Source organism: Apostichopus japonicus, chromosome 8 (genome assembly GCF_037975245.1).
Source record: "Apostichopus japonicus isolate 1M-3 chromosome 8, ASM3797524v1, whole genome shotgun sequence".
In the NCBI taxonomy this organism is placed as follows: Eukaryota; Metazoa; Echinodermata; class Holothuroidea; order Aspidochirotida; family Stichopodidae; genus Apostichopus; species Apostichopus japonicus.
The window spans coordinates 38,883,325-39,005,656 of NC_092568.1; the positions used below are offsets into that span (position 1 = coordinate 38,883,325).

General features: G+C 37.2%; 3 protein-coding genes across 8 annotated transcripts; 2 read left to right on the forward strand and 1 right to left on the reverse strand.

Moving 5' to 3' along the window:
- Nucleotides 1–17,479: 17,479 nt before the first annotated feature.
- On the reverse strand, nt 17,480–23,010 carry LOC139970918 (uncharacterized). The gene is made up of 2 exons (XM_071976986.1): nt 22,831–23,010; nt 17,480–19,282 (listed from the first exon to the last, which is right to left on the reverse strand). Exons 1-2 carry the CDS (start codon nt 22,846–22,848, stop codon nt 18,305–18,307), a joined length of 996 nt encoding a protein of 331 aa, XP_071833087.1. The 5' UTR covers nt 22,849–23,010; the 3' UTR covers nt 17,480–18,304.
- An 8,709-nt stretch (nt 23,011–31,719) lies between these two features.
- On the forward strand, nt 31,720–54,324 carry LOC139971944 (putative methyltransferase DDB_G0268948). Of its 4 annotated transcripts, none has more exons than XM_071978797.1 (8): nt 31,720–31,890; nt 33,604–33,791; nt 35,695–35,837; nt 36,251–36,411; nt 39,055–39,271; nt 41,956–42,053; nt 44,905–45,039; nt 48,992–54,324. In XM_071978797.1, the coding sequence occupies exons 3-8, from the start codon at nt 35,715–35,717 to the stop codon at nt 49,101–49,103; spliced, it is 846 nt and encodes a 281-aa protein (XP_071834898.1). In that variant the 5' UTR covers nt 31,720–31,890; nt 33,604–33,791; nt 35,695–35,714; the 3' UTR covers nt 49,104–54,324. The 4 variants fall into 4 exon arrangements, with proteins under 4 accessions (XP_071834898.1, XP_071834900.1, XP_071834899.1 ...); XM_071978799.1 differs by having other exon boundaries at nt 33,654–33,791; XM_071978798.1 differs by having other exon boundaries at nt 33,723–33,791.
- A 1,374-nt stretch (nt 54,325–55,698) lies between these two features.
- On the forward strand, nt 55,699–119,181 carry LOC139971931 (protein numb-like). Of its 3 annotated transcripts, none has more exons than XM_071978781.1 (9): nt 55,699–55,859; nt 80,437–80,659; nt 84,267–84,341; nt 89,233–89,307; nt 95,137–95,277; nt 109,005–109,203; nt 111,308–111,526; nt 113,305–113,451; nt 114,194–119,181. In XM_071978781.1, the coding sequence occupies exons 1-9, from the start codon at nt 55,852–55,854 to the stop codon at nt 114,787–114,789; spliced, it is 1,683 nt and encodes a 560-aa protein (XP_071834882.1). In that variant the 5' UTR covers nt 55,699–55,851; the 3' UTR covers nt 114,790–119,181. The 3 variants fall into 3 exon arrangements, with proteins under 3 accessions (XP_071834882.1, XP_071834881.1, XP_071834883.1); XM_071978780.1 differs by lacking the exon at nt 55,699–55,859 and adding an exon at nt 63,123–63,357; XM_071978782.1 differs by lacking the exon at nt 55,699–55,859 and adding an exon at nt 78,456–79,280.
- Nucleotides 119,182–122,332: the final 3,151 nt, after the last annotated feature.

A 122,332-nucleotide genomic window follows, 5' to 3' on the forward strand; every position in this document is an offset into this window, starting at 1 on the left:
ATGTCAAGAATGCTTTTGATTCCCTAGCTGTGCCTTCCTATATGCGATTTTCCTATTTGCCACAGACCTTAAAGGTATAAACTGTAAAATAGTCATTTGAATAAACAGAGTATTAAAGAATATGTTTTCTTCATCATTATTTTAATGCAGATGCACAACTGGTATCGGAAAGATTGTGTATAGCGCCATCACTTGATGTTGTACACTTAATCAATTTCTATGAGTACACTTCGAATTAGTAGTAGTACGGGACATTTTAGATATAGTGCACTTCGAATTAGTAGTAGTACCTGTCAAATTAGTAGTAATACATGTCAAATTAGTAGTAGTACATATCAAATTAGTAGTGGTACATGTGGTCCTTTTGGCGTTCCATAAACAAGATTCAAGACCGGCGACAGAGCCTTTACAGTCAGCGCTCCCAGATTATGGAACGCCTTACCGAACTCTGTGCGTGTATGCAGTTCTCTTACCACTTTTAAAACTGCTTTAAAAACATATTATTTTAGACTCGCTTTTAATGTGTAATTGACTGTGTTTTAACTTTTATTATGCATAGATAGTACGTTTGGAACTACTTACTTAATTCTTAAAAAAACAATTAAATGTATTTTTTTATTATTTACTACGTTTAGGGTTCTATTTTTTATCGTTTAGTATTGGGTGTTTATTACAGTCTGTTTTAGGCTTTTACAATAATTGTCTTACTGTACTATAGTTTTCTCACAGTGGCGTAGGTAGGTACTTTTGAGTGGGGGGGGGGGCTGAAGACTGATGGCCGGCCTGGGGGAGGGGTCTAAGGGGAGGGGGAGATTTTTTTTGTTGCATTTCCAGGTGGCCTCAGATGCAATTTGGTGCAATATAGCACACTTCAACACCCACTCCATTTTGTAAATAATTTTGCATTTTCACCAGGCCTTAGATGCAATTTGGTGCTCCAAATGAGATTTTTTCTGATTTGGATATGAAAAAGGGGTTTTCTGACTTGCTGAGCGGGGGCGGCGGAATGATACTTCCGCCCCCCCCCACATAATTTTCACTGGGGGAGGGGGGCTGGCGCCCCCACAGCCCCCCGGTTCCTACGCCCTTAGTTTCTCATACTTATTTATATTTAAACATTGATTATGATTTAATCTATTTCACTATTTACATGCTTCTGAATTGTTTTTGGACTATTGCGTTTTAGTTTCTAGTATCGTGTAGTACGGGTGTGTTTTTTTATATTGTTGCTTTTGGCAGTTACATATATTTTGCCTTATTTGTTCTATATATTTAATATTTTGGTTTTTTTACTATTTTTTTTAGGTTTTACATTTGTTAAGCGCCTTGAGCAGCTTTGCTGATTATGCGCTATATAAATATAACTTATTATTATTATTATCAGTGTGGTGTAGTTTGACAAAAATCGGCCGCAGACCTGGCCAAACAAAAACAGTTAGACATATCGTGGGCCAAATTTGCTTACATCCAAACTATCAGTCATGGGCTTCTGCAGATGGGTGAGGGGAGGGGGGGGGGTTGGAGTTACCCCCTGGCAATCAAAGAAGTGAAAACAGCATTTAGAAGAAACTATACCACAATGCTACAGCTTCCGGGTATGTCGCCCCCTGGACCCAGTGGCGTAGCCAGGATTTTTTTCAGTGGGTCGGCGCTGGGGGGGGGGGGGCTTGACCATTTCCTGGGAGGGCGTCTTGTTACTATCTAAGCGGATCGCCACCATAATTGGCGCGCAGCGTACCGGGAATTTTTAGCTAAAAAGGCCTCCTAGATCATTGGAAATGACACTTCACAGGCCTTGTAACCTGCTCTAAAGTTTTCTCAACATCCTTCATTTTGAGATCCCATGTCTTGATATGGTCATCAAATAGTTTAGTGAAATAGAAAGAAAAACAGTCTGGTAAGTAACTTTCAAATATCATGACATATCTTTTGTGAGTTTGACACCGGCATTGACATTTTTCGACAAATCTGCAAATTGCGCGTGGAAAATAGGGAAAGATTGATTAGGCTTACAGGCAAGTAACATACTAAAAATGACCGAACTACATGTCAAACTGACATCAAAGATTGCGTCTGAAATATTAGTAGGGTGATAGACTGACAGGCCGGTAGTTCTCAGCGACAGTATTGTCTCCTTTCTTGAAAATTTGTTTTTCTAGCGGTTTTAAGAGCATCAGGGTACCTACCAGAAGTGAAAACCCGATTGAAAATGTAACAGTTTTGAGGCAATGACGCGAGCAATGATGTGAAACACCTGTATGATGTCAGCATTGTTTACCTTTTTAACATCTTCTTTGGCATTCCAGTATAGCTGGAAACCACCTTTCTATAAGGGTATAATACAGCTCACTAGCGTGTTTGATCAGTTAATGCGCACTGGCTGCATGGTCCTGATTGGCTATTTGTATTAGTATTTATTCAGACGCGTAGCGAGGAATTGGCCAAGGGAGGGGCGAACATGTAAGCAAATTAACAGAGCCGTAGATTCGGTATTGCAAACTTCCTAAGCGTAGTGCCACCATTAGTTGGAGCGAAGCGTACAAGAAAATTATGACCGAAATGCCTCCCAGATCGCTGGAAGAGTTGCATCTAAGCATTTTCTATTTAGAAATTACTAGCGATATAAAAAAGTGTTCAACAAATATGCTTAAAGGCGGGGGGTGGGGCGGTCGCCCTCTTCGCCCCCCCCCCCTTGGCTACGCGCCTGTATTTATTAGAGCAGAAATTATATAATTTGACGGTCGTTAACATGAGTTTTCAGTACAGTGCAGGGGCGTATCCAGGGGGGGGGGCGCAACAGGCGCGCCCCCCCTATTGGCCGTCACCAAAAAAAAAAAAATTTAAGCAAAAAAAAAAAAAAAAATTGATGACGACCTTTATGTGAGATGTCGGTGATCGCTCACCCCCCCCCCCCCCTCCCGTATGCTTTATTTTTTGTTTGCCAAAAAAAGGTTCTGGCGAAGTTCGGCGGCATAATAGTTAATCACTATAAACACTAAATGACATGCCAGCCATACTAAATTGTGCATTTTGTGTCCATATTTACTGGAAATGTTGCTTATTATTAAGGTCGAAAAATGGATCACATATGGCCATGGGCGGCGATCCTGGGCGGAGGAGGGATATATCCCCCCATGAAAATGGGTGGAGGGAATGTAATGCACCATATCCCCCCCCCCCCAACAAATGCCAGGGATAAGAATATTTTCATGCCTACATTTATGCATCTTCGTTAATGTACGGCTCTTTTTTAGCTTCATTTCTCGCCTACCATAAACGCAGTGCGATCTTTTCAAATAAAGCGTCTTTATAAAGCAAAAATAGTTGACTGTAGGCTTCATTGGCCCTATAACAACAAAATGTATTATTGCGCCCACGGTATTGATATAGTACATATATGCACCCTCATAGTATTCATATAGGCCCTATAGTAGGCCTACACACTTACATGTTCCCTCGAACAGCTGAGAATCTCATGTAACCAGGGTAATGCTTAATACACGTTTCACCTGGATGCCCTAGCAATCGGTACCTAGGAATGTAACTATGTGTAATTGTGTATTGCATGTGTATAGGCCTATAATAGCCTGCATGAGGCCATTTTCTTCATCGAATAATATAACAGAGCTCTCGAACATTCTAACGTTGCGCCTGACAGGGGCAATTTTCCCAAAATAACACCCGAAATTTAAAAAAAAGTATTTTGGATCCTGATTATGAGATATTTCGGACATGACATCCCTATTTTAAAGTTGGGTATATGCCGCTTGGAAACCTCGGGAAGTGCCGTTTCCGGCCATCTAGAGGGTTTGTTAATCCCAAAATTTTCTTGTACGCTTCGCGCCAACCCATGGTGGCGCTACGCTTAGATAGTTAACAAGGTCATATCCCCCCCCCCCTTACTCGGAAGTACGGATCGCCGCCCATGCATATGACACCATTTTGCATTTCAACCCTTCTTTGAAAGCAAAAATTGTACACCCCTCCCCTTAGACCCATCCCCCAGGACGGCGATCATTCATGCCTGGCGCCCCCCCTATTGGTAAATCCTGGATACGCCCCTGCAGTGCGACTACTGCAGATGTCTTCTCGGCATATGCGCTATGTCACGTCAGGTTTATCAACAACTATAGCCTACTGCCGGTCCGAAGGGTCGTTCATGAGAGGTCATCATGGAGATTCGAGACCATTCAGACCAATGATATATTTTTCGCACATGTATTTTTTTTCGACATCCAAAATCCCAGTGGGAGGGCGTCTGGTGGGCGACAAGCTTTCATGGGGTAGGGGCGTCTCCCCCAATCCCCCCGTGGCTACGCCACTGCCTGAACCCCAACTGGCGCTTTCAATTGCATTCCAGGGAAATTGAATGTTAAAGCGAAAGTGAAAGAAACTCTGAAATTACTTTCAAATTGTGCTATACAAGTCATTATCAGGGAACATTAAATAATTGCAAAGTGAAAATATCTCAGCTGAAGTCCCAAGGACTCCCACCAGGCCTTGGAATATAAATGATGGAGAAGTTTAATTCCTCTTTCTGTCATGTGTTTTCTCGCTTTGAACTTGCTACGAGAGACCAAGAAGTCTTAGAAACGTTGCAGCTTCAGGGGCTTCACCTCTTGGACATCTCTAGAGTTAGGGGATAACATTTTTTAGAGTAAAGTAAGAGCAATAATTCCCTTTTCTGACATGTATTGATGTGCTTCAAAATTTCTAGCAGACGCCCAAAAAGTGCATCAGCTTCGGTCAGGCGCGTAGCCGGGAATTTACCAAGGGAGGGGCGAAACTGTATATTCGGCATTGCAAACTATCTAAGCGTAGCGCCAACATGTATTGGCGCGAAACGTACAAGAAAAATTTGGCTGAAAATGCCTCCCAGATCGCTGGAAATGGCACTTCCCAGGCCTTGTAAGTTGCATCTTAGCATTTTCTCCTTTGAAAATACTAGCGGTATAAAAACATTAACAAAAAAAATATGCCCCCTTCGCCCCCCCCCCCCCCCCCTTGGCTACGCGACTACTGGCTTCGGTCGGTTCGGTCCCAGCCAATAACAGTGAACACAATCGGAAATATTTCCCAAGCGTTTAAGTATACAGCTGCAATTATGGTACAAAATTGTCACTTATGTTTCTCTGCCTTTCCCCCCCCCCCGTCCCCTCCTGGCAGATAAAATATTACCACCAAATGAATTGTGTACAATACGTAAATGTATATAATGTTTACACATTACAACCTAAACAGCCGAAACGTCATCAAAATTGTATTAAAATTTGCAAAATGTGGCACCATTTTGCATCAAAGCAACCTCCATCTTACCGTAATTTCTTAAGGAGGAAGGGACACAAATCGTTTATTGTAAATAATGGTTATATCTTTGACAGTTATCTGATAATTAAAAACCAAAGTTTGCTTGTCTCCTAATCCACCCTTTCCCCACTCTGGATTTTTTTTGCGGACGCCTGTGCTCAGGGACGTCGCTAAGGCCTGATGATCCGGGGGGGGGGGTTGTAGTTGCTGAAGGGTTTTGAAGCCACAAAATTCCTACTGCTACCTTGTACCCCCCCCCCCCCACCCCCGCGCTACTCGTCAACGATACGGTCAGTGTCAGTCAGACACCCCATCTTTCGCGACTGCAATTTTGTTCTGAACTTATTTCGATACATTTGTTCCCACTGGCACTCACTTCACAAACTTATTATCCGCCCTCTCCCCCCCCCCCCCCAACCAAATATTTTTGTGAAAATAAGGGCAATATGCTGACTTTTCGGGACCTACTGAAATTCCGACTGTCGCACTCCAATTTTCCAACTATCGTCAATTTTACCAAGTTTGGGGATTAGACACCCCATCCCCTCTCCCCTCCGCTAGCGACGTCCCTGCCTGTGCTATCAGTGGTCTTGACCAGTACGGACAAAAGAAGGTTTCGAGTAGAAATAAAACTTGGTTTATCGCGCATGGCCAGCACATATACACTCAAAAAAATGGAGTGTTGAAAAGTAATCGATAAGTGTCATATCAAACACTTCAGCCTAGCTCGTACAGGGACAACACCCTCCTTGCTAATTTTACACTTTCCGAGTGTTGAAAATCTAACACCTCGCTGGTGTTGAATTTATCAACACTTGCAGGTGTCATTGTCACACCCAGTCCCCTAAATTTAGCTCTTCAAAGGTGTTTATTACTCAGTTGATGGGAGCGCTGTAGTAACACCACATGTCTGGCTATTCTTACACTTTTTGCGTGTTGAATATAGCCAACACCTTACTGATGTTCAATTGACACTTGCAGGTGAAATTGCAAACCCCAAATCCCATAAATATAACACTTACACTCAAAAAACGTGATACACAGGTTAAGTAAAATTATACTTAATTTTCATGTGAAATAAAAACACTAAAACATTTAAGTAAATATGACTTAACTGCTGGTTTGTACAGTTTTACATGTTTATTATGTAACGCAAATACAATACTGTTATGTAAAATTTTGCCAGAGAAGTTTACGTAGCACCCATTTAGTAAATATTTTATACAGGTTTTAGGTTAATTATTACCTAGTAATTAGGTAAACAATATATGGATGCATGTTTGAATCGCTCACAGCAGAGAGGTACATTTAAGAGAGAGCAAAAAGCAATGACAACACAAACAATTCAGAATGTGCGATTTTCAGCAATTAAACACCCTTCTACCTTCCTATTCCAGAGGTCCATATATTATATCCCATTAAATGTAAAATAAACAATTTAAGCTATAAAAGTACTGTCTTGTGGAATGAAGTCAACTTAAAAGTGCCAACATTTTCAATTGCTACAGTTCAGTTACTTGGTCTTTTTTGTTTTCGCATGCCTTCTGGTATTCCAGATTAAAGACAAATAGACAATTCTTCCCAAAGTCAATTTCAAATATGCAACAACTTTAGATATATGCTGATCCGTGGGATGAGAAAACGTAGATTGCTGTCTCTGATGACTGCTACACTGCAGTTACTTTGTCGTTGTTGGCTCGTACCTTTGGTATTCCAAATTAAACACAAAGAAACAACTCTTCCCAAAGTCAATTTCAAATAGACAACAACTTTAGATATATGCTGATCCGTGGGATGAGAAAACGTAGATTGCTGTCTCTGATGACTGCTACACTGCAGTTACTTTGTCTTTGTTGTTGGCTCGTACCTTTGGTATTCCAAATTAAACATAGAAACAACTCTTCCCAAAGACAATTCCAAATAAGCAACAACTTTACATACATTCTGATCCGTGAGATGAGGAAACGTGGAGTGCTGTCTATGACAACTGCTAAACTGCAGTTACTTTGTCTTTTTTGTTGGCACGGTAAGCATAAAAATCTCGAATCTGGTTGCACTTCACACCACCAGTCAACTGGTTGACAACTTTTTGGAAAAATTCCCAGGCACCGAAACTTGCAATTTGGTATAATTCAGATTTAACACCGTAGAATGATTTGAAGCAACATCAATGGCTTCATAAATGTCCTCTGGGGTAGGGCATGTCTCTCGATGATCACAAATGACTGCTAAGGATGTATTTTGCTTCCTCCAAGAAGTAACACATATTGCTGAGGTCTTTCTGAAATCTTTTGCAAATAGAATTCCAAGTTGATGCTACCTAAGTAACAAAGAAAAGAAAAGAAAATTCCAATCATAATGAAGTTGTGTTAAAACACTCTTGGAGCATAAGCAGTTATTTACATGTACCCCTCACAAAACATTGACATTCCTAAAGAAAATGCACACAATTTAATCAGTTGTGGTTGTCTTCTTCAAGCTCGTTTGAAACTAGAAAGCCAGATGGCCTATAGTGATTCCTTGTCAAAACAGGAACTTGCATTAAACTTTCATCAGACAATGTAGGCAACTTTTACAACCAATGCATCATGTTAACAATGCTTGAAACAATGCTCACTCCCATTGCATGCAATTGTGTAGATGGCTATGAACTGTAACAGCTAGATCACTTCCATAATATCGCTAAATTATAGTTGGGCCTAGGTCTAAAAGTATCACCGATCCACATCAACTTCGGCCTACTTCCTACATCTTACAAGCTAAAATGGCAATTAGTGGTAATTATATATTGCATTACATGAATATATGTTTATCCCTTAGTAAGCATAGTACCAGCGTAACTATAGGCCCATGCCCGATGCTATTAAAAATGCATTGCCTTGAAATAGCCTAAGTAGTAAGTATATCCTACTAGTATAGTCAGTATTGCGAAGTTCGGCATACTGCGAAGTTCGGACACCCTAAGAAATACACGATTTCACCATAAAAACCTACAGGAAGAGCCAAATTTCACCAAAAAGTACGAAGCTACAGTTTTTTGTCTCCAAAATGACCCGTGTGCAAGAAATTACTCACATATTTGTCAATAAAATGACGAAGATCTATGAAGTCTGTAATAATTACTGAAAGCGCAACTGCGCCACCAATTTTATCACCAGCGCCACACTGTGGGTTGCGTGTCCGAACTTCGCAATACTCTAGCAAAGAAATACCAGTTCCACAATCACGAAGAATCTTCTTGGAAAACAACGTGAAAACAGTTTGCAGGAAAGAAAGTTTGGCCGTGTATCGTACTATAACACAATTCTCCCACCATATGAAGTATATTTTCTGGTGATTTATACCAGAAGATTTAGTTTTGGGGTGTTTTAGGTCTTAAGTGTCCGAACTTCGAAGTCACCATGCTACTACTACTACTTAAAAAAGTGACTCGCAGGGTATACGAAGTTACGGTTAACGCCCAAAAGGAATAGAATGCACTAGGTTACATAAAAGGCCTAGACAAAAGTCCTCCGTCCGTCCGTAGGCAATTCCGTTTAATTTTACTTGTATGTAGGTAACACAGATTCGTTGACAATGAGTTGACTATGACAAACAGCACCTAGCCTATTATATTAACTTATCGTATGACTTTAACGTTAGGTCTACGTAACGCAAGCGATTCAAATGCATTCGTCTACCCAACTTAGTCGTGGGTCTCTAAGCATATCTCGTTCGTTTCACGTTCACTTACGTAATATCGAAACATACCTCCGAATTTTTCAATCAATTCTTCCAGGCCCCAGTCTCCTATAACGTCATTTTCCATGCCATTGTTGCTCGTTACCGCACACTGAATACGTAACGTTATGTGGCTTGCACGTATATATGGCCGTGGTTACTATAGTACATTTAGTAACGATAAATGTTGTCAGTGGTTTGAACACGTAACTTGCACTAAGAATCCAGCTGATGGGAGGTTCGACCAATCGGAATGCTCGAACTGAAAGTACACTTTCTGCAGGTGTAAAAAATACACGCTACATGAATTATGTAACCCTACTCAGGGTCAGAGTAACCCTTCAGGTGTAGGGTGAACGGTTACACCTGGAAAGTGTTCAAATTCAACACTCCATTTTTTTGCGTGTAGTGTATGTTATTCGACGAAAGTAGACACAATTTTAGAGCCGTTGACGCAAAAAATAGGATCTCAGATCTGAGAAGTGATTAGCATAGACCTAATTAGATTTGTCGAGTCGCATGATAATCCGTCGTGTTCTCAGATAGTACTATGCTTCCTCCCAGACAAACCGGCTGCCACGATTCTAGCCGACAACCTGGATAGGTATTCGCCCCGACACCGCAAGCTGTTTGCAACAACTTGTGGTCTTGAACTAGAGTTTACATATTTTTTAGGCTATAGCACCGATATAAGAACAGAGAGGAAAGTAGTGTATTCGCAACTTCTTTGTTTTTTTTTATTTGAAAATATGTTAAGGATAGGTTATACCCCTGAATATAATTGTGAAAGAAAGGTTCGATTCGAAGGGTATCGGATTGTTTATAACAACCAACAACCAACGACAGAGAACAAGTTAGTTTAATCATTTACTTTACTCGTCTGAGTACAAAATGAAAACGCAAAGAACTAAAGAGAAACATATAGAATGACAACTACTACTGTTACGAATATGCCCTGACCCACAAACTAAGCCCAAATAAGTTTTACCAGGCTAAGAGCCAGAAACCCAAAATATACACAGGTGGAACCCCAGAGGTAAAAGGGACACCCGATTCAAAGGCAAACAGCGGCAAAGGGAATTCTGGGGCACGAAACCACCAAGTGGGAGTGGATTCAAAAAGCAAGTTACTTGCTATAATTGTAACAAACCTGGTCATCTCATGTCACAATGTTATCTGTTGCAAAATCAAAATTCTCAAAGAAAACAGGAGGGATCCTCAAAATCACCCCCTAATACAGTTGGATGTGTTGCCGCAAAGAGGAATTCGAATCGAATTGACAAGGAAATCCAAAAGAAGGAATTTGCTAAAAATCAAGTGAATAAGGAATTCCAACCATTCATTATGGAGGGTAGAATATCAATTAGTGATGATTTTTCGCCACAACAAATTAAGATTTTTAGGGACACAGGTTGTTCACAGTCGCTCATTTTAGAAGAAACGTTGCCCTTTGGTGAACAGAGTTCGACTGGAACGTGTGCATTAATCCATGGTATAAAGATGGAGATTATCAGTGTTCCCTTACACAGAGTAAACCTAGAGTGTGGTTTGGTGTCCGGCCAAGTGCTGGTTGGAGTTATGTCGGAATTGCCGATAAAAGGTGTTTCCATGATGCTTGGAAATGACCTGGCAGGGGATAAGATTCTCCCTAACCCCATTGTTACAAATACGCCCTCTAATGTTGGTAGCCACGAGGAAGATGAAATATTTCCTGCATGTGTAATAACTAGGGCAATGAGTAAAAAGGCAGTCTCGGAAGTGGAGGTGTCTGGGAGCTGTCAGAGTGATGTCTTTAAGTTGGAAGACACATTTTTTAAGGTGTTGAATGACACAGAAAGTATTTCGGGAGATAACCAAAAGGTACAAAAAGAAGATCCTTTGAGCCGCAACAAATTGATTTTAGAACAAAGTCGTGACCCTGAACTGATAGATTTAGTTAAAGGGGCAGTGACCCCACAAGAAGTGGAAGATAACCCTGTCTGCTTCTACAAACAAAATGGCGTGGTGATGAGAAAATGGCGACCTCTAGTTGCGCCTGCAGATGAGGAATGGCAAGTGGTGCACCAAATTGTTGTACCCAAGGTGTACCACAGTGACGTCATGAGCATGGCCCATGATAGTCGAATGGCAGGACATTTAGGCGTCAGGGAAACCTGTGATAGGATTCTAAAACATTTTTGGTGGCCCAAAATCAGGAGTGACGTGGCTGATTACTGTAGGTCGTGCCATGCATGTCAGGTGGTTGGGAAGCCCAACCAGAAAATACCGCCAGCACCTTTGAAGCCAATCCCTGCTTTTGATGAGCCTTTTAGTAGAGTCATTATTGATTGCGTTGGTCCTCTCCCTAAAACGAAATCAGGCAGACAAAATTTGCAGCAAGGTCAAGCCAAAATGAAACAATGGTATGACAAAAATGCAAAGAACAGAGTGTTCAAACCAGGAATTATTCAACTATTGAAAAGGAATGTCTTGCACTCTTGTTATCACTGCAACATTTCGATGTATATTTGCATACTACCGTCTACTCTGTGCTTGTGTTTACTCATCATAATCCTCTCACTTTCATACATAGAATGACGAGTAAGAATCAGAGATTAATGAGATGGAGTTTAACTTTACAAGAGTACAATCTTGATGTGAGGCACATAAAAGGAAAAGACAATGTGATGGCAGATGCTTTTTCCAGATTCACATGAATTTATTGTATATATGACAAGACAAAGATAATATCACTATGCATGTGTATAAAGAACACTCAAAATTATTTATTATGCATAACTTAAAAAGTTGTTTGATGAGTGTTTAACGAAAATTTGTTCAAGTGTAACAAAGTTCATATTTTATGATATAGTATGTGATAGGATAGAGCAGAATGTAAGAGATAAGAAAGTTTTCATTGCATTCAAACTTTCCTTTAAGGGGGAGGGTGTTAAGAGGGCCCATTGTAGCCTAACGCTAGTCACTGCTAGTGAGGAACCTAATGTTATATTATAGAAAGTATTTGAAATTGCCTACGTGATAAATCAATATTTGAGAAATTAGGTCGGGTTACCGTGTCAGAATGTTATAGTACACGATTGTTCTGGTATATTCCTTATGATGACGCGCTGGTCTCGGGTTAACATCGGATTACGTGAAATCGCGTGTAAGCTGTGCACACATCTTCGTGGATTATCTGGAATGTTCGCGAGATATGCAAAGGACTTCCGGGGAGGAAGAAACTGGGTCGAATCGTTACTCAGGTGTATCGAGAAAGATCTGGATGATTCTTGACATGGCGGATCGTATAAAAACCCGCCCAGATCGGAGAGTTTCTCAGTTTCTGAACGAATACAAGCGACGACACATAGTATACCATTCTACTATTTATCGTCAGTGCTCAACTGCCAGTAGTTTCTGAGGGATTGAGATATCGATACCAAGATTGATTCTACACTTCCATTCAGAAGTTTGAAGAGGACTTTGCTGTGAAAATACAGTTTTCCAGTCTTTATTTCGGAGAAGGTGAAGAATTTCTGTCTCCGTTGAGGAAGTTCGTTAAGCCAGGAGTTGGTGGCTATAAAGCTGATTTTGGACTGACTCTGGTAATATTTAGTCGGCGAGAAGTTCGACTTGTGCTTCACTCTATTGTGGCTGGAAGTCCGTCTTCTATTTTGGAGCATCGCCGGAAAGAAGGTGACTGCTGTTTCTGGGATCGCGAGAAATTTCGTCGAGGACCAGTGAATTTCGCGGTACAACGGACCGAGAATCGTCGTTATCAAGGTCTTGGCCGCTGAGGGATATCGCCGTTGGAAGAGACCAGCGTGTTTTAAGTGTATCCTATCTTGTTAAGTTTGTGAGTAATTTTCTATATATTTGTAATTACCACTTGTTGTTGTTGGTTCAAACAACATTGTTCAATATAGTTTACGTTCTCATTCAAATTCTCTAGACTCGTCAATTTGTCTGTGTTCCTTACGGAAACGAACCCAGGCTTGTGTCTCGTTAAAAATTAATTATCGAGACCTCTCGCATTCCAACGTAACACTACTAATATTGGACCAAGGAATTTATGTAAAAAAAAATCGAGCTTGGTCAATAATTAATAAACTACCAATTATTGATCAGACTATATAGTACACTTTCGTGGGATTTATGATAAGTGGAGTGCATAATGCGAAAGTATATACTTCGATTATAGTCATCCAGACACTTTTCTGAGTAATTTTAAGTTTAGATAAGAGCCAAGATATGTATGGCTAGAACAGGTATCAGACAAGTGCGCCAGCCGGAAGCCATAGTACCTTGCATACCTTGTAAGCAGGGATCAAGAGAAATTTCGGATTCTTATATGTAAGTATATGAACAACGGAGAACTCTCTGTTAGTAAGGGTGAGTATTATATTAAATAAAGGCCATAAATGGCGGTCTAGCCGTACATATCGTGGTTCTTTTCCGTTGTTAAATCCCAGTCAGTTTTGCATTGTTCGTTTACGCATATAACTTAACTTTATGTAAAATGCGTATAATATGGTGCACATCCTCCTAAACATCCGCATAGACATTTGTTTTAAACGCACGAATTGATCAATTAATGAGAAAGTAGGATGTATGAACCCTTTCATTGAGTTAATACTATGCAAACCTATACATATAGTTCCAATTAGAATATATCTCGGTAGTAGAAATTAGGTCTTGCCCTGAGTACGTACAGCGTGGTAATCGTATGACTTCCTATGAAGGACTATGACTATACACTACCATAACGAAAAGTTCGAATCTCAGGCAAATATCAAACGAATATCACTCCCCCATCCCCCGCCCCTCCCCCATTTTTTAACAGCCTCAATTGTGCTCCTTTTAATAAAGTAGTGCGCTGGTATAGATATGAAAAGTGCCGTTGTCATAACAAGAGTGTCATTTTGTTGTACGAAAGATGCAAAACTGTAATTAAAAAGTGCCATGCTATAGTTCATAGATGGAGAAAAACATGTCATTTACAAGAGCCCTCTTGGGGAAAACATTAAATTCTGTAATCTTGTGAATGCAGAATGCAGTGAGGGTTTGTAGAAAAGTATCAAATCAGTCCATGTTCCACTGTATAACCCAGGTTTTTTCCACTCCTTGCACTCTCCCTCGACAGGTTGAACCTTTTTCTGTCACGCCTGAGTAACATGACTCACGGTCAGTGGCGTCGCCAGACATTCCAATCTTGGAGGGCACAGGGGGGCAACTCGCATTTGGGGGTGGGGGCACCTGGGGAACACGGTTTTTTATTGGGAGGGCACGTGCCCCCTCCCTTTTGGCGACGCCACTGCTCACGATGGTCACTTTTGAGGCCTGTTGCAATTGAGCCGATCAAAGCGACTTTCAACAACAACAAAAAAAACCTGAACCACATATTACTCGCCCGTATCAGAACTTTTGCTTAAAAATTTGCAACATCAGATCGCTGAAAAACTTCGAGTGCATCGGCTTCTCTTCGATGCACTGCATGTCGGTTTGTACTAACCGAATCATGGCATAAAATTCCTTACAGCTTACTTTCATCTCCACTGCTTTCTTCTTCATCATGTTGTAATGCAACAGTTTGGCCCTTTCTCCTTTGCTGTGAAATGCAGTGAGCTCTTCTTTCATTATATTAAAAAAACCTGCAACAGCATTAAGACCATCTAGGAAAGCGGAAAGTGCTGGAATCAGGGAGTCGCTTACGACGACTGCTGATGTCTTGTTGATCTCGACTTGTTTGGCCTCCTCCGCCGCTTTAGCCATATCGCTGTTTGCACTACTGCTGAGAAGAGGCGAGGCAATTAAATTCACACCAGGAACAAACGCAAGGCCAAAAGCCCATCCTCTTGAGTTGGCAGCTTCTTTTTCTAACGCTTGTTTCCTTTTTATCAACTCGTTATTGAGAACCTCAAGTTCAGAGATCAACACCTTCGCCTCATCCTGCCTCTTCTTTAGAGGAACAATCATATCCTCGTGCATGCGTATGACCTCGGTGCAACATTGCTGGTATCCGTTTACCTGTTGCAGGATACATGGAAGCTTGCATTTCCAGGCGGTTAGTTCATGTTTTTCGTAGTCGTCGAAGTACTCTTCGATGGCTCTTATCATTTGACTAGAAAGAGGCAAAACCTTCTTCATATAGACGACGGCATCTCTCCTCGTCTGGTCACGAATGTTGTTGATTTCAAAGGCCTTGTGTGATGAAAACTCTACTGCATTCTCCTCATACAGAGATCTAAGACCCCGTGAGAATATTAGCATGTTCCTTGGCAATTCTTTCAACTTAACTGAGAAACTATCTACCCTTCCTTGCACCGACATCTGTAAATGAAAACCAAATTGAAAACTTTAGTCGACTTTTCGCGGACAATGCAAACTGCTTATATACTTCCAAGGTTAAGCTGAAAGGAACGGTATCTTTTGACAATGAGGACAACAATATAACGTTTTCTGGAAGGACGGACATGGTAAAGATGCTGCCACTAACAAGAATGAAATCATAAATTTGAATTTGTTATTTCAAATGAAATTATTTTGCATTGTACAAACATCAACAAAAATATCTTTTTCCTCATGATAACCTGTGTAGCATATATATTCAATTCGAACTCATACAAAGATCTACTTATTGTACAACAACACATTTTTAATGATTTCTCAAAAACAAACATTGCTCTGCTTTAAAACAATATAACAAACAAACTTAAATTACAAATCCTGTTGGTAAACCATATACATTGTAGTCAAATTGCTTGGTTGTGTTAATCATTATACAGTACGGTATATGTTAACAATACATATCTACTATATAGTACATATTATAGTATGTGTGTGTAGGTAAATGCAAGTATGTATATTTTTAATTGGCCCAAATGTAGATGTTGTGTTGTTTGTTGTTTGACGACAATCGTTAAGTTATACGTATACGGCGCATGGATCTTGACAAAAGGTGTCAATCACCGAATCAAAGTTCATTCGTTCAGATCAATCTCGTTCTATACGCTCAGTTTGACTAATGAGGAAAAAAAAACATTTCCTCTGTCTTTGCTGACCTGAGGTAAGTTTTTTGTTCTGTTTTAGACAACTAGATGATTTCTCGTTTGTCGCTCGAAATAAGGCAATGGTAGCCAGCATTAAGCACAAAATGTTCAAGTTTTGAAGGGACGTTATTATGAATGTTTCATTTTTAAATCCCATCTTACATTTTAAAAGCACTGGGCAGTAATCGAAAATGACAACACAAGTTTCTGCCGCTCGAAAAACTAACAAGTTTAAAGATCCTGTTTTGTTTATTTGTGCTTTTGTTACTTTGTATTACACGTGAATGGTGGGCGATACACGCACTTTGCTTTCGCCTTTACGGTAGATAGAGAAAAGACAACTTTCCTGGTTGTGTTTGAATCATATTAACTGGTTATTTTTTGAACGTCGGATACCCCCTTCACTTAATTAGACAGGGTATTTCCAGGGCCGACAAGTTGAGCCGTGAGGACTTATTAAAATACAAGTCTAAAAGTCCCAACACACGCATCCCGTTCGTTAGTTACAACCCCCTCATCAAATCTTTCATTCGCTCCATCAAACAGGAATTTGCTGTATTTCAAGACGATCAGTCCGTAGGAGAATCGTTTAAGGTACCCCCCATGCTAGCATTTCGTCAACCCCCCAACCTTAAATTTCTTCTCACTTCCTCCAGACTCTCCCGCTCAGTTTCCACCTCCGCAGGCAATTTTCCTTGCGGTAAACCTAGATGCCAAATATGCCCCCATATTACCCCAGGCACCGTGGTCAAGATTCCCAATGTTGACTTTAGTCTAAGACCCCCTTCCCTCTCTTGTGATTCTATTAATGTTATTTACATTTTCTATTGTGTACTTTGCAAAGAGGGCAATTATGTAGGTGAAACAGGCTCCCGATTCCGCTTACGTTTTAATAATCACAAAAAATCTATTCGTGATAATTTTGCAGGATCCCCAGTTTCCGAACATTTCAATCTTCATAGTCATTCTCTAAAAACCTAAAATGTATTTTAATTGCCTCAGACTTCAAATCAACTACTGAACGTAAACGTAAAGAAATCCATTGGATCTTTCGTATTAAGTCTCACATCACCGGCCTCAACAAAGACTTGGGACCCCTTAACAACTATCAGTTCTACAAGCATATGTAATCCGTTCTTTGCTCCTTAATCCGCTTCCTGTATAGTCATGGTTTATTTGGTTTTAATTCCATCATTGCAACTTACACTTATCTAGCGTCATACTTTCATTGTGTCACATTTTGTACTTCTCATTCGACTGCTAAGTATTGCTGACGAAGGTCACAGGGGGACTGAAAATTCCAATATATTTTCTAAAACTTACTCCTTATTTGTCAATTATGAGTCATATCTTATTTCTCTGGTTTTCTCTAATAATATATATATATATATACATACGTATATACATACATCAATATTACGCAGTATAGATGGTTTAATTTCATAACAAACAACAACAAAGAAAGAGGAGACCGAGCAAATTAGTGTTATAACAATTATTTTGTTCGTTACGTGGAAGCATATCAATGCTGTAGGCCAATTTATGATTACGAAAGTGAAGAGTTTAAAGAATAAAAGGGGATGGTTACATCTGAAGTACATATATAAGAACAATAAATGAAATGGAGGGAAAAAAGAGGAAACCACTTTCGAGCAACTTTTCGCGTTTGTTCAAACCTTGAAAGTATCTCTCAAAAGTAGAATATAACATCATTGATTAGACTATTAAATGACTTCCAGAGATTGAAGTGAAGTCTATTGAGATATTAAGAAATTTGTTTCGATTATATCCACCCGGACACTTGTTAGAGTAACTTTAATCACAAATGAGGATCTTCCAATTTAAATTTCATAATTTGAAATGAAACTTGATTGTGAAAGTACATTGTCGTGGGATTAAACTTATAGCATCGACTGTCGCATAACACTTAAATATCGTTGATATACTATTCGAAACTAAATTAAAACTGCTTTAAATTTATTGAATAAAGCAAACGTATAAAAGTGTTTGCTGAAGTCAGAATTGTATGCGTTATTGACCTTTAAATAAATCTTAGAAAGCTTATACATATCGTGCATATGAAATTGACCTCATGGCAAGTGAGGGAAAATTCTTGGGGATGCCGACTTCGCATTTCATTTAACAATGGCTAGTGATAATCTGTGACGGCATGGGAGTTTACGACATTTCGATTATATTTTGCTGAAGGTTGCGAATTAGATTAGAAAACAAAATGATCCTCTGTTCATTCACATTTTGAGCATCTTCTTCAACGGGCCCGTAATCTGTTGGGAATATTCCTTCTTAATTCGTTCCTGTTGCTTGATTAGCCATTTATCGACATAATTCTGGTCATCCGGCTTCTCTGGGATGCACTGTAGGTCGGTTCGTACTCCGGGAATCATGGCGTAAAATTCTTTGCAGCTTCCTTTTATCTCCACTGCTTTCTTTCTCATCATTTTGTAATGAATAAGTTTGGCGTCTTGAGTTGCCTTTTCTCCTTTGCTTTTGAAAGTAGTGAGCTCTTCTTTCATTACATTGAAGAAACCTGCAACAGCATTAAGACCATCTAGGAATGCTGAGAGTGCTGGAATTAGGGCCTCGCCCACCACAAAGATTGCTGCCTCATTGATATCGACTTGCTTGGCCTCCGCCACTGCTTTAGCCAGATCACTATTTGCGCTCATATGGAGAAGAGGCGTAGCAATTGCATTCACGCCAGGAACAAAGGAAAGGATGGAAGCCCACCATTTTGAGTCGGCAGCTTCTTTTTCCAATTTTTGTACTTTTCTCGACAGCTCTTGGTTTAGATCCTTAAGCTCAGAGATCAATATCTTCGCTTTATCCTGCTTCTTCTTTAGGGGAACCATCATATCTTCGTGCATCTTGACTAACTCGGTGCAGCATTGTTGGTATCCGTTCACTTCGTCCAGGATGTCAGGAAGACATTCTTTCCATTCGTTGTGTTCAAGCCCTTCGTAGTACTCAAAGAACTCTTGAATGGATCTTACGACTTGAGTACACAGAGGCAAAACTCCATTCACGTAGACGATGGCATCTCTTCTCGTTTGATCACGGATTTCGTTAATAGCAATGGCCTTGTCTGATGAAGAACTCACGGCCTTCTCCGCATATAGAGATCTCAGACACAGTGAGAATATCCGCATACTTGTTGGCAATTCTTTCAATGCAACTGCGAAAGTTGTTACCCTTTCTTCAGCTGACATCTGTAAATAAAAATCCAAATTTAGTCGGCGCATCACGAACAATACGAACTGCGCTTCTAATGTCGACGTCACGATTAAATAATAATAATATAAGAATTTATAAAGCGCTTTTATCCAGTTAAAAAAAACTGCTCAGAAGCGCTGCAGGAGCAAAGTACCCAAAATGGACACTACGATTGAAGTACAGGTACCATTTTGATGACGCTTGCATGACTTACGAATACAGTATAGATGATTGCCACTATAAAATAATAAACATATATTTTTCCATTCGCTGGTTCAATTGAAATTATTTGTCATTGAACAAAACAAGGAGGTTTTGATTTTCAAAGAAAGATGACACATAATTATCACGTCTCTCTTTCTCATGATAACCAAGTACAATAGATTCATATTTGATCGAACTCATACAATGATACAATTATTTTAGTTGAAAGCTTTCTAAATTCTGTACTCCTTCTTTTTGTTTTCTTCTTGTGGGTGTCGGGGTTAGCTTAAATTGAGGATTTGACTGAACTCGTGACCTTTGACATTTTGTTTTAAAACGCTCAAAACAATTCATTCAAGCAGTCATTACTCTCTTATGGGCATCCCACTTTCGGCTATTCTGTCGTTTTGGCATGTGCGTAATCAGGGGCGGCGATCTGTTTCAAATATTGGGGGGACCTTTGCTTGGATTCCAGCGAATTACTATCAAAGCGGAGCGCCACCATTGGTTGGCGCGCAGCGTAAAAGAACATTTCTGGTTTTGATAGCCCCCCCCCCCCCCGCCAGATCACCGGAAATGGCACTTCTCGGGCTTGAAAATGACCAACCAGATTTACACTTTTGCCTGAGAACCAAGTTTTTCCTAATAGTTTCTTTTTTCATTCATAACTTTTTATCAAGATTGTCACCAGTCACACATCATTTTCGACCTCATTGCATCTCCTGTGGATCATTGCTTTTGTAGGTAATTCTACGTAACGCCCCACAATACCCGTCAGCCCCACTTTTCAAGGTTTTAAGCCCATTATTTGTTCAGAATTTGAATAAAAAATTCACTTCAAAACATACCCATAATGTTGCACAAAATTTCATCTATGGACAACCAATAAAGAAACCCCCCCCCCTCAACCCCTAACAGACCGGTCAAAATTGCACGTGTAGAGGGAAGTATGATGAGGAATGTTGGTCAAGGAATTTTCGAAAATTCAGACACAGTTAAATTAATGGTGTACAAATATTAAAACCTCTTATAACGGCTACTATAAAACTTAGATATCATAGAAAATACCCAAAAAAATATGCTCGAGGGGGAGGGCGGTTTCCACCCTTCACCCCCCCCCCCCCCTCCCTTGGCTACGCACCTGCGGCTCGAAATCTTGTAGGTAACATTCCAAATGGAAACCCAGTGAACCCATATCGATTTGGATCATATATATGATTGTACGTACTTACACTCATACACAAGATGCAAACCAAATTTCATTACGGATGCGGTCCGCCTAGCTATTCATTTCGGAAAAAAAAGTAAAAACTACTTTCGGTCATATATAGTAGCAAATTGTGACACGGTTAGACAGGCGCCTTGCGAGGAATTTGCCAAGGGAGGGGCAAAGCTTGTACCCAGACTTTCTAAGCGTAGCGCCACCATAAGTTGGCGCGAAGCGCAAAAGAAAACTTTGGCCGAAAATGCCTCCCAGATCGCTAGAAATGGCACTTCCCAGGCCTTGTATGTTGCATCTAAGCACTTTCTATTTTGAAATTACGAGCAATATCATAAAAAAATATACAAAACATATGCTTAAAAAACTATGCCACCAAATATTGGGGGATATTAGATACTATATCCCCCATCTAAAATATTGGGGGGACATGTCCCCGAGCCCCCCCCCCCATGATCGCCGCCAATGTGCGTAATAGCTAAAAGAACAGTTTTGTATATTTAATGTAACTTGCCAGCGATTTGATCAAGCAATCAACTGTATCCACCGGAATAGATGTTAACCACTCATGCAATGTAATCGTTCCTAGAGTCTGGTATCATGCGTGGGTTCGTGGTTATCGACCACTTTGCTATTCTGATATGCTCGTACTGGCCAAATTGCTGCTTTTAGTCTTGCGACCTTCGACCAAATTCATACACACGCACACATTTAAAAAATAAAGTCAAACCCATGTTCATATGTCACATATGGTTCCTCATCAACATCACTAAGGCACACTGACCCACCAATTTTCAGTTTAATGCCTAAAAGGGTGTGAGGTGGGGAAACATGTTAGTACCGGTATGGGAAATAACTGTCGATAGAGTACAGTACTTCATCCCCAGTACATAACATGTAGAGAATAAGATCATCAAAATTCATTCTGTTTGTAAAAAACATTGACAGATTTTCTCCCCCAAATCATAGCGAAATGTTCCCCTGTCCCTCGAATTTGCCCGTCTCACCTGACTGAACACTTCCGACACAAATCACAGAGTTTAATAGGGGAACGGGAACATTCTAACAAAACCTCGACTGATTTAGGTATAGGGGCTGAACTCATATGGAAAGCCATTATCGAAAGAAGGATTTATAACAAGTGGTTTCGTTGAAACCGACTCCCACATGCAAGTAGGTCCGGAGGTCCTCCCCACGAAAACTTTAAACGTCAAATGGCGCAATCTGAGGCATATTTAGATCATAACATTAGGTCTATATTAGCTCTAAACACAAGGTTTTGCTGATTAATACTCGTTATGTATTCATGCGTGTGTGTGATTGGCAAAAGTGTTCATCTGTATGCGCAGCAACGGCCTAATTCTAATGGAAACCAAAAATCCACCAACTAAACCATTTCCCTAAACTGACAATAGAATGTAGTGATTACCAGAGCCCCCCCCCCCTCTCCCTTGCGCACGTCACTGTGAGATAACAGAGATGCCTTTGTTGTCCTCTTCTGGGAAGTTTACAGATGACTTCTAAATGTTAATTTCGCTGACTTACGAAGCTTTTCATTACAAGCCTACGAATCAGATTCCACTGGAATGGAAACTTCAGGCCCTTTAGCTTATACATTTACTATAAGCAGGTTTTGTTCAGGAGATAAGCAGTTTCTTAAAGGTTTTCCTCTGATTTTATCATATCTTTATATATATATTTTTCACTGATTGCCTTCCTTTAGTGAAGGTACCTAACATCTATAACAATTTAAGGATTTATTCATGTATTTCAAATTCATTACATAAATGTTGAACAACCAATTGGAACTTAGAAGCATACAACAATATGTGTCACCGATGATATACCCGACGAACTTGTCTAGTCAGTCAAGCAGACAGCAGACGTAATCTGGGAAAACTTTGGTAGTCGTCTAAAGAGGCTACTTATAGTGCTCCCCTGCAGCTTAGGCGGTATATTACTGAACAAAGAATGAAAGAATTTAACTGACAGTCAATTCAAAGTGTTTTCATCGATCAAAATCTAAAAGCATGGACATGGGTTGGAAAAGTTTCTTTTTTGGTTTTGGTTTTACAACTACTACCACAGAACATATTTTCTGCATATTAAACTTTTACTTACCTTCGCAACGGCAGACATTTTCAAGATTCGGAAATTGAAGATGAAATCTGGAAATGTATAACTACTTTTTCAAAAGTTCCACAAGAAAGAACATGGACACGAAAAGAGAAACAACCAAACTACTGATCCGCTGTCAAGCCCAATCCACTTGCACCGAGACTGTTTGGTCAGCAGCTAAAGTGATCTTCAAATCAAGTGCAGAATATAGTATCAAAAATAGCCCTTAAAAAGGTTTTCCAGACGTGATCAGACGGTGGCAACGGTGATCTACCAATCAATTTGGAAACTGATTCATCGAACAGCCAATCACAGAAGCGAACAGGTATCGCCTATCCAATCAAATGTATGATAAATAAGGTTAATCAAATAAACTGTACCTAAAAACCGTTTGTTTCACACACTCGACAAATTCTTGAGCTGAAAGAAGTAGATTATTTTTATTGTACCTAACCTGCAATCTGGAACCAAATCTGTGAACAGATCACAGCGCCATTAAATCCCCATTGAACACGACAACAGGGCTTTGTTTACTTCAATTTTCATTCGTTCGATCTCTGCAAATGGGTCAAATTTTGGCGGCAATGCACCACGTCGTCATTGTATGATTATTTACTACTAAATAGTACGAAAACAAGATTCTTTAGACCGTCAAGGTCGAATGCATAATGGGGCTGGTTTAAAGGTAGTGGCGTCGCCAGACAATTCGATCTGGGGCCACAGGGAGGGCACAGCACTTAATGATGGGGCACGATGTTTATTTGTGAATGCTGTACTGGGGGAGGGGTCTAAGGGGAGTGGGTCTCTCCCTCCCCTTGAAATGTTTCATTAATTAAGGGTCTTTAGATGCAATCTGGTGCTATATTTTGCAACTTGAAGTAACTTTATGTTCCGGAATTTTCGGCCTTTGTCTGTCCGATATTTATGTTTTTAATTAAGGCGGTTAAAACAGATATACAAAATGTGTAAATTAACCCTTTTCCTTTGATAGTGTCTCAAATAAGAGTGTTGACAATATGAAAGTTAAATTCATGCAGGTTAGTAGTGAAGTTTAAGAGCTAGCGGTTAATGCCGGGGCCTCTGTGACCTTGTTAGTGAGAAAACAACTGGTTACTGTGATGGTCGGTGGAAACTAGTTTTACTGATGAACATAATACGTTTCGTCCTTTTTTAAAACAAGGCTCTGTTTGAGTATTTTTTTGAACACTACAAATCGCATCTGGGGGCACCTGGGGGGCACGATTTTTCTTTGGGAGGGCACGTGCTCCCCCCCCCAGGCCACCCCTTGCGACGCAACTGTAAGTTTAATCACAGTATGTTATCGTTCAATACATAATGACTGTAGCCAACAGCGCTGTGTACTGATCTGATACCATACCGTTTCAATTTGATGTGGAGCCTCTTTGGTTTTGTGTTCATGAATATTAGAACAATACTTATACCAGTACAGTGGTCAGGTATATGTCGTTACCGTCTATCTGATCTTGTCGCCACGCCAGGTGCTACGGTGGAATTTGCATGCATGACTAACATCGCTTAGGATAGAGAAAATACATGCTTACGTATATAGTCAACATCCAGTATTCAATCATGGTTCATTTTAAATGTGTATGTTACCCTTGGACATGGCCATGGATACATACTGTATTGGTTTCCATTCAAAAGGTGGAAATCTATTGTATTATAAGTTTTATATAACGAAATCATTCCATTGCTTATGTAATAGATCCAGCAGGATCATTAGTAATAATTAAGTAGGTGGGCAGGCTTCTTTGCCTTCCCAGTGGCTATTTGCTAATTTACTGGATGCACTGGGGCAACATGAAATTATCTAACTTTCATGTAATTATACAATAGTTCAATACACCTTTGCTTATGCTATTTTTATGGGGAAGATGCAAGAAGTGTTAAAAAATTCAACAAACTTTGGTCTTAAAATTGCCATCGGTTATAATACCAAAAATTCCAGCACCTTAAATTTCAATTACAATTCTTCAACTTACTTCGATATTGTATTTCATATGAAATGTCAACTTTTCGGTATAAGAAGTGGAAATTTCAATATAAAGTTTCCACACTTTAACGTTAATGTTCAAATTTCGGCAGTGTTTAAATTTCAACATTTTGGTATTTTGTTTTCGAATAAGACTGGTTCGAATATTCAAACAATATAACTTATATAAAGGCATAGGCGTAGGAGGCGGGGGGGGGGGGGGCAGGGGGCTGCATGAGAATGTTTCGGGCACCTACTGAAAGGAAACATATTGCAATTTGTTTTTCAGTGGTTAAACTTATATTAATATTATCATTATTATTGTAACGGCTTGCCCAAAAATTCTAACCAATATGGAAGGGTAGTAACACGGCAACTGATTGAATGTAATTGGCATGCGATGTAGTAACCGATGCATGCCTATATGATATTCACATTTACATGTTGAACGCGCGCGAAAAATGTTGGTTATATTTTTTGGACAAGTCGTTACAGCACCCCCCCCCCCCCCAATTAAATTGGGCTCATGTATAAAGGTTACTACTGAACTAATTGAATGGATTTCCGGAATGATGGAATTGTTGTTGCCTAATTTCTTTACTTACAATACAGTGGCGGAGAAACAGGGGGGTTGGGGGGTTTTAACCCCCCCCCCACTTTTTGAAGAGGTGGGGTTGGCCCACACAATCAACCCCCCCTAGTTTTTGCCAGTAATGTTCTGTTATAGCCTATGTTATGTGCTACAAATGGCATAATAAATCAAATTATTAAATTTGAAATTGTTAAAGTCATTTCAACCTTTTACCTGGTAGGCTACATCAACAATTAACGACTGAAAACCGAGTTAGAATTGACCCACACATTATTTCTAGCCCCTTTCCCCCACCTTGCGCATTGGAACTTGTAGCTCATAGCGCTAACTTCACCCCACAACAGACATACACAAAATAACGTTTTGTTGCTGTTGAATAGCTTTGGAACTGTATACACTTGCCAACTACAACGAGGTGAAGGAAGGAAAAGAAAAAGAAGAAAGAGAGAAAAGGAGAAAAGGATGGAGTAGAAAATACGGCAAGAAAAAGGGAAGAGAAAGAGGAACAGTGACAAAATTATTCGAATTTGTAAAGCAAACAGCAGATATCACATCATATCAGTGAGCATGAAAATGGCGTTCCACGATAAACAGCCTCCAAACCATGGGCGCAGATCCTGGTGAGGACAGCGGGACGCGTCCCCACCAACTTTTTCAGTAGTGGGGACATGATATACTGTGTCCCCACCAATTTGTCTTGACCAATAGCTGCATTTCAAGTTCCCCTGTATTGAACTTTGGCGCAGTTTGATCCAGCATTGTACAAATGACATGCAGCAGTTCTCATTTTATTGTATTTTATCCACAGTTGTTAAATATAGGACGAAAATCGCATTTGCGGCAGTCTATATTTGTTTTCTGGGAGAGGACCCCAGACCCATCGTATATACAAAAGTCTACTTGGATTATTTGTCCCCTGATTTTCTTTCTGCAGACGCCCATGTATTTCTCCAAACTAAATTTCTAAGCCATGAGATCTAAAACTTAAGGAGGTTCAGGAGCATCATTAGGTCTGGAAAGTGTTATTTCCGGCGATCTGGGAGGTATATTTGCCCAAAAAAATCGTACGCTACGCGCGAACCCATGGTCGCGCTCCGCTTAGATAGTGTCATATAGACACGCATCCCCACCATTATCCAAGACTGATCTGCGCCAATGCTCAAAACTGTCAATGTGTGTAGTGTTCGGTTTTGGAAATATCTGGTATATTTTTATTTCCTTCATCATACTTCATCATACTCGTGCAATTTTGACCTGTCTATTAGGGTTTGAAGGAGGTTTTTCTCTATCGGTTGTCCATAGATGATATTTTGTGCAACATTATGGGTATGTTTTGAAGTGAATTTATTCACGAGAATTGTGAATTTTCAAATTCTGAACAGTGGGGCTGACGGATATTGTGGGCCGCCATGAAGAATCACCTACAAAAGCAATGATCCACAGGATATGTGATGAAGTCGAACATGATGTGTGACTGGTGACAATCTTCAAAAAGGTTATAGATGAGAAAAAAAGTATTTGGAAAAAACTTGGTTCTCAGGCAAAAGTGTACATATCAAGGGCGTAGGAACCGGGGGGGGCTGGGGGGGGCGCCAGCCCCCCCAGTGAAAAATGTGGAGGGGCGGAAGTATCATTCCGCCCCCCCGGTTCGCAAGTCAGAAAACCCCTTTTTCATTTCCAAATGAGAAAAAAAATCTCATTTGGAGCACCAAATTGTATCTAAGGCCAGGTGAAAATACAAAATTAAGTTTACAAAATGGAGTGGGTGTTGAAGTGTGCTATATTGCACCAAATTGCATCTGAGGCCACCTGGAAATGCAAAAAATTCCAAAGGGGAGGGGGACACCCCTCCCCTTAGACCCCTCCCCCAGGCTCGCCATCAGTCTTCAGCCCCCCCACTCAAAAGTAACTTCCTACGCCACTGGTACATATGGTTGGTCAGTTTCAAGCCCGAGAAGTGCCATTTCCGGTGATCTGGGGGTACCAAAACCAGAAATTTGCTTGTACGCTGCGTGCCAACCAACGGTGGCGCTCCGCTTAGATAGTAATACGCTCCCCCCCCCCCCCCGGTTAGAAAATCGCCCCTGGTTAAATGCAGCTTTTCAAGGCCTGGGCAGTGCCATTTACTGCAATCTGGGAGGCAATATTTGCCAAAAAATTATTGTGCACTTCGCGCCAACTTATGGTGAAGCTCCACTTAGATAGTGAGCCAGCAGTTATGACTTTTTATTTCATCAATGGCCTGCAACCCCCCCCCCCCCCACTTCTGACAAGAAATCTCCGCCACTGTTACAATATGCATTTACAAAAGACACCCTGACTGAAATCGAAACAACCAAGTTGGCAAATTTGATGAATTTGGAATATTTGATAGTTATCTACAGTGTACCTCCTGTGAATTTCATTGTGTAGTTTCTACACAATGAAATTCACAGGAGATATATATTTGCCTTTTGGCAATTTATCAAGCTTTGGTATTTCTGAAGACAAAGCTATGGCTGAATCGATCCACAAAATGCTGGAATTTTTCTGCCACCTAATTACCTTACTTACCATATGCATACAAAAGAAACCCCTAATATTAGAAAAGACAATATAACAAGAGATTGCACCTCTAACTGAAACCGAAACAACGAAGTTAGATAATTTGATGAATTTGGGATATTTGATGATTTTGTATACAACGAAATTCGCTGATAGTATTACCCTTTGGCAGTTTAACAAGTTTTGGTATTTCTGAATACAATAGTTATGGTTAAATAGGTTCTCGGAATGTCTGATAGACAGAAAACAGGGAGCTTCACTTTCAGTTTCAGTGTCAGTTTATATTCTCCACATCACCTCAGTGAAGTATAAGAGACCATTTACACGGTACATTTCAAATTTCAATAACAATCCAGAGATTAACAAAATTACAAATAACATATAACTGAAGAACAAAAGGGAGTAAAAAGAAAAAAAAGAATGACACACGTTCTTTCAACGATTGGTCTGAATAGTTTGAGAGTAGAAAGAGGGGGGGGGGGGAAGGGGAAGACTTGAGAAAAGTCTAAAACTGAAGCCGGTGCATTAGTGACTATTATATGAGTCTCTAGCATATTTTGAATCACCTTTGATGACCTACATTATGTTTTGTATGTTTGAGCATGTGCGCTTCACTTTTGTTATACACGAGTCGTGGCTGGGATTCCGTTGGTGGGGGGGGGGTTGCAATTAGCGGAGGCATAATGATTGGGGCAATATACCATTATCCCCCCCCCCCCCACCACCACCACCAACAACTACCACCACTGCCGAAATCATGTCATCATTTTATCACTTTTTTGAGGGAAATGAGCTTTAGGATCAATCAGTCTTATAGTTCATGTTTTTTCATATAATATCACATTTTGCACTGCTTTGCTTATCACTTTTTCTTTAATCGTCTTTTTTTTTTGTCGCATTGACAACGCTGCTGGTAACAATTGATACTATCTTGCTAGTTTGATGAAGCAAACTGGCGGTGAGCTAATTTTTCATTTTGTTTCTTATGCAAATTTTGCCAGCGAGGGCATACATCATATATTGATCTCATATCCCTACATGTTATGTATATAGGGAGATGAGATATTGTACTTCACCCCAAAACCAGAAGTATAAGGAAGTGTATGTGTATGTGACATTTGCTCGTAAGCACTCCAACTTCAGAAGGATAACTAGTGAAATTTCATATTTGGTGAGTAGGCTCTCCTTAGTTAGAACTGGTTTGGGTTTGTTGTTGGTTTCATAGTCAAAAGTCATTCGAGATCAATGAAATTGAGGCGGATCAAAAATTTATACAAACACATGGAAATTAACCCTTTTGCTTTGATGTTTTTAAATAATTAAGGGTCATTTTATGCAATTTGGTGATATCTGGTGAGTATCCAATATGAAAGAACAAAAAGATATTTTCCGCTTGAATAGTGGGGGGGGGGGAGCATACTTCAGCCCCTCCATCTCAAGAGGGTTTGGGGAATTTTTAACAACGTCAAGAAGAGTGTTGAAAATTTAAATCTAAATTCATGCATAGTAGTAGTGAAGTTTAAGCACTAGCGGTTCACACCGGGCCTGTGTGACCTTGTTAGTGAGAAAACAACTAGTTATTGTGATGGTCGGTGGAAAGAAGTTTTACTGATGAACATTATACGTTTCGTCCTTTCTAAAAAAAAGTTTTTGTTTGGGTATTTTTATAATACTACACAACTCGCATTGGGGGTGGGGGTGGGGGAGACCACGTGCCCCCAGGCCCACCAAGACCCCCCCCTTGGCGACGACACTGGTTACTCAACACACACATTATTGACCAATATTTTTACAATACGAATCATATATTTCCTCTGGTGTTATTCTCGATGACCTTTTAGATCATTTCCCGATTTTCTGCATTTCTGATTTTGAATTGCCTGAGCATGGCCGATGGACGAAATTGTATACGTTTGGCCCACCAGGCTGGAATTGATCAATTTACCGAAGCTATTTCTCAAATTGACTGGACTAATGTCCCAGCGTGTCCCGATATAAATTTGGCCTACAGTCTCTATATCGAACTTTTTCATGAAAATTACATTAATTTATTCCACATCGTTACTGCTCAAACTCCCCAACCTAGGAAAGCATCATACTCCTGAGAACAAAGCTGCATATGACAGATTCAGAAACAAACTAACAACTGTTTTTCGTATTGCTAAGTTTAATTACTATCTTAAAGAATTTATTAATCAAATTATAAAGGGAACATTGAACGCCACACTGTCTTGCTTGGGTGTATAATTCGTAAGAGTAATTATATTAACGAACTTAATAAACCTGGTAAGAGTATCTCTGATATCGATGTTATTTGCAATATTGTCAAAGATTACTTTGTAAGTATTGGACGAACTATAGACCAAGAGTAACTATAGACCAATTTCTGTCCTACCGGCCTTTAAAAAAAAAATTGAAAGAATTGTATACAATAGCTTGTGTTGTTTCTGACAACCTGTGATATTATTCATAAAAATCAGTATGGATTCCTTCCAGGAAAATCCACGACTCACGCTTTGATCACCTTTGTTTACAGTATTATTAGTGCCTTTGAAAGTAATAAGTTCTCATGTGGTAACTTTCTTGACCTTTCGAAAGCTTTCGACACGCCTGATCATAACATTCATTTATACAAGTTGTATCATCATGGTATTAGAGGAATTGATTAAGCTGGTTCTTCTAACAGACATTGCGTGTCAGTTTTTCCAATTCTAAGTTACATGTCCGTACTATTAACACCTCTGACCCTCAGGGGTCTATTCTTGGACCTGTACTGTTCCTGATCTACATGAATGACCTTCCCTTATCATTGTCATTGTTACTACACCAGAGCTATAGTTCTGATTACACCATGCCTTTTGATATTGTTATCTAGTTATGCGTTTCCCCTTTTCTTTCTGTTTAATTTTTTGTCCTTTATTCTGTTTAACCGTATTGTCCTTTTCCAGTGATGGACATGTTTTTTTTTCTCTCTGTAAATGGGATTCACATCCCGCAAGCTTTTAGTAGCTCCTCCTTGTGTAATCCCCTCAACCATTTATCATGTTTTAAGTCTCTAGTCTGAACACATCACTGTAAATTCTTTGAAATGAAGTTGAAGTGAATTGAAAAATGTCTGGAACAGATCCAGCTCAGTCAGTCATTCGACGTCTGATTTGTAGCATGGAGGTAAAAACAGACCTCCATGTTTGTAGCAAGTACAAACTTGCATTATTCGACCATGATTATTGAGAAGATTCTTTCAGGTGCAAATACTTTTCACTTCCAAAAATTGAGCAATTAAATAATAGCCTCTGTTCCCCCGATATGGAGTTTTCGTTAACTTAAAGGAGTAGTTATCTGACAACGTGATTATACATGCGCAATGCCAATGTCCATCTATGTAAACATGGTACAGTTTGCTTGTATAAAGTGTTAAACATGCATTTTATCAGCATCACAGAAACGGCAATTAGGAATTTAGTAGATTCAGCTCTGTAAAAAAAGCAAAATTAACGTTGTTTCGCATTCTATGAACTATTGAATTTCATCTTAGAAACTTGGTTCAGTTGTGACGGCTACCGTGAGAAAACCGCAACACTTGCGAATATGGGCTCAATGCTTGATGCTGCTATACCAGTATTGCAAGATTGAATTTAGTGTATAGTCCATGAAATAAAAGCGTATGAGGGAATCCTGAAAGACAATAATGAAACACAACGTAAATGTTTTGTCAAACAGCGCCCCTAACTTTACAAGTTGTTCACTAGCATATGACTTAGGATATATATGTGATGTACGATCAACTTTAGAGAACCATACTGTACGTACCAATCGTAGTTCTGCATAGAAGGTATTTACTGTGTATGGTGTCTCGTTATCACAGAGAGCTGAAATACGATATAAAATAGTTCAGAGTCAGTTTGTGTAGTCGAGTGGTCTAAAAGTCGGACAAGTAAGTACCTTTGAATAGAACGATATGATTTTCCCTACAAGTGTGACGCTCACGGTACAAACCAAGGCAGTAATAACCCCATTCCGCGAGAATAGTGTTGCTGCTAGCCTTAGCACTCCTACAGTAGTCCTACTAGTACTAGTGCTAGTATACTAGCCTAGCAGTAGTTTCTGTTTCTGTTAGGTACTCGTTTAAAACCCCTCTCGGGTATCACAACGAGGATGTTGGTACGCAGCTTAGCAGTGCTAGTAACAATGCGTGGGCAATCTTGTTTTAAACACCTCAAGACTAGGGCTCTCCTTAACGGCCAAGGATTGCATATTCCAGTCTTTTATAATCCTAGGATAGAAAAGCATGATGATTATGTGGAATTTGAGTAAAGCGGCCACACCTCCCCTGGTTTCAAGAAGGGATTAGTCTCGTTTGGGACTGCAACTAGGCCATTAATAATTTAATAAAGAAGCATGAGTCTGGCCCTTTTCCTTCTTTCTATGAAGGGTTCCCAATTCAAAGTCTTTAAGATCTCAGTGACGCTGGATTGCCTACGGAAATCATGAATTACAAAACGTGCTGTCTCCCTTTGAATTTTTTTCTATTTTTTCTTGGTCTGAGACCTTATAAGGGTCCCAAATCTGAGCTGCATATTCAAGAGCAGAACGACACATAGACATACTGTATATAAGCCAATTCCTGTAATTCTGGTGGGTAAGAGTGCAAATTCATATTCAGTAAGCCAAGGGTTCTACTGGTAATAGAGAATATCTTATTAATATGTGTAGAGAAAGATAAATTGTCACTAAACAGGATACCAAGATAAGGTTGCCCAGTGATGCACTCCAATATTTGATTGTATATGGAGTAAAAAAACACAGATTTTGCACCCCTATGCTTTATAGACATCATGAAGCATTTAGAGGGATTGAATTTCATGTCGCAAAGTGTAGCCCAGGATTCAAGAGCCTTCAGATCTTTCTGGAGGATGAGATGATCGTCAAAGCATCATCCGCAAATAAACGAAGTTGCGATTAAATGTGATAAGTAATATCCTTTATATAGCATAAGAACAGAACTGGGCCAAGACAGGTGCCTTGAGGGACACCTGAGAGAACAGGAGCGGATGTTGATGATATTCCATCGATAACCACACTTTAGTTTGGGATCTGTGTGACAAGAAAATATTGATCCAACAGGAGAGATCTCCCCGAATTCCATAATGGCCGATCTTGGCCAGCAATTTATGATGAGAAACTACATCAAATGCGTTAGAGAAGTCAAGAATATTTATATTAACCTGGGTATTCTTATCATAATAGTGATCTAAATCTGAAATAGTCATGAGAAGCTGAGTAGTACACGAACGACTCCTTCTAGAACCATGTTGTAGGTCTGTTAAAATGGCATGATTGTCCAAATGATCCATGATGTGTTTCACCACTATATTCCAAGATTTGACGAAAATCAAACTTACACTTTACCAAAATCATTTTGTTAACTCCTTGTACAAACCATTATAATGTTGAAAATATGACAATTGCCTGAATATGACTAATTGGCATGTGAAGTAGCTGAAAATCTCGAAATTGGAATATCAATTCATGAGGGATTTTGTACGTGTTAATGGTGTTCGTTTTGCAAGTAAGTATGACAAAATGTAATGTTGCTAACCCATTTCAGACAAGTTTTCCTTAAACCATTCCATCACATTTTATCTAGATAAGGCATGCCAGTAACCTTCAGTCCATGCTCACCTCAATTTACTACAGTAACAATTCACCTTCCTCTTTCAACATTCGACTACATCGCTGCAACATTGTTTACTCCTTGGTGGTCAGGACTGAATTAGAAGCTGTTAGTCAAAGCTGCCCTGGCTACCTGGGCATGAGGATGTGCTTTTATCTTGAGTAAGTTCAGTTAATTAATTTTGTTAGTATTGTAATTTTGCTTTGCTCAAAGCGTGTGAGCTAGCGACTTTCCAATTAAACTGACAAAGTGCTTTCTACTTGAGCTGTTTTCCATGTATTCTTTGGGTTTCTTGCCTTTTGGAACCTTAGCTGGCTGGGCCTTGTGACAGTAATCTACAGTATTGACCATCAAATTAAATTTCTGTTAATCAGCTAGTCATATCAAAATAATTTTGTAACAAATACATACTGAGGAGAAATAAATATTGGGGTTACAAACTGATCAACAATTGTTTAGACAGTAATGGGTGCATGGCCTACTGTACTGCTGTAAATAACTGAATAGGACATAATTATGGTCAGTTTGGTCACCAAAAAGCTACTAACTTGAGGTACAGCATCTCTTCATATGAATCCACCTACTTGGAATATTATGATTCTAGTTGGAATATTATGATTCTACATCTCCCAATCTAAGCTTAGTCATTTCAAGTCTCAATGTGTATTTGCCAGATTTTAACTTTGACCTAAAGTTCCAGCTTACTGCCCTGAAAGCTCAGTGAAAATAACACTGTTCCATGGATGCAATTTTCATATTAATAATCATTATTTTATTGAGTTATCTGTCATTAAACATTTTGAGCTAAATAAAATTCACCAGCTTTTATAACAAGTCCGTAGATTCTACAAACTGCAATCAAAATATGCAAGCCACACCCAACAGATCATGTGCCAATCAAATCTCTCTGTTTTGTTTACGACCATTAGGTCTAGGACTTTCTTTCACTTTCATGGCTAGCCTGTGTTATGTCCATACTCTTGAACAGTATCTTTCTTTCGGTCTTACTGATGTTGCTTGCAAAATTGTGTCATTTCCTTCCATTGCAAAGAATAAACAGCTGTTTTCAGACATTTCCTCTGTGAAATTGGGTAAAAAAAGTGGACAATTCGAGTATACAGTATAGGTTACATTTGTGTTATGAGCATGCTGATATGGGGGTCGCAGTGATTTATCGGTAAATCGTTCTTGCCATAAGGGCAACAGAAAATAAATTTCTTTCTTTTCGATTGCTTTTCTCCATTAAACCCACTTAGTCAGAGTGCAATTTAGAATAAGAAACTTTGAATCTGCTTCAGAAGTTTTGTTTTCCAAAATTCATCAGCAAGTTACAAGTATTGAGACTTTTAAAGAATTTTCACACTGTTCTATCCACACGTGACATATTCTCATGAAATCTTTAAAGAAATTTATAAAATGTCTTGGTGATGAGAATTGATTCTAATAATGTTTGGTGCTATTTCTACATCTCCTCTCTCAACTATTCCTTAGTCAACATCTACTGACAATAGGGTATCATGCTCTTTATGGTTTTCATTCTCAATGTAAGGGGACTGGGGTTGAGGGTGGATCAAGTAGTTTTGCTTTTTGTGTGCCAGCTCTGTCTCAGGTGACATTTCTCAACAGTACAAATTTATATAACTTGATCATTATGCTAATTATGTATCATGGAATGGGAAAGTCCTGCACTTTTCTAGTTTGGAGATGTTGCATGGGATGAACTATTGCATTAACAATGACCTCATTTTGAGTTCGATACATGAAAGGCTTTAGTTAAGACGGTGTAGCGACCATGCAAGATAAGGCTCAGTACTTCAGGTATTGTATTTATATGTTTGTAAATGCTGTACAAATATTGTCGACAGGAATAAACATTTTCAGTTTGAAATGCTGAAATTGAAATTTTTGTCAGAAAAGGTTTCAGCAGTTAGGAATGCAATGTAAATGTAGTAACATTTGGAATTTGTCATGTTCAGTTAAACTATAAGAAAAGATTTGGTATATTGTCTGGTTGCCTGCTTTGAGCCAGGAGTAATGTTGTATACATTTACTTTCCATTTACAGCTCATCAAAGGCCAGCCACGATGACTTCTGGTGCTGGACCTAGACTCTTTGAGGCCGCTTCACATGCCAAGCTGTACAGCAAATTCAGACCAACATACCCCAAAAGCGTGATGCAGAAAATTCTGTCATTCTTGTTGGAAAAGGTTAGTGATGTATTACTCAAGTAAGTTAAGGTATTCATATGCAGAATAACCAAGAGATAAATAATCCTGTTATTTTACCTGTTGAAAGAGAAAAATCATTCATTAATTTCAATAGGTTTAGGATGTAAATTCAATATGGCTAATTCCTTCTTCCAAATTGATTGAAACATTTCTCTGTGATGTTCTTTACCGATCTCATCGGCCAGTTATAAATTTAAATACGTTTTACTTTTTGCCGAGATTGGATTTTAAGACTGTTTTCTTGAATACATTCTGTTCCTTTCAAGTTTCCTTGTAAATAAACACACGACTCACTCATAATTGCGTTACGATTTTACTTTTTGCTTTTTCCATTATTCATCTCAAGGTTTATTATGCATATTTGTCTACTCTTTATGTTTTTCGTATTGTAGCATTCCGCCCCTTTGGAATTGGCAGTAGACATTGGCTGTGGATCGGGTCAGAGTTCAAGATCCCTCACTCCTCATTTCAAGCAAGTCGTTGGACTCGACGTCAGCCAAGTTCAAATATCTCAGGCTCAGAGTAAATCGGTGGAAGAAAATCTCACTTACAGGTTAGAAGAAAATTGGATGCGTTCGTTTTGTGACTAGAGTATGTTCAAAATAACTGCTTTCCTTGTGAAAATTATTTTGGAGAACAGTATTAAAGATAATTAGTTGTGATGTATTTTTCTTAAGATCTGTATCCAGGTATAGGGTTACCATACAATGTTGCTTGTTCTATATGTCTATTAATGCATCAGATGTGCTTCTAGCAAATGACCCCCAAAAAATTAGCAATTAATGTTAAATTTTAAGCAGCTCTTTGAACTAAATATCCAGTACAAGTAAGCAGGCACTAAAATTCCTTCAAATGTTATTTATCTAGCTCGGCCAATCAAGTTACATTTCATTAATGAAGAAAAGTCAATGGTTTGGTAACAATCTTTGATGTTTACTTTGCAAGTGATTAGTTCTAATTTTAACAAGTGTCTGAACAATGAATTATTTGACATGTAATGTAACGGAATCATTACCTGTTCGATAACGACAGAGAATTTACAATGATGTATTAGTTTGATAAAATGCCATGTGTATTAGTCCTCAGGTTTGGTGAAATACTTGGCAAACAAATTCAAAAAGTTAAACCTATTTTCTTTGCATCCTGTTGAACTTGTCATCATATTAGGTTGTGTGATTTTATACTTCCTTAAAAATGGTTTGTAAATGGTTGGCTAAGTATTGGTTCTTTTGGAAAAATAGTTTCTAATCTTGCAGTGCAATCTGTTAATAACTAGTTAATAATTGAGCCAGGCAGATGAGCTACGGAATCATGTGAACCCTACTGTAGGATACAAAATATCTAAGAAACAGATGTAAACTGCCATTTCAAAACCATGTGAACCCTAGGATACAACATCTCTACAAAATGGATGTGAATTGCTTTAAATCTGAGATGTCTTTTAGCCTTAAACCATGTGAACCCTACAATACAACATCTCTGTATAATGGATGTGAACTTCTTTGAATCATAGATGTGAACAGCCTTACAGTAAGTCATGTGAACCCAAGGATACATAATATCTAAGAATCAGATGCAAACTCCCTTTTATAAACCATGTAAACCCTAAGATAAAACATCTCTACAAGTTGGATGTGAACAGCCTTAAATCATGGATGTGAACAGCCTTACAGCAAGTCATGTGAACCAAGGATACCAAATATCAAAGAAACAGATGTGAACTGCCGTTGCCCCTGTGAACTCTAAGATACAACATCTCTACAAACTGGACGTGAACTGCCTAAAATCATGGATGTGAACAGCCTTACAGTAAGTCATGTGAACCAAGGATACCAAATATCAAAGAAACAGATCTATGTGAACTGCCTTTGACCATGTAAACTCTAAGATACAACGTCTCTACAAATTGGAGGTGAACTGCCTAACATCATGGATGTGTACACTAAGTCATGTGAACCTTAGGATACCAAATATCAAAGAAACAGATGTGAACTGCCTTTGACCATGTGAATCTAGGATACAACAGCTCTACAAATTGGATGTGAACTGCCTAAAATCATGGATGTGTACAGTAAGTCATGTGAACCCTAGGATACCAAATATCAAAGAAACAGATGTGAACTGCCTTTGACCATATGAGCTCAAAGATACAACGTCTCTACAAATTAGACATGAACTGCCTAAAATTATGGATGTGTAAATTAAGTCATGTGAACCCTAGGATACCAAATATCAAAGAAACAGATTTGAACTGCCTTGGACCATGTGAACTCTAAAACACAACAGCTCTACAAATTGGACGTGAACTGCCTAATATCATGGATGTGTACAGTAAGCCATGTGAACCCAAGGATACCAAATATATCAAAGAAACAGATCTATGTGAACTCCCTGAAACCATGTGAACCCTAAGATACAACATCTCTACAAATTGGACTAGAACTGCCTAACATCATGGATGTGTAAAGTAAGCCATGTGAACCCAAGGATACCAAATATCAAAGAAACAGATCTATGTGAACTCCCTGAAACCATGTGAACCCTAAGATACAACATCTCTTCAAAATGGATGTGAATTGCCTTAAATCATGGATGTGAACAGCCATTTAGTAAGTCGTCAGAACTTCCTTGAAGCTGAGATTTGCCTTTCTTTTCTGAATATGCATCATTTTTACCAAGCTTATTCATATTTTCAAAGTAATCAAATACCCCCACCAATGTAACTAATTAATCGATGTGATAATAAGCTGTTGGGGTATTCCAAATTACAGAGGTTTATTATTAACCCACTACAAGATAGTTTGTGACCCACAAAGTTAATCCAATGTTTCAATATCTAGATCTTGCAGGTTTATGGCTAATGATATCACCTTGCTGGACTAAAGAAACATATATATGTTTGAAGGTGTTGTATAACTCTCCACATGCACTTATGATATGGTACGAGCAGACTGTTCAATTCATCATCCGGATAGTGCAACATCATAAAACTTTATTACCAGGTTGGACAATCATGCTAAAATGGCTGCTGAGAAATCTTCACGTGGAGGCTTATTGTATGCCTTTGATTGACTTGGTAGTGAAAATAAAAAAAAACAAATCTGATATTGTAAAGGAAAACTTGCAAACATGAAGTTGACTATTTAATGTCTGCTCTGGAGTCTGTTTGATCTTGATTTTATTTCTTGTCATGTAGGCAGGGTAGCGCAGAGGAAATTCCATTCTCAGACCATTCGATAGATTTGATAACTTGTGCTCAGTCCCTACACTGGTTTAATGCCGACAAGTTCTATAAGGAAGCCTCAAGGACCCTGAAACATCAAGGATGTGTAGCTGTGTATGGGTATGGCGTCAACCTTCCGTATGTACCAGATGAAGGTATACAAACATCCATGCATCAGGAATACCTAAAGGTACCTAGCCAGTTGATTTCAACTTCATGGACAGCCAGGGCATACAAATAAACCTATATTGTATATATATATATATATATATATATAAACCTATATCGTATATATATATATATATATATATATATATATATATTAACCTATATTGTATATATATATATATATATATATATATATATATATATATATATATATGAATTGATAGTTTCTTGTGGAAAGTCTTCGCAAGCATTGCTAATTGCTATACGATTTTTAATATAGTGTTGCATAATAAAGAAAAATTCATCATGAAAGTTACACACTTAAATCGATGGAAACTTTCAAGATTGGCTTTCTAGATTTGCTGTTTTGAATCAATAAATCTCATAAAGATTTGCTTCATGTTTCATGGTTTTCACACGGTCTGAAGAAAACACAGCAAAAGTGGGGAAAAGGGAAAAAACCCTCTTTCTGTTGTTTTGAAAGTCCATGAATTTTGGAGTGAAGTCTGGAAACAGTGAGGAAAATCTTTCTTTTTCTTTTGGAGCAATTCTTAATTTCATGGCTACTTATGGAAGGTTTTGTTTTCCACAAAGAGAACATCTTTCGTCCTGAGTTTTTTACTTTTGGTGATACGTTCACCCGCGATTTTGTAATTTTCCGTAAAACTCTGCAATTCATGGTAGATGTTAGCATACATTTTACAAGAGTTACAGTTGTTAGTCCTAACATACAGCAGGTGGGATATCATTAATGTCCTTATTATTGTATTGGTTTCGCAGTAAACTGTTAAAAACATAGTCTGGTTATGAAAATTTCTGGATTTTTGATTTGTTGCAAAGGGAAGGAAGTTTTCTTTGCATGCTGACTTTGTGTCACTTTTGACCAAAAATATTTATAATAAGGAATATTTACACATCATTGAATACCACATTAACAGAGTTCTACGTGGTAACAGCCAGTTTTGGTTGCTCCTTAAGGACTTTGTTAAATCCTTGGTATACAATCTTTCTTACTTGGTAACCCAAATTGTCACCTCATAAATTTGCAATCTGGGGGGGGGGGGGATTTTGTGGACTGGGCAAAGGGATACAGAGGGGGAAGTACCTCCCTCCCTCCCCTGAAATTGAGAAACTTTTATGTCGTTTCGAGTGCTAAGTTGCAAAATGGTTACACAATATTTTGTAACTTTTGATGTAATTGGTGTTCAACATTTGTTTTGGACTTTCTTTTTCTCACAAATATCCTGCATTTTCTTGCTTTCATTTCCAATTTTTTTTGGCAATCATCCAAAATTTTCTGGCAATCCTAAAAACAGTTGTGCTCCCCACTTAGATTATCAGGGAGTTAAATAACCATTTAGTCTGATAAAGGAAATTTTGTTTGTCAAAAAACTGGATGAAATCTTTCATTTTTGGCTGGATTGAAGCTTATACCTCATTTCAGAGACAATGATGGGATTGCAGTAAATTAAGAAAACACATCTTGTTTTCAGACAGTTTGTTTTCTTGACGAGAATTAGTCCATTAACCATAGGTTGCATTTTTCAGCTCTCTTGACCTCAACTTACTGAAACTTTATCTCTTCAGCAAACAGACTGGTTAGTTTGGAAGAGTTGATTTGTTCACACCTTGCCATGTCTGTCTTGATCTGATCTGATAGCGATTCGGCTACTAGCTGTGTGAAGAGTTGCATAATAGAAGAAAAGGCAGCTCAACTAAGGTGCGAAAAGATAGGACTGATCACTCAGCTAACCAACTGGAAAAAAAAAACTGCTGTTCAGTACAAACGGCGGGTTTTTGGATGCAACCTATAGCTAATGGACACTTTCGTGGCATGTTTCTAAAATAGTGGTATATGATACCACTGGCTCGTGGCGTATGCATCAGAAATCGCACCTTGTGAAGGATGTTTGGGTTGGGTGGCAGCAATTCCAGTATGTTACAAACATTCTACACACAGGTAGTTTGAACTGCCGTCACAAAATTCCCAATGTCAAACTTTTACTCTATATAAGGTCACTTAGGTTTTAATTGAGGAACTGGATCGCAGCGGGTGTATGATGGCAAATTATTTTATTAAAAATGAAAGCTGGTATTTCTCTTAGGGCCGGAACTAATTATGTTGTTCCGAGAACTAGGACGATTCAGACCTTCGGTGATCGGGCATTTTCTGTGGCAGGTCCAAGGGAGAGGAACAGCTTACCCACTGAAATTCAGTCGTGTTGTTCCTTCACGAGTTTTAGGAGCAAACTTAAAACACATCTGTTCCAGGTTGCATTTCACTAGTACTGTTTTAGGGTGTGGTTGTGTTTTTTGTAAAGGGCCACTGCATATAGTTTCTATAGAAGTGAGGGCTATAGAAATGCTATTATTATTATGATTATTGTTATGATGTTGTGATAATGCATTATATTTATAAAACAATTCGGAGGGCTTTTCCATCAATAATTTCTTTGTTCTCATATTTCCTCCGTGAAATTGTAATAAATTTAGAATATTTGTTAAGCTGTCTTTGTACTCAAGATGTCTGTCAAAAGAGAAGTTGCTCTGAGCATATTTCCTTTGTCTTGTAGACAATGAAAAAATTAAAAGACATTTTCAATTTCACCAAACTTTATACATATCTTTTGAAACAGAGTGATCTGTCTGGATATGGTTTTCACATTTTCGTCGGGCAACATTTTTGTTTGTTTTATCTCTTGATAGATTTACAAGGATATTTTAGGGCCTCACTGGGATAAACGGAGATATCATGTTGATAATCTGTACTGTAACATCCAGGTACCATTCAGAGAATCTAAGAGGTAAGGGTTCTTACTTTGAGTAAATCTTATGTTTATTTATTAGTATAATTATATACTGTAACATATTAATAATTAATAATTGTTTACTATGCAATGCAGGTCCATCCAAGATCATTTCAAGTAAAGCAGAACATTTGGGAAAAAAAGGATGTTAATTTGCAATTTTGCCTTAGATATGTGATTTATATTTATGAAGCATTTTTCTCTCTAACCTGTCTCAACTGAAAATCATGCACTCCAGGTTACCTTCTTTGGTGAATTTTTGTTTAAATTTTTTTGACACTTCCCCCACCCCCTCCTTCCCCTCCCTCCACCCACTGCCCCTGACAAACTTCAGGGTCAATGGCACTTCAAAAATGAAGGGATTAACATATAAACATGTATGGAACTTAATCAATAATTGCCCACAAATTAATGTTCATTTGATAAGTTCACATGGAAACTTAATTTGGGAGTAATACTCACTATTAAAACAAGTTAAATATTTTTGGAAGCTGACAAACAAATGTGAAATAGCTGCTGTAGAGGGAGGTTTTTTACCGAAAACATAATTCAAATTCTGTGTTTCTGATCATGTTTTTTGGGAGGGGGGGGAGGGGTGTTGAAGGAAACCTTGTCACTTATTCCATCAGCAATGGAGCCTCAGTTTTAATTAAAGCAGCTTTTTTCTGTTTTTTTTCTTCTGTTTTCCCACCCTTTTAACATGTCCATCAAGTTTTCTACATGTATTCTTCAAAACAGCAAACTAATATAGTAGCCAAGTTTTTTCGCCTCCACGAGAATTAATTGGCAAGTAAGTAAGGACTTCTGCAGATAATGAGTAGAGTGTCTTCCGACAAATTCCTCGTTTAAAATTAATCGCATACCATTCCCCAAATCCACTAATTTGAATTCAACCAATCAGTGAATAGCTAAGATGTTTATTTATGAGCTGTTGCTTTAAGGCATTGAAGACTCGCCCCAAACCGCTACCGCCCTCTGAAAAAGTTAACTTACTGTTGCTAGCAAGTGAAGTTTTTTTCTTGTGACTACAAAATGCAGACAGTAATGAAACGTGATACCTTGTTATCTTTTATCTGGACCTGAGATGTCCATCGCTGCATGTAGTGACTGTACACTAGTGTCTAATTACCGACGGTAGCAAGCTGTGTGTGTATTTTCTGGGATAGAGGTGGTGTCTAACACTTCTGTTACACCTCATTTGAAACTATGTCAGATTACCTGGCATCAGACATTTCTTTAGGCGCGAGTCTTCACTCCCTTTAAAATAGATTTATTCACAGCAATCCAAAACATTTGCCTCGTTGGTATCACAGCCATAGATACACAATGTACACATATAAAGCATGGTGTTGTAGTTGATATTGGTGAACTGGGTTTGGGAAATTACTTACCTCATTATTCAATGGCGTTCATTGAATTTAAATATGTATAATATGGGCGGGTTTATTGCGATCCTAACAGAAAATATCTTCGACAAAACCAATGTTCAAAGTTTCAAAATGTTCAACTTTTATTCCGCCATTTGAAGTTAGATTTGCTAGTTATGTATGTCGTTATGGCATCGTGGGGTCAATGAGGTTGAGAAAATGATGTAAAAAGCTGCTTAAGATGAAGCAAAAATTGTGCTTGCTACCCTTAGATGATCAATGTTAAAAGGAGGGTACATTCATTTGGATCAATAGTAGTCCAAATTTTAATAGGAAATGTTGATTTTGTTAGGTGATTTACTGCTAAGTTTATCTACTTTTTCATCCCTGTGTATGTTGTGTTGTTTACTCATATTTAAAAGATAATCTTTTGTAGAGTTACCAGAATTTAATATTTAGTACAACGCACTGGAGGCATTCCGTATTGGTCGCAAACTTTATGTAATGAGCAAACGTTTCCAAAAATTCTTCCCTGTTGGGCTTGACTAAAAATTATGCACAGCCATTGAGAAGTGTTCACTTTATAGACAAGGAAATGTCCCAGTGATATATAACAGGGCATAATTTATTCGATAATGCAGTACCAAACTTTCATGCAAAATGGTCAAATTGCTATACAAGTGCAACCAATGTATAGCAGTTTGAGACAAAGGCACCAAAGTATTTAATAAGAGACAATACTCAGAGCCGTCAAAATTGCTAAAGTAGCTACACAAACTTTGAACCCTAAATTAATCCCTGTAAAACGTTATTAGGAACTCAGTGAAATGTTTGTTGAACGTTTGAGGACGAGTGACCATTATTATACTTGTTTAGCACATGTGATGGTTATATTTATGACCTTAAAACTTAACAGCAAGGCCTATAGACTGAGAAGTTGCCTTGTGCCCCCCTCCCCAACCTCCTCCCCAACCTCCTCCCCAACCTCCTCCTCCTCCTCCTCCTCCTCCTCCTCCTCCTCCTCCTCCTCCTCCTCCTCCTCCTCCTCCTCCTCCTCCTCCTCCTCCTCCTCCTCCTCCTCCTCCTCCTCCTCCTCCTCCTCCTCCTCCTCCTCCTCCTCCTCCTCCTCCTCCTCCTCTTCCTCTTCCTCTTCCTCCTCCTCCTCTTCCTCCTCCTCCTCCTCCTCCTCCTCCTTCTCCTCCTCCTCCTCCTCCTCCTCCTCCTCTAATCTAGCAAACTTAAAATAAATAAAATAAAATTAGGAAAAGAAATGTAAAAAAAAAGAAGACAATTTTTGGCACGATAATTAAGTCTAAATGCTTGCAGTTTGTAAGTGAAGTTTTTGACTGTTATTCTGTGATTTGGGGAAAATGTAGCATTCGTATAAAAAGTAAGGCACCAGTACTGCTGAAATACAAATTTTGGGGAATTTGTTGTCGGGATATTCAATTCAATGTTTGGTTTTGTCTGTTTTTTTCTAGGGATGACAGCGTGGTTATGGAAGCTGTGATGTCAGTGGATGATATGATTGGATACATCAAAACTTGGTCCTCGTACCAGACTTACATCAGGACGTTTCCCGAAAAATCTGACTTCCTCTTGAAACACAGACAAAAGTAGGTCATCTTAGTGTTAGCTCAGTGGTTAACGCCGAAGCCTTTCAATCATAAGGTCCCCGGTTCGAGTCACTCCCAGATTAATGTATATGTCGTCCAGTTACAGAGTTGTTGACAATTGACAATTCATAATCATGGACGTTAGATATGAATGTGAGAGACTGATTTCGGTCAGCTATTGATGGCTTCTTCGCAAGTTCCTGCTTGCAGGAGGATCTAAAATACATACATCTTTCTAATATACATACCAAGAAATACTGTCGATTTGTTATGATGGTGAGTCTGGGCATTTGCCTTGTCAAGTCCTATTGAAAGCTTGGATTTACTCAGTTTGTTCATACTACATCAAGCAAAACCTTTCTCTCAACCCTATCCCCTGACCTCGCCTTTAAGCTGCAGCATCTTTGTTTTCAGCACAAAACAACTGCAACAAAAAAGATAGTTTTCTATAATTTTGAATACATTTGTATCCTCCTGTCAGACTACAGTTTTGGAATGATTGTATCTAACTTCCTTCAAAAGCATTGGCATGCAAGGATGGTAACACACATGTATGAAAGCATAGAACATGAAGAATGAGAGTAGAATGTTGGTACTAGTCCCTGACCGTTGTACATAAATGGATCTGGTGCTTAAAGGAACTTGTGTGGGTGTTAATGATGTTATGAATGTAAGTAAATGAATCCAATACTTAAAGCAACTTGTGTTGGTTCAGTGTATTTGTGAAAATAAGTAAATGGATCCATCACTTAGAGCAACTCTTGTGGGTGTTAGTGTTGCTGTGAATGTAAGTAAATGGATCCAACACTTAAAGCAACTTGTGTGGGTTTCAATGTATCTCTGAATCTTAGTAAATAGATCCATCACTTAAAGGAACTGGTGCGGGTGTTAGTGTTGCTGTGAATGTAAGTAAATGAATCCAACACTTAAAGAAACTTATGTGGGTTTCAATGTATCTCTGAATCTTAGTAAATGGATCCAACACTTAAAGCAACTTGTGTGGGTTTCAATGTATCTCTGAATCTTAGTAAATAGATCCATCACTTAAAGAAACTGGTGCGGGTGTTAGTGTTGCTGTAAGTGTAAGAAAATGGATCCAACACTTAAAGCATTATGTGTGGGTTTCAGTGTATTTTTGAATGTAAGTAAATGGAACCATCACTTAAAGAAACTTCTGTGGGTGTTAGTGTTGCTGTAAATGTAAGTAAATAAATCCAACACTTAAAGCAACTTGTGTGGGTTTCAGTGTATTTGTGAATGTAAGTAAATGGATCCATCACTTAAAGGAACTTGTGTGGGTGTTAGTGTTGCTGTGAGTGTAAGTAAATGGATCCATCACTTAAAGAAACTTGTGTGGGTTTCAATGTATTTCTGAATCTTAGTAAATGGATCCATCACTTAAAGAAACTTGTGTGGGTTTCAATGTATTTGTGAATGTAAGTAAATGGATCCATCACTAAAAGAAACTTGTGTGGGTGTTACTGTTGCTATGAATGTAAGTAAATGAATCCAACACTTAAAGCAACTTGTGTGAGTGTTAGTGTTGCTTTGAGTGTAAGTAAATGGATCCATCACTTAAAGAAACTTGTGTGGGTTTCAATGTATTTCTGAATCTTAGTAAATGGATCCATCACTTAAAGAAACTTGTGTGGGTTTCAATGTATTTGTGAATGTAAGTAAATGGATCCATCACTAAAAGAAACTTGTGTGGGTGTTACTGTTGCTATGAATGTAAGTAAATGAATCCAACACTTAAAGCAACTTGTGTGAGTGTTAGTGTTGCTTTGAGTGTAAGTAAATGGATCCATCACTTAAAGAAACTTTTGTGGGTTTCAATGTTTTTCTGAATCTTAGTAAATGGATCCATCACTTAAAGAAACTTGTGTGGGTTTCAATGTATTTGTGAATGTAAGTAAATGGATCCATCACTAAAAGAAACTTGTGTGGGTGTTAGTGTTGCTGTAAGTGTAAGTAAATGGATCCATCACTTAAAGGAACTTGTGTTTGTGTTAATGATGCTATGAATGTAAGTAAATGAATCCAACACTTAAAGCAACTTGTGTGGGTTTCAGTGTATTTGTGAATGTAAGTAAATGGATCCATCACTTAAAGAAACTTGTGTGGGTGTTAGTGTTGCTGTAAGTAAATGTATCCATCACTTGAAGCAACTTGTGTGAGTGTTAGTGTTGCTTTGAGTGTAAGTAAATGAATCCAACACTTAAAGAAACTTATGTGGGTTTCAATGTATCTCTGAATCTTAGTAAATGGATCCAACACTTAAAGAAACTGGTGCGGGTGTTAGTGTTGCTGTAAGTGTAAGTAAATGGATCCAACACTTAAAGCATTATGTGTGGGTTTCAGTGTATTTTTGAATGTAAGTAAATGGAACCATCACTTAAAGAAACTTGTGTGGGTGTTAGTGTTGCTGTAAATGTAAGTAAATAAATCCAACACTTAAAGCAACTTGTGTGGGTTTCAGTGTATTTGTGAATGTAAGTAAATGGATCCATCACTTAAAGGAACTTGTGTGGGTGTTAGTGTTGCTGTGAGTGTAAGTAAATGGATCCATCACTTAAAGAAACTTGTGTGGGTTTCAATGTATTTCTGAATCTTAGTAAATGGATCCATCACTTAAAGAAACTTGTGTGGGTTTCAATGTGTTTGTGAATGTAAGTAAATGGATCCATCACTAAAAGAAACTTGTGTGGGTGTTACTGTTGCTATGAATGTAAGTAAATGAATCCAACACTTAAAGCAACTTGTGTGAGTGTTAGTGTTGCTTTGAGTGTAAGTAAATGGATCCATCACTTAAAGAAACTTTTGTGGGTTTCAATGTATTTCTGAATCTTAGTAAATGGATCCATCACTTAAAGAAACTTGTGTGGGTTTCAATGTATTTGTGAATGTAAGTAAATGGATCCATCACTAAAAGAAACTTGTGTGGGTGTTAGTGTTGCTGTAAGTGTAAGTAAATGGATCCATCACTTAAAGGAACTTGTGTTTGTGTTAATGATGCTATGAATGTAAGTAAATGAATCCAACACTTAAAGCAACTTGTGTGGGTTTCAGTGTATTTGTGAATGTAAGTAAATGGATCCATCACTTAAAGAAACTTGTGTGGGTGTTAGTGTTGCTGTAAGTAAATGTATCCATCACTTGAAGCAACTTGTGTGAGTGTTAGTGTTGCTTTGAGTGTAAGTAAATGGATCCATCACTTAAAGAAACTTGTGTGGGTTTCAATGTATTTCTGAATCTTAGTAAATGGATCCATCACTTAAAGAAACCTGTGTGGGTTTCAATGTATCTCTGAATCTTAGTAAATGGATCCATCACTTAAAGGAACTGGTGTGGGTGTTAGTGTTGCTGTGAATGTATAAAGTAATGGATCCATCACTTAAAGAAACTTTTGTGGGTGTTAGTGTTTCTGTGAATGTAGTTAAAATGAATCCATCACTTCAAGAAACTTGTGTGGGTGTTAGTGTTTCTGTAGTAAATTGAAACCATAACTTTAAGCAACTTGTGATGGGTTTATTAATGTCTTTGTAAAGCACATCCCACCAAGTAAGTCATATTTAGTGTGTGTAAGTATCGCATTGTAGCTTGTCAGCATTCTGAAATATTTCTTTCCACAGAAAATTGTTTGCTCATCCGATCATTAGCCCATTGAATGACTCAGCATTAAAAATAGTTTTACCTCAGAAGTTGGTATGCATATAAGGCTAACCCTCAATAAGTGTTTAGTAGCCAAAACATGTTATTTATTTGTTTTGAAATTTAGCATTCTGTGCTGTGGTGTTAATCATTTGTGTCTCTGAATGTAACAAAAGTAAATATACAGTGCTGTGGGACATGTACTAATGTTATCACTTGGCAGAATACATTAGACAGTTACGTTTAGTTTTCACACAATCATTTATGTTTGTGCTTTTTACTTTTGTTTGGTGTTTTGCAGATTTCTGGAGATTATACAGCCCATCAGTCCATCCACACCTGCCGAAGAGATTAGGTTTGATGTCAGAGGTCCTATATTTATACTGTTGGGAAGAAACTCTGTGAGATCATAGCAATCATACAAGGACAGACGACACATCTCTTCTTTAAAAGACCCTATGCCTGCACAGTCTGCATATTCATCAATAAAAACATTCCTTTATTTTTGTACAGGAATATTTCCATGCACTAAACACATGTTAAATAACCAACTTGCAATGGATGTCTTAATTATTCAAAAATGTATACTGCCAATTATAATTGGTCACTTAAGTTGTTTTGACTTGCTAAGGACAGAAAGCGCTTGCATGCAAGTTTTATGTGCGATGCCAAACTTGTTTGCAAATTACATCAAGAACTACAGTATAACCACATCTCATTCTTCATTATTGGATGCCACAATACTGAGTTCTGAAATCCTATTGTTTATGTTGGTGGCCAAAGAAAATTTGAGGTCAACAGAGGTCACAGTGTGTTAATCTTGTATGAATGTGCAATATGTGAAGGATAACTTGGGCAAATCTCAAGTACGAAATTTGCCCAAGATGAATAAATACTGATATATGTATCATGTACTTGAAATGGTGGCACTCTTTCATATAAACTTTTGTAAATCTCTTGAATACATGATAACAAAAGTTGAAAGTTTCATGATCATCAAAATCCAACTCACCCATCAGAAAAATATAGAAACTCTTATAAAAAATACAGACTGGCATGGTCAGGATAAGTTTAAAAAAATTGTCATAACTTGATCTCTATTGATCTGGTCATATCAAGGTGTGTTTTAGTTGGTTCATGTGATATGTCTACTTTAAATGGATGTTGGGTTCTGCTTCCACAGACATCTGCAAGATCATGATCATGTTGTTTTCTTCCATTACTTCTGGGAAGATTCATCTACAATCTCCAGCAATGTCCCTGGATTGTATGTACTTTCCTACAAATATCCTCAAATTTGTAAAACGGTCCACAATAGCTTCAATTTTACCTGTTAGACCTTCCGTTCATAAAACAGTTCCAACAACAATTACATTCATAACTCACAGTAAAATGCATTTTAGGTCATTGACTAATTTCAACGGCTGTTTTACACATGGAAAATGTCTTCTTGGACGTAGTAGAATATAAAGAGACTCCCAGTTACCTTCCTTGTTTTATCGGCATTGGAGTTTTATGTGTTGGGCAACAAAGCTGTTTCAGGAAGAGGTTTTCTACACTTGAGTGTTTCAACAACATACTTGAAACAAATATGTACCACCAAAAGACTCAAAGGTCCTGAAAATTCCATCCTCCATGTTAATGTGTAGGTTTGGTTTCATTATCTTTGATTTCAAAGTGGAAAGGGGGGGGGTGGGGGAGAGGTCCATTTCAACATCCCTGGATTTACTTGGAAAAGTAGCTAAACTACGAGGCCAAAGTATTGGAGAATTCTGATCGGTATTGATTAAGTCTACTGGACTGAAACATATTTTAACGACAGCTAGATGAGATGATGAAGTGGGGGCGGGGGGGGGGGGTGGCGGGAGGGTGAAGCATAGAAAGGTTTGAAAATATCCCAGTACTAGAGTATACCACAAGTACCATTGATTTGCTGTGAACTATACAATAAACCTCCCAGTACATTTATCAGAAATGAATGTTATTTCTGGTGTTTCCTGGTGACGTCAAGGGGAGCAGTGAACCCCTTTGAGTTGGTACTGACAAACTGTTTTTAGCCTATATTGGTGTAATTTATGGACCAGTTGTTCAGGATATAGAGTGAGAATGAAATTTGACAGAAGTTGTTAAGAAAACATATTTAAAGCCATGGTTAGGTCAGCACAATGGCGGCTGTGACAGTGTTGTTGGCTATGACAAGGTATATATGCTATGCCGGTGTTGTAGGCTATGGGAAGGTATATATGCTGTGACATGATGTAGGCTATGGGAAGGTTCATTCGCTATGAGAGTGCTGTATACTATGCCATGGTAAAACTGCTGTGACAGGCTTGTAGGCTATACCAAGGTTCATTGTCTGGCAAGGTACATCGGCTGTGACAGTGTTGTAGGCTATGACAAGGTATATATGCTGTGACATGATGTAGGCTATGGGAAGGTTCATCGCTATGAGAGTGCTGTACACTATATGCCAGGGTAAAACTGCTGTGACAGGCTTGTAGGCTATACCAAGGTTCATTGTCTGACAAGGTACATCGGCTGTGACAGTGTTGTAGGCTATGACAAGGTATATATGCTGTGACATGTTGTAGGCTATGGGAAGGTTCATCCGCTATTAGAGTGCTGTATACTATGCCATGGTAAAACTGCTGTGACAGGCTTGTAGGCTATACCAAAGTTCATTGTCTGGGAGGTACATCAGCTGTGACAGTGTTGTAGGCTATGACAAGGTATATATGCTGTGACAGTGTTGTATGCCAAGGAGTGTCTGCTATGATATTGGATACTATGCCAATGGATACCTGCTATAACAGTGTTGTAGGCTGTGCCAAGTTCAAGGAAAGTATTTTTAGGCTATTCCATTGTTCATCTTTGTGATATGCTTTCTGCTATGACAGTATTTTTTGGCTATTCCAAGGTACATCTGTGGGATATGCTAACTGCTGTTACAGCTTTTTCAGGCTTCTCCAAGGTTCATCTGTGGGATATGCTCTCTGCCTTACAGTATTTTTAGGCTATTCCAAGGTACATATGTGGGGTATGCTAACTGCTGTTACAATATTGTTAGGCTATTCCAAGGTGCATCTTTGTGATATGCTCTCTGCTTTTACAGTATTGGTAGGCTATTCCATGGTAAATCTGTGGGATATGCTAATTGCTGTTACGTTTAGAATATTCCAAGGTACATTTGTGGGATATGCTGCCTGCTGTTATTTATTTTGAAAACCAAATCCATCTTTCTTACTGCATCAAACATTTATTGTAAAGTGTTTTCTGCTTAGTCCATGATTTTACCAAAACCTATGTAGCTATTTACTCAAAGTAAGCTTGCCAAATGATGACAGTAGGGGATCCTTTTATCTTCCAACTTATTCACTTAAAGTGAAGGTTAACTATTATGTATTAAATGAAGCCATGTGTTTCTCAAGAACATGTCATTGATGGAAACTTTCTGATACAAGTAGTATTAACGTATAAAATGAAAATTGGAAACATTTTCAACTTTATTTGGAACAAACATTGAACTGTTAAGGTTATGAACTTCATTGTGGTGGGATTTAAACCTATTATAGTATTGAACAATTTGTCAACAGAACTCAACATGCTACATTTGACTAAGGTATTATGTGCTCATATATTTATATGGTACAATAATGTCATATTATTATGTAATATTTTATTATCATATGGCAAATTTATAGTGTTGTTTACTTGAATCATTGAAGCAATGGAATAATCCCATGTCAGCTGCTGTATTAGATGTTTCACATTTAAAGGGTACCTTAATTTCAATTGAGTCAAACCCAGTGGCAGAGCTAGGGGTATTGGTCAGGAGGGGCAAAATGGTCTGTAGGGGCGCTTTCGACACTATCTAAGCGGAGCGCCACTACAGGTTGGCGCGTAGCGTAAAGTAAAGATACTCCCTAGATCGCCGGAAATGACCCTTTCCGGGCCTGGCTAATTTGCAGATAAACGAAGAATAAATAGGTGTCATCTCCAAATTACACCAACAAAATGTGACAAATGTCAAAAGGTAGATGAGAGCGCAATAAAAAAGTCAATAATCACGAATAAGTAAAAAGTGGTAAAGAGCTGAAAGGGGCGCCAGCAGTCCATTTGAGTCCGTCAGGGGGGGCATCCCCTTACTGTATGGACGATCCGCCACTGGTCAAACCTATTAAGTAGGAAGCTATCAAAATGTGAGGAAGCAGAACACTGGTGGGATTCTCGAGGTCTTAACCAGAAGAAGAATTAGTTTTTGTAGACTCTTGGTGGCTAAATTGGGACATTGAAAATGTCAACTATTTTATGTCCAAGTGCCTACCTTATCTACACAGTGTCAGTGGTTCAGTGAAGTTTTGAGTTTTTGACTGAGGTATATGGAAAGATCGATTTGATTGCATATCATTCCTTCAACAGTTCCTGTTGGATGATTTAGTACTGCCTTGGAGTTCATTGCTAGTCTGAAATAGTAAGGGGTCAGATATTTACACTCTCCTGAACACCTCCACTTTGAGAAGGGGGAGGCATACCCCTCTGTGCCCCCTTCCTCCCTACCTCCTGTACTCACGCCTATGTTAATAATGGACATTTTCGATGAGAGCTTTGTTTTAATAATGTTCTTTTATAAGCCCAAGACTTAAAATTTATAATATATGGACATAAATAGTTACTAATATATAAATTCTTACAAAATCTTTCAAACTGCATTAATTTTTTTAAATTTTACTCTTTCGTCTGGAAAGTGACTTTCAACCTACTTGAAATAATTTGTACAGATCGTATACAAATCCTGTTGTTGTTATAAGGAGAGCAAAACTGCACAGGTTCTCTGCTTCAGTATTTCTTTGATAATTTTTCCCAACCCACTTTCATCTAATTTGACAGTACACCAGATGTTTCATGGTCACCTGATATAAACTCTGCCTTGACTTCCATACTTTAAACTTAACCAAGACCTTTTAAATAAAGTATGAAAAACATTAATTTATCATAATTATGTTAAATTGTTCACATAATTGTGTTTGCAATTTTCTGCAAAGTGTTAAAATTGTTCACTTATAATAGGCCTATAAATGGTTCACAAATGCTAATGTAGATTTGATTACATGTTCATTAATTTAGATAATTTAAAGTTTTGCAATTAAATAACAATGTCTTACTTGTCACATTCTTCGTAATTGAAACCCTTCTTTTTAAGTAATTTTGCAATTTGGCATTCACTTTTTTTTTCCTTTAATTTTTTTTTTTTTTGCAAAGTGATGTAATACACTCACTACAAGTGCAGACGGATTAATAAAAAATGTAAAAATAATAAGATTCCAAAGATTTACCATTTTTCAGAAACATTTGTACGTAAAAAACTAGCTCATAGTGCTGCAGTAAATCAATAGTTTAAAGGCTTCCTGCAACATGTTGAAAGGTGAAAAGTAATCAGTTCATCAATGGAATTAATCATTTTGTTGACATATTAAGTGAGAAATTAATTATTTGATGAGAAGATATATATATTTCCAAAAAGGGCTTACTGTAATGTTTCCCTATATAAAAGTGTAGTGTAGTTGTAAGTTACTTTATACTTGTTCTGAAATGAATGCACTCGAATCAGTGACAATATATACAACGTAATAGCTACTGACTTCTATTTCGTTATTTTAATCCCCAGTTTGCTTTGACTTCCGAAATCTTGAATATTGAATAAAGGGACTTAAGTTTATCTATTGTCTACAACTCCCGACTTGAAACAGTCAATACATTGAAATGCTTTATATTCGTGTAAATGTTTTTCGTATATGTTTTACATATCCGTGCCATCGTAACCATCAAGTTATGCTAGATTTAAGGTTTAATTTCATTGCCATTTCACAGCGAATGTGGCCTTAAGGATGTTGGAACGAGCCAATTATTTTTATTTGAAATCATATAGTAGCCGGCGTGGGCAGAAAATCCCAAGTTTTCAATAATCATGCAATCTATAATTAACGACCTCTGAAATGTCTGTTTCTCTCGCTTAGTTGCTCTTCACGTGCGTCGCATTTATAACGCTTGGATAATTCATACCAAATACGAGTTCGTAGTTAATATTTTCCTATCGACCAAGAATTTAGAAAGAAAAAAAATGTGCCTATATTTCATATATGGCAAGTTCCACCGATGGTTAAAGTTAACTGTGCAAGTAGAGCTAAGATGGTGCGTGTAAATGAAGAAATGACAAATCTTCCGGTCGTTGTTCAGCGCATCCTTTGTCGCAACTATTATGATATCAGCAAAAGAGAGGGTGGAAAATAAAAAAAATTAATAAGAGAACGTTGTTTACACTTGGATTAGTCACGCTGTTCCCCACCCATTCCGTATGAAGTAAACAGTTACTTGTCCATGAGAAAGCCGTGAAAACAATCTATGGAAACGATGACTGCCCAAAAAATCAATGACTCATTCAGATGCATCAACCTTTGATGAAATATCGATTGAAGCGGGAATGAGCTGTAGAATATTCCTCTGTGTACAGACGTGTGAATAGAAAGTGTTTCGTACTCTAGATAAACAATTCCCATTGTCGTTTGCATACAAATCGTCCGCCATAGTTGTAGGATAACACAATAGCATTCATTTACTACATGTTGCAATGATCGAAAAGGAACTACACAAAATAAGCAGACCGCATGCAGACGACATTCTTGTAATTGAACCTAGCACAGTGAATTTAATGATTCACTTATCATATGTTCAATTCTTTGGTACATTTTGACTTAGTTCCGCAAGCTTGTTTTTCTTTTCTATCGGATAAAAACTGAAATAGAATTCACGTTTGTTTTGAATTGGACTTTGGATAAAGCCTGCTTAGGTTAATCTACTAAGTAATTAAAACGAGCAGATAAAACTTTAGAAGACACAGATTTCATGCAAGGTTTAATAATCGGAGTGCAAAACGAATAGTGACGAGTGGTATCGTGGTACACTAGCAAAACGAAAGTGGCAAAGTTACATGTAGGCAATTGTTCATGGAACTACTGATCATATTCATATTTTAACATTAGCCTAGGCTTAGCCTTCGCACACAGCTGTCGTACGTAGGTTCGCTAATGACTGTGCCAAGTGGTCAATATTATCTGGAATAAAACATCATCTTCGGAAGACGAACCCGCAGTTTCAAGAAGGAAAATGAGTGGGTAGGTATAACAATAACATGACCGACTAATGTATTAAAAGGTCTAAGCTAAGCCTATGTCTATATTGACCTGAATGTAAGGTCATTTAAGCAACTAAACTTTGGTAGTATCAGGAGGGACTTGTTCATGTTAGGCATACTTGCTAGACTAACGTTCACGCCAAATGGAGTCACATGCACAAATTCGTTTGGCCTGTTCTAGTACTACATAGGCCTAGGCCTATTACCTATTATTATTATTATTATTAATACTAGCTGAACCTAGGTTGGGATACAATATAACCCCTTCCAACCCCGAGTCCTAAGTTCTAGTTTTGGCCCAGTTATCACTGTCAGTTAGGCTGTGCTAAAATATTTCAGAGACTAATTGTTACAGACATATGTACTGAGTTTACTAAGTCAATCAATAAATCTTGGAATTTATTTAATAACATTACTAAAGGGCTTACACAAATTACTTTTACATATTTCATTATACAGAAGCAAGACTAGGCCTAGTTAAATGCAGTCTGGGGAGGGATCTAGGTTCTCCTTGCATGAAAATAGGAGTCATATTTTTCATTCTCAGTGTATCATGTATGCATTTGTTATTGGTATGGCATGACCTATTTTCTCCCTCTCCATGCTAAATATTTCCATGAAGTGCCCATTTTACAGGTACATTTTGGCTCAAGTTTCCAATTGTTTGCCCTCCCTCGCCTCCCCACCCCTCCCCAAGTCTCAGAAAACTGCTGCCACTACTGCAAAACGTTGCATTGACTGCACATGACCATAACAGGGATAGTTGGAATGAGTGATACTCTAGGCTATGTAAATTATTACTTTATTACCACTACAGGTGCTACACATATGGCTGGTGCATTTAATGCTCAGATCATTTCAATACTTTCTTACTGAACAAGGCTATGATTGGACAATGTTTACTTGCAAACCATTGTCCAAAGTTATACATTTTTGGCATTCTTTGTCAAGTTTGTCTAGCATGACTTTTCAGGAGGCTATTCATCGATGACGTTGAAGGGAACTTTAGTCATCAGAAGGCCTACTTTTGTGTTATTATGCAGTGTCAGAAGTTATGTTTCACCTGTTTTGGTTGCTTTCCATCCCCAAAAAGAGTTCTACAGGTCTCCAAGAAGTTGTTTCTGATGATAGCATGGTATCTTAAAGGAAAAATATACCCTGGGGTTTTGCAGTGAGCTCATAGTAGAAACTTATAGTTTTACACCCTATGTGAAATAACTAGTCAAAACTAGCTTTCCTCAAATTTCTAGGAATTTTCTAATTATTTTTTCGCACGTACAGTACCTACTGTTTTGGCAGCCATTGTGGTAATTTCAAAAACGTGGGCGCTTCAGAAATCACGTCAGTGAGCCACATCATAAGTTATACAATTCTGCTCTCTGCATTTAAATTGTACAATTGCTCTCGGATATTGTTCGGAAGTTGGTGCATAATTGTGTAAACAGGAGAGGGATGGAAGGAGCAGGGAGGGAAAGCCATATTATATATGTTTACTGAAGGGAAAAGGTTTCCAGAAAATAGGGAACGTGCAAAAGGCACAAAAGCACCAGACTAGCCCTCCATCCCAGAACTGTAAGTGGTGTTGGCAGTACTAGCATCAGAGTAACCGTGCCAGTGTCGGCCATGTATGTGGTCTGTTTAGCAAGCTCTAGGTCACGTTTTCTCAGTTCCTCCACTGTGTATTCAGGCTCGAATTCATAGCAGTCAAGTCCAAATGCATCCATGTTTTCTTATTTACAAATTCCTGAGTCCGGAAAGTGTTTCGGAAGAAAAATTAGACTAGATATTGCCTTAGTTATTGTGAACAGCGTGTAGGAACTTTTACGCTCAGAAGGTTTCAATGTCGTGCAGTTAGAGCCGTCGTGAAACCCTCGATATTTAATAGAAACGCATTCACACTAGAATAATTTTTTTTCTACTGTCTTTAAAAACCTTTTTAGAATGTATTATAAATGAAAAACAGACTTTTTATTTAACACACTAAATGTCTTTCTTTTGCTTGTTCAATTTAAAATATTATTGGCATTGGCAACACTTTCTCTGTTGAAATGAGTCACAAAACCAGCCGGAACTGTAGAAATTCAAACAAAATGGTGAATGCCATGGGCGACAATTAAATCAACTTTTAAGGTTGATAGGAATGTTTACCAGCATTCGTGTTGCTTCTGTCAAGAGGAGCTTACTGCAAAACTATTCTCTAAGCAGAAAAGGCTAGGGTTTATTTCTCCTTTAAAGAACAAAAGTTAGCCATGATTTTAATAACTAACTAAAATTTAGAGGGCCAGAGTTTCATCCTAGCAGGAACTTCGGGACAAACTAAAACGAATGACAGCGAATGACCGAATGACAATTGACTTTGTACAGGGTAAATTATCATTTGCGAATGACAGCGAATGACAGCAAATGACAACGAAGGACAACGAAGGACGGCGGTGAGAAGAGATAGAATGAATAACGGAGTGGAGTAAATGCGGTTATTGGTTTTCTGCGCAAAAATGATTTGAGGAAAATCGCATGGTTGTAGGGTTTTGGTGTAATTTACGGATAGAAACCACAGGAAAGATTTTGTGTGAGAATGCGCTTGAGTGCGGTGATTTTACCTCTGTAGATTTATATAGAAAGATAACTGAAGCCGTTTCAAGATTATAGTATTGTTAGTTTCTAACAATTAATATCGATAAAATGACGTTAAATTTACTTTTTAAAATCAGACTTACAATTTCGCTTGCTATAAGGTGCGTTTTTATCTTGTCCCGGTACTATACTAGATCTAGATACCCACGAAGTCTGAACTATATCCAGTTGAAGCAAATGTCTGTGCTGTCATTATACTGTCATTCGTTTTAGTTAACGCAATTTTTTAGTGTGTACAACATATTGTCATTCGTTACGTGTAACGCAATTGTCATTCGTTTTAGTAACACCCGGAACTTCTTCATACATTGTTACTCATTGTTTACAAAGTGTGCCAAATGTTAAGAAAACCAAAGAACCATTTTAACAATAAAGCAGGAAACTCTATGAGGAATGCCCTTTGTTGTTTAAATAAAGAATGCAGTGACTCATGACTGTGGGTAACCCCTGGTGGAAATTCCAGTTGAACTTTTGAACTGGGTTCAACTGGAATTTTCTATACGGAAATTGGCCCAAATTTGAACTAGGCTGAAATGGGTGAACTGGGGTTCCCAACTGGTTCAACTATATTTTACTGGGTCCAACTGGTTCAACTATGTTTTACTGGGTCCAACTGGTTCAAGTTCAACTATGTTTTACTGGGTCCAACTGGTTCAACTATGTTTACTGGGTCCAACTGGTTCAACTATGTTTTACTGGGTCAACTATGTTTTACTGGGTTCAACTGGGTAAACTATGTTTTGCTGGGTTAAACTGGGTGAACTATGTTTTACTGCTTATATTTTTAAATAGTTTGAATTGGGATTCTCAACTGGTGTTATCTACACTTATATAACACCAAACTATAAGAAGTTTTCATTTTTTAACAGTAGATCTATACTGTATGTAAGGGTGTTAGCCACTGAAAATAAATGTTTGTTCTTGATCAGAGAACTCTGGGTTTGGTGTGATGACCTAACACAGAGCAAGACACATAAAAAAAATGGAGAACTCAACTGGATTGTGTCAAAAGAAATTATAATTATGAATAACAAACAATGTACAGCTGATCTGGGCCAGTCAAAGAATTAAATGAAACAACTTACAGTCGTGAGGTGCGCACCCAAAATATAACGAAATACACTTAATTTAAAAGTCTGTTCTGGTGAGTTGGCCTACTGGTGACATCAAGTATTCTAGGACCTCAGATCCTCCACGACGTCAGATATTCTACGACATCAGTATAGTTGAACCCAATAAATGGTATGATGAATGTCCGATCCCAACAAAAAAGTATCCTTTAATTTATATGAAATAGTGTTCCAGGGTATCCTTTCAGTAAAATAATGTCAATATCCTTTGTAGTAAAATAATGTCCTTTATAAGTGATGGTGTCCTGGAATATCCTTTATTGTAAAATAATATCCTTTATAGTAAATAGTATCCTTTATAATAAATGGTGTCCCAGACTGTCAGTTGAATATCACAACTTCCATAAAATAATAAGGTCTACAGTAACTTGAACTATGTAAATTAAGGTTTAAAAAAAACTATCCAGCCATTAAACTATCTTTCTCTTCTTTTACAACTGCCTTGCTCAGATACACATAGCCAACTCCCTATACCCTCACAAAACTCCTTTGTTTCTAAAATATATACACACAGACCCCATTTCCTGTGAGGGCTAATTTCCAGGAAGAACAAGATAGTTGCCTAGCAACCCAGAAGAGAGAGTTGTTAATCAACCCTTTTGATGCCACAAAGACAACATACAAATATACTGTACAAATGTATAGCCCTCTGTACAGTGAGCACACTAATAAACAAGTAAAATTATGGTACAAAACAAAACTTTATGTAAGAGCTGACCTTCTTACACTGTACAAATGAAGCCTCACTTGAAATTAGATTGATAGTTTAATCATGTGTTCATAATGTTCAGTGTAGGGCATCCTCACATTCGTAGCATATATGTGTATGCTGTACACTTCACTAGGCTAATGACTTTTGCAAAGTATGTTATTATGCCAATATGACACTTCATGTTTGAAAGAATAATCCAGGCAATTGCGTAAATTTTGAAAATTGCTATTATGTTTGCTAGTTGACGATAACTTTCCTAAAATCATGCGGCTAAATATAGGTGTTAACTTGAGTATAACTAGGTTAGGCCCACATAAGCTAGGCAACTATAACGTTAAGATATGTCTAACGTTAGTACTAATTGTACCATGTGGTATACCTAGTAGAGAACCGGTTTGTTAGGCCTAGCCTATACTATAGTCCTACAGTAGGCCTACACTGTAGGTCACTTTATATAAAGTTTCTGTTCAATTCCCTATAAGCTAGGCAACTATAGCGTTAGGATATGTCTAACGTTAGTAATTGAACCATGTGGTATACCTAGTAGAGAACCGGTTTGTTAGGCCTAGCCTATACTATAGTCCTAGGTCACTTTATATAAAGTTTCTGTTCAATGCAAATATTTATGATAAAGAGCACGTTTACAATCAATTATAATGTTACAAGTATGTGTCAATAATATAAAGATACTGCAAGATCACAAAGGAGGGAACTTAGCCGCGGTAATAATTTAAAATTGTTGGCCAAAATCTGTTACAAATGCGATTATTCTGCGAAGCTTCTGTTGGCGTATGTGGTTTGCGGATTCGGAATTTATAAATTTAGCGCTAACGCAAGGGACAAATGTCAAAGTTCAAATTTAGTCGGATCATACTATTTTGCACTAGGAAGGCATTTTGCCTACCAATTGTTCAAATCGACGAACAAAGTATATTTTTTCAAATTTATTATATAGTAAATATTTCATATTTTTAATCATTGCGATACAAAAATGTAATCGTTTAATCATAACTGTGATAAATATGACAAAGATTTATTTTACACCCCTCATAAGTTGGCTAATTTAGCATTTTCAATATATTACGATACGGTTACTGCTTACGAACTCACATTATAATATTCTTGATAATTACGCCTAAAATAAAAGCAGTCAACATAGTCCAAACCCAGTTAGGCCAGTGTGAAACCTAGTTCAACCCCAACAGGGCAAGTTCACCAGTACACATAGTTCAAACGCAGTTTGGCTTGTGCAAACCAGTGAAACCTAGTTAAACCCCAGCTGGGTCAGTTCACCAGCCAATAGTCCAAACCCAGTTGGCCAGTGCAAAACCAGTTGAAACCTAGTTCAACCCCAACAGGGCAAGTTCACCAGTCAACATAGTTCAAACCCAGTTGGGCTAGTGCAAAAACCAGTGAAACCCAGTTGAAACCCAACTGGATCAGTTCAAACATAGTTCAAACTCAGTTGGGCCTGAACAAACCCAGTTGAACATTGTGTAAACCCAGTTGAACCTAGCTCATGTTCAGCATAGCCCAGTTGGAACCCAGTAAGACCCAGTTAAACACAGTTAAAAACCAGTTAAACACAGTTAAAAACTAGTTAAACATAGTAGGCCCTAGTAGAACCTAGTTGATTTTTTAACTGGGTTCTACTGGAATTTCTACCAGGGACTCCATTACACATGGTTTGTCATTTAGCAGGGAGGTATTTTGTTTGTATAGTAGGCCTAGAGTACTTGTTGACAATTCATTGCTACTAATTGATAGAACAAATTTGGTCATTTGGGCAAGTAACAACTTAAGAAGTAGTGAATGCGATTAAATATGATTTTTATGCTTGCAAATTTATAGCTGGTGGCTTAAATGACAAAGTGTTAAAAGGACACTTCCTCAATTCTCTTAAATGTGTACTGCATGAAACTACTACATATGCAATTCTGCGCATAAATTTAGGGCACACCTTTATCGAAGAGGCGTGGTCCTTTATATTTTTGTAAAAAAAAACTTTCTCAAAACAACAGATGTGGAATCTTTCAAGTTCTAAAAAAAATTCTTTAATGGTACGCAATAGACTTATTTTGCATAAATTTAAGTTTGTTTAATTTTCAAAAATCTGGGGATTGAAAGTATGTTTTACAGTTTGGTTATATGCTTTTTTTTCTTCAAACCTACTATTTCAAGCATTTCTCAAAATATTGTTGTATTAGTATCCATTGATGAATTACATTAGAAATTATAATTGACTCAATTATGAGTGAAGTTTGTCAATAGCAAGTATCAAGTGATGCCAGTCTTTCCCTTCTTTGTCCCACACCTCTCCCCACCCCCTCCCCCACACCAAGACCCCCTTCCTCAAGCTTAACCTGATCCAGTTCAACCTAGCCTTTACATAGTGAAGACATGTAATTAACACCAATTTCTAACTTAACCTTAGGTTCACCTTTATTTTCACCATTGAGCAGACCTAGAAAATAATCTTTCCTAACCTTTTTTATCTCCTTCAGTCTCATGGACCTCTGCTTGCTTTCACACAATTCCCACAGTTCATTTGAAAGGAAAATTTCACAGACAGTGCAGTCCTCAAAACAATCCAAAATATTATCCTAAAATTTAGAAGATTTTAAACCCCACATCTGCCCTCATTTGACTTGTTTGTCAGGAGTTCAGTTTTGCCATAAATTTTGCCAAATACTTTAAACCCTTTGGGAAGAATGGTTGAGCCTGCTAACAATTCAGAGCAAACGAAGCATAACATCGGAATGTAGTGGGTTGTTATACCAGAGGCCACTTCCTTCATAATAGAGTATATACACACAGTGCTATTTATCAGTGAGTAGTAGTGCAGTAGACCAATCAATTGTCACTGGAATACTGTGTATTTAAAAATCCTGCAAACATTGAAAAGTGCAACAGAAGTCAGACTTGTTTCAAGGATTGCCATTTTAATTTGGAATACTTCTTCTTCTTATACACAACTTATTGGACACCATGGGAAAATTAAAGTAAGTTTTTTAATTTAAAATAATGGTAGATTTGATCATAGATAATAGGTTGATCCTTTGAATAATGTGTGTTGTAGGCCACTTGAGGTGGTTCCTTCCCTTATAAATGCAAATATCACAAATTAGAATTGTTTGAAAGATGTTTGGTTTGTACACTGTGTAATGTATGGCTGCCCCATTCTGTCTTCCAAGTTCACTGACTGAGTACCTCCATGGATACACAAAGCATGTGCAGTCCTGTTTGCAATGTTTGTGTACTATCATGAATAAGATTGTGTTAATGTTAATAGTGAGCTTGGTACAGAGTTTGTTAATAATGGAAGTACTACACTGTCATCACAGTACCTCCATGCTTAAAAGGATTGTCTGGTGGCCCAAAGAAGTTACCTTAAAAAATAGTAAATAATTTTCCAAACATGTTGTCAAAGTATGAGAACGCTAATGTTGCGTTTGACAGAGAAACGATTTTTTAATCATTATGGATAGACATTTCAAATATGATTTGAACAGTACAATACGTGACGTCAGCTCTGCCATAGCAGATTGCGTCATAACCCACCCTCCGCACAGTACCTATACGGTAATCACAACAAAAACCGCGTTTGTATACAGATAAATTTCTTCCTTAATTTCCGGTGAAATTTCATAAAAATTAGATATGTTTTCAAAAACTCCTTAAGCCGCCATGTACTTGAGCGGTGGTTCCGTGTTCTTTGTGTAACACAAGGTAAATTTTAACAGCAGACTCCGAGTTGTTCAGGCTATACATCGCTCTATCCAGCTCCAACGCGAAAAATGTTCGCATGTAGGCTGTACTCAAACGTTGACAATCGGACAGTTCTGCGAAGCCTAAGCTTCTCAGTGCTATATTCTGCTCTGACAACGATTCGACCAATTTCTTCAATAATTTCCGGTGAAATTTCTTATAAATTAGATATGATTTAAAAAACTCCTTAAGCCGCAATATATGTAGTAGATCGGTGGTTTCGTGGTCTTTGTGTAACACAAGATAAGTTTTAACAGCAGGCTCTTCGTTATACATCGCGGTATCCAGCTCCAGCGCGAAGAATGTTCGCTTGTATAGGCTACTCTAACGTTTACAATCGGACAGTTCTGCGATGACATCGATCCCGCCAAGTTTCATCTTTCGGTTTAACGAATACTTTATAAGTTTCCTTTTACTGTTATTTGATCCGTGAATTTTATTTCAACGATTTCGAAGAACAGTTAATAAACTGTGGTTTGAGTGTGAGTGTACTATGTGTAACGCTATACAAGTACACCAACTGAGCATCGTAGTATATACGTTCGCGAGTATGTACGTTATATATATGAGGCAATTCAATGTGCTTACACGTGAGTTAATTTGCTGCGGAATTGGGAGTGCTAACTTCAAGTCGCCTGTTTTGCCTATCTGCAAGCACTACGTCAATCACCATATTGAAGCGTTCGAACAAACGGTACTTTTGGTGAGAAACTGGTGAATTTGAAAACCAGATTTCTACAAGAAGAAAACGTCGAATGGGGACAATTTTTACATGGTTAGAAAGAGAAAAATAATAACTACAAGGACAATGTATCAAAATCTTCCACCAGACAATTCCTTTAAGGCACTCATTGGTTGGATGTAGCCACTGCTGCAGGACAGGGACGTTGAGTGTTAGAAATTTCATCTTGCAGAAATTAAAGCTCTATATGATGCTCAAATTTTCACATATATAACTGGAAAATACAGGCCTTAAATATCAAAACCTGCAGTTGAACATTTATCTGTTTGCAAAACAAAATTGCTCAAATCTTTTTAGTTTTCAAGAGTATTAATTTCAACTGTGAATAGTCTGTGGTAAGCTTGTGCTAAGAACAGTAGTTTGTATTTAGGCAAACTGGTATAGATATGGCATCATTTTGCTTAAAGATGAAACCAGAAATGCAAAACTATTGAAAATAGGTAACGGGCAGGTTTATGGTGAGTAGAACAAGTAGGCCCCGAAATAAGCGACAATTTGTGTTCGTTTATGTTTATGTTTAGTGAACGGGTCAAGGAAAGTGTACCTACAGCTGATATACGTATACTGTAGCATGTACATGCAGGTCTGTCCTTTCAAATCATTGTCAGGATACCCACTTAGTCTATACATGTTGTTAAATCTACTGGTCAAGCATTGGACAGTCCTAGTAGTAATTTTATCAACTTAACGAGCAAAGCCATTCAACGATGTCACATGAATGGCAGAGGATTTTAACTGATTTATTTTCATTAGAGTGTATGCTTGTTAACAGAGCTGCTTTATGAAAGAAAGTGTTCAAAAGGCTTTGTCACAATCCCTTGATTGGGCTTTACCTAGCTTGAATTATTATTGCTGTTGGCCAGCACAAGAGATTGGTGGTGCTGTTCTTTTGTACTTTTGAGCAGTACTGTACTGTAGATGAGAAGTGTATTTAGTGCTGTAAAGATGTGAAGCATTGCTAAATGTACTGTAGAGGAAGTAGCTTTAAGCAAGTGTGGTGTATTATCCATTGAAGACACTGTTACATTATATTTCTATATCTGTTAACTGCCAGTTTCAAAATCTTATAATGGATGTTCTTGCAGGATGGAAACACATTGCAGTATTTGATTTCATGAATTATGCAAAAGAGATCTAGTTACCACAACATTCTCCCATCTGAAGCTATAATGCAGTTTCTCTAGAAACAATATGTTTTGAATATTTATTTGTTAAATTATTGGTTGTGTGTGTTTCTTTCTTCATTTCCTCCAAAGTTGCAATTAGTACTTAGATTGTCTTACAAGGCAACTTCAACTTAATGTACAATTGGTAGAGTGGTAGACTATGGTTATATTAAACAGAGCTGCTATGAATGGTTATTGGCCTAATCCTACAGTAGTCAGGATTGTCTTGACAATTAACCAGGCGTCTGGTGTGATTTATCAATATTACTATGAATGTGTATTCTGTATATAAGTTGTGTGTATAGAGTCAATCTAGACCGCATCTTTGACAAACACGCTTTCCGTGGATCCATCTTCATAATACACGGCATTAGAGGCTGTGGTACATGTAGTACAGTATGGCATGTTGTATTGTTAGTGAGAACACTGATAAATGCTGCTGATGATCACTGCGGTTACTGGTTTTAATGGCTTACAAACTACAAACATTGGGTAACAAGTTTCAGTGCATAATTGTGTCATGATTTCATTGTTCATTTGCCCTGAGCAGTTGCTTTCAGTGTACTGTACATAATTCCTGGTGATTAAATTCCATTTTTACAATATTTATTCAGTTCATATAGGTTGCAATGGTTAAAACCATTTCTCGATATACTGTAAACATTTACCATTACCAGCAGCATAAGCTGACTACTGCCTTAATCATGCAGCCGTTGTACATGTGGTAATAATTAACCTTGAATATACATCAGGCAAGGTACTGGTACGATTGCCATGACATCATCACTAATAGCAATATGACTAATTATCTAAGTTATTTGTGTAAACAATTTACCATATTGTTTGCTTTTGTTATATACTCTCCTTTTATGGGAAGGACTTTCTGTACTGATGTGGTTGTTTGGATTTGTATAGTGTGTAATCATTTGGGCACTATAGGCCAAGTCAACGTTAATCATAGTAAGTAGATAACTGCGCATTGTGCATCATTGTTGTGTGAATTGTTGACAAAGGTTTCATTTTTGGTTCATAGACTGAATATTGCTGGCAGCATGTACAGTAGGAATCATACATAAGAGTTAGACAAACAACCTCTTGGTACATGCAAACAACTAATTTAAAGAGAAAATTCATTGGCATGCAGAAAGCGGCTCATAGCTATCTTTCTGGCTACTGAGTCAATATTGAATATTACGTCAAATTATACAAAATATACAGTACTATGTACTCTATATTGCTTGGTGCTGTAGTATATTACTATATATGTACACTGCAGTATATATGGTGACTATGCAGTAACTTGCAAAGATTGGTTGTCCAACAAAATTTGTCTTGGTGAACTATTTGAAGAGAGTCTTTTATAATGGTTACTATGAGCTATGAATTACAGTAACATGCTTCTAGACAAAGTAACTCTGTTGTGGCAGAAGAGATTCAAATGAACCTTTCACTGTTTAAATGCCATTTTGTTTGTTCCTTTAATGAATGAATCTCATCTGGTTTATTCGCAGTCTCCTCAATTTACTATCAGTCATAGTTCAATAGGACAACACATGATACTGTACATGCTTCCACCATGGAGCTATCTGTTTATAGCTCCATGCTTCCACGCAGACAGTCTACTTGACAACCAAACTATGGGCACTGGGTCTGTTGTTTATTTAACCAATCAAACTCACACATGTCACTCATACCTTGTGGATTTGCTACTTTCAGTAATTTGTCTTGCAAATAACATTAGTTCTTTCCAGTGAAGTAAATACGTCTCCTCACCATATCGGTCTCAAGATTTGATAATATTTTATTGAAATGAAGACAAGCTTTATAAGCAAAGATTTGTTAGTACCATAATCCATTTAACAATAAATAGTGTAGATCATGGTGGTAAAACTGATTATAAAGAATCCTATATTTCTTGTAGTTTTCTGAGTTGCCAGCTTTTCCTTGATGATGCATGACGTTCATTATCTGGCTACAGTATACATTGACAACACAGGTGCACCTTGAGTGTACATACCAGCAGCATAGAGCCATCATGGAGTTTGCCCAAATCCTTTCCTAGATGGACTTGGTTCAAGAGAATACTTAATCATATATGATTCAGGCTCATACAAAATATGATAACGGAACAGCTGTCACAATCATCTGTTTTGGCTTAGTACATTGTTATGCAGCTGTGTTTGTACTGCCCAATTGCTATCGGTTCTCTGTTAAATCCGCTTTTTTTGGACTCGATTTTGATAATATTTTTACTGTGCAGTACAATAGTAGCCAAGCTCCAATAGCACTGTGATTCATTAAGAGTTTACTGGTTTAGTTTCATTACAAATAATGTTTGAAACTTATCCAGGTTGATTTTTACATACACATGTACACATAATTCAAATGTGAAAAAGTGTTTTTGAGTTTGGACACGAAACATTGCAAACCGAACGAAATTATGCTGTTTTTAGTCAATGTTCGTTATCCTTTGGTGAAACATATCTACAGCCTCACGGTAGAAGTCTATTATTTACTTCGCTCCTCTCTTACCTGTCTCCCACTCCACATCTGCACTTTCTCATCTACCTAACTACACACTGGAAACGTTTTAGCACTGCGCCCTCGCTCACGGTAGAAGTCTATTATCAATTCTCATTTCGATTAACATGCCATCTTAATTCTTTCACAACAACAGCACTGCAAAAGATATATTACTCATCGTACCGGTGAGTGTGGTATCAAACCTTTGTAAAATGTAATGTTCATTGATGGTATATTGCAGAGATGCTACATTGGATGTACAGTATAGTGCAGCATTACTATGTATGTCAGCGATGCTATATATGTGCAGCGATCCTACAGTGTAGCAATGCTATTGCAAAACTAGTGCAGCAATACTACAATGGTGCTATAGCGCTGCAATACTACCGTGATGCATATAGTGCACCGATACTAAAGAGATGCATAGTACAGCTATACTACAATGTTGCTATAGTGCAGCTATACTACAGTGATGCATAGTGCCCGTATACTACAGTGATGCTATAGTGCAGCAATACTTAAGTGATGCATAGTACAGCTATACTACAGTGATGCTATAGTGCAGCTACTGTATACTACAATGTTGCTATAGTGCAGCTATACTACAGTGATGCATTGTGCCCTTATACTACATCAATGCTATAGTGCAGCAATACTACAGTGATGCATAGTGCAGCAATACTACAGTGATGCATACTGCAGCTATACTACAGTGATGCTATAGTGCAGCGATTCTACAGTGATGCTATAATGCAGCGATTCTACAGCTCATAGTTTTCCATAGAGTCATGATGAATATCATTTCATACTTAACCTTCAGATGTAAACTGTACATAAGGCCCAGAGGAGGTTTGCTTTCTCTCCAGAAAAGTACCTTGATCATACATGAAATGTGGGATTGACAATTTGACATTCAAACAGTTGATGGGTCTGATGTTTGAGAATGTGCAGCACACAGAACATTAAAGCACTGTAAATGTATAGTGTAAAACATATTCTATGTTTACCAGTTATGATTGTCACTGAGGGAAGTGGTTTAGACTTCTTGTTGTTCTGCTATGTGCAGAGTGATTGGCCTAGATAGATAGTACTAACTGGAGTTATTTGTTGCTCTCTTTTTCCCATTGTGGCTGGGAATTATCAGGAGTATAATACCAAATCTTCCTAATGCAATACTCATAAGAATATTGCAGTTGTGTTCAATTGTGTAGTAAGAGCTGAAATTACAAAATTGTGAGGAGACAGGTAAGTGAAAATGTTCATCAGCTGTAATAATGATTAAGTTGTAAACTCTCTCAAAAAGCTAAGAATAAGATTTTCTGATGGAACAATGAGCCTTATTATTTACATGCAACAATTTCATTGGTTCGGTCAATTTCAGTGTCTCAAGAAAGTACAAGTGTACAGTATGTTCCTTGTTTCCATGTCAAAGGGCACTAATATGAAGAATGCATTTTGGTCAATTTAACTGTATATTTTTTATCTGGAAAGGCAAACTTTGATCAAATTGTACTGTGATAGTCAGCTGTTGGAAGTTGTACAGTACCTACTGTACTGTAGGTGAGGTTATAGTGGACATCGGTCAGAATTTCTACTGTAGACTCACAAACTCCAGATAATTTGTATTAACTTTGCTCAAAAGTTTTGTGATATTTTAACTGCAATACAACAAGATTGGCACTTGGGCTGGCATATCATGGCAAGAGAAGTACAGTACTTACACGCAACATAGGACCCCCTGTAGTAATTCAACGTTAATAACCAAGTGCACAAGCCTGTTATCATTGATCCCTCCAATTGACATGTTTTTCTTCAGCTAGACTTGTGTGGTTGCGTCTTGCTTGAGGTGAACCTTTCCTTGGCCTTGAACCAAACAGTGGGTAGATTTTTGAGAGTCTGTGTGAGATGTCATGATGGAATCTTGTGGCTTAAGGCTGCAAGTTTACATTGTTGTGGATTACTATCTTACATATAAATGTGGTAAAGCCTACTAGAGAAGAAATGAAATTGTTATCTTGACAGCTGGGGGCATTCCCTGACCTAAAGAGAAGGCAGCCTAAGGGAAGGCATGGATATTATGATACCATGTAAATTACCAACTCTGAGAAGTGACACTGTCATACATGTTTAGTTAAAGCTTTGGCCTCAGTATTCTTGTTTCTTGAACTAATTTTAAGTCTAGTGTGATGAAAGTTTTGAAGCTTATATACCTCATATAATTTTTCCTGGTTCAGACTTTTGATGTAAATAAGAAACAGAATATGTCTTCAGGTAGCTTCTCTGGAACTTTCATCTTATTGGTTGAGTACCTAATTGTACCAAAAGATTGTGGCCAGCTCAGAACAGATGGCGTAATGTGCTAAATTTCTATGTTAACTTTGCAAGCCTTGTAATTCCAAAGTGTGGGTTACAATCCCCATCTCCCCCCCCCCCCCCTCTCCAAAGATGAAAGAACACCCTTGAAAAGTCAACGAGGTAGAAGCATTTTAGCTGTTAATTACTCTTAAAATAGAAGAGTTTGTCCCCTGATAAAAAATCAGATGTTTATATCCTTCAAAGACATCTAACACCTAAAACAGGGTATTCAATTTGTAATCTTGTATTCAATTAAACACAGGGGTGCCAGCAATTCTTTACAGTGAAGGTTAATCCCCTGTGTGTCCCCATCTCATTTATGGTTTGGTCAATATGGTTATGAGTTTTACTCACTGAATTGAGTAGGTTTGAGTGAAAAGCCACCTTAATAGTTGCATTGCGTGTCGTTGTAGGCTCGTTGACTGGACATATTTTTCACTGAACTGATGTTTAGAAGTAAAACAACAGTTTATATTGTAACAGGTGGAGGTGGGACCATATGATATGCAGTGGACAGAGTAATTGGTCAACTGGTCAACGTGTATACACGTGTGTCCCTTTGTGATGCCCTGGCTCCTTATACTTGTACAATAAAATAAGTTTGAAAACTCATCAAGTGTAAGTTGCATAATTTTTAAAGATGGAATACATGTGTAATATTCTGAAGATTCCCCTTGGTGTTGGCTGCTTTGTTTATTGGGCAGGGTCAAAGGTTATTCAAGGTAACCAATGGCCAAAATATGAGAACCTTGTTAACAATGTGCAGTAACTCACAAAAACAAAAACATAGCATCATGGAGTACATGATATTGTAGTTTGATGGAAGGTGCTTCTTTATGAGTCATATCCTTTACATACTGTAGTTTGGTGGAGATCAAAGGTCATTTGAGGTCATCAGGAGGCAAAACCTCATTATGCAAGCAAATGTAATAATTCCAGCTGTCTTATGTTTACTTTGATTTTGGCAGATTTGCTTCGGAAAAGCGGAAGAAGCCAATCAGGTTTGCCAATTAGGCCCACTTCCCCAAAAATGTTTATTCAAGCCCGGCCTCTCGCAGTGAACAATCCCGGACGGTCGCTTATTGCTTTGGAAGAATTATGTCCTCACATGACACGCAATTTCATAGCAATAATATGAATAAAGATTTTGTGGTTTGCATAAGTTCACGCCCCTCTTTGGAGAAATGTCCAAGACTTTTGTATCGGACATATCCTCGCAGTAAAATACAGTGCACAAGCACATTCATGTTATGCAAAAACGGACTCTGAGGTATGTACAGTTTGCATGTGAGAAAAAGAGTGTTACAAACGACTTGGCCAAGACTACTGCGTAATTGGTGTGCTCTCATGGAAAACAGCTTACAGGACAGTCTACGTAACTTGTTTTCTTATTGTCAGCCCCTGCTACAGTATATCACCAAACACTGATAAATATGCCTCTGGCCCAAAAAGCCTTTCTTCCAATGTAACCTAGAGATGTAAAGATAAAGAATTTGTCTATAGGGTATTAACATATATATATTTATATTTATACTGTAGCATGCCTACTCTGATAAAGTTTCAGGGTCAACAAAATAAAAGTGTTCTTAGTTCTACAGTATCTCTTCATTTTAAAACAACTTTGTTATTAATAATCCAAATTGTCGAAATGATCACATCTGGTAACTTGGGTACAGTATCTACGGAGTCAAAACAAATCCATGAAGGCTAACTAAGATAACATTCACTTTGATCTTTCTTGAAATGAATTTTACCGGCAGATGACAGGTTGTGTGTTCTTAAATATCCAACGCAGTAGATAACAAGGTTTATTTAATATAGTCCAACAACTTCAGCTGTTCACTTCAAGATATTTGTGTCAGTAATTTCCATTTTCAAGTGAGGTTGGTATTTTACATGATGTGAACCTTCTTAAAGTTGACAATTGTGAAGATTATGCACAAGTGGTCTGTACTTGAAATGGATAAGTGAGTGAAAAATACAATCTGCAAGGATTTTATCACAAGTGCTGTATTAATGTACAGTTTTGGAGATCTTGGGTAAATATTAGCAAAGAATCCAATTCATTTACATATATTCAAGAATATTTTATAGGGTTCTGCAGTATTATACCTGAGTATGAAATAGTACATGTAGACTTCTCATCAAGTTAGAAATGATGTGTAGGATATTTCAATAAATTGTTTTCAATGGTTCTGTCATCTTAAACATAACTTGTACTGCCAGGAGGAAACTTGTAATATAATCACAGTGTTTGAATGATGTAATTAAATTTTAAATGTCATGTTGCCTGCAATTGGACTCTGTGGATTTGAAACCTAAGTTGGGACTGGAATGTTGAGTATGTTCCACTCGTCCATGAAATGAACTACAACTAAATTGATTTCATTTTCTGAGTCCATGTGAAAACATGGTTGTATATAGGGTAAGGGTTCAATTTAATAAATCAAATACAGTTGACGATGATTGACAAATAATGCACACTGCTGGCTGGCTGTTAATATCAGTATATATGTGGAAACTGGGGAATATGTGAAAGGGAAGGAAGAAAAACAGAAGTCCTGATAGATTTACCTTATTAAGTTTTAGGCACTCCTCAACTGATTTTGGCAGCTCCCCCTCTTCTCCCCCTTCCCCCGCCCATCTACTGCCCATTTCATTCCCCATTCTGGTTTACTGACTGAAAGGATGACTGGAGGTACATAATGTATTTCACATGTTGTAGACCAGTCATAACCACTGCTATCTGTCCAGGTTGTAATTTCTATAAGTTTTAATATTTGAGATGTTTAAACAGCTGGGGTTCATCAACGAAAGTGACTGCACAAGATATAAGTCTAATATGCAGGCCATTTGGTCAGTTTGACAGGTCTATGCAACACTAAACTCAATGGCTTAAAACCAAACTGTCAGGCCTCAAAATGACAAATGTTTACAACATTTGTCAAACTTTTTCCAGGACAAACATTGTTGATTGTTATCCAAGAATACCCTGTTGTTTCAATGGAATTAAAAGAAAATGAAACAATGGGTTATTAAGGTAAAGGCCTGCACAGAGGAACCAATGTTCTCATCAGTTTAGCCTTAAAGGAGTTAAAGCATATTTTGAGATTAATATATGTTGAATTTTTTGAAAACCGGAATAGCTATAGAAACATTACTAGTACTCCTTTTTTTTTTACATATAACATAATCATAATTCTACTTAAAGTCATTCCTTTATATGAAAAACTATCTAGACACTTATGAACAGAGGGTTCAAGATGAAGTATGGGCCTTGAACAGGTCAGTATACAGTGATTTTATCCCTTCAGATGAAACACAAAATTGAATTAAAACTGTTCAAAGAGACACTTGTGGTTTCAACTGTCAAGTGACAATACAGTTTACATGTGTCATGTGAAATTTGTGTGGTAAAGTTAATCTGTACAAGTGTAGTTTTCAGTGTGCACATGTGCTACAGAATATATTCCATGGGATTATTGATTCTTTCTAAGACATTTAAAGACCATTTTCTTAGTAGTTTTAAATCTGAAAGTTTGATTTAGTTGTAAATTAAATAGGTATTTGCTATTGCTGCTTGTGGTTCAATGTCAGAAGAGTTTTGTATAGTATTGATACACTAAGTTAAACAGTTTGAGTTACCCACTGACGCCATTATATCTTTGATGACTGTTGGCCAGGATCTTAAGCTTGGAGTTCTCATGATTACCAGTTCTGCTGAAGAATATAGTTTATGGAAGAGAACAGATATTTTCTTGGATTAATGATAACAGTTTCCTGTTTCTAATTGCATAGCCTCCATAGATCTATAGATGTTGTGAGGGTTTGAAGGATGCTGGCTATCATCTTTAAGTAATACTGGGCTGAGGCTGTTCTTCTCTTCTTAACTTTTAATGATGATTAAATAAACTGATAAAACTGGACATTTCTCTGTAGTGTTGTAGATCTTACCATGAAGTCCCCTTCCATGTCCCTCCTCCTCCCCCCCCCCCTCCCACCCTTGGGCACATCGCATTTCATGTAAGAATGAACATACTCTAAGTTAGGGCAATGTGTATACAGCTACATTGGTTGAATTTCTTTATTCCATGGCCTTGTTGATATGAAACCTAAAAAATAATGTCCATTTACTTTATTTTTTTATATATATTTTATATATATATGGGGGGATTGAATAAACAAATTATTTCAACTAAATAACATTGTCCTCTAAAATTTTGTTTGGGTTATCAACACAATTGTCACCATAAAGCAACTGGTTGGGTAAAGAACTACTGTACCATTCATTTGCAATAAAGCTGTACACTGTTACTATCTCATGGTCATGTACCGCATAACTTTGGCGTGCATCAGAGTCAGGTACCGTTGGTACATACAGGTACCTGTACAGAATTCTGTTATATTACAAAGCTGATTATCAACAGGTATTGACAAAGTTTCTACCAGAGCTATTCAGGCTCATTGTTTGTGAAGAGGTTTAACAGACAGGCAAAGGGTCAAAGTTCATGAGTGGATTTGACTGGTTGACAATGGAGAGGTAATCTTTAGTTGTGCATACAAATTGTGCTGTAGGTGGAGAATCCCTGTGCCATAGAGGCTATTTGATTGCAGTATGAAAGTTGGTTAATTCTACAAGAATGGCCAACTGATCCATGAGCGTTAGATGCAGCTTAGAATGGGAGATGGCTTAATTTGTTTGAGCTTGTGAATCAAAGTTTTGTCTCTTTATTGCACTAGTAAAAACTTAACATTCTTACATATAAACTTGGTGAAGGACACTGCAGTAACCAGTCTATGTTGTATATATATACACATGTAGTGTACAGCAAACCAGCCCTTGTGGTTGATGGTCTTAAGCACAGCTCCACATACTTCATGAAACCACAGCAGTATTAAAAGTATTGTTCACAGGATATCAGACAGACATTGTGTTTTTAATTTTGTAGAATTTCTTAGAAGGTTACCTTTCATGTGGTCAAGCATAATGGTCCTGTCTTGGATTTTTGGCAATTTCGGATGGTAGATTCCATCATGAAAGTCAACTGGAATAAAAAATAAACTTTCATCAAATTTTTCATTTCATCAGCATGCACAATATTACAATTATTAATGAAGAACACATGTACTCTGTGTACATTGCAAGGTAAAATGTGTCAGAAATATGGTTCGGTAGTTTTTCTCTTGCATGTGCTGTACTCAAAGCATCCGCATTCCCATCTGAGCCTAATATAGAGTGGAATTGCTAGGACCAACCCCTCTCCTTCTACCCTTTCCCCTCTCCTTCTACCCTTTCCCCCTCTCCATCCTCTCCTCTCCTTCCTCTCCTCTCCCTCCTCCCCTCTTCTTCCTCCCCCTCCCCACTTTCTCCTTCCTCCCACTCCTGTAAATGTAATCAACTTCCAATTCAAACAAGTCTATCATTTAGACTTCAGTTTAAAGGATTGGTTCAGGTGTTTGACATGTCTATTTTGTATGAAAGAGCACAAAAAGACAAAAAAAAACAGTGAAGAAACTACCATGATAGCATGCTCTGTTAAGGAGATATGACACTTTGAAGATATCAACATTTCTTTGAATCCGACTGGTGTAGAAAGACTTATTGTGAGGGTGTGATGTCACATCCTCACTTCCTTAACATTTGTGAATATATTTCTTTAAAAATTATTTACATATTTTAACACATTTGAAAATAATATAATCAAAAATTCTTCAGATGTTTAATCTCAAATACTTCCTTTGACAAATATGAGATCTCCTGACATATCTTTTGGTAGAAAGTCATGAAATCTCACAAAATATTTAGAGAAAAAAACAAAGACTTTTCAGGAATGTGAGGATGTGACATCACAGCTATAGTCAGATTTCAGCAGTTTCTACACAATCTGATAAAACTTTTCACTTGAATATCTCTTTAACCGAAAAAGATAATTGAACAGTTTTTTCACCATTGTGTTTCTTTTATTGTCCTTTTTCATATTACATAAACATGTATGACAACTGAACCAATCCTTTAAGGTAAGTTTTATCTTTAAAATGATAAATTATCTGCTCAGTAATATTGCAAAAAATTGTGCTACTTGTTAAATGCTATGAGAAACCTAATAGAAAGGTTCTTACATAACAAAAGAATGTTTCTGAAGAGTCAGAGATAAGTGTGCGTGGGAGGAGGAGGGGGAAGATACTACATTGCAATTTAAGTGGCAAGAAATAAAAAATTTAGTTTTGTTTATTTAGTTATCTCATATAGTCTAACATAATGAAAGACACTAAAGTTGTTTTAATCAAACAAGATCTAATGACAAATACAGTAGAAAGTTGATACATTGTTTTAGTCAACCAAAGTAGAAAGTGTATGCAATCTGCCCAAGTTCAAGCATGAATTACATACTGTACTACAACAAATCCATTTATTGCAGTATTGTCTGTTAATATGCTGAGAGTTTTTGTAAGCGAAGAGTCCAAAAAGTCAACAATAAGATGAAAGCAAACAGAAACACTGAACAAAGAGTGATTCAGTATCACATGTATCTGCAGTCAGTCTATTGACTACAGTGTAGTATGGTGTTTGAGCCATGCTCCATTTGAAAATAGTTTGATTCATAATATTAAATTTTAATCAATTTAGACATTATGTTGGACATGAAAGCTATCAGAGTCTAACAAACATGCATTCCATATCTTTAACACTTAATTACATCATCAATTCATCAAACGATGAAGTTTCACGGTCGTTTCTTAGAAATTTATTAATTCAAACACTAGCAATTTGAAGCAGCTTTTTGAGTTTGATCACTCAATTTACCCAACCTAACTGGTACTTAAAAAGTGTATTGAATTGATTAAAACTATAACACATCTTCATACTGCTTCTTACTAAATGAAGTTAAATTAGGGACCAATTAAAGGAGTCTTTTAGATGCTCAATGTTTCTTCACCAAAACTGTTTTATTGTTTAATAGTATTTATCAAATGTAACGAGCAGTTTGAAAATGTTCCCAACTTTTCAATATTTGGAAGTTATTTTTACAATTGAAAGTTTTTAATGGTCTTCTTTGTTATGCGATTTTAGTTTTCAATTAGCGTAGAAACAAGCTGCTCAAATAGTTGTGTGTAATTTAATACCAGCAAATATCATGCATGATTGGCAATGCCATCATGTGGCAAATCTATATATGTAACTTAGTAAATTTCCAAGTATATACCAGTTGAGAAAGATGGATCAGTTTAAAACTTCAGTTAATAAGTTGAATTCTGTGTAGTACATGTACAGTATGTGCATCAAACTTGTGTCCATAGAAATCCAAATGTCAGGCTTTCAAATAGACCAGCCTAGCTGCTGCTGCTGTTTGCTAAGAGTTGTCTAATGATTCATTGGAAGGCTCAGTAACCAAGCGTTGCGATGATTCAGCCATTAATAATCATTCCAAACCATATAGCCAATATTATATCTCTGTGCATGTGTGTGTGTGTGTGTACTTTTTGCAAGCTGTTGCTAGTTGTTTGCTGTTCATTATTCATACAGGGAGGATACTTTATATCATTCTGGAGTTTGATCCAGTAAAATCTGTGACAAAATAATCTTCAGGATTAAAGTTCAGGACTACAGTATCTCCGACATGTAGCAATATATAGCCAAACACTTTAATTAGGGGTTTCTTGTAATTGAGCTGTTTCACCGCCTTGCCACGGCCAACTGCACTTTAATTTTATAAGTCATCCAGTTTTTGCAGCGGTGCGTGAAAACAAAGATGACATTATGCATGGCAACCAAAACTAGAAAGTGATTGATCTTGAAAACGCAACAAAATAATTTTTAACCGCTACTTTTGCCTGTATGGTGTTGATGAGACCAGCATGTGATACAGCTGTTGTTTATGTGCCTGCTATATGAGTTATAAAGGTTCTGGAAGAGTAAGTGAATCATAACGCTCTCATGCCTGTTAACAAAGGTAGGCGTTTCGTCGTCCTAGCTGCTCTTTGTACTTGACAGAGATATTCAATCTATAGAGAAGGTACAGCAAGGTCTGATGTGAGAGCATGCATTCACTATATTTTAAAGGATGCTGTGCAATGTACAATGGGATCTTTGTGATCTAATGAAAGTGAAAATTGAAAATATAGTGTTTTGATGTCGCATATACAATAGTTTTTATCATAAAAGGATTCTGTATGCAGTTGCAGTCTTTATGGCCGAGTTGCTAGGCCTCAACTGACACATATGCTGCACACTGTCGGTACAGTACATCTAGTAGTAGTACTCGCTGTTTCAATTCTGTGTGGGGAAGAAGCAATCAACAATCTATAAAAAGTTCTTTCTTTCTTTTTACAATTTTGGATGTGATTGGACTTTGACCTATTTTATCAGAAGGTAAGTAATTCAGTGGGTAGGCCCAAAGGCAATGAAATGTCTGACCTCAGGTTGTTTTAGTTGGTTATGACTTTGGTTCCTAGCTTGGTCTCTCATGAACAGGGGAAGAGTCCTGCAGTATGTATAAATGGTCATGGTCATATCAGGGAGCTGCTACTCTGACCAGGGAGCTGCTACTCTAATGTACAGTAGCAGCAGCTCCCTGGTCAAATGGTATTTTTAATGTATGCTGTATTGGCTCCAAATTTGCTAGATATTCAAATATGGTCACCTTTGGTCAAAATTCTTAAACTGTTTTAATTACAACCTTGGAGGAAGTTTTCCTCACTGGAACATTCAGTCATCTTGAGTGTTCCTTAAAAATGTCTGAGAACGATTTGGCGCATAAAGACCTCAAGGAAAGTACTTTTTTGAAACCTCTAGCAATTATAGCATGCTATTATTTGGGGCATCTACTGACTACCTTTAAATTTCAAATTTTGTGTATATTCTGAGTTGTGGTAGGGACAACACCCTTTTTGTAGGAAGGTGTAATGAAGTCATTGGTACTGCATGAAGCTAGTGCAGTGATCCTTGATTACTTGCAAAATAATACATCTTTGAAGTGGTTGAAAGGTTTGAAGAGTATCAGCTGATACTGTACTGTCAGTCTTGTACAGAATGTATGTCCCGAAACAGCACTAATTGACACATTGCACTACTATTGCATTATTTTCCTTATAGGAAATGTAGCATCTGCTATGATAGAGTGAATCATTAATTTTTCAATAATTTTTCGATATTTTTTCTCCCCTTTTTTGGGGAATAAGTTGTCTTCGTTGCTGTGGAATTTTAGCATTTGAGTTCAAACCTTCCTAAAAAATAAAAGTTCAATTTAAATAATTCATTTTAATGCCACTCTTGATGTCGTTACCTGAGGCAAAGCATTAGGAAAGGGCTTGGAATGGGTCATGGTTAGGTCAAAGATGACCTGTTATAATTTTACCCCAAACATTGTATAATATGTATCATATCATTTCATGTTTTGTTTTAAATTTGGTTGATTCCGAGAGTACAGATCAAATATGAAGCAGCCTGCATAATTTACAGTAACTCTCCTTTACTGTATCTAGTCACTTCTTCTTTACACCAAATTTATGAAATGTTTCTTTCACAGGCGTTTCTTTTTCGGTGGTCGGAAGCGGAGCTCTTCGGCTCCTAAGGCCATGGAGCCGCCACCAGAGATGCCCAAACGACAGAGCACTATAAGGAGAAGCATGAGGCGGATTCGTAAGAGTTTTAAGAAGAAAGAGGGTTACGTGCCACCTGCCAGTAAACCACACCAGTATGCTAGGGATGAAAAAGCAGTAAGAAATTCTGATTGCCAGTTCTATGTGAAGGTAAGTTGGTGAACTCTCTTTAAATGTTCTTTGGAGATGCAATTATTCTCAACTTATTAAAGGAGAAATAAACCCTAGCATCTTCTGCTCAGAGAATACCATTTTGCAGTAGGCTCTTTTCCACAGAAGCAACACGAATGCTTGAAAACATTTAAAACTTGATTAAGTTGTCACCCATTGCATTCACCATTGTTGTTTGAATTTGGACAGTTCCCTCTGGTTTCGTGACATAAGCAAGCCACATATCGCATTTCAACACATAGGAAAAAACATTTCCTATGCACCGTTCATGATAACTAATGCAATATCTAGTCAAATTTTTCTTCCGAAACACCTTTCCGGGCAAGATTGGGAATTGTTGAATAAAAGAAAACATGCATTTGGACTTGACTGCTATCAAATCGAGCCTGCATACAAAATGGAGGAACTGAGACAACGAGACCTAGAGCTTGCTAAACAGACCGCATCCGTGGCAGACACTGGCAGTTACTATATGATGCTAGTACTGCCAACACTAGTAACAGTTCTGTGACGGAGGGGCAAGCCATGGGCTTTTGTAGGTTCCTTTTTCTCTGGAAACCTTTTCCCGTCAGGAATAACATTTAATATCGTCTTCCCTTCCCTGCGCCTTCCTCCCCTCTCCTGTTTACACAACCAAATGCTTGGCACTCCGGCATTATGCACCAAGTTCCGAACAATCTGTGATAGCAAGAGTTCAATTCATATGCAGAGAGGGGAATTGTGTAACTTACGATGTGGCTCGCTGATGTAATTTTTGAAGCGCCCTCGTTACATAATGGCCGTCAACACAGTAGGTGTGAAAAAGTCATTAGAAAATTCCTGGAAATTTGGGGAAAGGTAGTTTTGACTACAGTAGTTAGTTATTTCACAGAGGGTGTGAGAATATTAGTCATTGAGGTCACTGCATAACCCCAGACCTGTTTTATTTCTCCTTTAAACAAAATATCTAGAACTCAGTGGCAAACCTGACTTGGACGGTTGTAACCATTTTCCAAAGTTCTCAAAATGATATATCTCTATCTTTGACAAGCACTCTGTATAGAGAAATATGCTAGTGAGTGAATAATGATCTCTCATTCATAGGCTTCAACCAGTATTTGGTTCTGAAAGTACTTTGGCCTGATTTAGACTTTGAAAATTGTCGCATTTTGCAGTCCTTTATGTCTGGGAAAATTGCAGTGGTCAGAGATGCCCAGAAAAAGTTGCTTTAATTTGGACCACAGAATGATGACAACTATAAAGTAAACTAACCAGAAAAGAAATGTATCCTTTACTTCACTAGTCATTCTAGTTTCTTGTATCATTCATGGTGACTTGTAGAGCATATACCAAGTGCTACCACATGTTGAAGGAACACTTCAACAAACAGTAAGGAATCCATAGTAGATTTCGGTTGATCTAATAACAAACAATAAAACTCAATACAGTAGTTTATAATTTTTTAATTACTACACTGTTTTGTAGTCTGTCAATGCATACTGTTATTGGAACTGTGTCTAGTCATGCACACATGACTACACTGCTTGGTTTCTGCCAGCTGTCATAGCGAAAAACGTCTCATGTTGCTTTTTCCCATTTTGTAAAGAAAGTTGCTTTTTTACATTAATTTTATGCCAAACTCTGAATGATACTTTTCAATTTAGGGCAGTTCAGATGAAGTGCAAGGCTAGGTTAGCGTCACTGTAGTCTGCTTTGCTAGCTGTAACATGGATGCATGCAAAAAGATATAGATGTATCTAGGTAGTTACTCTCAAAATATTATTGTACATTATCTACCATATAGGCTTATACCGAATTATCGACATTGCAGGCTCTGAATATCTTCATCAGAAGTTATCTTGACCAATGTATTTACTTCGCTCCTCCCTTACCTGTCTCCCACTCCAGTATTGCACTTTCCCATCTACCTAACTACACATTTGGAATATTTTAGCACTGCGCCCTCGTTCCCTAGGCACCGCCCACCAACTCCTCCTTCCGAATCTACCAGCCAGGAAGAAACACCAATGTAACTCCTTACTTGATGGATTAGTGAGATTACTGCATAAATGAAACTGACATATTCAGTATTTACTTCACTCCTTGCTTACCTGTTCCCCACAACCTTAGCACTCTCGTTCTACCATGCCTGTGTAACAGCTGTAGGGTTATTTTTAGCATAATTCTCAACAGTTTTCATGGACTCTCCTTATTTTATCAAAAAGTTATATCAACGAAATCCTGTAACCCCACCAATAGTACGTACAGATATCACCACATGTCAGTGTTGTAGCCAATTTATGCACTACAGGTATAAAAAAAAATTAAAAAATTGTCTGGTATTTCACACTGTTGCGATACAGTATGAAATTTGCTCGCAATTGAAGTGAATTGTTCTAAAGTGCTATAAAATATTACTTGAAATCAGTTCTTGCATTGCATTAATATACCTATACGTAGAAGATGGTAGAAACGGTATATACAGTTGTATCTGAGTACTAGATGTATACTTAATAGCCACAGAGAAAGCCTGTCTGTGTAAGAAGTTATAGCTGAGTCTCTATTGAGACACTATGCTACTGATAACAAGATTAATCATGCTCTCCCCTTGGAAGCACAGTCCCTAACCTTTAACAGTCTGGTCCATGGTGGTAAATGCACTGTAGGCAATAGACCCCTGTATCAAATCAATACACAGACTGTGTTTAAATGCTAGAACTGTAGTACTCTGTGAGAAAACCAACCCTGATTAAGCTTTACCTTCCATCTAATCAAATGACTCAGTGCTAAACACAGTGGCATTCTTATCACAGTATGGTTTCATATGGAAATGCATGGAATCTAATGAAACAAATATCTGAACTTGAAGTTCATAGCTCGACATGCACAGCTATGGTCTCTTGGGTTTAGAGAAACCTTTGTAATACTAAACAGTGGTCATCAGGGGGCAAATTACATCAACTGTAGGGTTGTAACATAAAACTTGAAAACAAACTCTCAAGCTTTTCATAGTGTAGGCCTATTGTTTGAGCTATACTATTATGGTAAACATATTGGATTTTGCTGATCTGCAGTGCTATTACAAATGTCCACATATATTTTTAATACACATGAGTGGCTACATTATTTGTTGTTCTCTGTGTAATACAGATCATCCAGTTATGGGAAGGGGATAGGAAAATGACTGACAGTGCAACCTTGAATGTTGAATACTGTACAGACATACAGTAGTTCTGTCATACTGCAGCATAACAACTATAACAGCTCAGTCAAAACTCTGTCAGAATTTGAGGCAATTTTACTTTTTGCTAGCTGCGTGCACTTAAGAGGAAAAACTGCCATGATGTAGATTTGCGGTACATTTACACTCCCTTCACATTGAAAAGATTGTGTGATTTCACATTGTCATGACTGACATCATCTTCTTGGAAGGAACCGAAGTTGGAACTAATCTTTCTCGGTAAACTTAATAATTTGTGTCTTCATTGAACCATTGTTAATGGAAATGTATATTTAATAAAAAAAGGATATGACCAAGCTTTTGCAAACTTTTGACACCTTCAATACTTTATGTAACCTATTAAATGTCTTGTTTATCTTTTGCCAGTACCTTGGAGCTGTCGAAGTCTCTGAATCAAGGGGCATGAGCGTGTGCGAGGAAGCAGCAAAGAGGCTTAGAGCGGTGAGTTCTAAATAATCTAGTAAGGTGGCAATGTGTGGCAGGTACATCATATTTAATTTCACATATAACATGTACAAATGTATAATAAATATGCTGGCACCTACAGTTGACTCAGGTATTCTGTTAATGATCACCCACTAGATGCTATATTGTATCCCATCCTTTTAAGACATTTTAAAAGAAATTCATATACCAACTTGTGGATTGCCACCCCTCCTCACCTGCCACCCTTCCCTCATCCTTATATACTGTATTGCTACTTGTTTCAAGCAGTTTTGATTTGAATGAACCAGGGAGCTGATACTACTCTAACGGTTCGAGTACTACGTAGCAGCTTCCTGATTGAACACTACAAACCACAATAAGAGTAAAATGAACTGCAAAGTACACATTCTGGGAAACATTGTTTTGAAGCAACAAAAAGACTGTCTAAACCCTGTCTGTTGTCCTTGATGTGTCACCATTCCTTAGACATCTATAGATTATCCATTGAACCATGGATACTATTGAAGCAGTAACAATTAATAAACTGACATTCATCATATCCACCATGGTATGGTAGCACTGTTGGCCTTATGTATCTTGATTGCTTGTTATTAATGCAATACAGAATTTTGTTGTGGGGGATATTTGTCACTAATTAAATGAAATATGAAATGTGGCAATCTGCACATGAAGTGGATTTTGCACTTTATGTATCAAGTAATTGGTGGTGGAGCTCAATTTTTATTGCAAGGAGTTTGCACTTTTTCTTGATGTAATGTGTGATTGTGGCTGGTATGATCGTTAATATAAACTATATTATGACATATTGTGGAATGCTTTTGAAAAAGATTGAAGATGTGATGTCATACTGTATGCATACATGAGTAATACCTGAATTAATGCTATTTTCATGTGGGTATGTCAGGCAACAGAAGATCGAACTTGCATTGTGAGAGAATCTATGTGATCGTGGTGTGAGCGTTTGTTGTACAGTACTGTATATATATATTCTTTAGAATTAGCCTGAAGGTAACAATAAAATACCACAGAAGAATAAGAATATGTAGAAAATGTTGAATGCCATTTGATTATTTGTATTCCTTGTACATATGGTTTTCATCACATTGTGTAATGTATAATTTGTGAATGACACAATTGTAGTGAAGGATTGTATTCATTAATATTTTAATATGTTTCTTCATTTAACTGTGTAATTAAGTTATAGGATTTTAATGTTGCAGGATGATTCAAACTATAACATTCTTAAACTGAGTACATCCCATATATTATGAGATTATAGAGTCTCTCAAGAAAAATCGTTAAAATATCATTATAGAGAAACTCAAGAAACATCATTATAGAAAAACATCATCATAGAGAAACTCAAGAAACATCTTTATAGATAAATATCATTATATAGAGAAACATCATTATAGAAAAACATCATTATAGAAAAACATCATTATAGAGAAACATTGTTATAAAAAAAACTCAAGAAAGATCATTATAGAGAAACACCATTAGAGAAAAACAGAAAAAATCATGAAACATCATTATAGAGAAACATCATTATAGAGAAACTCAAGAAACATCATTTTATAGAGAAACATCATTATAGTAAAACTCAAGAAACATCAGTATAGAGAAACATCATTATAGAGAACATCATAGAGAAACATTATAAAACTCAGGAGCATCATTATAGAGAAACATCGTTAAAGATAAACTTGAGAAACATCATTACAGTATATTTATAAAGAAACATCATGATCTAGAGAAACATCATCATAGAGAAACATCATTATAGAGAAACATAGAGAAACCCAAGAAACATCATAAATTATGAAGCTGATTTAATTCAAATCTACTATGTTAGAGTGAACAATGAGAATGTTGCATAAATATTCCTGATGATATGATGTACAGTAGCAAATGAAGTCACACAATTCACCCAGGGAGGTGTACATGTATGACAGACCTGGTGCCTTTTGATTTTTCACCTTTGAATACCAGCTACAGTATAGCCTGTCATTATGTATATGGGTTGATCGTATTCATTCAAACAACCCTGCATGCTAAACTTCTCAAGTATAAACTTGCCACATTATCCAGATATTATAATAAGCATTTAGTTCCTCCTAGTATATGCCCCTGGACTGCCCCGTTTGTCCTGCGCTATACCAATGTGCTCCAGATTATGTTGACAAGTTACTGGCTCTCCTGTCTGATTAATCGGTTTCTGCTCAAGAAGTTTCTCTAAAATGACGTCCGCTTTCACAGTTAGTCTGCTAAGATTTGTGAGGAAAAAAAAGAAAGGAATCAATACTGCAAAGCATGGCCAATTTACTTTTAATTTTCTCAAACTGTGTGTGTAGTGTCTGGCAAAAACCACCTCTGAATATGTTGATAGTGATAGACTTACTTTCTGCCCAGAGTCAATTAACTGCTCCTGTAATTGGAACAATTATTCATTGCTTCTGGCCTTCGTTACAAATGCAATGAGTGTTCATAACAGCGTGACCCAACTATGTAATGTAGTCGACATGCTAGTAGTTAGGCCTCAAATGCTTTCATCTCAGTCTCAGAAAGTTTATGCGAAGAACTTTATTGAACTTTAAATGCTTCATCTTTGCAAAGACTAACCAAGTGTTTGCCCAAAATTGTACAGAAGCTTTGTTTTTGCCATTAGCGGTAGGTGTGGTCTCTGATTGACTTTGGTTGCAAGGAAGTATACTAACTCAATCACATTCTCAAGATGCCCCGGTCAATTTTGAAGCATTAGGGGACAAATTGTTTTGGTTCCTTCCAGGTGACTCTTAACTTTTCCATTGCCATTACCGTTTCTTCAGTGCTATTCTTGATGTATGATGATAGTTGAGGATTGGTCCCAAATGGTCTATTTATAATTACCGTAGCCTGTAAATCATGTACTACTTGAAGACCTGAATACATTATAAATAAAGAAAGTGTCAAAGTTGTCCAACATAAGATGTACAGAGCTTAAAATTGTTCTTGTAAATGTTAATGTTACCTGGATTTGATGCCATTCTGAGTAAAAATGTCTTTGCCCTCCCAAAACTTCATTTGTAATTTCAGAAACCTTTTTTACTTTTGTCAAAGATTTATGCATGTACGCATATATCAAAACTCTACTCAAATATTTTGACATAGGATAACATAGTCAGTTGATAGCCCTACATGAGTACATGTAGATCATGCCCCATCAGACTTTACAAGTAAATTTAATTTCCCAAAAGGATTTTGTGCATCATATACAGTACTCTTCGATCAAGTTGGTATGCGACTGATGTAGGCCAAGTGATGTGACATTTATCCAAAGCTGTGCTTCCTAATTTTGATTCTGAAAATGCCCTTGTTTTGCTTAAATATATAGTGCATGCAATATTATTATTATATTAATGCAGCTCGTCACTACACACTGTGCAAACTGACTGTTTCATCATAGATAATCAACTCAGTTTCAATTAATATTCTCCTTGATTTAAAGGGAGATACTGCTTCAAAGACTACCAATTGTAAGTTAATTTTCAAGCACAGCTTGTAGGTTTTTTCAAAGTTTTAGTGGCACTGTTAATCAACTAATTGCATGATTCATACCATCTGACTTTGAATTTATTGTTCTTTTTTATCAAAACCTTGAAAGTCTGCCATTATTCTACGTCCAATCAACCACTGACTAGAAAGTGCAGTGAATTACAAGATCATTCAAACAGCAAAAGAGAGATAGTGCGCAAGACTTAAGTGATATTCATTTCTGTTATTTCAGCCAGCTGCAATTACAGACAGAAGCTACGAGCTGTCTGAGCTTTAAGCGTACCCCCCTGGGAGGATAATAAGTTACCATGGTGACTCACTAAAGCATCTTATTTGCTGCTTGTTTTTATGAAGTCATCGCTAGTAACTTCAATATTAGAATAAAGAGCAGGAAATTGTCAGAATGTCATCAATTACCTGCTTTCAACAAAGGATACATTTCCTTCTTCATCGTAAAATTATGGAGAAAGCTTTCTGTGACAAGATGATGGGTTTATTGGCCAATGTTATATAAGAAGACCAAATACCATGAATTATGAGTGTACCAGTTATAATATACAGTACAATATGTACATAAAGTAAAAGGTTAAGATTTTGAAAGATGTTAGGTTAACTAAAGTTAGCCTGCAGTTTGAAAGGTATTTTTGGAAGGTGCATGTTGCCTTAAAATGCAGAGCTACTGGTCAGTGTGTTATTAACAATATATACATATTTTAATGTGGCAAGTCTTCGTACTTTATGAATCTTGAAATATCTGACCAAGTTGATCTAAAGAATGCAGATAGAACAGCTAGGAGTCAAAGATAAATGACTGTTTATTGTCAGTCAGAAAAGCTCAGTCAGAAAAAGTCAGAAAAATTATTCAGTCAGAAAAGCTCAATATTGGAGGGTTACATTAAAGACTTAACCTGGAAAAAGGGTCTTTGTGCATGTAAAAGCAAATGACTGTTGACCCAGTTTTGTTTGTTTTTCCTCATTTTCCTCATTATGCAATTAAAAACAAAATCACGCAACTGTCCACGTCTTCATTACTGCAGCCTGACAGCATCTGTTGCTGTTTATGCTTGAAGACATACATGTACCAACACACTACATCACTTACTTAGCATTACTGTGCATTGTACTGTTGTATCTATTACATTATCATGATGACAATTCACACAGCTCTCTAGCATAAAATCATCTGAACCATAAATCTGTTGATTTATAGAAGTTTTAAATCATTCCCAGAAAGCAATATGCTTGTAGTTCTCCTATGTACTCAGACTTTTCAAGGTTATTCCAGCTGGATGATTTTGATAATTTATGATATTGTCAGAGTGATATTACCTCTCCTTTTATATCATTGCAGAATCCCCAGCATAAGGTCAGAGCATTGCTCCAAGTCTCTGGTGATGCATTGCGAGTCGTGGCAGAAGAAGGGCAGGTAAGCTAAATGCTGATTTATTAAGTGTGCTTCAGTAAACACAAAATGACAAAGAAACTACTTGCATGGGGTGTTCATTGTGACAAGCATTAAAATGATGGATGAATACAGTAAGTTACTGGTAGCCACATTAGTAGTGCACTTATATCATGCTCAGTGTAATAATGTGCAGTATGATAACATGTATGTAAGACTTAGCATATATTTTAACAACCACCTGCCAGGTGCATTTCCCCAGTTTTATGTATTTTGAGTATCTAGAACATTATAAATATTCATATCATATCGAGATTGAAACTTCCTATGCAAAGCTTCATTGCTCTCACAAATTTTTATTCAAACATATCTAAGGGTCATCAGTATTGCTACCCCCTTCCTTCCCCCTCCTCCCCCTCCCCCACAAATGTCTACATGTTAAAATAGGCTAGACATTTTCCATGGTGCTTTCCAGCCCCCTCACAATTATTCTCAGCCATTTGTGAGTGTTAAAATAGACAGTTAAATATCTCAGTGTGGATACCTACCTTTAAAGACCAACTATGGAGACTTTTCGATGAACATAAAATCCCACCATTTTTCATGTATGTAATCCTTAACTGACTCCAATTACATTGCTGTAATTAACTTTACCAATTTCGGACGTTAAATAAGTGAAAAATGGAACTAAAAGTCAGCTTCTATTTCAGACATTCCTGAAACATTCCTAAGACATCAGGTGACCATGTGACGTCAACGTTTGTATACCTCACTCACAACTATACTTTTAGTGTGTAAAGTCGTATACTTGAGCTGCCAAAAACATCAACGATATTACTCCTTTTTCCTCAAAATGCCACAATTCTGTGTTGTTGGAGGTTGCAGTTATACCTCATCCAACAAAAGCATCAGCTTTTTTAGATTTCCGAGTAAAAGAACCGACGTAAAACGCCGCAGACTTTGGATCATTTTTTTGAGATCCACGCGGAAAGATTTTTCAGCACCCGGAGTATCTCATGCCCATGAGTCCACATGCATGACCCTGCTTCTGTGTATGCTGCAAATGTCTCATTCTGTGAAAATTATATACTGTCGATAGCTGTGTCGGACCATGGTCGGACATAGCTAATGTGAAATTGACCGTAAACACGCCCTGGACGTCCTTACATGTAACATTATATCACGCAATTGACAGTAATATATTTACTGTAAGAGATGACCGTATATATATACCGTGCCAAGGGTATAGCATTGTTAGTACATGTACGGTAGTTAGTTACAACTCTCGCCGGCGTTGGCTCACAGCATGTGTAAATAGCCATGTTAGGATTTATCTATTTCATTTGTTGTATTCCAGTATCGTGAGTTCGTGATACATGTGTAATATTGTCCGTTCTGTTTATTCCGACATCTGCATGGTCCAAGGAGTTGAATAAAAACGGTAGTATGTAGCGATCGGACGTTTTATTTCGTTAGTGACTGTCTTGTGATTGTGGGATGTTAGTACTGGTCAAGGCCTGTTTCAACTAGACCTTACTCTATGGAATTACACAGACTCAGGGTAGTTTTTCGCCCAGGATTGAACAAGAAACGTGGATTAGGATATTCACTGCTAAATTTGTTTATTGACAGGATACTTTTTCTGTGTTTGTATACTTTTGGATATTAAAACGAGTAAGTACTATGTAAGTATATTGTACCGTACGGACCTATTGACGCTACGCCATGTAAAAGATGCCTCCATTTGAGTGGAAATTTTGCTAATAAAATAAGCAATTTAACTAAAATTTCTGCTTATAATTGTCTTAAAACTTGTTGTTAACCTTCATGTGTTCTTGTTTTAAGCTAACAGCTTTTCAAACGCTCGAAATTGGAAGTCAAAAACAGTACAATTGTTCGCTATCTGTGTACAAACAGTGCCTATATCAGCGTTTGATTTTCGCGGTATACAAACTTTGACGTCACACGGTGACCAGAGGCTCCTTTGGGTCAATCTCTGTTTTCAGACATTCCAGAGGTTCATGTCACGTGACTACCCAAAATGTCCATTTTCGTGGTCGTTTTTGATGGGTTATAGTAGGTTTTCGAAGAATATTTTTTACACATGTTGATTATGGGTATGTAAACTCCTAAATTAATGGAAAATCTCAACAACAAAAATTGCCTCCATATTTGGTCTTTAAAGGAACGGTATAATATTTGCAAAAAAACATGAGCATGGGTGACCATTATTTGACTTTCTAACATATTTGGGGGCAATACTGTGACCTAATAGTCTGTTATGTTTGTAATGAGTAACCTAATGAGTAACCTAATGAGTGACCTAATAGTTATGTTTGTAATGAGTAACTGCACAAAGGCATGAGTTGTTAAATCGTCCAAAAACTCTATCTGTCTCTCAACTCTTCATGAGTGGTATCCATCATTAAAATTTAGAAGCTGAGCTAGCTTAAATCAAACCTGTAGGTAAATATAATGAATCATGTTGAAAGCTGCTTGTAACCAATAAATCATTAGTTTTCACCATTTGAAAGGATTGCTGTTTTCCCTTACCTCAAAATGTCAAGCATGGTACAGTAGTTCAGTGCAAATGCTAGGCCAAAAAACTGTGCCCAGTGATTAATATGTCTAGTATACATATGCTCATTATGCAAAATCACCAAATTACCATACAAGTAGAAAGATGAATGCCACTTTTGTATGCATACAGTATCTTATTTCATTCCGTATATATATGAATAAAATTAACCATATGAATATAAAATGTCTAGTGCAAAATGTCAGTTACACTCAATAATTTCTTGGGATATTAATTAAAACTGTGGTATTAACCTTCTTCAGATTGTTAATTGAAATTATAGTCTAAATAAGGGAAGATGATTGGTTCTTGGCAATCTACTGTACTGGTTTTACTGCAATATGTCAGCTACATGTATGCTATTTTGAACTAATTGATATAGCTCCATTAATCAGTTTCATGACCTTAATGATGACCTCTAACGAATATACAATTCATCCTTGATGCATCACTAAAAAAATGGCTTGGCCAGTGCTCTTTTAGGTGGTTCACATGATCTGAATACCAATGGAAACTAAATTTTCACTTCCATTATAAGCATCTTAGTACTGAATTTAATGACTGAATGAATACTCAGCTGTGAGTTGAATTGAACTGGACAATGGGACATAAACTTCAATTAACTAATTGCTGCTTTCCATATTTGTTAATATTTGGTGTGTTTGTACAGAGGAAACCTGAGCTAACTTGCAATGTGCAAAATAAATCATTTTGCAGAAATAAAAACTATATATACTGTCTGTGTCAACTATAAAACGTAAAAGGCTCACCAAATGAGACAATGTCCAGTAGACATGAGCCTGTGAACTGGGACTGTAACTTTACCATGCTGTTACAGCTAGTATTACATGCCAAAGTACAGCAACAATTTATGCATATTAGATGATCAGTCAAATACTAGTTTTCATAATTTACAAGATATACAGTTTAAACCATAGACAGCATATCTTCAGAACATGGACACCTGGCAGATGTCAATTGTAGTCAACCTGTTCTTCAAAATTAGTGACATGTGTTTTCTTCAGCTCATGAGCCATACCAAGTAGAAGGAATTTCATCAAAAAGGGGGAAAAATCCACCTACTGTATATATATTTATTTAGCCTCAGGAACCTGCATGTTTTGTCTTAGCCTAGCTAGCTTGATAAAAAAAATAGTGAAATCAAAATGTATATAGCCCATGTCCACGTAAAAAACCCAGATCTTGAAGTACCAAGTTAAGAGACGGGACTCTGGTGAAGACAACGCCAACGTCAGATGCCGACTGATACAGTACATGTTTAGTCTTCTTTTCGGAAAGTTTACGTACAAGTGATGATCTCTTGAAAGAATGTCTCGGGAAGAAATTCAAAACACTCAAATTCTTATAAATGCATGCTGTGGACGGGAAATTCTGGTTTTCAAGTGGTCCAAATAAATTCAATTTTTTGGCCGGGCACAGGCACTTCACAGGATGGTTCATTTTCAGCAAGTCTAAGTCATTATCTTCTACCCTCACATGGTTCAAGTGTCCATACGCAGCCCTCTTGTGCTTCAAAATAAGTGACTTTTCTTCATTTTGAGTGCTTTTGGCCAAAGTGAATTCATGTAGAATTTCGTTTCCGTCAGTATATATGCTAAGTAGTACAGACATTAGTCATTTCCAAAGGGCATCTCCAAACATGGTTTTGTATGGAGGGGTTGGGAGGCATTTGTGTTTATCGGTATAAATAGTAACTGGTACTGTACATGTCATTGGTCAGTATTTTGGTGATATGTGTTTATTTAAGATTTCTGTCATTGTAAAGTAGGAATATTGGGAGGACTGCTATACACTATGTACATGCGTGCGTGTGTAGATTGATTATTAGATCGCCAAGTAGAACCCTTGAAATGTTGAAGTATTCTTCAAATTTGTTCCATGACTTTGACTTCCCATCCATCTTTCTTACCCAACAGGCCCAACTTTACAGATTTAATCAATGTAATTTTGCTCTAAATTCTGTTTGTAAATTAATCAATTCAAATTACATCAGATCATGGAAAAACCAGGATGTTTTCTAATGTTAACCATGCAGTTAGAACTTAACATTGTTAACTATCCCTTCCTTTTTTCCCTTTCATATATTATTTACATGAGCAGTGAAAATAAAGACTGTGATGGATGATATAGCCAAGGCCATTTTAAGTCATATAATTAGTAAATCCAGTGTTTTTTGGGGGTTTTGTTTTTCTGTGTCATCATTGGTAAACCCATCTCTAGTACAGAAGTTAAAGAATTTAATAAATCTAGAGAAAACCATCCCAAGTCAAATATATTTGGCTCAAGGACATCATTGATAGACTTGCTTACTGTAAGTCTTCATTTTTGTGTTTGATGGGAATGGAAAAACTGATATGAAAAGGTTTTAAACTTTAATAGAGCCGATTCAAGGTAGAACGTGTTTGAATATCACAAGTAAATTTCTATCGATCACCTTGACCAATATTCATGGTTAGGTTTGCTTCTCATTCAAGTGCCAGCCTGTAAGGCAAGACGGAATTTACTGAACAGGATTGCAAGGTCTGTTACCATGATCAATGAACAATTTGGTATTTAATACTTAATATGTCAATATTGATAATCCATCGCTAGAGATACTGTGTGAGGAACTACAAAAACAAGAAGGCAAATAACCGACACAGGACTGGTACTAAAAAACAAGAAAACAAGCACAAAAACAAAAACAAAAACAAGAAAACACAAAACGATTAAAACTAATAAATTGTCAACTTTACTCTGTAAATCATCTAATGACAGCATCCAATGATTAACTCAATACTACAGTAGAGCAGACTGTTGTTGACAAAGCCTGTGTTGACTGCTCATATTAATTCATATTTCTTCCTATTTCTCCTCTCCCACACCAAATTACAAGGCTGTAAAATGCAGCATGTTTGAGCATGTTGTTCATATCCTGTCTGAAAAATTCTGTCAGTAAATTTTCAAAATTCTTCTCTTTGCTCAGTTTTTGCTGGATTAAATTTAAATATTTCTGACATTGATGTGTTTGTTGGGAGATCTAAAATTGATTGTTTGAATACAAAATGCATTCATAGCTCTGTTAAATTTAGTAAAATTATGTATAAAGCAGTAAAATCCCAGAGATGCGATTGAAATTTTGATTTATGTTTTTATTATTATAATGACAATTTGAATGTTGGCTTTAATACAGTAGATCTTTTTCCAAACCATTCTGTCCCTGATTAACTACAAGCAGAAACTTAACTTTCCTTTTCTTCTCTGCATCTTTCCAGGGTTTGCTTGTGGACCAAACCATTGAGAAGGTTTCATTCTGCGCTCCAGACAGGAACGATGACCGTGGTTTTGCGTACATTAGTAGGGATGGAACAACAAGAAGGTGGCTTTGCCACTGCTTCTTAGCTCTCAAAGAACCGGTAAGAATCCTCAAACAATGACAGTTATTACTTAAACAAGACTGGAAGCAGTCACCCTGTCTGGCTGAGTATTGAAAACGGTTGTCTTTGCAATTTCATGTCTGTGTGCTGTAGAGTATTTCATTGACCGTTTCGCAGCTTGAAAATCTTATGTTGTCTTCTGGTTAAATATTGCAAAAATTGATTTGCATTCAAGAGTACACATGAATGTACATTCAAGAGTACACATGAATGTGCATTCAAGAATACACATGAATGTACATACAAGAGAACACATGAATGTACATACAAGAGTACACATGAATATACATACAAGAGTACACATGAATGTACATACCAGAGTACACATGAATGTACATACAAGAGAACACATGAATGTACATACAAGAGTACACATGAATGTACATACAAGAGTACACATGAATGTGCATTCAAGAGTACACATGAATGTGCATTCAAGAGTACACTTGAATGTGCATTCAGTAGTACACATGAATGTGCATTCAAGAGTACACATGAATGTACATACAAGAGAACACATGAATGTACATACAAGAGTACACATGAATGTACATACAAGAGTACACATGAATGTGCATTCAAGAGTACACATGAATGTGCATTCAAGAGTACACATGAATGTACATACAAGAGAACACATGAATGTGCATACAAGAGTACACATGAATGACAGTGCCAAACCTCCTTGTTAAAACCCTGGAACTGACCCTGATAGTGATCTTCAGGCTCCAGCAACCCTTATGATACATACAAGAGAACACATGAATGTACATACAAGAGTACACATGAATGTACATACAAGAGTACACATGAATGTGCATTCAAGAGTACACATGAATGTGCATTCAAGAGTACATATGAATGTACATACAAGAGTACACATGAATGTGCATACAAGAGTACACATGAATGACAGTGCCAAACCTCCTTGTTAAAATCCTGGAACTGACCCTGATAGTGATCTTCAGGCTCCAGCAACCCTTTAGATAGATAATTTCAGTCTTTCAGAGACCGTAGTTTCTCAGGTGTTGGAACCTTAATAAATAATGACGCAACTGAGAATCGATACTGTTTCAATTGTTGTATGTAGTGTAGGGATGGCTGCCTGTTAAGTGCAGAGATGGACTTATGCAAGGGAATGGTAAGTGAACCTAAAGTGAATCACCATTTAATACTTATCAAACTTCATTGGAAGACTGACAGATCTGCCAGTGCTGTGATAATGTTGTTGTTATATATGCAAAGTTTTTGATATGTAGCAAGTCTGTCACAGAAAAGGATAAAAAAAGGTGTAAATGAGGGTTTGAAATATTGTCTGTCTGGCCATAAGTTTGGAGTCTTGTCAGTCTAAATTGTATCCAGTTATCGATTCAGCACAAATTTAATCAGTTCATAGTTGAAGGCCATCCTTCTATGAGTGGGACGAATGCTATATTTCCTCCTTCCATTCACTTACTTACCTCCATTCTACAACTACACTTTCATTATATAATACGACTTGCATTCTGCTGATCTTTGACACTGGTTTCATATGAAATTAGTATTTACTTCGTTCCTCGCTTACCTGTCTCCCCACAACCTTAGCACCCTCTATCTACCGGGCCTAGAATAACTGGTAACCTTTAAACACTGTGCCCCCTCATTGAACGGACCCCCCCCCGGTCGAAGCCCCTCCTCATTCTACCACCAAAGTGCCTACTTCGTGCGTTTTTCGCCGGTCCGATTTTTCCACAATTTGCATACAGAAAGGTTTCCTTGTACTCTAGTTTGTTCTTCCTTGGAAGTTAGAAGTCATTATCAACGTGCTCAACGCCTTCACCATGGTAGTACTGTATGATATACTGTATTATCTCTTTCTATCTCAGCATTGATAAATATCTACAAAAAAAAATGATATCACTAAATCAGCTCTTGTCCAAAGATGGCTTTCAAAAAGTTGTGAGTGATTACTGATGGTGTGAGAGGTTATTTACCTGGCTTGTTTCTCTGTGTGTGGGTAAAGATTGTCTCCTGGATGATTCCTCAGGGTGCCTCTTGGGAGAATAGGCCTCTTTTTTAGTCCTCAACAGATGCCTTATCTCTTCCTCTGAGATGATTTTCCTCATAGTCTTACTGATACGTTTAAAAGAAGAAGAAAATCCATGGCCGAAGAAGAGTTGCATTAAACTTGGGGCTTGAGGCATGTTCAATTCCGGAGAGAAATTTAGACTTTAATTTAGCGTGATTGCTTAATGTTCACAGTTGCTGTCTCTTAAAAATTGGGAACTTCTCATTTACTCTGTATACTGTATGTGACAGGAATTTGAGTGATTAGAGATGTGGGTTCAAAAAGGTGAACAATGTCACTGAATCTGATCCCTATAAAGAAAAGAAAAAGAGTTGCTCAAGAAAAAAGTCAACAAAAGCTGAAAAAGGTAGGTTTGTCTGTACTTTGGTCATCTAGCGTAGTCGTGATGTCAAATAAACAAAATACTATATCAACAGTGGTATCATGCAGAAACTAAAGACCATTATCCATGATAAATATCCTACTCTGAATTTGATCTGTTTATGTCACTAAAATTGCTAATATATATATATATTTTCCACGCAAATGTCTTCCAATCAAAACTAAAGCAAGAATGGGAATCTAGACAAAGAAGTATCTCAACTATGAAGAAACATGTTATGATGGAGAGAGTATTTATTAAAGAGAGACTTATAATTGCCTATAGAGATGACTCTCTTCCTTCTAAGCATATACAGGTATTGTAAAATAATGAAATATTGAATAAATAACATTGTGCGATATATATGACCATGAATGATGTGCATATGCTTTACAGCCCATAGCTGAACGGACATCCCAAAATATAATTTGGTAAAGTTATACGCTATAATGCATAAGGTGTTTAAATTTACCACATAATTTATAGAGATAATTGCAAATGTTTCCAATCTACAGACTTGCTTGTACTGTAGGTGCCAAAGGGAGCACCATACTACTGTACTCTGGGTTCATTGTCACATTGTCTCTCATTGTTACTGTACATTGTACCTTCGATCTGTTCGGTTTTCAGTTTAATTCAAGAGGTCACGATTCTTTATTGGACTGTCTCATAGATGTTATATTCATGATATCAAACATGTCTATCTCTCTTGTGAAATGACAAGAGAATTGCGATTCATAGCTGCCTCTCCTCTGATCATTTCTATGCAAATGGTGCCAGCATTTCATGCGTGTGCAGCTTCTTGTCACACATACACTGTATGTCATTCCCGACAATGTCATTTGCATACCATATGGACCGTGTCAGGATGTATCCTGATAACAACGACACCATTTTATCCCTGGTGGCAAACACTACACCTCATCAATGTAGACTGGTGAAAAATGAGAGTCCTGACAGTGTGAGGATTTGTCACATTTGGGGGTTAAGATGAGCATAGGTTTGGCAAATCTCATCACCATTTAAAGAGATTAAACTTTGAAGATTTTAATTTCCTTTCAAGGAAAATTATGTCCTTACTTGGTTTAGGAGTTCGTCGGGATAATTTTTTTTTAACCGTAACCTAGCTACACAGTACAGTAGCTGTAAATTCAAAGGCAACATTTTAATGTTTAAAAATGTTGTAAAGCAGAAAAAAAGTAGTGATTCAGTTCTTGTGCTCATGAATATTCATTCAACTGACAATCAATGAGAAAAGATACAGGGGATTAGAGTAAAACAAAACATCTGTTATAAAAGTGTATGTATATATTAGATACAAACAGTATAGTAGATTTACACAACTATTACACTCAAGTAATCCCTCCCACACTACATCTCTCCCACACTACATCCCACCGACCAGCCCTCCCACACTACACCCCACCGACCATCCCCAGATCCCACCCACCATCCCTCCCATACTACATCCCACCAACCATCCCTTCCACCGACCATAGCTCCCACACACCATCCCTCCTCACACCATCCCTCCCACACTACATCCCTCCCACACTACATTCCTCCCACCCACCATCCCTCCCTCACACCATCCCTCCATCACTACATTCCTCCCACACACCATCCCTCCCTCACACCATCCCTCCATCACTACATTCCTCCCACACACCATCCCTCCCTCACACCTTCCCTCCATCACTACATTCCTCCCACCCACCATCCCTCCCTCACACCATCCCTCCTTCACTACATCCCTCCCACACTACATCCTTGTTTACAGATGTTTTAATGTTGCTGCTTACTAGGGTGTCTCTTCCAGCCAACATCAGAGTGAGCCTCATCACCTTCTAGCACTATGACCTACCCTGGTGACTGTTTTTTCTTGCCAGCTCTTACTGTTTCTACCACCCAATCATATGGTGGGCATGGCGTCAGATCCTTTCAGCATCCCATCCTTGTTGTCCATGTTCATGTCTATTTGTATTTTAGGCCTAATGTTCCATAAGGTTTCAAGTGAGAGTTTAGGTTTACTGTTGTCTTGTCTCATTAATGATGAACATAAACTGCTATAATTTCCTTTGGCTTGCTCCTAAAATTCACTATATTTACTGTACAGTATCATTTAATTAGGTTGCCAAGTGAAGTTTATTACGTCTGTTTAAATAAGTAATTTATGACGTATTCATCCTTCAATAAGCCTAGTGGCCTACGTCTGTGAGTTACACAGACCTGATATATGCCTAACAGTTACTCATGTTTAAAGTATACTGTGTTTGCACCAATTCTTAGCCTTCTACAATAATTAATTTAAACTCTTGAACTTCATCGGTATTGGGTCATCTAATACAGGATAAAAATGGCAAGAAGATTTTGAATGTGCATTCCTGGAGGCTCTAATCCTCCAAATTAATCCCAACCAACTGAAGGGGATTAAAATAGACAAATAACATGTCTCAGAGTTGATAACTAGTGTGAGAGTGACAGTGAAATTCTTGTTGAAGGCTGAGTACAGGTGACCATTATCTGAATTTCTAGCATATTTAGGGGCTATACTGATGACCTGTAAAACTAAGTCTAAAATGCAATCACCACATCAGCTACTTTATTACCTGACCAGATATCTGGTGTATCCCTTTGAGTACTAATGGTAACAAAATCAAGGAAATTTAGGTCTTTTTAATTATGTCGAACAAACTTGTAAATCAGTGAATTTCTTTACATTTGCTTTTATGTTAAAGAAAAGCATCTTTCTCCATACTTGCAGAGACCTGCCCTGTAAACAGTACTTAGGTAAGGTTCCTGCTTTATGTGAGCAACTTATAATGTCTTTGTCATCAATTTACTGTTACAAGCAAAACCTAATAAAGAAATAAAGAAAAAAGAATTTAGCACACACCTCTGTTTTACTTTACATGATATTTGTGATAGATGGTTTCAAGGTCACATGGATAAAGTTAAAAAATTATTTTTGTACAGAAAGCGAAATTTCAGCATATAATTTTCGCACAGAAAAATACCACGTGCCCACTGTCATGGCAATGCGCCTTGGCAACTTATTGTTATTATTTACTTTATTTGGTACAGGTTTTTGGTCAAATCTTGTGAATTTGAGCAAAACTAACTTTGCTATTTGTTGACTGAGTTTTAGTGAACTGTATTGCGTCATGTCTCATTTTGTTTATCAGTGCGGTCAATCAAATTATCAGTTCTTCAGCGTAGTCTGTGCACATATGTTTCGGTAATCAAGTTTTATTGTTAGCTCTGACATCGGGGGGGGGGGGGGGGGGAGGATGATATGTTTCCTACATGATGTATTGTCAGAAGCCATACAGTTTTGTATAATATTAAGTTAGCTGAAGGTCAAAACAGTTGGTCTTGGAACATGACAAGGAGGTCACATATGCCACTGAGATATTTAGCTATGAAATTTAAGAGTCGTCCTTGCCAATTGGTTTGGGGGTCTTAAAGAATTCTGCTTTCAAAATGGGAAAACATTTTATCAACTGGTCAATATGGTGTTGGCATCTAATATATTTTCATTCACAGTGCAATATGTGGAAACTATGTAAGGCACACTTGGGTGAAAATTTGTATATATCTAGTGACTGGTAAAGCTGCATGCAATTATGTGTTGAATTTGCTGAAATTAACCATATACTATATTGCACATATAAGTGCAAGAAATTTACCATATTGCACATAAAGAGCAAGATAAATTGTATCCTGAAACACAAAGTGTGATTTTTAGCCCACAAAAGTCACTGCCTGTATATTAAAATCTGGTATAAACTGCAGAAGTTAACAAATGAAGAGTTATTGGTGGGGCACAATTTTTAGTTTTTGACTAAACCTAATACTGGCAATCATTTTGCACACTGAAGAAGAACATCTGCCATAGATTACTGTGTGAATAATTACAGATATTTTTTTGTTGTTGTTGATACGTTACAAATGCGAGATTAGTAGTTAGTACAGAAAAAGGACCCGCCCGTACTGTAGAAAACATTGTCATGTACAGTGCTTATCTTGTTAACATGCAGCATATTATTATTAACTCCAGATTTATGCTAAAATTGTGAACAGTTTTCAAAATTATTTAACCTGAACGGTCTGATCTCCTAAATTATTGTGCAGGCATTGATAGTGACATTGAGTGCCTAATTCATAATTTTTTTTTTCCTTCCTTCCTTTTTTCTTCACACAATTTTCTCTGTGGGAGAAAGTACCTTGATGGTGGCAGTTAAAATACTTGTTAGGTTTGAGCATCGGTGACCGTAATATGAGTTTTTAGCATATAGTGATCAACACCGGCGAACTTCAAGTTAATCTTGTACGAAACAAAGATAAACCTATCCTTGTGAGATAGATGGCTAAAAAATTAGGAGGTTACCTTCAGTATTAAAATAGAGATATCTTAGGCAACCAAACAGCACATTCCTATAATAACTCTTGTCATGGATGTCTCTTTTTTTGGGGGGGGGGGGGGATGGGACATAAGTGGCTCATTACAAGATTAATGAAAATAGCAACTAGTTGAATCATTTATTACTTGTCTAATAAAATAATTTTTCCCTTTACCCACAAGTTGGAGCAGGTGGGACAATGTTAAGTTTAAAGCCATCACTTCCTCAAGGGAGTGACACCTTCAATGGTGCGACTGATTATTTGCAGATAAGATAAGCTTTTAGTCTGAGTGATATATATCCCTCTGTGGTGATTAGACCAAAAAAAGCTGACCACATAACTGAGCTAAATTTATCACAAATGGTTTGGCTCAGATGTTGACTGACATGCCAGATGGAAAGTTTCATTTTGTTGTAATGTCAGGGAACTGTTTCAGGATTGATTGGGACTGTCCCCTCAAATATTACATGAGAGCAGGTGTGATGGGGAGGGGTGGGGGGGGGCTGGAGGGGGATACAAATTTGTTGCCATTCTCATTTTTGTAATATATCACTCAATCAAAATTGTGGAGTTTCAAAAGGGGTCCCTGCAACATACAGTTTTTGTCCTTGGGGGCCCTAGCTTCTTCTGTTGTTTTATAGTCCTATATGCAACAGAGTGTGTTGTGTACAAGTGCAATGTAAATATACTTTTTCTATGATGAACTTTGCAAAGAGGGCCATTATGTAGGTGGAACAGGTTCCCGGATCCACTTACCTATTAATAATCACAAAAAATCTATTTGTGATCATTTTGCAGGATTCCCCGGTTTAGAACATTTCACGTTTCATAGCCATTGTCTCAAACACCTAAAATGTATTTTAATTGCCTCGAACTTCAAATCCCCTACTGAACTTAAACGTAAAGAAATCGATTGGATCTTTCGTATTGAGTCTCACATCAAAGGCCTCAACAAAGACCACTGAACAACTATCAGTTCTACAAACATACGTAATCCGTTCTTTGCTCCTTTATCCGCTTCCTGTATAGTCATGGTTTATTTGGTTTTAATTCCATCAATGCAACTTACACTTATCTAGCATCATAATTTCATTGGGTTACATTTTGTACTTTTCATTGGACTACCAAGTATTGCTGACGAAGGTCCCAGGAGGACCGAAAACTCCAACATATTTTCTAAAACATTACCCCTTATTTGTCAATTATGAGTCATATCTTATTTCTCTGGTTTTCTCTAAAAATATATATGTAATATATATATATATATATTATATATAATATATATTATATATATATATATATATATATATATATATTTATATATATATATATAGACAACTATATACATATATAGACAACTATATATATATATAGACAACTACTAGTGTTCCACTAGTCTCAACTAGTCTATATATATATATATATATATATATATATATATATATTACACTCATCAGCAAACCTCTTCTCTGTGATGAAGTACAGTTAGAAAGATTGAATCCCTTGGGTGAGATTAACATAAACTACCTTTTAAGTACTTGCCTGAAACTGAAACTGTGTAATGTTGACTCACTAGCTGTCTCCTGAAAGAATTACCACAAGAAATATTTATAGGCCTGTATCTTGCAGAAGGAGTTGTTAAGACTCCTGGTATTTTCTGCTGGTTGGTAATAATATCTGTCCAAAGATGTGTTATTGAGTTTGTCAGTTTAATGGATTTGGTTTCCTCAGGCTTGGAGTGATTAACTGTTTCTCTTAAATATCTTGTCATGTTTTGTTATCATTTTAACTATGTCTTGTGAAAAATACCCTCAACAGTTTTTGCCTTTTCTTTCTAAATCCCCACCCCCCCCCCCCTACCAAGACTGGCCAAGAAAATAAATTAAACTTTCAATTTTTTAAGGGAAATTAATAATGTGGTTTGAAGCGTTGTTGGAGCAATTCATTATTTTAAGAGAGGCTGGTGGTCTATTGGGAGTTTAATGGCAGTGTTACTTATGAGTTGGTGATGATTAATGGTAAAAGGAATGGAAAAAGGAAATATGAGGATAGGGAGGAGATGAATTGAGTTAAACTAAAATAGAATTCCATCTTTTTGGGACAATGGAATTCCTCACTACAGCACCATTTTCATGGTGGTAGAGACTTTACAATACTTGGTAACTGTATTTTTGGCTTTGTAAAACGGGGGTTTATGCATCTTGAAATCCGAGAAGTTGTCATAGAAAGTACCCCCCCCCCCAAAAAAAAAAATGGAAGCAAGTTGGTATGGTGTCATAGATGACCAATGTTTTTTTTAGAAAATTTTATATAGTAATTATGATAGTTCAGGTCTTAAAATATATGTGCATTCAGTGTCAATACAAACATGTTAAACTGGTGAATAATGATCAGAATATCATAGTTCATGTTTGCACATCTGTCTTGAACTTACCATGAAAAATGTAGATCTAGCTTGGAGAGTGTAAGAATCCTATTGAAATTGGTAGAGGTCAAAGGCCAAAAGAAATTATTATTCCCTATAGCAAAGAAATAGGTGACAATCCATCTGTAAGGTCAGTCAACTCATGTGAATTGAACTTAGAAGTGTGAGCAGATCTGCTGAAGATCATTCTTGAACTATTAAATTATTAGATATTGCTGCTCTCTATAGGAAAGGAAGGAGCCTGAAAAATGGCTGGGGAGGGAAGGCCAAGAGTGTTGGAGGGGAGGCAGAAAGTTTGGCTGTATAGTGTTTGTTGAAGGTCCTTTTTTTTTTCTTTTTTTTTTATATGTCCCTAATCAGTTCTTAATCTACAGTATGACTTTATATTGTGTAATATATGACAATAAGAATAATATGCCCCTTCCCACCCCCACCCATTTCCACACCCCCATGAAAAAAGATTTCAAAAGTATTTGTAGCATAATTAATAAGGTCAAACTAGCATTTTGAACATTAAAACTCAAAAGGGCTGTTGTCTTCATTATGTATGGGTGTGATTATATTCAAATTTATATACTTTTGAGGAGAAGATACAGAGCTCTAGGATTTTATATTTATTGTTCAAAGACCTTCTGTTTCCTTCAACATCATCTTTGAAGGGGATTGCAGATAGCATGAGGAAGCTAGGTTAACTGTTGCTAGATGGGAAGAGTATCTTTCTGCATATTATTGATCAATTATAGATGCATGGTTACATGAATAGTGGATACCTTAGGGATTTTCAGACTCAATGGATTAATTAATGGAAAAGTTTGATAAATTTTGCGTATACATAGAAAGGGGTTCAGTCAGCATTGTGATTTGTGACCAATTTAGCATATCTAGCAAATTTTAGGTCATTATAGATTGCCTAAAACTTTAATGCACTATAAGTAAATTATGGCAACTTTCAGCACAAAAAGAAATGTCAACACTTAATTACCCACTAAGGCGTACAGCACCTTCATTGCATAGTCCTTGTACTGTCACAGTACTCCTCAGTTGATATGTCACAGAGGCGAGTGTGAGCAAACCAAGACACATTAGAAATGATATGTATATTTATAGTTGCTGACTGTGTGATGTTATTGATGTTTGTGACCAGCTAATTTACACTCACTGTTATCTAAGTACTTCTGTATCTACTACTTTACACTTACTGTTATCTTACTACTGAAGAACATATTACTATGGACTAGGGCCAGAACTATATATTACTATTGACTAGGGCCAGAACTATATATTACTATGGACTAGGGCCAAACATGGACCATAAAGGAAGTTACTCTGTTGTCTTGTTTACACTCTCTCCTAAGAAGTAGAGGCAAGGGTTACTGACAAACAACACTGTGACATCACCAATAGCAGCATAATCAAGATTACTTTCTTGGTAGAGATTAAATATGTACAGACAGGTGTAAATTTTCTGTTGTAGAGAGTTATTCTGGAGGTCAAAGTTTAATTTTTCTTCTGGGACTTAGCAGTTGGAAAAGTATATATTTATGATGCATTATGATTAGACTAGTAAACTGCAGGAGCCTTGCACATTTCAATCAGACTTGGTCCCCCTCCCCCCACCCCCACCCCCACACATTGTTAGGCTAGTTAATAGAAACTTGTCTTTCTGGGAAGTGTGGTGTAGTCTGAGGACTTCCTGTCTGTGTTTCCAGCAAAGCTATTGTACTGGTGAACTTGAGGTTACAAGGGAAAACTATTGTACTGGTGAACTTGAGGTCACAAGGGAAAGTGATAGATGTCTGTCAAATACTCGCTGTTATAGTATTAACACATAGCATCTAGTTAGCATTCAAACCCTGATTGCAAGAAGTTGTCATCACAAAAACAAGTCACAATTTGTAAAGCCACTTGCTCAACAAAAAAAATGCCAGTGCATAACAATCTAGTTGGCTAAGAACAAGTGGGACTTACATATTTCCTTCAATTAATACAAAAGCATCACTCTAATTTGCACTGGCAGAAAAATTCAAGTCCCATGTCCATGTTCTTTCTACTGGCAAACAGCAAAACCCACTGGCAATTTAGCCAGTAAATTTATAGCCTGATTTTATGAGGCCTGCTTACAATTTTCATGTACAGGCTCTGCATATATGGTTTTTGGTTGAAGTGTTGCATGTTTGTAAAACTTAAGTACTGTCATGAAATGCAATAAGTATGAGAATGGCTCTTACACCTTAATCTTGTACAAGTAGGATTTCTTTATACTGCAGATCAGAAACTGCATTTAAGGAATGGGCCAGCATTATTGAAGTAGATCTGTTAATGTTATTAAATACTAATACATTTTGCAAACAGTAGTGAATTTTGTAATATTAGTGAAAAACTGTCAATAATATTCTGTGATGTATTTGTTCATTTATTATGCAGTTTGTAATATTGACAAACATACCTCACCAAAATGAAAATATTATGGCGGTATGGGCAAAGAAGTATGAGATTTTACATAAATTATCCTTTAATCAAGCAGAACATTGAGTACTGTATGCAAGAAAGAATCCTTTTTGAACAGAGAGGATGAAATTCTGGTCTGCATCATTACTAACTGTAAAAACAAAAAAATGCAATAACTAGTCCTTTTTCTTGGTAAAAAGGCCCAGGTAATAATTTTAGCTTGAAAGAATTGTTTTATAATATTCACCTATAACCTTTGTATGCTGATGATCACTCACATGTTTCAGAGGACTTGAAATTTGGCGAAACTTTGTAAATTAAATGCTTAGACTTGATTGATGTCTTCTAGATAAGTAGCTATTCAACAGCAAGTTCTAATTTATTCCAGTCGTAAATCAGTATCAGTTTACCGGCAAGAACCTTATTAGAACTTGAAATAAAATGAGTGGAGCCTTTATAATATATGTTTACTATGGGCCCCTATAACTGACTTTATTCTTCTCATTTATTAGTGAGAATGCTACAGCCATCTATCTAGACGATTTAATATAAATTAACCATCTAACTAGATTACCCAAATTTGCAGTGTTGTGGATGAAGCTACTCCATTGTTTATTATCCCAATAACCTACATGTCTAAGTCCATACTGTACATGTAGCTACTGTATATATTTTTGAAGCCTTAAATTGTTCTGCCTCTCTGAAACCATATAAAAGCAGGCAAACAAAATGTACTGTATGTGTGCAAAATATGGGCAGAGATGATAAATCTGTGTTATTCTTTCATGTTTGGCAATCCATGTTAGGCTTCCGTTCTTTTTGTTTGAGAGAATGTTTAGCGTTTTGTTTGTAATTCTCAAATTCCACCCATTGGCTTCACAATTATAACTGAAGTCTGTACTACAGCTGTAGCATACTGCATGAGCAATATTGATCTCTGACCCGCAGACTCCCGCTCTCTGAATCTGCCATTCTCTGGGAATTAGTTACACAGCTGTTTATCCCTAAATTGAAGTTTGGGGTTATTGCGAGCAGCAAGAATTTTTCCATGTAGGTGTCTGACAATATTTTTAACATTGAACAAGTGAGCTGCTTTACAACAAGATGGGTCTTATGAAAGATGTTGTGAATATATTTTAACAAGCAGAAAGGTGTTGCTAGACTTAAATTTCTAGGGGGTGGCCAAATGCTTTTCTTGTAGGCAGAACCTTTTTGCTAATAGAGAAATTATATTGCTGATTGAAAATATCTTGTGGATAAGGCCCTTCCCCTTCCCATGGCTATAGTATGTCACTGTTTACAAGCATAGAACTGCATCAAACAGCCCAAATTCCTCTTTATCAATCTTTCTATCATATTTAAAAGCTCTGAAAGCATCAAATAACTATATTGTCATACATACATATTCACATATTTTGCAACCCTTTCATCTACTTGGCAGAACTTGCTGTACAGTAGAAACTAAAGGTATCATTTTAATAGCTGGGACAGGTTTTAAACTGTTACATATGGTGATAGGCTGATAGCACATTTATAATAATTCCTCTCTAATCTATGTACTTTGACTGAATATGAGATTTTAGTATCACATTTCACATCCCACAAAATATACGGAGAGATGACAAGAGGTTCATAGAGTGCCATTCCTAGTCATATGATACTTGAGAGAGCCCGATGTCGCCGTCCTTGCAGGACGCAATTTTGAAGGCAAAGGAAAGGAAATGTAAATTTTTGTTTTGTAAGAAGTTTTCTTCATCTTAATGAGTTGTTAAGGTAATTAACGACAAAGCTACGAGCAGGTTATCTACTGTGATGATGTCATTCACCCTGCTGTTGCTAGGTTCATTTATGTAAATTTGTTGTTGAAACAAATAACGCATGCTGTTTGGATTTACTATTTATCTGTAAATATGATTTTGCAATATTTTGTTTAACAATTTTTTTCACTATGCCTACAATAACCCTCTATGTATTGTTGTTTTTCTTCTTTTATCATACAGGGTGAAAGGCTTAGCCATGCTGTTGGATGCGCCTTTGCAGCCTGCTTAGAGAGGAAGCAACAGCGAGACAAACTCTGTGGAGTCAAGGTAGAGTTTGATGTCAATAAAACAAGCTTCACCCGGCAAGGCTCTTTCAAGCAAACTACCATGACTGAGCAACTTGAGGAGGAAGCCCAGAAAGAAAACAATGAGTTAACAAGTGAGAAATTTTAATTAATCAATACAATTTATTTGGTTAGGAAGAGTAGTATCTCTCTATGGATTATTGTCAGCTGAAATTTTTCTTCAGACTTTAATGCCTAAAATAAATAAATGTAGTGGTTTTTCAATCGAAAGTGATTTTTTTTGGGGGGGGGGGCATGAATCATATTCAACCATTCATCCAGATTGCTAAAGAAGTAATTGCAATGTATTCCTTTTAAATCTAGGAATTATTTCTCAATATGTTTGAGTTGAGTAGATTAGCATAGTCACAGAACGACCACAAAACAACAAATACGAGTAATGTATTGTAATTCATCAGATACGTATTCAAAGCTAGATGCTGCCAAGATGTGTGTTACTGCAGATGCTGTTGACCTTGGCTATGAAGTGTTGACATATACTTGGAAAAGTGAAAAGATTTTCAGATGTTGAACATCTGTGAGTGCTCTCCAGCCACGATATACACTTTGTGCTGGTGTAATTAGAGTAGGGCCTACCTTGCAAAGAGAGCTCTGTAGCTTGTTTACAAGTTTACATTCTGATGAAGGACAAGGAGGAACAACAAGTAACTGGTAGTAACAGATTCCAGTTACTGTATTGCTTTCAGTATTGTGACACTGTGATAACATTGTATGGGATAAGATTACATGTAAACATTGCTCTCAATGTTATGACATTAAACAACATTGTATGCAGATAACATTTTCATGCTTGCAGTGTTGTTACACAGTGATAAAATTGCATGTGATTAGCTTACATAAAAACATTGCCCTCAATGTTGTGACACAAAGCAACGTTGTAATCGATAACAATACCTTTAAATGTGCTTGCAGTATTGGGTATTGTGACCCTGTGATAACATTTATGTGATAAGCTTAAATAAACATTGCCCTCAATGTTGTGACATTGTGTAGTGAACGTGGTAAACATTCTGTTGCGATAGCGTTACAAAGCACTGCTCTTAGTATTGTGACATTGGTAACATTGTATATGATAACATGAATTATGTAACATTGTTCTCAGTGTAGTGATAAGATTGCAAAAACTCTAGGATTTCACAACTTTTGTGTAATCATTTGGTTGTAAACTTTCAAACATTGCTGTAATTTTAGCATATAAAAGCAGCTCTCCTGTGTTTTGGTCCATAAATTTTATCAAGTTTATCAAGTGGTATTCAAATAAGATTAGCCCAGATCAAGTTGTAAGAATCCTCTTTCGGTTTTTACCACGTGATCGTAACTATGGCTAGTATAAATGGTTTTACTTAGAACTGGGAATTTTTGTTGTTGTCATTTTAGTACTAGATAGACAGACAGACAGATAGATGTATTTATTTCGTCCATAAAAATATGGAAATCTGTCCATATCACAAATCACAAACCATGTTTCTTCTTATTTGCTAGTGAAGCTAACGAAGAGCGGTTTTGTGGGATTTAGGTATATAGAATAGATCCAATATTGGCTAGAAGGCCATTTTAAGAATCAGTCTCCATGGCAACTCTTTCATTAAGTCGAAAATTTCTTTGAACAAGATGATTGCCTCCTGTTCAATATAGATTTTATAAAGTCCTGAAGATATTTCACACAAAAATTTCTGTGGTTTTGCGGAGAGAATGTTCTTGCTTTATTACATTATTCATATACATGCGTAAGAATTGCAAATTTTAATGATAATTCATAATGTGTGAGGCAGAACTGGGGCAGAATTAATACTAGGTCAATCATCCTTCTATATTACCTATTTACCTATATATTCATCCATCAATGTGACCAATACTGTGGACTGGTTTTGCCTGAATTTTTTGCAGTATGCTAGTGATGTCTATGAACGTCCGTAAATAGAAACCTGATCTCTTTCACTAGATGAGAATTGCCATTGAAATTGCATTGAAAGTTGGCAATTAAAATGGTTACATTTTTACTACTTCCTTTGGAGGGAGTCCCTTCAAACGGGGGCAGCAGCAGTAAACATACATGTAGAGAACAGACGATGTTTAGACATGAGTCTTAGGGAATGTGTTAGTATAATTTAATACAGAGGTTATATATGCTTTCAAAGGTTTTCTTTTTACTTCGGTCATCCTTTTCTAAATCCGTAGTTTCAGATGACAAAGCCTCTCCGCCCAAACCCGTAGTCAACCCCTATGCCCTTCCAAGACGTCATGCGACCGAAGCCATGCTAGAGAGGCAGGGATCATTTAGGGGTTTCTCTGTACTCAACAACAACACACCTTTCAAACGAAACCTTTCACTCAGACTTAACGAACTGCCTTCAACGTTACAGAGACAGAACCAAGTCCTGGAAACTGTGCCTGACAGTAAGTAAAAGCAGGAAACCTTGCTGGTACCATTCCTTGATTATAGTCTCGTTTATTTATATTTGAATTCACATAAACAGGATGAGACAGACTATTTATGGAAGTAAATGAGTGTGAAAACGGAGAATGTGAGGAAAAATGCAGACATTTGTCCATAGAGAATCTACAGTGATGAGGTAGAGAACAATTGAAAGAACATATTAGGTGCAAAATAATAATAATAAAGGCTTATAAGCACAACTACTACAGAAAACTGTGTGCACAGCACTGCTGTGCTGGAAAACAACGAAATAATCTCAAAGTAACGATACAAAAGATCAAGATTCTGGCTGAAATCAGAACCATTGACAAATAAGTATGGTTTTAATTGCTTCTTAAAAGTAGCAGCATTTTGGACTTCTTTAAGGCTTTCAGGAAGCTTATTCCACAATTTAGGTCCAGCCTTCGCAAACGATCTGCAAAAGCAGATTATAACAATAAATACAGATAGCTTTGAATGGTACTAGCAAGAGTGGCAGTGCAAATATTTAAGGATTTGGGGGTTTTCTTTCTGGTTGTTCCTCAGACAACCAGGCCTTGCAATTTGGTTGTCTGAACAGCAAAATAACAACTGCCAATATGTTAACTGTAGAGCAGCTGTGTAGGTTTTGTGCATAGAACACCAGCTTATTTCACCTATTTGGGGGGGGGGGGGGGGTTGAGGGAGTGTAATCTGAAATTGATATGTACACAACTGAGTCATTGAGGGACCATGAACATTGCACTGAGTGGTGTTGTAAGGTGGTTGACAGCTATAGGTTATGGATTATAGTAGTAATCACTGTTCCCTCAGTGTCAACTGGATTATATTTATTATATGGAAAAAGGCAACTTATTACCAGATAAATATACTCAGGAAATCCTGACAAATCCATTAACATTTTAAGATGAATGTCATTATGACTTGTCCGTAACAATCTAGACCACAAATTTTATTTATGCTTATTCTTAGGACAGGATTTGACTGTAATTGGCAAAACTAAAGTTGTCTCATAATATGTCGCGGACTGTCTCCATCCCCCCCCCCCCTTCTTCCCAGTGATCATAAGGTTGTATAATGCAAAGATCTGTTTATATGACATAGCAGGTAAACTCATCAAGTAACAATCAGGAACTTGATGGATTGGACAGTTTTGTCTTGGCTGGTATCAAATAATCGCCCCAAATTAGCAACAAATGTCGTTTGCAAAAGTTAAAGATATACTGTAGTCATCAAATTATTAACATTGTAAATATTTATGTTACTAATGTTCAAAATTATTAGCTTTAGAAATGTAACAGTGCCCAGTGTATACCACTGTCATTGCTTAACTTCAATTTGGATTCATTGCTTTTTAACCCCCCCCCCCACTTGAATTTACTTGTATAGAAAATTGGATGATATACAGTATGATGTAATACACTATGCCCCACATTTTCAGTCTGTTACTTAATATTTAATAGGTTTGCAAATGTAACTTTTGTAATCAGAGAGTAAGATTCCTGTTCTTGATTTATCACACCTAGCGTTACCAAGATGAGTAGAACTTGTTATGAGGAGATAGTGAATAAGTCAAATACGACTAAAATGTTTGGCAGGACTTCTCCAAATCGTTACCCATTTACATAATTTATATTGGTATCTAGACATGCTGGTAACCTTTAAGCAAGTTGCAAACCCCTGGTTGTGTAACCATCTCCAAACAGTTCAAAGCTGTGTACCTCTGTCTACATTAAAATCCTATTTTGACTCTCAACAGTGTCACCAACCTCACCTACTGGGGGCGCCTCCCATGGACTTGGTGTTCTCACAGAGCAGCCAGAGCAGGTTGCTGCTGCTGGTCCTCAGTCTAATGTTTATGCTCAGGTGCATGCCGGTACGCCACTCTACTCTACAGGACAACCAGGTGAGATGCCAACAGTTGTTATTTAACGTCTGTAAAGCGCTTTGAGACCTATCGCTGGTGTAAAGCGCTATATAAAAACCAAATATTATTATGATTATTATTATTTCCTCTTGTTGTCTGAATTCATATCATCTCCTTGTCTCCTCATGGCAGTTGCAATGCTTTTTCTCTTAGTTTAGAACTCCCATCTGTGATAGTCAACAAGGGTTTCATTATCTCATTTTCTAATATTTTTTTGGGTGAGGAGAAGAGTGACAGGAGAGAAAAGAGTTCTTTATTTGTTTAAAGACAAGAAAATAGAATATGAAACACTGTTGGTCTTACAAGAAGCCTACATTAAAGCCATTCTAGGTTTTAACTTCTACCACTTATAGGTGTATCTTTTTGGTTCCTTTCTAGTTCCATTCCACCCCTACCCCAGTTTTGCAACCTTGTGCAAGTCTATTAAGTTAAACTGTTCAATATATTACAAAGTTCATCAAATTAGTGGCATATTTAATTTGCTCCCAGAATAGCACACTTCAAAAGGTTGTTGCTTATACATATATGTCATTTATAAGCTACAACTACACTGGGGCATATCACAAACACGTAGTGATAAGTTGGTGAGGGTAATTTCAAAATGAAACTCTTCCTTTATCCGTCTTCTACTTTAAAGCCGTGGAGTGTTCACGTCAGACGTGATTAAGCATAGAAGTAATAATGTACTGTGCATTACCTTTATTTTCTTCTTCTATCTTAGTTCCGATGGTGAACCATCAACAATTTACCACTCCACCAGGCTATGGTACTCCACCACCAGTCCCTCAGACAGCCATGGGACCAACCCCTCCTTTTCAACAGGGTCCAACCCAACCTGCAACAGTTGGTATGGGGATGCCATATGTAGGTGCAGTACAACATCCAGCTCAGTCTGACAACACCAACCCTTGGGGGGAGCCCCAACAGAATTACAACCCCTGGGGGAATGCCTCTCCGCCTGCTCCCGGTCCACTACAGAAGTCAGAAGCCGAAAAATGGCTGGAGGATACATCCAGAAATGTGGCCCAGAGGTCACCCCCTCAGGTCAATGGGGGTGGCATGTCTGCCAGTGTGTCTGTGAATCATAATAATGCAAACAACAGTCACCAGAAATCGCCCTCCCAGAACGGCACGGGGATAAACGGCTCGTGGGTGACGGATATATCCCAGTCCCTGCAAGCGGCCGAAGAACATAACGGACATGTGGTTAAGAATCCGGAATTCGAGTCCAAGTGGGGGCAGTCGCCGGTTAACAAAGCGTCATCTCAAGAGAGTCCATTTGGGGATGCGGTCCAAACCTTTGAGGTCAATCTCTGACACAGTGCAAGGAGTATTTTTTCAAAGTCGTTAAATGTATTCTAGGGAAAAAAAGTGTGATTTGTATAAAATTTCATGGAAAAGATATTTTAGAAGAAATGAACTATTTTTGGCTTCATAGCACCATCATGTAATTTAGAGTGAGTTGTACTTTTTACCAAAATCTTTGCCACACACATGCCTCTTGCAATAGTTCCATTCGGTGTCTTATAAAAGTGAGAGTTAGTGTGATGGATGACATGAGGAGAAGCTATTGGCAGTGAATTTCTCTATTTTACTGTATTTTTTTGTTCTTTTCTTTTTATAGTAATCAGCTTTGCAAGGGTTGGACCGCCTTGTAGTGTATTCTTCCCAGGCTTCATAACTGTGGGTACCAGTTTTCATGAAAACAATAATAACCTTTCAAATTTTGTAGATGGTTTTTGGGATCAAGTTAACATTCAGATAATCAGTGTGTGTGTATATTATTTATTTTTTTCATGTCACATTCAATATTTGTCATATCTCAGTTATCAATTTGATGCAGGCATCTCATTGTCCAAAAGCCAAATATAATTTACTTTGCAATGCTGGTTTGCTGATAAGAGTGAGAGAGACTAAGAGATTGAATAAATAAAATTGAATTCATTTATTTGATGGGTTTCCCCCATGCAGCTTGTTCCCTGAAGGATTTCAGCAAATTCTGAAAGCATCTGGTTTGTCTCAAGTTGTAAGCGTTCATTAGTGTTGTATGTGGAATATGGATCTAATGTTACCTAGGACGTGTCATAATAATCTGAGTAAATTTTTATTGGGGGGGGGGGCAGTTTTCATCCCAATAATAGATTACTTCTCGTATAGTCTTCAAACAAGCTGTTTCTAGTTTTGGTTTGCACTGTACCAGTAATTCGAACAATCCTACCAAATGAGATTACAATTAATTAGTCAAAACTAATACACCTTTCCCACAGTTTTTCCACCTAATGAAAGTTAATTAGCAAGACATTTGGCAAGTATTAAGGGTTCCAGTCCAGTTATCTTTATTACTTGAAGTAAAATGTGAACGAGTCAAGATAAGCAAAATGCATTGGTGTTAGATCTTCGGATCGTACGGTCATTTTTTTTTAAAAGATCGTCACAAAAAGTTGTTTAATCGTAATGTTGGATTGTGCATTTCTCCTGAGAGGGATATCATGTGATTGTCCACCCTCTTGGCCACCGAGGCAAATCGCTACGATGAAGTGTTGCTGTCCTATGGGAGTAAGGGTGATTGGGTGAAATATCTAGATGCTGCCACCCCAAGAAAGGTGGATTCCGAAATAATCTCGGCAGTGAGCCGTGGCTACTTGCCCTGTGTATTGATTGTAGCTGTAAGTTCAGAATCTACTAGATGGGTTTACTAAACATAATGATTTGAATCATTGAAGATTAGAAAAAAAAGAAAACCAATTTTGAAGCATTCTGTAACCCGAACCCTGTATATACTGCTACTTTGCTGCTATGCTTCTATACCTGGCCTATGATAATGTTGAAGATATAATTGAGAAGCTGAACTTTTTGTGTCGTTTATTCTTTTCGTAAAAACCTGACAAATGTTACACTCTTATGAACACTGAAAAATGTAATATATCGTTTCATTAAGAATGTTTTCACTGCTTGTTGTTGTTGATGTTTTCACGTCAAACTACTGCTGTACATTATTACTTTATTTAAATGATGGTGAATTGAAACTGCTGACATAGCAATCCTTTTTTAAAAGAGTTTTACAAATTTATTTGCTTTTCTTATTCATGACATGCATTAAACGTGATATCAAAGAATAACTACATGGTTGCATTCTCACTTTGAAAGGAGTTTGTAACCTGATGGAATAATCTATTCAAAATCTTTTAGAGGTCCGTGTTAACGACCTAATAGTTTAAGTACCTATTCACAGGTTTCTTTTTTTTTTTTTAACAAAGTCACCTTTCCAACGCGGATTTGTCTTATGAAAGGCACAATATTAAAATATGATGCAACCGTGGTCTTAACTTGCAAATCCCATTGCCATGGTTGCGCACGGTTTGCACACTTAAGTACTGAAATTTTACTCCAATGCATTTTATTTATTTTTAACCATGGTCAAATGTTCTATCATAAATGCAGTACTTAAAATTTTATGTAAAAGATCAAATTTGCTGGCAGTGGTTACAAAATTTTCATCCATCATTGACAAGAAGAAGTGGCAGGAAAACTGGTAATCTGGTGATAAACCATACCAAGAGAGATTATTGAGGGAAGGTATCCATTAGGAGAGATGTGAAATGTGTTTTGATAACCTAAATTCCAAAGGTCCAAGCAAGTTAAGGTTAAGTATCTTCGTGTAGCCAGATGTGTATTCCTACAATTCCACCCTTTTGCCTTTCCTATTTAGCTAATTCCATCTACTTGTTAATTGTTGACCCACTTTGTATGGTTAATATAAAAAGAAAATAAGGCATTCTCAGAAAGAACTGTTTGTAATCAGTAACAAGGTGATTATATTGATTAACTCTAGGATATATTATTTGTATTCAAGCAACAGCACGTGACGGATGAAAGGCTTTATAGAAGGTAGTTTCTAGATGGTTGTCTTTCTTACATAGAAAGTCTTGTGCATGTTTCTCTGACACATTGATTTTGTTTCATAACTAATGTGTGTTTAAACTCAATTGACCTCCTTCACCCTCAACTATGTAACAAAAAACATTTGGCAAAACTTGTCCAACAGGCTGGGTTACCGTGTTATTACATCCATCCTTTGCATTTTGTCATGTGAGGTATTATTCATCTGAACATTCATACAGTGAGGTACTCATAGGTAGCCTTTGGCAGGCATGTGAAGAAATGTTGACATCATGCTCTGAACGATTCAATGATTTTAGATTGTTGAGTCAACTGGTGAATTGCACAGATGTAATGGATAAAATTTGATGGAGAAACAGCGATCCCAAAAAGAACGGTATCGGTCACTTTTCCCAGATTCTGTCGTCCACTTTACTGACTCCGTGAAAGATTTGTCCCAGCAGGAGGATTTCTGCTTGTTTCTCACTGTCACGAAATAATTTAATTAATAATGTATTGTCTATTAAGCATAATTATTTAAGCAATCTTCAGTATTGTAAAGTAATGTTAGTAAATGATAATGCCTGTCTATATCAATGTATCGGCTTACCTATGGCACTATAGCCCATATTAAGTTAATATTATTCCTTATTTATGCTGTATAACATCACAAAAATTGCAGTTGCTTGGCAATCTAAACTCCCTGGTCCAAAAACTGGATGCTTTTCCTGTTCACCGTGTTACTTAATTTTATTAAGTTGGTCTCATATGCCTGAGAGAAAGATAAAAGTGTCTTGCTGGAGTTCTGTAAGGTAAAAATTTCCTTTTTTAGTACTTTTGAGCCCTTTTCAGTCCTTTTTAAGGTCTTTTTAAAAAGTACTTGAATGTCCTCTGAAGTACTTTAAAAAGATGGTTTCTAAACGTGATGAATAGTAACCAATTTACTTTGTTTGGGTAAGTGGCTATCAATTGATAAGTAATGTGGGTCTGTATAAAGAGGTCAAGAGACTCTGGCATAAAGACAATTTCCATCTTTAATATGTATCATTCAAGGCTACATTAAGGAAATTTATGTTTGCTATATAGTTATATGGTTATCTAAGGCTGTATATTTTGGACATAGCTCTTTATGGCTATTTGTGGCTATGTGACTATATACTTCACACAGCCATATATGGCTACATAAAGCTTTATACAAAAGACACTGTGTTAGTGTGTATGAGTATGTTAGGTTGTATATGTTGGATATCCCTAGATGTGTCTAAAGCCATATATTGGTACAGTTGTGTGGCAAGAGCTATGTATTGCTATATGTGACATAGAAACACATTGCTATGGTTAAAGGCTTAAATAAAAAAATTGACATAACACAGTATGCAGTAGGCATGTTTGCACCTGCTGTAAAAGGTTATTTCAGAAATATTAAATCATTTTACTTTTGATCAATAATAGGAGATGTCATTTATTCTGGTCAGGTGATGAGGAGTGCTCAGGAAAATTTCTCAAGGTATTATATTATGACTGCCAATTACATTAAACATTTTAGATTGATTTCTCCCCAGTTTGCCCTTCACTCTCCCAAACATTCTAATCACTTATTGCTTGAATACCTGAGCTACCTACTATCCTTGGTACCCTTACCGTTTGTCTTTGTACTAAACCGTTGACCTGTCACTATTTGATTGCATAATTTTCCAGTACTTGCACTTTGTATTCATATCAAATGTTTAAACATAGCTCTGTAGATATATTCATTTTCAACTATTGGTTCTGCATATTTTGACTGTTCAATGTCATGTATATGTTGTCTACCTTTTCCTGAATATAAAATTTTAAAAATGGCTAATTTCTTGATTTCTGGATCTGAACAGCACAAACTTGAGATACAAGTTGTAGCTTTAAACCACACAGTCGACATCTGTTGTAAAGATGCATTTCTCTACATCTTTGTATTACCTTCCAATGCAAATTTGTCTTGTACTGAATCTGTCCAGCAACAGCCGAAATTGTAACAAAGTTTCAGGACAGGAGAAATATTAAAGGTGGTCGGTCTGTTATTTCTTATCACAGCCTGTTAGGGAATGTTAAGGGAAATATATTGTTAATACTGCATTTCATTCATAGATAAGACTTAACAGATAAAAACCTGTTGTATAATACAGTATGGTTTTGTACATAAGAACAATGTATTCAATAGTCCTAAGCAGTGAATTAAACTGTATGATGCAACAGAGGCTACTAATCACAGTCAATTTATGAGGCTTTCTTAGTTTTGCCGTCAATAAAGATTGAAAAGAAATCATGTGAATGGGTCGACATACTTGTCTGTCCATTTTTTTTTTCTCCCTTTTCTCATATATTGATTTAGCAGATTCTGTCATTTTTAATGTGCAGTTCCATAAGGTGGGGGATACCATATTTTTAAATTTTAAGTGTCTACAGAATACACTGTTGTCTTTTATCAATAAAATGTGTTGTGTACATTAATTAATTTATCACTTAACTTTTGTGCTAGTTGTAACACTGTGAAAAGCATACAATGTGTAAGTATTGCAGCCGTATGGGAGTAAGAGTGAACAACTAGTTTGCAGAAACAACTCCGGAGGAAGGGGTAAGGCTTTTGAATATTAAAAACAAAATTGTGAACCTATTTGCTATGGTTTGTCTCTTCTCTTGTATGTTTCGTTCATTTCTTTATGCTTCTTTGGAATGGGTTGGGAAGTTTGGTTTGGAGAGTGGTAAAGTGCAGGGATGGGGAAGATGAAAACAGTGTTGCCATGGTGATAAGTGGGGCAATTTAATTCTAACCGTTTCTTGCTTGGGTCATGAAATTCCCATCTTTGGCTGGATATATGCTTAGTTTTAGTTTTCTAAACGATACTTATGACAAGCATCTGGTCTCAATTGCCTTACAGAAAGACATGTTCCCAAGTAGGCAGGGTTTTTTTTTCTCACATACAAACTAAGTAGAGAAAGGCTTCTAATTAAGTTTGTAGAGATAAGAACCCTAGGTAATTCTTAAGAAAAGTAACCCAAGAGAGAGCTTGGGCATGAAAACCAAACAACTTGATCCACTCCTAATCCCAGTCCTGTTACATCGAGACTGTAACATCAAGTGGAGTATCACAAGTCCATAATTCACAATGTAACAGATACCACATAAAACACCACAATTCACAAGGTAACAGATACCACATAATACATTCATGTGCTTTCATACACTACTTTCTATTTGTGAGATACCATTGTATTGTAGCTAAACATACCAACATGATTTCACTGCTGGTTTTAAATGTCATAATCAATCTAGTATTGATGCTGTAGGGGTTCCATTTCTGCCATATGCAGATGCCAAATAGCAAAGTTGAATCTATGTAAACTCAGCACATGGTCACTGGCCCTCAATATATTTTTAAGAACAGCTCTGCCAACAAACCAGGTGTAGGTGTTTATGTTGCTTTGGTACCTCAGGAAGATTAGATTAACAGTATTCTGTTTCATGCCTGGGGATTGGCAATCCCTCAGCTCATCAGATCTCAGACAAACAATAGAAACCTTTGACATGTGTGTGTAGTCAAGACGGAGTGCAGAGTTCTAGGCAGAAAAGGTCTCTCTTTCCAACAGTAATGAACTTGTACCTACAGTACATATACCAATAAGATGTTCATCTAAGCTTCGCTTTTCAGATTATCATGTTTACCAGGTTTACCCACTTTTGATTCAATGGAATTACCTGCACCAATTTCAATAGGCTTCTTAACACCAACATTAACATTACTTTCTACTAGGCCCCTTCATAGTAAAAGGCAACTAAAATAGCAAACATCTACTTGAATATCAACATCAGTATCTGCATTTATTGCAACATCAACTGTGCAACAGCAATGACAGCATCTACAAAAGATATATCAGCATCTACAATACAAGCTTCACATAGATTCACAGTCATGTCCATAGCAACTTCAACAAAAACAATAGGGTCACTCAAAATGGACCTACATACCAAAGTATGAAATTTCACTTTGATTTTGAGATTTTTTTACGATGTTTTCAAACTTGAACCACAAATGCACTTTGGCCTCAACCAATTTCAGTGGTATTCTACTCACCAAGGTGCATGTACATACAAAGTATGGCATTCATTTATGCTTTTCTTCTGAAATTATTGTGTTAAAAAGGTGTTCAGACACCTCAAGTGACCTTTGTACTCACCAAGGTGAATCTACATACAGAATATGAAATTCTTCCAGGATTATTAGTTACCTATGTGATGGTGATAATGTGTGTTTGGGTGTGTGAGATGTCTTGGCTTGTTAACGCTCCAAAAGGAAATTAGGTTGGTTCTAGTTCATAGGTTGTGTGTAGATTAGCCTCAGTGAGTGCAAGGACCCTGTGTTCTCTGTGGAGGTCAACAGGTCAAAAGTCCAAATATCTTGAACTCTCAAAACATGGTTTTGGATCCACCTTTATAGTGAGTGCAACATCCCCTGTTGCTGTCTGTTAAAAGAAAAGGTTGTTTGGGGTCAAGAAAGGGTCAAAGTGTGAATACCTTGTAAATAATGTAACTCAAAAATTAAAGGTTGGATGAAGTTAATACAAACTTTTTGATCTCTGTGAAGGTCAAAGTCCATTTCAGGACAAAGTCCAAATACAGGTAAAGGTTGCATCAACTTCATACGTAGTAGGGGATATGCCCCCTTTTATTGAGAACAACCCTGCCAGTTTCTGTGGAGGGTCAAAGGACATTTGGGTTTAGCAAGACGTATATTTTGAACTGCTTGTAAACCCTAAAACTAAAGATTTGACAAACTGTATACTTGGTACATGGATCTGTCTTAGAGTGAGCACAAGAATCTTGTTTTCTTTTGAGGTCAAAGGGCTTTCGACATAAACAGAGGTAACAGTCTAAAAACCTTGTATTTACAATAATTCCACCTGTATAATTAAATTGAACAAAATATGTGTGTACATCTGCATTTAA

Coding starts and splice junctions, on each gene's coding strand:
- LOC139971944 (XM_071978797.1), top strand. CDS start 35,715: ATGACTTCTGGTGCTGGACCTAGACTCTTTGAGGCCGCTTCACATGCC. Junction 39,272..41,955: donor TGCATCAGGAATACCTAAAG/GTACCTAGCCAG, acceptor ATCTCTTGATAG/ATTTACAAGGATATTTTAGG. Junction 42,054..44,904: donor CCATTCAGAGAATCTAAGAG/GTAAGGGTTCTT, acceptor GTTTTTTTCTAG/GGATGACAGCGTGGTTATGG.
- LOC139971931 (XM_071978780.1), top strand. Junction 89,308..95,136: donor TCGTGGCAGAAGAAGGGCAG/GTAAGCTAAATG, acceptor GCATCTTTCCAG/GGTTTGCTTGTGGACCAAAC. Junction 113,452..114,193: donor CTACTCTACAGGACAACCAG/GTGAGATGCCAA, acceptor CTTCTATCTTAG/TTCCGATGGTGAACCATCAA.